The following is a 144,179-nucleotide window of genomic DNA, read 5'->3' as shown; positions in this document are numbered from 1 at the left end:
GGCTTCGAAGGACCAGCTGCATTATGAGGGTTGCTGGGGATGCCTCCTAGGCTAGTCGTCGGTAGTGTTCTCGAAGGATGAAACGACCAACAATTTGATATAATTCTTTATTAATAATATATTCTCTCATTCCTATTTCAGAGTACTATTGGCCAAAGAAGCCTATCCGGAACGATGGGAAAGAGAAGTGGCTCCCATGGAATATCATGATAAGGAACGTCGTGAAAATTTTGATATTTGGCATGCAGATCTAGTCAATATAGCACAGTATCTAAGAGGACCCTGTAAATTGGGTGAACGTTTTTCCGAAGATCTCATTATGCAAGTTGTGGGTATATTGGAAGTAAATGCTTTTGAAGCGAAATCTTTGCAAGGATTTCCTCTCAGGGCATTATATCCCATAACTGGAATTCTATCACACAACTGTGTGCCCAATACAATGCGCAGTATATATCCCAGTGAAGATTATAGGTAGGATGTTAAATTTAAAGAAAAATTAAAGAAAATAAAACTAATTATGTTGTTGTTTACAAATAGAATACGTTTGCGTGCTATGGTCGATTTGGAACCGGGCCAGCAACTGCAACATTCTTACAGTTATACTTTGAATGGTACCAGCCAGAGACAGGAACATTTGAAAGCGGGTAAATTCTTTACTTGCGACTGCAAACGCTGTAAAGATCCCACTGAATTGGGCACTAATTTCAGCACTTTTAAATGTAGCAAATGTGAGGATGGTTGGCTTTTGTGGTCGGATCCTTTGGGTAAGCTGAAACATTATTATTTCATACATACAAATAAATCTAAATTAACTCAAAAAACTTTATATTATTTAGATCCCAACACCGAATGGAAATGTACATTGTGTGAATTTAAAACCTCTAGTGATGCTATACGTAGAGCTCTGGCCGTCATTCAAGCTGAAGTCGCCGAATTACAGGCCACCGAAATGTCTGCTACACGTTTACAGGAAACCGAAAAGTTATTGAAAAAATATCGTGTAGTTTTACATCCTTTACATTTTATTATGATTTCATTGAAACAAAATCTTATTGAAATGTATGGTCGTGTTAAGGAATATGAAATGGTCGAATTACCCGATATTTTACTCGAACGTAAAGAGGAATTATGTCGTCAAGTTTTACGTGTAATGAATGTTTTTGAACCAGGCCTGAGTCGTATGCGTGCCATGATTTTATATGAACTGCACGTGCCGGTTGTTTTATTGGCTAAAAGTGGTTTTATTGCAGAGGTTTTAACCGGTCGGAAGCTTAAGGAAAAACTTTCGGAGGCCATTGATATTTTAAAGGATTGTGTGGAAATTCTACAGCATGAAGATCCACAGTCACAAGAAGGTGTTTTGGGTCTGATAGCCAAACAGGCTATGGAACAGTTAACATTAAGTGTTGAAGGTTTGGGGGATTGTTAAAGTTTAAAATATTTAGTTTTATATTATAAAAGAGATGATACATAAGAATGAAATAAAGAAAAATTGGAAAAATAAATATGTATGTATGTATCTAGATATTTTTAAAATTGTGGAAAAATCACCTTTTTTCAAAATTTTGATCGATTCCGATTTTGTTCAACTCAGTTCTTGTTTAGTTCTAGTTCAGTTCTAGTTCAGTTCTAGTTCAGTTATAGTTCAGTTCTAGTTCAGTTCTAGTTCAGTTCTAGTTCAGTTCTAGTTCAGTTCTAGTTCAGTTCTAGTCCAGTTCTAGTCCAGTTCTAGTTCAGTTCTAGTTCAGTTCTAGTTCAGTTCTAGTTCAGTTCTAGTTCAGTTCTAGTTCAGTTCTAGTTCAGTTCTAGTTCAGTTCTAGTTCAGTTCTAGTTCAGTTCTAGTTCAGTTCTAGTTCAGTTCTAGTTCAGTTCTAGTTCAGTTCTAGTTCAGTTCTAGTTCAGTTCTAGTTCAGTTCTAGTTCAGTTCTAGTTCAGTTGTAGTTCAGTTTAGTTAGTTAGTCTGTTCTAGTTCTGTTCTAGTTCTGTTCTAGTTCTGTTCTAGTTCTGTTCTAGTTCTGTTCTAGTTCTGTTCTAGTTCTGTTCTAGTTCTGTTCTAGTTCTGTTCTAGTTCTGTTCTAGTTCTGTTCTAGTTCTGTTCTAGTTCTGTTCTAGTTCTGTTCTAGTTCTGTTCTAGTTCTGTTCTAGTTCTGTTCTAGTTCTGTTCTAGTTCTGTTCTAGTTCTGTTCTAGTTCTGTTCTAGTTCTGTTCTAGTTCTGTTCTAGTTCTGTTCTAGTTCTGTTCTAGTTCTGTTCTAGTTCTGTTCTAGTTCTGTTCTAGTTCTGTTCTAGTTCAGTTCTAGTTCTATTCTAGATCTGTTCTAGTTCTGTTCTAGTTCTGTTCTAGTTCTGTTCTAGTTCTGTTCTAGTTCTGTTCTAGTTCTGTTCTAGTTCTGTTCTAGTTCTGTTCTAGTTCTGTTTTAGTTCTGTTCTAGTTCTGTTCAAGTTCTGTTCAAGTTCTGTTCAAGTTCTGTTCTAGTTCTGTTCTAGTTCTGTTCTAGTTCTGTTCTAGTTCTGTTCTAGTTTTGTTCTAGTTCTGTCCTAGTTCTGTTCTAGTCTAGTTCTAGTTCAGACATAATAATATCACTTATTTTCGATTAAAAATAAAAAATGCTTTCTTTCGATGCTTACTTGTATTTCAAATATTCGGTTTAAATATATAATCCATTGATAGTTCAGTACAAATAACTCCCTTCTTTTTGGGTCTTTTTATTAAGGGCTCATTATCCTCATCATCTTCATTTGAATCGGAACTGTTGTTATACTTTTTATTCTTTGTCTTTTCCTCTTCGCATACTTCATTTTCAGTTTCGTAATCGTTATCATCTTCTTCATTATCATCATCAGCATCGTCATCTTCATCATCTGTATCTGTTTGCGCTTTACGTTTCTTTTTCTTGGGCGTCTTTCTTTTGGTGGATTTTTTACCTTTACTATTATTTGCCACTTTGGAAGTGCGATATTTATTCCAAAATTCAGCAGGTTGAGCATAGTCTACTAGGTTTGTAAAACGTTTAGCTAAGGCCTTACAAAAATCATCGAATGATTTGTCTATGCTATTATCATAGCTATGGATATTTTTATAAATGGTGGGTATAAATATTAAAGATTTTTCTAGAAGTGTAAGCTGCAAGGAAAGTAATGAAAAGGAAAATATTGAAATACGTTGTTTTAAAAGCATTTTTTAACCTTTTTTTTATAAAAATTAACTTTTTTGCTTTAAAATTACTAAAGTTTTTCAGTTTGGAAAATAATAATAACGGTTTTATCTTTACTTACCGCTTCAGGCATTGTTACTTCTCGTTTTCTCTTGCCTCTACCAACTCCCGTGCTCGAGGCTGTTTTATTTGCTGCACCTTTATTGTTTCCTTCAGGGTTGGCTTCAGTTAGTTCATTGATTTCAGCTAAAGCATCATCTTCGGGTTTTTCTGTTTCACTATTATCCGTAGTCAATTTTTGCTCCTTAGTTAGTTGGCATACTTTTTTGAGTATGTATAAAACATCTTTCACAAGGGCTATACCCTCGGGAGTTTTTATTAAGGGATCGTTTTTAGATTTTTCTAAAGAAAAGTTGGGAGGAAAAAAATTAAAAAAACTTATGGGATTTGTAACGATAAAAATAAATCTAAAACGAACATTTTACGGCTATTTATCATCCTTAAAAGTATAATTTTTACTTACCCGCTATAAGTTTCAGTTGTCCAAAATACAATATCATATTTATATCATCCATATCAGTCATTAGATGGCTATACAATTGTTGACGGTATTTACGTTGATTTTCGCCTTTCAAAGGTGATTTTATAAAAGCCTCCGAGAAGCTATCCAAGCCATCAAAATTCTTAAAAAAAAAATAAATAAATCACATTAACAACACCATTTTTCCAAACTCACTAAAAACACCTACCTTGTATTCATTGAAAACGAAAGGACACTCAATAAGACATTTTTGAAATAATGTGGAATTTTTTCTTTGCCAAAAATTCGGCAAAAAAGTCGCCTGCTCTAGCAGCTACATCTTCACTTTCATCCAGCAAAGTAGCCAATAAGGCTAGCAGTAAGGAACCTCTTAGTTTTAACTGATCCTGCAGTACAAGTTTTTCAAAACATTTAAAAGTTTCCATGCGATTTACTTCATACGGGGATTTTAGTTTGCGCAATACTCTACCCACTATACGTTCAACAATTTGAGTATGTTTTTTACACAAATCCGTTAAGGCCACTATAATAGTATTCACTATGGGTGGCCGGTCGTAGGTATTTAAAATATTAGCATATAAAGCACAAGTAGTGGAGGCCACACAACCATCTCTTAACGCTAAACGACCAGCAATTAAAATCATTGAATTGAAAAGTCTTTCATTTTCCAAATGCATTTCTGTTTCTTTAATCTTGCTGCATTCGTTCATGTATTTATGTATAAACGTGATGATAGTTTGATGGGGTCTAAAGCGAGTTTGTAAATTAACCTCTGAGTAGGCATATAGATGAGACATGAAGGTATTACGATTTTCGGGAAAGTTTTGAATACCAGTTAATATTTCATACTCTAAATGTTGATGTAAATCAGTTAACCAGACGATTTCTGGGCCTTGACTATGTTGCGTTTGGCTGGTTTTAGTTTTTCCAGTATTTTGTGACCGATTATCGATGAGTAGTAGAAAATCGAATGCTTTGCCTATAATTATGGGCAACATTTTGCCCTCTTTAAGTTGCGTAAGTAAATGGGTAAAGGCATGATTGAGGGCAGTATGAGAAAAATCTTTAATACAATTGGCGAGAACTTCCAGAGCTATCAGCATGTTTTGTTCTTTATTCCACTAATGTTAAAAAAAACAGAATTTTATTTTGTGGGAAATCATAACAGAAGTATTACGTACCGATTCCAATGTTATGAAATGATGGATTAAAGCATCTGGTTCTTTAATCTTGACTTTGTCACAGATAAAATTCAAAACAATCCAAGCTTCGGTGGAATTGGAGGTCAACAAATGAGATTCAATTATACTAACGATTTGGGAACTGAAAACACAAGTAAGTAAGTAAGTAAGTAAGTAAGTGCTGAATTCCAATCTTCTCTCAGAATTTCTAAATGACATCAAGTTTTCGAAATAATGTGTCCTTCATTTTGAAAAACGAAAAACTTTAGGTGATGGAAACCTACCTTATTATACGCTGTTGCAAAGCCAAATGGAAACAATTTTGCAAATAAAAACGTGATTGAGTGGACAGTAAAGTTCGTATTATAACCCAAGGCATAAAATGTTCAGCTTTATTGGTTTCTTCAATACTTTTCATGTTCATTAAGACCCTGTTACGAAAGCACTATTAAAACATTTATTTATTAATAAATATAACATAATCTACAGTATTTAAAAAAAATCAAAATACCTCCATAGCCACTTCAATATTTTTGGTATCTCCATCATGTAACATGGGTGTAATAACTTTACACCAAATCCATATAACTGGATAACAATTGGGATAGGATTCCAAAATAGCATCAACCGACAATAAAGTTTGTTTACGCACTAAGGCCGTAGGTTCCTCTACCAAACGTGATGTTTCCTTTTTTAAAACAAATAAATATTAAAAAAAAAATTCCAACAATTGCCTTTCCTTACCCACCTGTACAAAATTTGTATTAAATATTATTAAAGGATTTAATTTAACCAACTGTTCCATAAACATAATACCAGCTCTTCTTATATACGACAAAGGACTCTGATATATTTGTGTAAAAATATTAGATGGTAAATTAAGAAAAGCTAATTCTATTATACCATGACCCTCAAAAGTGTATTCAGCTTTTTGACTATTCGGCTTCTCATAACGTATTTCATTTTTACGTACTCTCGGTTCATCCGGTAGTTGGACATTTGTATCACAAAATTGTGCATACTTTAAGCATTCGTTTAAAATTTTACGCGTATTAGGTGAACCCTTTGTCAAAGCCATATGTAAAGCTTGCACCGATTTCAATTTAATATTATTATTTTGATCTCGTAAACTATCTATTAGTTCTTTAATTAAATGTATTTCACGTGGTATAGCTGAAACTTCATGACGAAACATTTGCCAATCCACCTGGGACTCTAATTGTAAAATTTTCGACATTAAATCTATCGCTCGAGATCTTATCATGACCTCATCGGCATATACAGCCTCGCATAGAAACTCCACACATGATTCGTTACATTTTGTAAATAAAGCAGCATCATATTTAGCCGCATATTCTAAAGCCTTTTGTGTTTGTTCAGTTTTCCATGTTCTAATAGGATTTGTTACAATACATTCAATATAGAACTTTAAAACTTTTACCAATAAACGTGGATATTTAGATATCGATTTGATAAACCAATCGGAGATGTGTTCACAATCGGAATTTATACTTGTTTGATTGTTTGATTTCGGTTTAGCTGGATATGTATGAAGGAAGACGGTCATATTCATAAGTTTCATGAGAGTCTGTTCAGGTTCCCCATTGTGGGCATTAATCATTTCTTCGTATATTTCAAAACATTTAAATGTAAGTTAGCAGCATCTATATATAAAATTTGAAAAAATTAAAAATATTTCAATAGTTTTGTTTTAGTCCAGTTTAGTTCAGCTCTAGTTCAGTTCTAGTTCATTTCTAGTTCATTTCTAGTTCATTTCTAGTTCAGTTCTAGTTCAGTTCTAGTTCAGTTCTAGTTCAGTTCTAGTTCAGTTCTAGTTCAGTTCTAGTTCAGTTCTAGTTCAGTTCTAGTTCAGTTCTAGTTCAGTTCTAGTTCAGTTCTAGTCTAGTTCAGTTCTAGTTCAGTTCTAGTTCAGTTCTAGTTCAGTTCTATTTCAGTTCTAGTTCAGTTCTAGTTCAGTTCTAGTTCAGTTCTAGTTCTAGTTCAGTTCTAGTTCAGTTCTAGTTCAGTTCTAGTTCAGTTCTAGTTCAGTTCTAGTTCAGTTCTAGTTCAGTTCTAGTTCAGTTCTAGTTCAGTTCTAGTTCAGTTCTAGTTCAGTTCTAGTTCAGTTCTAGTTCAGTTCTAGTTCTAGTTCAGTTCTAGTTCTAGTTCAGTTCTAGTTCAGTTCTAGTTCAGTTCTAGTTCAGTTCTAGTTCAGTTCTAGTTCAGTTCTAGTTCAGTTCTAGTTCAGTTCTAGTTCAGTTCTAGTTCTAGTTCAGTCTAGTTCAGTTCTAGTTCAGTTCTAGTTCAGTTCTAGTTCAGTTCTAGTTCAGTTCTAGTTCAGTTCTAGTTCAGTTCTAGTTCAGTTCTAGTTCAGTTCTAGTTCAGTTCTAGTTCAGTTCTAGTTCAGTTCTAGTTCAGTTCTAGTTCAGTTCTAGTTCAGTTCTAGTTCAGTTCTAGTTCAGTTCTAGTTCAGTTCCAGTTCAGTTCTAGTTCAGTTCTAGTTCAGTTCTAGTTCAGTTCTAGTTCAGTTCTAGTTCAGTTCTAGTTCAGTTCTAGTTCAGTTCTACTTCAGTTCTAGTTCAGTTCTAGTTCAGTTCTAGTTCAGTTCTAGTTCAGTTCTAGTTCAGTTCTAGTGCAGTTCTAGTTCAGTTCTAGTTCAGTTCTAGTTCAGTTCTAGTTCAGTTCTAGTTCAGTTCTAGTTCAGTTCTAGTTCAGTTCTAGTTCAGTTCTAGTTCAGTTCTAGTTCAGTTCTAGTTCAGTTCTAGTTCAGTTCTAGTTCAGTTCTAGTTCAGTTCTAGTTCAGTTCTAGTGCAGTTCTAGTTCAGTTCTAGTTCAGTTCTAGTTCAGTTCTAGTTCAGTTCTAGTTCAGTTCTAGTTCAGTTCTAGTTCAGTTCTAGTTCAGTTCTAGTTAAGTTCTAGTTCAGTTCTAGTTCAGTTCTAGTTCAGTTCTAGTTCAGTTCTAGTTCAGTTCTAGTTCAGTCTAGTTCGTTCTAGTTCAGTTCTAGTTCAGTTCTAGTTCAGTTCTAGTTCAGTTCTAGTTCCAGTTCTAGTTCAGTTCTGTTCAGTTCTAGTTCAGTTCTAGTTCAGTTCTAGTTCAGTTCTAGTTTCAGTTCTAGTTCAGTTTCTAGTTCAGTTCTAGTTCAGTTCTAGTTCAGTTCTAGTTCAGTTCTAGTTCAGTTCTAGTTCAGTTCTAGTTCAGTTCTAGTTCTAGTTCTAGTTCAGTTCTAGTTCAGTTCTAGTTCAGTTCTAGTTCTAGTTCAGTTCTAGTTCAGTTCTAGTTCAGTTCTAGTTCAGTTCTAGTTCAGTTTCTAGTTCAGTTCTAGTTCAGTTCTAGTTCAGTTCTAGTTCAGTTCTAGTTCAGTTCTAGTTCAGTTCTAGTTCAGTTCTAGTTCAGTTCTAGTTCAGTTCAGTAGTTCTAGTTCAAGTTTCAGTTCTAGTTCAGTTCTAGTTCAGTTCAGTTCAGTTCTAGTTCAGGTTCTAGTTCAGTTCTAGTTCAGTTTCTAGTTCAGTTCTAGTTCAGTTCTAGTTCAGTTCTAGTTCAGTTCTAGTTCAGTTTCTAGTTCAGTTTCTAGTTTCAGTTCTAGTTTCAGTTCTAGTTCATGTTCTAGTTCAGTTCTAGTTCAGTTCTAGTTCAGTTCTAGTGCGAGTTCAGTTCTAGTTCTAGTTCAGTTCTAGTTCAGTTTCTAGTTCAGTTCCTAGTTCAGTTCTAGTTCAGTTCTAGTTCAGTTCTAGTTCAGTTCTAGTTCAGTTCTAGTTCATTCTAGTTCAGTTCTAGTTCAGTTCTAGTTCAGTTTCTAGTTCAGTTCTAGTTCAAGTTCTAGTTCAGTTCTAGTTCAGTTTCTAGTTCAGTTCTAGTTCAGTTCTAGTTCAGTTCTAGTTCAGTTCTAGTTCAGTTCTAGTTCGTTCGAGTTCAGTTCTAGTTCAGTTCTAGTTCAGTTCTAGTTCAGTTCTAGTTCAGTTCTAGTTCAGTTCTAGTTCTAGTTCAGTTCTAGTCTAGTTCAGTTCTAGTTCAGTTCTAGTTCAGTTCTAGTTCAGTTCTATTTCAGTTCTAGTTCAGTTCTAGTTCAGTTCTAGTTCAGTTCTAGTTCAGTTCTAGTTCAGTTCTAGTTCAGTTCTAGTTCAGTTCTAGTTCAGTTCTAGTTCAGTTCTAGTTCAGTTCTAGTTCAGTTCTAGTTCAGTTCTAGTTCAGTTCTAGTTCAGTTCTAGTTCAGTTCTAGTTCAGTTCTAGTTCAGTTCTAGTTCAGTTCTAGGTCAGTTCTAGTTCAGTTCTAGTTCAGTCTAGTTTAGTTCATTTTAGTTCAGTTCTAGTTCAGATTTAGTTCAGTTCTAGTTCAGTTAATCTAATTAATCGATTTATTTAATAAATTTTAGTTATCCTACAACTAACGTTACGTTACGTATTTACTAAAATTGCTTTAAATATAATTTAAAATTAACCACTTTTTTAAAACATGTTTTTTTTATCTGGCAGTTCCATTCAGTGAATATAAACAGCTGATCAATTAAACTATTTCTGTTGTCAATTTTGTTGCACAAAAACACATACAATCATTTCACAACGCGAACGAAGTCTATAATTTTCGATTTTTATATAAAAAAGTTATATTGAAATAAATAAAAAGATAAAAAAACGAAAAATGCGGTTATTATTAACTAACTTTGGTAAAAACAAGCAATTAAAGCCACTGCTTCAGTTACTGGCAACCAGGGCATTCAGTGGCTCACCAGTGGTAACAGCACCTACAACATCCGCCGAACACTATGATATAATTATAGGTGGTGGAGGCTTGGTAGGCACAACATTGGCTGCCGCTTTAGCAACAAATAAAACAATGGCCGATAAAAAAGTATTGTTATTGGAAGGAGCACCACCATTTAAAGGATTCAGCACAAGCCAGCCATATGGAAACCGTGTGTCCGCTATAAATAAAAACAGCATTGCTCTATTCGAATCTATTGGAGCTTGGGAACGTATGCTGAATGCTAGAGTTAAGCCGGTCAAACAAATGCAAGTATGGGAATCGAATAGTGAGGCATTAATACAATTTCAACATGACCATTTTGCCCAAGATGTGGCTTGCATAGTCGAAAATGATTTAATGCTGGATGCGGTATATAGTCAATTAAAAGATGCTGCGCCTAATGTATTAGTGCGAAATTTGTCTCGCATTTCGGAGGTAAAATTGCCCTCCGACACGGGCAAAGGAGTTTCTGAGGTTACATTACAAAGTGGTGAAAAATTTACCTGTGAATTAATAATTGGAGCCGATGGTGCTAATTCTTTGGTACGCAAGCAAATGGGTGTTGATGTTTTCAGTTTAAACTATGAGCGCATGGGATTAGTGGCAACGTTGGAGTTAAGTGAAGCTGCAGACAATTCAGTAGCCTGGCAACGTTTTATACCCACAGGACCTGTGGCAATGTTACCTTTAACCGACAAACTTAGCTCTTTGGTATGGAGCACCACAATTCCTCATGCCAAGGAGTTGCTTAACATGTCACCTCAGGAATTTATTGATGCTTTAAATGAGGCTTTCTGTAAGGAATTTCCAAAAAGTGATTTAACGGACAAGGCACTAAGTACTTTAAATTCCATAATGGGTCGTAGCTCTGCAACAATAAGACAATATCCTCCCCGTGTAAGTGGTGTTTTCGAGAAATCGCGAGCCACCTTCCCATTGGGTTTCTTACATGCCTCTTCGTACGTTTGTACTGGTGCTGCTCTTATAGGAGATGCTGCCCATCGCATACATCCATTGGCCGGCCAAGGTGTTAATTTAGGTTTCAGTGATGTAGGCTATTTAATTGAAACTTTAGCTGAGGCTGCCTACGCCGGTGCCAAGTTGGGCGATAAACAATATTTAATGAAATACGAACAGAAATGTTTAAAGAAAAACGTACCCATACTAGTGGGTGTTCATGGATTACATACCCTCTATTCAACTACCCTAACTCCGGTAGTACTTTTACGTAGTTTGGGTTTACAATTAACTCATAATATACCACAAATTAAAGATATTTTCATGAAGAGAGCAATGGGCTAAGAGGAGTACGTTAAAAGTTTATTATTCACAAAGTTCGTAAAACATTTATAAAATTATTTTGTAATTTAATATTTTTGTTATTAAAAAAAGAATAAAATTCTTCTAAAAATCTAGTAGTATTGTATTAATCTGGTGATGTTCAATAATAACGATTTATTTAATGAACGAGAATTAACAATTGTTGTCAGTTCTAATTCAATTACAGTTCAGTTATAGTACAATTCTAATTAAGTTTTAGTTCAGTTCTAGTTAAGCTTTAGTTCAGTTTTAGACCAGTTGTAGTTTAGTTCTAATTCAGTTTTAGATCAGTTCCAGTTTTGTCCTAGTCCAGTTTTAGATCAGTCAAGTTTAGTTCTATTTTAGTTTTAGATCGGTTATAGTTCAGATCAAGATCATTAGTTCTAGTTCAATTGTAATTCTGTTCTAGTCCAGTATTAGTTCAAATCTACTTCAGTTCCTTATAACTTCTAGTATAGATCTTATTAAATTCTAATTCAGTTCTACTTTAATTTTGCATCATTATTAGTTCAGTTCTATTTAAATTTTTGATCAGCTCCGCTTCAGTATCAAACCATAAATTGTTCATACTTACACGTATTAGCATACCCCCTTTCATGATTTAAATATTGTATATCAATCAATTTCTTCAATATTACATCCCTTGCTTCCTTGTGTTCGCTGAAGTGGACATAACGTAGCACCAATTTCAAATCATCACACAATGTCGTAAATTGTAACCATATTTGTATGGGTTCATTGCGTGACATACGCGATAAAACATTTGGATTCTGTATACGTTCTATTAAAGTAAACACCTGTACACAATGTTTAATGATTTCCTCTTCGAATATGTGAAAGCCCTTGGCACCCGGTATGGTAAGTGATAGAAAATAAGCATTAACTGCTAATATTGAAAGTTTTATGTAAACCTGTGACGTGCCATCGATTTGTATTAATGCTGCCAAGGTATAGATGAAAGCCAAATAACCATCCCTGGGAGCTACCTTAACAACTTGATCCCAACAGTCGAAAGTGTTGTCGTAACTGGTTTCGCTTTCGCTACGTAGACTACGTAATGTGGCACATAATTCCATCAATGTGGAGACAATTTGATCATCTAATTCTGCACGTTGCACCAAAGGAATGCCAATAAATTTCAGCATGGCTTCGTTAAGTTGTCCCTCTGTGTTGTTGTGCGGTGTTACTTTATTTTGTTGTACATTTTCTAGTATTTCTTCGATTTCCTCCCACACTAAATTCACTACAAAGTATTCATTTAACTTTTTAAATATTTTTATTAATTCACTCATGTTTTTGTTTTTCTTTCGACTTCTTTTAAAGAACGCGCTGCAATTCAACCGGTCCAACAAATGCAGGGAAATAAATGTAAACAAAATTATTGCATTTTTTGCTTTATCCAAGGCGAATTCACATAAGGTGATAGCCAAGATCAAGGTATATTAATTATAAGGTAGTTTTACAAATTAGAGTTTGACAGTATGCCTCCCAAAGTATGTATGTATATTAATATATCTTGCCTACATATGTATATCCATAAGTGCGTGCATGCTGTCAAACTCCATATAAAAAATGTATTAGAAAACAAAATCAGCTGTTAACACTTAACACTACCTTATAAGTTATAACCATGGCGAAACTAATAAGGTGAAGTCATTTCAACAGCTGATTGTTTTTTTGTTCATGGAAATTTAGCCCGACGCTGTCAAACTCCATATAAAAAAAATCTCTCTCAAAACCGACGCTGTCAAACTCCATATATAAAAAATTTAATGAATTCGCAAAATGAAATGACTTCACCTTATAATCTATTCGCCTTGGTTATAACTAATATACCAAGGCGAATAGATTATAAGGTGAAGTCATTTTATGTTGCGGCGAATTCATTAAATATTTTTATATAGAGTTTGACAGCATCGGGCTAAATTTTAATGAACAAAAAACAATCAGCTGTTGAAATGACTTCCCCTTATTAATTTCGCCATGTAATATACCTTGCTGGTGGCTAAGGAGGTCGTAATTCTTCAACAACAAAATTTTCTATTTATTTTGTTTTTGCATTGGTTTACACCAAGGCGAGTTCACATAAGGTAATACCACCTTCAATTATAATTATTATAACATCTTTTTTGGCTATACATGTATCTATTTTCGTATACTTAGTATGTATACATATATAGCCAAAAGTACAACAATAATCATAATACATACAAAAATTCAAATTAATGAAAATTTGTTGTAAAATTTGTATATTTGAACAGAAATAATTATCAGCTGATTGAATAACACCACCTTATGTGAATTCGCCTTGGCTTTATCTTAAGGATAAATTTTAATAAGATTTTAGACAATCGCATGTTCTTTTTGATTAATAAAATTGTTGATGGTTTATATAAGAAACTGTGTGTAATAAACCTAAAATAAATGATTAATATATTTATGAATTGGGTAAAGTTTTCTTTAATTCAAATGTGTCATCTCTAATAATTTGACATTACTACTTAACAACAGATGACACTAGCGGTTAGGAACAATGATGCCAATTTAGAAATAAAGTTTACATTTTTGAAAACACATTATTTTTATTAAGCATAGATTTTTATATGAAAATTTTTAAATCTTTAAATAAGTGTCTCATTAAACAATTTTCCAATTTAATATACATACAAGAAATAGCAAAGACAATGTTAATTTAAATCGCTTAAATATGGGGTTAAGATGAGTGATTTCTCACGCTTTATTAATTTCAAAAATGTCAAATTTCAATTAAAAATCTCTGAATTACCAGCACTGGTCACAGAGAGTGTGAGAATTTATTTAGCTGACGTGACAGAGAGAGTAAACCGAAATAAGTGAAAATTTTTTTAAAAGGAAAATTTGGGAAAATATCAATTAAAATAAAATATGTACTAAATAAAACACGAAAATAAACAATAATTGTTACAGGCTTCAAACTAAAATATAAACGATTGAATGAAGAAGAAAACAATACGGCGTTTTCAAAGATAAAATAAAAAGTTATTATAACACGAGAATAAGACAAACAACAGGCAAGGCAAACAGCACAAACTGCAGCAGCAACCAGAAGAAGAGCAGTACTTTGGCTAAAGAAAAAGTGGAGCAAATTATATTACAAATTTCGAAACAATAAAAAGAAGAAGAAAACAGCACCTATAAACGCAGCTGGAGCACAATATTAAACAAAAATGCTAATGAAATTTTAAAAATATTTAAAACAAAAAATTCAAAACAAACCCAAAATTTTGTACAGTGAACTTGAAGTGACACCAGGCGGCGACTACATCAATGAAAATAAAGTGCTGGAGATTGTGTGGCTAGAACAACGTTATTTGAATATAGGGGAAGCTATTGGTTAAAGGTGAAATTGAACAATAATACAACAACTAAAGGCTCACATTTGTATTACGTTTGTTTTGTGTAAAATAAACAAAAAAGAAGAAAAAATATTTACTTGCATATACACACGTACAACAATTGCTCTTTTCAACAATAATTATTTTTTGAATAGAAACACAAAAAATAAAGAAGATCTGTTCAATATTTTAAAATTCAAGGCCAAAGATTTATAAACAAATTGCAAAAGCAAAACTAAACAAATAAATTCCAAGGTATCAGTAATAAGTGGAGAACTGTACAGGTAAGTAATACAAACTTGACTAACAGCAGCGTATATTTTTTTTCTAACGCAACTTATTTCTTTAAATTGTAGTATAATAAAATGTCATCTAACGAATCCACAGCAGAACTGGAATCTGTTCGGGAATCTCTACTAAGTAAACGTACATTAAGCGATAAAACTACAACAACAGCACTGGGCAATGGTTCATTAGTCTCGGAGACCAGTCCAGTTAATGGTAAATTACATAGCAGCAAATATGCTAGCAACGACAACAACATCACAACTACAGCTGCTGCTACATCTACCACCGGCACATTTATGAAACTTAAAACCTATCTTTTAGCTTTACGACCCTGGTCCCTGTCCGCCAGTTTAGTGCCCACACTATTGGGTTCTGCCTTGGCATTTCGCTCACAATGGTCGTCGGAGTTTTCATTTATAACATTTTTTCTAACCGCTTTTACAGCCGTTACGGTTCATTGTGCCGGTAATGTGGTGAATACATATTTTGATTTTATCAAAGGAATTGATAAACAAAAGGCTGATGATCGCACTCTAGTCGATCATATTTTATCAAAAGATGAGGTGAGTCAAGAAATTGAAAAAAATTATATTCTGTTTATACTATAATGTGTATACAAAGTATTTTTTGATTTATTTCGGAAAAAATAGTATGTGTGTGCTAAATTTTTTTTTTGGAAAATAATTCGCTTTTAAATTATATAGTCATTAATGGATGAAATTTTATATATAAGAGTGTGTTGTATTGGGAAGAAAATTATATATATTTATTGATTTATTGTTAATTTACTTAGAAATAGTATACAATTTTGGTTTTGTATACTATTAGAACTAAAAACGGAACTAAATCTAAAATAGTATTGAACTAGAAATTGAACAGAAATTATTTTCAAAATTTGTTATGTTCAAAATTAAAAATTTAAGAAAAAAATTATATTTTGAACAGCTATTATTCCTAAATATGTATGACTAAACTATTTCATTTCCCCTTTTGCAGGTTGTTTCTCTTGGTGCAATACTTTATATGGCCGGTTGTGTGGGTTTCATCTTTTTAGCCATCTTAAGTCCAGCTAAAATGGAACATTTAGCACTCATCTATTTTGGTGGCTTATCGTCAAGTTTCCTGTATACCGGTGGCATTGGTTTCAAATACATTGCATTAGGTGATTTAGTTATCTTAATACTATTCGGTCCCATATCTGTACTATTCGCATTCATGTCACAAACTGGTCATGTTGATTGGACAACCATCTATTATGCCATACCTTTGGCCCTTAACACAGAAGCTATTTTACACAGTAACAATACAAGAGATGCTGATAATGATCGCAAAGCTGGCATTGTGACTTTGGCCATTTTAATTGGTCGCACAGCATCGCATGTCTTATATGCACTACTCCTCTTTACACCTTACAGTGTTTTTGTGGTTTATGCTTTAAAATATTCATTATGGTTTCTATTGCCCTTGATTACGGTGCCACAAGCTTTTCGCATTGAGAAACAATTTCGTAATGAACAGACCATGAGTAAAGTGCCAAGACAGACGGCAAAATTGAATTTCTTTTTTGGTATTTTATATGTAGTAGCTTGTTGTTGTGCGTCCCAATTACCTACATTTACATATTCAAGGCACTGAAGTGTAAAAACTGAATAATAAAAAAAAAAAACAAATTCCCTTTTTTAAGCATTACAAACGATTTTCTAATCAGTTAATTTTTAAACATAATTCTTTTTAAAAATCAGTTTAACTTTTTTTTTTATTTTTTTAACGCGAATAAAAACTGTATAATTAAACGAAACAAAACTTTAAGTAAAACTATACGATAATATATAAACTAAACAAACAAAATAAGAATAATGTTACAAACAGAAAAAAAAAATCAATTTATACATACATTGATGAAATTAGTGAAAAAATTTAGGGAATTTTTTTTTTAATAAAACAAAATAAGAAAAAAAAAATAATACAAAAAAATACATATTGTATTGCATTAATGTAAGTTTTCCATTTAATCATCTGCTCATTTATAATTTATTTATAAGTTTCATTATTATTATTTTTATTTTATTAAAGATGTGACTTGTTGATACAAAAAAAAAAATAATAAAACCTTATTTTTTCTATTATTGAGAAGCTATTTTTGGTTAAAAATAGACGATTTCTTTTCAACTTCTACAATTTTCATTATTATTTATTACACATTTGGTTGCTAAACTAACAAATTCATCATTATTGTGCATAGAGTTAAGGCTTTATTCATGCTAATACTCTTACTTCATATTTATATTTCATTTCATTCTTATTTTATGTCTGCGAACAAATGTGTTGATGTTGTTTTTCATTATATACGAAATTAAGTACATATAATCTCATTTTTATTATAAAATAAAGTGAGTTGATGATAATGTATAGAATATTTAACATTATTTTGTTTTCTTAAAACTTAAGTAAGAACAAGTAAGAATTGTACAATTATAGCAAATTTTAAATGTTTATTTTTAGTTTGATTCATAGTTTTGAAAAAGTCAAATTATTGGCTTTATAATTAAGTTTTAACCTCTATTACATCCCGTTCCCTCTTTAAGATATCTTAACCTTAAGTTTAAAAGAACTGTAAAAACTTAAACGGTTTACTTTCACAGCTACGATCTAAAACAAGTAAGAAAGTATAGTCGGACGTGGCCGACCATATGATACCCTACACCAGTTATGAATATTAAATGTGATTTATTTTTCATAATAAAGCATTTATCTTCAATATTCCCTTGTTCCGATACATTTAGGCAATTTATGGATGAAAAACTAATTTTCTGAAAGAGGCTTTATATGGGGGCTAGGGGCAAATATGGACCAAGCCCGATAAAATTTTGTGAATATATTTATATTTACATAATATTTTATTGTGCTGAATTTCATCGCGATATTTGTTTTTATAAGTTAATTTGGGACATTCAAGTAATTTTCTGAAGGGGACTTTGTATGGGAACTAGGGTCAAATGGGGCCCGACCTTTATGAAATTTGGCAGGGTCATCAAGACTTCTATAAAACTTAGTTGTGCCGTATTTTATCAATATATCTGTATATTTAACATAATTATGAGCTCAGAAGCCCTTTTCGGGGGGTTCTGTTCTATGGGGGCCAGGTGAAATAATGGACCGATTTTAACCATTTTCAATAGGCTTCGTCCTTGGGTCAAATAAAACGTGCGTGCCAAATTTCATCCAATTATCTTGAAAATTGCGACCTGTACCTTGCGCACAAGGTTTACATGGACAGCCAGCCTGCCAGACGGACGGACGGACGGACATAGCTTAATCGACTCAGAACGATTCTAAGCCGATTGGTATACTTTAAGGTGGGTCTAGGACGAATATTTTTGTATGTTACAAACATCAGCACATATCCAATATACCCTCCCCACTAAAGTGGTGTAGGGTATAAATACTCATATTCGTTAAACATTGAAAAGAAGTAGAATAGTTTCTGCTTTTTCCTATGATTCCGTTTTTCGTTTGTTGCTTTGCTGAATGTAGAAACGTGATCGAAATGCAGAATAGAAGTGAGATTGAAGGATTTGTAAAAAACACACATAAGAAGTACCGGCACATTCTTAAGCATAAAGGTGAGACATTCAAACGGACGTATTAATATTGGCACAGGGATTCTAAAGCTACCAAAACCAAACGCTTTAATGGCAGATATGGATATTGATCATTTTTGATCGCACGAATCGCATAAAAAATGGAATAATAATATACTATCTTATACTATAACCAAAAAGTTTAGGCCAAACAGGATGGAAAAAGAATGACATAACTTCTAAAATTATCTCAGTCGCCACTAACCATCATTACAAGAGGCTGTGGTTGCTACGACAATTGGATCTTCGCTCCAGAACGACCTGAGTTATACTCAGCCAAAGATTGTCAACCCAGCGACAGCTGTATGAACCGAAAGTTTTTTCCCCAGGAAAGAACTATCGGCCACAGTACGAACTGTTACAACAAGGGGCTGCCTGTCATTGTACAGCAACACTTTTTAGAGCTTTTACCAAAAACCCCAAAAAAAGGCCAAGCAACTGAAATTAACTCATTCGAGACTAACCATCATTACTTGAGACTGCCTGTCATTGCTACAGCAACACTTAAACACCTGGACGAAGAAAGTAAATTTAACCCTTGACTGCCAGCGTGTTCAATGGAGTTCAAATTCCGAACGTTCACCACTCAAAATACTTGGGGGTTTGACAGCTCCTTCTCAGCTCGTGCCGCTACAATCACGCACAAATTGTAAAGTAGAAACAAGCCGACAGCACTTGGGGTATGGATAAAGAAACGTTGTCAGTATGCAGCTCCAGTGTGGTCGCCTTCGCTCAGTTATATCCAGTGGAGAAACATTCAATGCTGCCTGCAAATTAACTGGGAACATCATATACACTAGGAAATGAAGGTTCTCCGAATTAAGGAACTCAATGACATGTTGACTATACAGTTCTTCCTGGGATGTTAACGAAAGAGTCATCCCAACTTTTTAATCTCACAGTTAAATGCTTTCCCGAGGCATATTAGGAAGGATCTTCGTATGTATGATGAGAACTGAAGGTCAAGGAACATAATCTCATGTTGACTAAATAGTTCCTCCTGGGGTGTTACCGCAGGAGTCATTTCACGAGGAGAACATACACAGTTATGTGCAGGATTCACTAGAGCTGTCCTCGTATACGGCAGCTTTGAAAAATATTCATAGAGATACCATCAATTTCTTGGTCGAATGTCGCACGTGGAGGCCGCCCATAGCAGGAACAGAAGAAAACTTGCCGCGGAAACCATGAACGGAATAGAGCAACATGCTAAATACCTACTGATCAAGATCACCATGATATCCACCACATATTCAACGGCTTAGCCAAACCTATTTCACTTTGGCCAATGGATATATGGACACATTCAGTTGAAATAGCTCAATTTTTACGTCTGGACATTGAAGTAGAACCCGCCAACTAGATTATTATATAGTTTTAGTTGTTACAACAATAACAGCAGGACACTGCAAGTATAGCACCCATACTAGGGGACTTGAATTACCACACAATGACTACTGTTTAAATTGACATAATGAGAAAGAAGAAAATAATTAATTGATTAACTCCTATATCACTCGAGCTTCATTAGAGAACATTCGCAATAAGTTCATAGGTCAACGATTTTATGGTGACTTGTTCGAACTATCTAGCAACAACGGGAACCTCAGAATATTGAGTTTAATCAAAGAATATGATAAATTTTCAATAGCGGGTCGTAACACATAAAGAATACGTGTTAATCATAACAACCCGCACGTCGAGATGCCCATTCTTGGTTTAACATAGATATTGATATTGCAAAAGTGACTTCATTCTCTATAAGGATTTAGAATCTATAAGGATGCAAAATTAAATTGTATAAATTATAAACGGAATAAAAAATTTATATACATATAAACGTTCTGGCGAATTCAGTTTTACACGAACTCTCTCTCGCTCTCCCAAAAGTCCTTTAATTTCATAAAAAACCTAAAAAATATTTATAAAAAACTCAAAAACTAAGTTCACAACGATCTTTGTTATATTATTTCTAATGTTTTTTGTTTTTTTTTTAATTTAATAAATTTTTCTTTAAAGCACTTGTTAAGTTAAACACTAATGATTAATAATTACTTTTTTTTAACAAAATAAAAAAATTTAAAACTTGATGAAAATTCAAATTTATTTAAACAATAAAAGTAGTGTTTGCAAATCAAAAATTAATAAATATTAATGAAACAAAAATTAAAATGAACTAAAAAAAACTGATAAATGCCATCATTTTATGGACCAAAAATAGACAAAATTATAAATATTGATATGAAATTAAAGGTAAAAAAGGAACATAATTTAATAAACTAATAAAACAAAGGACTACATTTTCTTTTATAACAAAACAAATAAATAAAATAGAAAGTTTGTTGTACAATTTAGATGAAAATGAATAAAGAAATGCATAAATATTGAAATAAATGTGCTTTAATTGTTAAAAATATATAAAACTATAATAAAGTTATAAAAAAATTGATATTAAATTTCCTTCTTTAAAATAGAAAAGTAATATATATATTAAAAATCCCCTACCTTACAGTAATAAATAATTATACAGGCCAACAAATGTTTAACAGAAAGAACAAATTATATATTTTTAAAGAAATTGCGATGAAACCACATTAATCCATATAATTTCTTTATCACATCAGATTTTCTAGATATAGTGTCGAAAGTAATGAAAATGGGGCAAAGACACCTTCGTTTATGAAAGTCCAATCTGTTAACGTTTAACGTCTATAAGTTCCAATTTGTCATAAGTTTTCCCATAAATTTCTTTTTAAATTATAAAAAAAATCTCCTTTATTTGTTGAGATATCGGCGTTTAAGCGTTTTGCCACAAAATTATAGTTGTTTAAAATTCTAGGTTAAGATAACTTGAAGTAAAAAGTAGATATAGATTTTAAAGTCGACCGATTGAACTTTCAGATGATATAAAAATGATATCGCGCTATTATTATATCTGAAAAATGAACAAAAAGTAAGTTTTTTCATGATGTAGTACATGATATCTCGAAAACCAGGGTGTAGAGAATACAAGATGACATCATTGACCCATTTTTATACATAGACTTGTAGACAGGTTTAAACCGTACGTACGGTTGTCAAACTACATACTAAAAAAATTTGACAATCGTGCGTTTGATCTCAAGTGCTGGTATGCTATGTCGAAAGCATAACGTGAGGGAGAGAAATTCAACGCAGTTCAATAATCTATAAATGTATAATATGATCTCTGGCTTTCGAATTTTTTTTTTTAAATTTGTTGGCCTGTGTTATTTATCTAAAAGAAAAATTATGCATTTGAGAGTGAGACTTAAAATAAAAAAATTCTACATAACAATTTTTTAATTATAAACCTAAAATAATAATATTATTTAAAATATAAAGAGATACAGCGATGTTAAAAAAATATATACAATACATATAGTAGAGATGTTGTTAACGAATAATCATTATTTAACAAAAAAAACTTATTTAAAGAATTGTTAAAAAAAAACAATGGAATTATTTCAAATTTGAATATAAAATCCTCATGAATAATTAATTTTTTATTAACACTTTATTTTAATGGATTTGAATATTATTAAAACGAAACTGATAATCTGCAGAAAGCTCTTAAAGCTGAATGAAAGTTGAGTTCGAATTATACGTTTAAAAAAGTTTTTAAATAATTTTCTAATCTTATAAAACAATTTTCAAAACTCATTATTCATAGAGGAACTGAGAGTTTAAATATCTATATAGAAAATAACTATTTAAATAGTTTATGTATCCGAGCAAATTTTTAACCAGCATTTATATAGAAACAAGTAATAGTTCTATATTCGGCAATGCCGAATCTTATATATCCTTCACCCTAGTGTTTTAAAAAAAGTCAATATGTATATTATTATAAAAAAATATTAAAGAAATATCAGTTGAAAAACTAGAAAATCCCCTTTTATAGATTTTCATACCAACTGGACGCTTCTTGTTTAATTCTATAAAGTGTGGACCTATAAATTATAATTCCATTAAGATGTCTGTTTACATATTTCTAGGTTCAATAATTCAGAAAATCAAAAAAGTACTATTTAATTTAAAAATAAAGTACCAGAAACTCACATTTTATAAATATTTTTATTCAATGTTTCAAGGTTTAATATAAAAAAAGTTTAAAAAATACCAGTTAAGGAACAAAAAAGTACCAAAAAATTCGCTCTTATCCCATATGTCTGATTATATGTTTCTAGGTTCAATATTGCAGAAAAAAAAACTACCAGTTGAAGAACGAAAAAGAGTATCAAAAATATTTCCCTACAGATTTTCTTCACTCAGGACACTGCATGTTTAATTTTATGTTTCCAGGTCCAATATGTATTATAGAAAATTCAAAAAGTACCCTTTGAAAATCGTAAAAGTACCAAAAGGTTCCCTCTTGTATGTTTTCATTTACTCCGGGCTCTATAGGCTTAATTTTATGTTTCTAAGTTCAATATTATCTCAGATTTTTGTTCATATCTCCATTACTAATGGACCGATTTTGCTAATTTTAAATAGCGTTCTTCTTAAAAGCCTGTTTGATAGATTTATTGAAGTTTTGGATCCCGAAGATAACTGACCTTTTAAGAAAATTGTTTTCAACAAATATACAGGTGGTCATAGTTTTACAGGGTCGCAAAAATTAAATTGTAGATATTGCAAACGGAATGAATATATGAATACATATACCCTTTCTGACGAAGGTGAAGGGTATAAAAATCGAATAACACTACTTTTGATTTTTAATATCAAATATTATTTATTTTATAAGTATATTTTTAACCCTTAACCGATGTTTCCTTGTTTTCTTTTCAACTCTATATATAACATATCAAATGATATATCTAATTAATACCTTAATGATCATAAACAAATAGCATGACTTTTTCTACGTTACCTTATTAATGAAATGACAGTTTTCCATTAATCGATTCTTAAATACATACTTAGTACTAATCTAACTATCGATACATATACTATTACATATTAATTAAACTATTCAATAATTTTATAAAATTTATTTAAACTTTTTAATTAAAACAAAAACTGATAATGCTTTAAGTGTTCTGATTAAAGACAAAACTAATAAAGATAAAAAACAATTAATTATAACCAATTTTTTGTAAACAATAACTTTGTGTTTTATTTAGATCAAAATAAATCGATTTAAGTAAATGGTCCCGGGTTCGTTCTCTGAAATGCGCGCTAAACCAGTTTGTACTTCACTAAATTGCTATACTTCTCAACAAAATTTAATTTTAGCGGACAACAAATTTTTAAACCAGAGACCAAAGTATACTTCATTACTAAGAGTGTAATCTATAGATTACACAGAGACAATCAGAAAGCTAGTCCAAAGAATTCAATACCTGGCAATTAACCTTTTCACTTAAGAGTATACAAAAGAAATACTCTCGATTACAAAAGAGAGTTAGCAGAAATGCTAGAAAATCTCAGGAACATCAAAGTAATCAAAGTCTACTATTTCATAATTACTCTGTCCAGCAATATTCACACAATCCACTTTCAAATCATATGAAGATAACCCAAACAACCACGATTCTTATTGCTGAAAATTACATTTTATTATTCCATTATCGATTTATAATACAAATTTCAAATTAATCTATAAAACCCTGACGGGGCACTAGATAGGCCTCATATGGCCTAACAGAAGCGGTGGCACCATCTAATGGCTCTTCATCGGGCAATGGACCAGGTAAAGCTTCAACACGGAAATTCTGCAAGACAGTTGTAATGAACATAAACAAATTCTGACGTCCCAAAATGTCACCCATACAACGATGACGACCAAAACCGAAAGGATTATAAGCTTCGGGTACTTTAAGGCAGCCGTCGATTAAATAACGTTCTGGTTTAAATTTATGAGGATTCGGAAAGTCCACTGGATTCATGAGCATACCGCGAAAACAAGCAATAACCATGGTGTCTTTGGGAATTTCATAGCCACTTAAGCGGGTATTACGCAAGGCACGATGTGGTATACCGAAGGTGTTGCCCATGAACATGCGCACCGCTTCCAAGACAATAGCTTCACAATATGGCAGCTTAGTGCGATCTTTCCATTCAGGCAAACGTTCGAGGCCCACAACTTCTTTGATTTCTTCAAAGGCACGTTTTTGTATTTCCGGATTACGCACCATATGCAGAAAGGCAAAGCCCAGACTTTTATTAGTTGTCTCAGAGCCAGCTAAAAACATGTCCAGACACACTGCCAGCAGTTGTTCTTCGGTAAAGGAGGCTTTACGTTCAGGATTTTCCAATTCCCTTAAGTAACTATCCATTAAATCACGGGGAATGTTATAATGCTTAAAAGTCTGACGATGATTATCCACTTCTTTGCGTAGAAATGCATATATACGTTCATGATTTTCCACAAAGGCATTGTAGCCCGAATAATTGGGAGCCACATAGCGCATAAAGGGAAAATGGCTAAACATGGCTCCCACCATATCGACGTGTTGAAATAATTCGAAAAACATTTGTAGCAAATCATTGATTTCCTCACTCTTACGATCATAACGCTTGCTCGACATCATAGACCACAAAGTGTTCAAGACATAAACCGTAAAAAGATTAACCATAGAAACTTTGACCCTCTTGCCACCTTGCTCACGCACCAAATCATTCAAATCTTCTAGTAAATGAGCTGCCTCCTGCTGTATGCCATTAACCATACCACTGCGGGCAAAACCGAAATCTTTTAAGTGACGTAAAATAAAACGTCTCTGTTCCACCCACAATTCTTCATCGGTAACAAGTATGCCTTTCTTGGAATTGAAGGTACGCATGCGATAGAAAATACCATCAGGTTTACCATCCAAGTCCTCATTAGTCATCATCTCTTGTATGGTATCCGAATAATAGGCTATAACCAATTTGTCTTTGCCTATTTTCAAGCCATAAAGTCCATAAGGATTGACATAGTGACGCGTTAGTTCATCAATCACTTTACAAAACATTCCACATTTGGCGCGCAATTGGTAAATCTGCAGGGCACAACCCACAATGGGATACCATTTTGGTCCGGGAGGAAACTTGGCCGGCTTGCGTATGTCCCAAAAAAGGAATAATAATATTAAAACCGTGCCAAATATTACGGTATAAAACATTGTACGTTATTAGTTTTAAAATAACGTTTACGTTTTGAATATGAGTTTTGTTGCAACAGTTTAAGTTACAATTTCCGCTTAAAACAATGACGTTAAAAACAAACAGCCTTTTAAGATTTCATAACAACATTATTACATAATTAACTTTGTTTACTATTTATCCACTGGTCCACTTGGAGTCAACACAATTGTTCGTTTTTGTTTTTACTATTTTCTTTAATGAACCATGTTAGCGTGTATTCGTTATATAGTTTTTCTTTTTTGCTTTTCTTTTGGCTATTTTCCCGTTTAAAAGTTATGGCTGGCTTAAAGTTTATCAATCAACTGAAGAGTTTTCTTTGGTTGCATCACAATTTATACTTGGTCAAGTGAACCAGTAAGTAAGTCTGCAGACATCTGATATTATTGCTGGTGGTAATTATCGTAGTGAGAGTGTTTTTCTTATTTTCATTTAACTTTTTGCAATTGCAGAAATTCACAAACTGTTTAGCATATTCCGAAAGCGTTAGATGCTGTTTGATCAGTTTTTTTAATCTGTGGCATCATTTTGATTTGAGGCTCATTGTCGGTTTAATAATTAATCTTAAGCGACAAAATTATACTTAACTTTTGAAATACATTATAATTTTTGAGATCTGTAAAACCGACCCTTCAAGATTTATTTATTAAGAATTTTAAGATGATTTATCTGGCTAGTAGCTCTTAGCTATAGAAGAACCTGATGGGAGAGAAATCACAAAGTATTATTTCAGATGTTTTATCCTTTAAAACCCTAGAATATACATATGTATACCCGTTGCACATTTGGGACACAAATATATAATCCAATCTCTTAATGTTTCTATTTTGATCTGTTTGTCATTGGTCGCTGTCTGAAGAAATCCTTTATATTAATATTCGATCCAGTCTTTCTGTTCTTCTGTTTCGATAGAAGAAAGGGCTTTGAGTACTTTTAGCTTCTTATTCATTGGTATATGTCTAGAGAAGTCCTAGTTGTGACTTGAATCGTCTTCAATCACCAATTTCTGATCTAAAGTTACTCTGGTACACAAATATATAATCTCTTCATTTTTCTATTTTGATCAGTTTGTAAATCATTGGTCTTTGTCTAGAGAAACCCCTAATTATATTCGATCCAGTCTTTCAATTCTTCTGTTTCGATAGTTTGTGAACCATTACTTCATTAATTTGAGAGCTATTAGTTTCATTAGTATCCGCCTAGAGAAGTCCTAGTTGTGACTTGAACCGTCCTTAATAATAAATCTAACGGCTAAATCTGAAAACGGTCGCAAAATGACTTACTCTAATAGTAACGGCGAATACCGCGACGTGAATCATTTGAATTGTTGGGTCCTACATTATTTTATTGATTACTGTTCAAACTAGTTGAGCAGATCAAAATTTAATTGAAATCCGCCTCCTAACGACATGAAGTAAAATTAAAACCTGCTGAAGTCTTTAGAATATTGAGAAAATTTGATCTAGAGACACATAAACTGATAATAAATTGTATATGATTTGACCAGAATGAAATGACTTACTCTAATAATAACGGCGAATACCGCGACGTCAAGCATTTGAATTGTTGGGTCCAACATTATTTTATTGATGTACGATCAAGTACTGTTCAAACTAGTTGAGCAGATCAAAATTTAATTGAAATACGACTCCTAACGAGATTAAGTAAAACTCTTTAGAATATTGAGAAAATTTGATCTAGAGACACATAAACTGATAATAAATTCTATATAATTTGACCAGAATGAACATAAAAGATGATTTAATGATGTGGTCCATAGAAAAGCTAGGTAATATATTTTTCATCTAATAAAACCTTAACAAAATATAACTTGCGGATGTACATACATACATTATTGCAATTTAATATGTCAAATGTGTTAAAAAGCCTTCGTCACGTTCATAGCATCAATCCAATTATCAGCAAACCGTCCAAAGTAGGGAAGTGTTATAAAGAAAGTAAAAACACATACGATGCATAAAAATGCAATTGTTGAATATAAGATAACATTTACAGACAACATAATTATAATAATTTATCAGACCTCAACATTGAAAAATAACATAAAATTGTACAATCCTTAAAACAAGCAAACACTTTTCTTGAAAACGACCGGTTAGGAAAATGTACACAAAAATCGATTATGTCACCTATTTAAACCACAACAAACTGGTTGCCAAAAAATAAAATACATAAACATTTGAAAAAATTGTTGGTCAAAATACCGGAAAATGCAAGCGCAAAGTAATGACAACAAAGAAAACAAGTGTTGAAAACTATTGTCGATTTTCCATTACGATCTCACAAACTAGACATCCATATAAAGTTCCGGTTTTATACATATGCATAATGAAACCAAAATAAGGTGGAAGAAACATAGAAAGAAACATTTTGTGGATAAAGTGGATGTTACGCATGTGTGTTGGAGGACTACAATGCTTTCGAAAGAGTTTTGAAAGAATTGATTCGTAATAAAATTAGTCCAGACTATAGACTATTATTTAGTCCAGACCATAGACTAATCTATAGTCCAGACCATGGACCAATCTATAGTCCAGACTATAGACTAATCTATAGTCCAAACTATAGACTAATCTATAGTCCAAACTATAGACTTATCTATAGTCCAGACTATAGACTAATCTATAGTCCAGACTATAGACTAATCTATAGTCCAGACTATAGACTAATCTATAGTCCAGACTATAGACTAATCTATAATCCAGACTATAGACTAATCTATAGTCCAGACTATAGACTAATCTATAATCCAGACTATAGACTAATCTATAATCCAGACTATAGAGTAATCTATAGTCCAGACTATAGACTAATCTATAGTCCAGACTATAGACTAATCTATAGTCCAGACTATAGACTAATCTATAGTCCAGACTATAGACTAATCTATAGTCCAGACTATAGACTAATCTATAGTCCAGACTATAGACTAATCTATAGTCCAGACTATAGACTAATCTATAGTCCAGACTATAGACTAATCTATAGTCCAGACTATAGACTAATCTATAGTCCAGACTATATACTAATCTATAGTCCAGACTATATACTAATCTATAGTACAGACTATAGACTAATCTATAGTCAAGACTATAGACTAATCTATAGTCAAGACTATAGACTAATCTATATTCCAGACTGTAGACTAATCTATAGTCCAGACTATAGACTAATCTATAGTCCAGACTATAGACTAATCTATAGTCCAGACTATAGACTAATCTATAGTCCAGACTATAGACTAATCTATAGTCCAGACTATAGACTAATCTATAGTCCAGACTATATACTAATCTATAGTCCAGACTATATACTAATCTATAGTACAGACTATAGACTAATCTATAGTCAAGACTATAGACTAATCTATAGTCAAGACTATAGACTAATCTATATTCCAGACTGTAGACTAATCTATAGTCCAGACTATAGACTAATCTATAGTCCAGACTATAGACTAATCTATAGTCCAGACTATAGACTAATCTATAGTCCAGACTATAGACTAATCTATAGTCCAGACTATAGACTAATCTATAGTCCAGACTATATACTAATCTATAGTCCAGACTATAGACTAATCTATAATCCAGACTATAGAGTAATCTATAGTCCAGACTATAGACTAATCTATAGTCCAGACTATGGACTAATTTATAGTCCAGATTAGTCTATAAACAGACTAATCAGACTATAAACAAATTTATAGTCCAGACTATAGACTAATCTATAGTCCAGACTATAGACTAATCTATAGTCCAGACTATAGACTAATCTATAGTCCAGACTATAGACTAATCTATAGTCCAGACTATAGACTAATCTATAATCCAGACTATAGAGTAATCTATAATCCAGACTATAGAGTAATCTATAGTCCAGACTATAGACTAATCTATAGTCCAGACTATAGACTAATTTATAGTCCAGACTATAGACTAATTTATAGTCCAGATTAGTCTATAATCTATGGTCCAGACTATAAACAAATCTATAGTCCAAACTATAGACAAATCTATACTCCAGACTATAGACTAATATATACTCAGAACTATAGACTAATCTATAGTGCAGACTATAGACTTATCTACAATCCAGGCTATTGACAAAACTATAGTGCAGACTATAGACTTATCTATAGTCTAGACAATAGACTTATCTACAATCCAGACTATTGACCAATCTATAGTACTATAACTTATAGTACAGATTATAGAATGATCTATAGTCCAGACTATAGACTGATCCATAGTATGGACTATAGTCTGATCTACAGTACAGACTATAGGCTGATCCATAGTACAGACAATAGGCTGATCTATAATATAGATTATTGGCTGATCTACATTATAGACTATGGGTTGATCTATAGTTTAGAGTACAGACTATAGTCTAGACAACTCTATAGTGCAGAATATAGACTAATCTATAGTCCAGATTGTTGACTAATCTATAGTACAGACTATAGACATATCTGTTGTATGGACTATAGACTGATCTATAGTACTGATCTGTAGTACAGACTAATCTATGGACTGATCTATCTGATCTATGAGATTGAATACTTTTAAAAATCTGCATTTTATTTCAATGGTTTGTTACAAATAAAAGAAAACAGCTACCAATGAGGATTTCTTTGCCACAATTTCAAAAAGATACATTTTTTGATTCGTGTTTAATGTAAAACTAAGCTTCACTTGTGCTGCAAACGTTTAAGGTTTCAGTTCGTATTAGCGGATTATTTAACAATTTCACGTGAAAAGTTTACGAACCAAAAACAAATGGGTTTTAGGTGAGTACTCACTAGGAATCTAACTAACAAAAGAAATAAAGAAAACTTTTTTCTAAATTAATCATAAAAAGTTTTCCATTTTCAACTTAAACAAAAATGACGGGACATTTTGTCAGACTTATGATTCTTATGGCCATGGGCTTAGGTGCCATGTATATGCTGCATTTATTGGCTCAAGATTGGAATAAAATCAGACGTCCTATACCGCCAGCAGTTACCAGATTGCTAACGGGTGCCAGTAAAAATCTAGATAATTTTATAACACGCGGCAAACGTGATCTACAAGGACAACGTAGTCAACCAAAACGACGTAAAACTCACCAAGGTAATGAAATTAAGAGAATTAACAGCACGGCTGTTACTATCGATTGGAAACGTATATTATCGCGTGATCCGTTTGAGTGTCTACAATCATTAGTTTGTCAACTTTTATCGGGTGCCGAAAAGAACTCCCATGAAGCTTTAATGATGTGTGATTTTCTAGAGGAAAATATTAGCGTAGCACCTGCAAAAATTGGACGTGCTTTTAGTCGTGGCTTAGCCTATCGCGGCCGAACGGAACGTTGTTATGAGGAGTATCCATTTTGTTGGTATTCAGCTAAAACTATGCTTAAGATGTTAAAATGGTTTTCCGATACAGTTCAAAATTAGTCATATAATTAAGATTTTATTAAATAAGTTATGTTATTATTAATTTAAATTAACAGAGTGAAATGTATATTTTATAATTTCTCGTATACCTTTAGGGATTTTTCAGTTTAATGTTTTCATTATCTTTATTTAATACATAAAATTATTTCAGAATAATTGGAATTGTAATAAGCATTACTTTAAAAACAATAAACTATGAATACGACCTTAATATATTAAGCATTTTTTAATTATTAGTGTTAGATCTGGGCTTTGAATTATAATTTTTAATATCAAATGGTATAAATGATCATTCGATTATGGTTTAAGTTGTCTATGATTAAGAAACATGTGTTTGGAAGGACCAATGTTTGAAACAATAAAATTCATTTGATCATTTTTTTTTTAAGAGATTTGTTTAATATTCAGAACTATTCTTTAAGAACCAAATTAGATTTGTAGATTTGGATGTAATTTATTGTATTAGATAAAGAATAAAATTGAATTAAGAAATATTAAATACTTACCTTTCTAGTTGTCTTGATTTGTGTTCATCCAGAATTTTCAATGGATTTGATAGATGATAAAATGAGAATTTCAATGACATTTCAAATTTTAACTTGTTTACGTTTTGATCTAGAGATTTATTGAGAAAAGAAAGTGATTACGTTAAATTGTGTTTTAAATAAAGTTTATAAAGATTCAAGTACTAAATTTATAATTCGAATTGTCTACAGTTTTGAGGAATAGTTGAAGAATTATATTCTCTTATATGAAAATAATTTTATATATAACAAGTGCCAACGATCTGGTTCCTAGTTAACACTTTAGAACTATTTAGGGAGGTTTTGTTTTTTGAGTCTTAAGCTTAAGCTTCACTTAACTTCACAGTTATAAGCCGTTCAGCCATTATATACAAGTAACATGGATCTTGTGCAAAGCAGACAGGTCTAAGTCCATTCTCCGTTAGGCTCTTCAATAGGCTATTAATCCCGATTACCCAGAGCAAAGGGGCGAAACACTTTTTCCAGATAGTTTTATCGTATATCTCGCAGCTTATCAATCTGTTCTGTATCATGTAATTGATCCAGTTACAGTGCGCCCAGTCAACATGGAACTAGTTGAAGGATTAGATAGATATTATGTTATTGAAGGCTCCTTCGATGTCAATATACAGTGTGTTATCGAAGTATTCACCTATATAGTGAACGACTTCATACTGTGCGGTCTCCAACTATTTTCCCTTTACATAAGCATGCTGCTTATATTTAAGGTCCTTGTCTGGTATTGTGCTTTTTACCAGGATGACGATTGTAGGTGTCAAATTTTTAAGTGGCGTGGCTTATCTGTCGTTAAGACTTTAGTGTCGTATAACTATCTTGAAATTTTTAATTTTTCAGTTTATGTTTTTCGTACGAACAGGATTATTAATTAAACTATAAAAAGATGCAACTCCACTTCCCTTCATAGAAAGTAATGACCCAAAGATAGGAGAGGTGAATGGAAACAGGCCAAGAGGTTTTAATCCAGAAAATATATCGATTCGATTCCCTAAAGAATGAAATATGTGAGACTCTGAGAAATGACAAATTACCCTGATAAAACCCAGTAGACTGCGAGGTTTTAGCCAAGCAATTTTTCTCTTTTCAACATTTTGTATTTTAGGATATTCGCAAATTATATCTATCTTTAGTCTGCCGGGACTATAAACTGGTGTTTACATTTCACTCTATGGCTAGTCCTTGGATGATTTGAAAAGAGGTCTAACCAGAGCGCCAGATAATCTGGTACTACGGCTGGTCTGTTGGTTGAGGTTCCTTCGGGATCCACGTTGTGGTAGAAACCTAAATCGCAGGAAGGGGTTGCTTGGTTAAAAGATTGATACACGGTGAAATATAATTTTTTTGATGAATTTCTGTTATATTTCCTAGATTCTAGGAACGGTACAAACTACAGAGCATGACTGTGGATTAATAAATTGTTGGATTTGCTCTGTTAATGCAGGGATTGGTGCTTTTTGATGGATTGACGGATGAAGTGATGGATGGAGTGGCTTAGGTGATGTACTGAACTAAGGTTTGGTTGGAGTTTACTCTAAAACATGCTCAATTTATCACAGTGGGTCTTTGTGGCCTCTGAAGTAAAGCTTGTCAATTAAAATGATCCGTGTTTCGGACTACCAATTACGTCCCCTAGGAGCACCATCTCTAGTAGTGTGGTTGGGCGACATATAAGGTTTTCCTTTGTTGGGTTAAGCTTGCTCATGACACCTATCCTTCTCCGACGGGACTACTTTGGCAAGAGATTAGATAGCTCGAGACTTGAGCAAAGTGCACGTATACTGGACCTGACATCCATATATGTACGTAAATAAGCTCAATGGGGCGGTGGTGAGTCGTTACTTTTATACTCACCCAGTGGTTGAAAAAGAACACCGTGAAATAAGGCCCTCAGGGCAGGTGTAAAGCACTTCAACAATCTTGTCACAACTACATTCGTCAGGGAGTCTGAAAGACCTTTTTAACGGTATCAGCGATGTAGACAGATGAATATATATTCGATTCATAGGTGAAAACTGCACACATATTAAACATCGGATACAAGCCAGTTTTCCAAGATGTGTTTCCTTCCCTATTCTTTCCTTTGAAAGATTGCTATCATAGAAATTCAGTAAATACTTAGCTCCTCTCGATAAACATAGTTCGATGCCATCTTACTTTGGCAGCCTTCTGTTTTTCATGGATTTAAGCTAGTTCCTTTAGCTTTTGTCCATAACAAGAGTTCACCTACTGCAGTGTCCATGATATTACTAATCTTGAAGAGACATTTTCCTTTGACCAATAACACAACGTCATCTTCCTACCTTAAGATTCATAGCCTTAGGATACCATTAACCGTTAATAGCCAAAAAATGGCGAAGAAAATCCCCCTGTGGCGTCCCTTTTGTAACGCTTCACCTAATGCAATGATGCCCTAGGTGGGAGTTTATAATTCTGCTGCTAAATATGCAGATTATCCACAGGAAGTCCTGAACCCTGAGCTCTATAAGCTAATTCCTAATATATATCGAAAATTATATTAGTGTTGTCTAGAATGGATTCTAGATGTAATGGCGACACTACTAGTTCCAATGTTGCTGTCCAATAATTCAAAGTGTTTCTTTTTCACGCTCGTTCTAGAACTAGTTCAGAATTGTTTTCAAATACGTACTTTATTTGTATTTTGTTTTCTTTGTTTTATTTCAATACAAATTTATTTTTAAAATTCATTCAAATTATGTTTGTATTACATTAATATCTTGTTTTTTTAATAATATTAAGAAAATACATATTTTTAAGCAAATAACAATTACATATTTTGCATACAATAAGTTTTCATTTAACAAAAAATAAAATTTAAAATTTTTATAATAATAATAATAAAATAACATAAAAATACATAATAACATATTTATAATACGTATTGGAATGTTAAAAGTATAAAAAATACTAAACTTAAATAAAAAAAATTGTGCATTAATTCATGGTATAAGAAAAATAGGTACTTGTTAAAGTATAACTAAAGAAATTATAAAAAATTTGTGAAACTTGCGGTGAAATATTCGAGAAGATTTAAACATTGATTTTTAAGTCATGAGAATTGGTATTTTTAATTTAGTTTTAAATAGAATATTTGTAGTTTTCTGGGATTTCATAAGCTTTAAAGTATGTATGTACTTAAAGGGAATGATCTTCTTGGATTTTGTATAACATTTAATTAAAAATGTTTATGTTTAGTTTATAATATAGTTTATGGATATAAATAGGTATGTAGGTTATGTTTATTAAGATAGATATTAAATAAAAAAAAATTCGATAATAGGAATATATATTATATGTATATAGAGAGCTATAAAATTAATTGAAATTCGCGTAGTTTTTTATATTAGAAATTATTGTTTTAAAGTAATATTTATGTTTGTTATAAACTTTAAACAATTTTATTTCATAAAAATTTCTTTGAGCCATTCGTTTACATTTAAAACTGTTTAAATTAAAAGAATTTATTCGAATTTCATTGATATAGAAAAACAAGTAGGAGGTTCTATATTGGCCGGGCCAAATTTTATATACCCATAGCATGTGTTTAAAAAGAACAGTCCATACGTATTTTATTAAAGAAATCAAAAGATGGAAACGAAAAAGTACCGAGAGTGCACTTTCTAACTATGTTTTTTTAAAAAAAGAACCAAAAAGCACGAGTTGAAGAACAAAAAAGTACCACAAATTTTAGTCCTATAAATTTTCATTCCATATATGTCTGATTCTGTGTTTCTAGGTTTAGAAAATCAGCAAAAGTACTATTCAAATGACGAAAAAAGTACCAGAAACTCCCCATTCATTCAATATGCTGCCTATTTAATTTTGCGTTTCTACGTCAAATATTATAAAATATTCAAAAAGTACCAGTTGAAGTTTTAGGTTTATTCTAAATGATTAAAAAAGTACCAATTGAAGAAGGAAAAAGTACCAAAAATTCGGTCTTATAGATTATTGTTCATTCAGGATCGTATATATTTTTAGATTCAATATTGCAGAAAAAATTAAAAAGTACCAATTGAAGAAGGAAAAAGTATCAAAAATCATTTCTCAAAGATTTTCATTCACTTTGGATTTTGAATGTTAAATTTTATGTTTCTGGGTTCAATATTATAGAAAATTCAAAAAATACCTTTTGAAGAACGAAAAAGTACCAAAAAGTCCCCTCTTATTTGCTCTCATTAACACTACATGCTTAATTTTATGTTTAAGGTTCAATATTAAAGAAAATTCAAAAAAGTACCTTTTAAAGAATAAAAAAGTACCGAAAAAAGTAGTATTAGATACTAGAGTTACAAATAATACCCTTAAAACTTTTTTCCATCACTGATTAATTTCCCACACACAGTTTTCCATCTCTGCAGGGATGATTTTGGCTTTATTAAAACAATAACAAAACACGGCTTTTTATAAACAAGCAAACTAAATACAAGAACAACGTTTACCATATTAAGTTGTTGTTGTTGTTTTTTCTATGTGTCAAAACATGCACAAAAATGTTCAGTTTTTGAAGAAATTTTCAGAGGTTATCTCGGATTTTTGCTCATATCTCCATTATTTATGAATCGATTTTACTGATTTTAAATAGCGATCTTATCGAAACCATGTCTGATAGAACTATTAAAGTTTTGGATCCCCAAGATATCGGAGGTCTTCAGAAAATTGAATTCAACAAATATACAGATGGACAGACGGACGTACTACTTAATCGTGGAAAAATTAAATTGTAGAAATTACAAACGGAATGACAAACTTATCTCGAAGTTGAAGGGTATAATTAAGGAGTAAATACTTAACAGCTCATGGTAAAAATTACTTCAATTTATTTGAAAATCTATTTCAAATAATCTAGAGAAAATATTTAAAACATTAACGATGATTTTAGTTTTGGCCCCAAACTAAAAACTTATTTTAAATTTAAAAAACAGTTTTATAACAAATACAGCCTCAAAGATATTAAATAATTTCAGCATAATAAGGTGCATAAATAAAGTGTGATATTTAGTTTATATGCATATAAATATAATAATTATTATGTTAAATATATTATTGTTCATAAAGCGAGTATACGATTACAAGAAAATATTTTAGTTTTTTGTAGAAATTTTTGAGACAAATATGTTGTTTACAAATATTTATAAGATATTCTCAATATAAATAAGCCCATAATTATTGTGCTTGCTTATTATAGAAAAGAAAGAGATATAGAGAGATTATTACACAGTTAATAAACTGTTAAAATATATGTAAAGTAAAAACTATAAATTAAGGCCTTTAGGCTTAAATTTGAAAATAATTATAAAAGGATTAAAAAGTAATAATATTTGAGATTCTTAAACTATATAATTAAATATACATGAAAAGCATTTTCAAAAAATAAATTAAAGTTTTAGTTTAAAACTAAAGGAAAAACTATGACTTTTTTCATGTTGCTTTGTAAATTCATTATCACTGTAGATGAGTGTGTATATGTGCGTTTTCATTATTGCTTTTTTACTTCATAAAATAGTATAAAATTCATATGTAGGTACAACCCTTTAATTAAATTAAAACGAAAACATAAAATAAAAACTTACTAAGACTTTTGTTTGTGCTCTGCTTCTTCACCTTGACGCATAGTAATATTAGTGACATCTTTAACTATCATTTCAGCCACCTGCCAGGCAATTTCCTCTTGTACATTATCATCCGGTAAATGTACCAATTTACGCATAGCATTTTTGATTTTATTACCCTGTAAGGTTAAAGACCAATTGTGATTTGATTTCAATGAAGAGTGTTGTAAAGCATCTGAGGGTGAGATAAAATCTCGTTCATAACGTCCTAAAGAGTTGACACGACCAAATTTTAAATTATTGCTATTAGAACGATGCCATAGTAAATCGGGATTGGTTAATTGTGAGGAATCAATATTTAAATGGAATTGTTTCAGATGTGACGAATGACTATTGGAATCCATTGAGGCTAATAGGGTGTTATGCTGTGATATGGGTAATTTCTTATCCAACGTACAATCCGATAAGGTTTTACGATGCCGATTAGAGGTTTTATCACTAACACAACGACGCAAAGGTTTATGCAGGTTTTGTAACTGATTAAGATTTTCTTTAAGTTCCTTGTCCTCCTCAATACGTGTTTTCAGTTCATTTAAATAGTTGGCAAATAATGAAGATTTTAAAAATAATTTCAAATATTTACACTCCAAATATTTTGCTGCCACTTTTAAAGGCAAATCGAAACAGTAAAACACTAAACCCTCGGTACAAATGCAGGCCTCAACATGAGATCTTAATTTATTGGAAGACCATAGTTTCACCTCATTTTGTAAAGAGAAAAATTTCTCATAAATAATCATGGCATCTGATTGGGCCTCCTTCTCATTGCGTATTTGTGATTCCTGAGACAAATAACTTTTACGATAATTTATGGCCGAAGACCAAAAATCTAAACAGTCTCTTTCCTGATGCTGTTCCAAATATTCCATCAAATAGAATAGTGTCACCTCACTGTGTAGAATATCATTGATATTTAAGCTATGGCCCTGTATTAGTTCAACACAATATTTTGCATAATAGGTACTTTGTAGAAAATCATTTAGGTATTCCTTTTCCAGTTGGCTGAGTATGAATTGTTGAGCCTCTGTAAAACAATCCGAAGTAATGGCACGGTTTTCTTCTTCCTGTTCGTTTTTGCATAAAATCAAGGAAATTTTTGATAATATATCCACCGGTATATCAATATGCTGCTGTGCATTTGCTATTAAATATTTCTGATATATTGTTAATGCATCCTGTACACTGGCCATCGAGATTACCACAGATTCGGAATGTTCGGTGTAGTTACTGGTTAAACTGCAGAGTGACAGTTCTGAGGAAGCTTTAATGTTACTCTTATCATTACATTTAGTTAGTTGTTTATTTGTTTCAGCGTAAATTTGTGATTTTTCATCATCGGTTAAGGGTTTGCGCATAGTTAAATCGCATAATGTTTTTAATTCAGGTACAAGACTGTTATCATTATCGCATCTGTCTTCTCCAGCGGCACAGGCTGCAGCTCCCGCTGCCACAAGCGTTTCTCCAAAATCATTACGCTGCTGCTGTTGTTGCATTATATGATCATCTGTATCATTATTACTAGCTGTTACTGGTGTCATTTCCGTTGGACCATCGTTTAACGTTGTCTCCTCGGGTATTTGTTGTGAAATTAGTTTGTGTTTTTGCTCTTTACGCAACTGTGCTAAAGCTGCATTTTTGAAATTTTCTGTATCTAAATAGAATTTGATTAAAGGCAAAGCATTATGTTTTTCTAAATATTGAACGAAATAACTGAGGCAATTTGGTTCATTGACTATGGAGGTGACAGACATCGATAGGCGAGAATGATATTTGAAAATATCTGGAAAAAAGATGTATCGAAAAATTTAATAAATTAATTTACTTTACAATTATGTATATATACTTTGAATAATGCAGTAATTCAGACTAGTTCAGTTCTAGTTCAAATCTAGTTCTAGTTCAGTCCTAGTTTAGTTCTATTTCAGTTCTAGTACTGTTCTAGTTTTAGTTCAGTTCTAGTTTAGTTCTATTTCAGTTATAGTTCAGTTCTAGTTCAGTTCTTGTTCAGTTCTAGTTCAGTTCTAGTTCTGTTCTAGTTCAGTTCTAGTTCAGTTCTAGTTCTAGTTCTAGTTCAGTTCTAGTTCTATTTCATTACTAGTACAGTTCTAGTTCAGTTCTAGTTCAGTTCTATTTCAGTTCTAGTTCAGTTCTAGTTCAGTTCGAGTTCAGTTCTAGTTCAGTTCTAGTTCAGTTCTAGTTCAGTACTAGCCCAGTTCTAGTTCAGTTCTAGTCCAGTTCTAGTCCAGTTCTAGTTCAGTTCTAGTTCAGTTCTAGTTCTAGTTCAGTTCTAGTTCAGTTCTAGTTCAGTTCTAGTTCAGTTCTAGTTCAGTTCTAGTTCAGTTCTAGTTCAGTTCTAGTTCAGTTCTAGTTCAGTTCTAGTTCAGTTCTAGTTCAGTTCTAGTTCAGTTCTAGTTCAGTTCAGTTCTAGTTCAGTTCTAGTTCAGTTCTAGTTCAGTTCTAGTTCAGTTCTAGTTCAGTTCTAGTTCAGTTCTAGTTCAGTTCTAGTTCAGTTCTAGTTCAGTTCTAGTTCAGTTCTAGTTCAGTTCTAGTTCAGTTCTAGTTCAGTTCTAGTTCAGTTCTAGTTCAGTTCTAGTTCAGTTCTAGTTCAGTTCTAGTTCAGTTCTAGTTCAGTTCTAGTTCAGTTCTAGTTCAGTTCTAGTTCAGTTCTAGTTCAGTTCTTGTTCAGTTCTTGTTCAGTTCTATTTCAGTTCTAGTTCAGTTCTAGTTCTAATTCAGTTTAAAAAAACCTGACGACATTCATAACTTTGACTATACATAATTAATAATTTTCCATTTTAACTAACAAAACAAAACATGAACATAGCTAACTCATTACAACATACATATGACATTTAATAATTATCCCCCACTCATTAGTTACGTGATTTTAATTAAAAATTTACCTTCATCAAATTCAACAATTGAATTTAAAGCCATTACAGAATTAGCAGCGGCAGCAGCACCTACGACATGATTATTAGCAATACCGCTCCCACCATTGCTAAGTGCACCTAAACTTAAAGCTCCGTAACTGACAGCATCTTCTTCTGTTGTTGGTGTAGTTAGTAAAAGGCCTAAATTAGCCAACTCTTCGAGAAAAACTTCATCACAGAAACTGGAAGTTGAACGTAATGAATGACGCTTTACAGTGCTGACAGCAGAAGATGAGGTTGATAAATCATCTAAAGTGCCAGCACTATCAGTTTCATCAACAATACTATTTATAACACTGTTGTTTTTATTGTGATTCGAGCCAAAGTAGTGGTCATTTTCATTAATATTTGAAGAACCAGCACGACCTAAAAAGTCAAAAATATTAAACAATTACAAAATTAATAATACCTGCCATAAACCTGCAATTAATTAAAACAACAACAACAATGTTAATAAAGAATTTCAACTATTTCTTTTTTTATGATTGACACCAATTATTTATTTATTCTTTCTTTTGCTGACCATCAATTTTTTATGGCTGTTAGCAGAGAAGTCTCTGTTCTGCTGGCTGTCGTCTCACAGTATTTTTTGATTATTAAATTTGCCTCATTGTTGTTGTAATATTTGGGAGACACCAATAACAACAAACACACAAAAATTTTACTTACTTTTCTGTCTTTTGAAATATTTCAACATTTTTTACTTTCATTCGTTGTTTATTTGAGGAATTTTTTATTTATTTCCTAATTTTAATTACATTTATTTGCGTTTTCTTTTGTTTGGAAAATAAATAAGTAATTGTAATATTCTTTTATTTGTTTTGCAAAATTTTGTACACAATATTTTTTGTTTTCTATGACCAATGCACTAAAAAATAAATAAATTTCTCCGAGACGTAAATATCTGCTGCTTCTTGTCAAATATAAGTATTCACTATAAATGATTAGCAACTACGATGACATGTAAGGAAATGATAGTGATGCCGTATTGGTAAATAAGTTATGTATAATTATTTTCAATAAAGTAACGGTTCTTATGTTTCTCAGTTAATTTGCAAATAACTTGCTGATAAGGGTTTTCAACCCTTTTATTCATTGACACTGCCTTACCCATGAAACTGCTTTATCGAGATATTCGTTAAATGTTTAAATCATTTTTTAAATAAATACCACGTTTTTTTAGAGGGTTTAGAACATAAAATTATGTTTTTATTGATAATATTTAATTTTAATTATTTTTATATGTATATTTTATAATTATGTTTATGTATGTTTCTTGTTGTTGTTGTTGTATATATATAATATTTTTTTATAACTGTAATCTGTATGCATATTTGTTACGGTATACTAATTTATAATTATAAATAGGCTAATTTTTAATAATAATAATAATATTTTTATTTATTTTATAATATTTTTTTTCATATTTAAGACATTAAATGTTTGTTTTAATTAATTTAAATTGTTGCTTATAGTTATTATTATATAAATGTTTAAATATATAAAATTAATAGCAAAAAATGCAGCAATTTTTGCGATTTTTTTTTGGTAAATTTTTTAAATGTTTTCTTTTTTTTTTTATAAATTAACTTGTTTTTATTCTTATTTATATTTTTGCTTATTTTTTGTTTATGAAATAATTTGCTAATATTATTTTTTTATTAAACATTTTGAGTTTAATTGAAAATAAAAGTTATGCAAAATAATTTCATAGAAATTAATAAAAAAAGTTGATGTTGGATTTTTTCAAAAATTAGCTAAAAAAAACAATTTTTCAAACATAAATTAGTTTTTTTTAAGGATTTATTTGTATTTTAGTGTTTAAATTTGTTTTTTATTTAATTTAATTATATTTTTATGTTTTTTTTTTTTCATTGTATACAAACAAGAACACATTTTAGTTAAATGTTATATTTTGAAAAAAATCTTTAAATTACAAAAAAATATATATTCAAAATCTATAAAATGAAATTCAAACAGTTTTGTTAGGTTTTAACAAGAAAAAAAAAAAGAAAAATAAAATGCGATGGTTTTGAGTGCCTTATTAACTAAACAATAATTAATAATTTATTTATTTAAACTTAAATATTACAAAAATAATAAAAGTTGTTAACAAATATTTATATTTTTTAACGTATAAATATTTATTTTTAAGAAGTTTTGTATTTTTTCATTATTTTTTTTAATTTATTTTTAATAAGTTTTTTTATGTTCCTTTTCATTTAAATTTTTTAAAATGTATTTTTTTCTATTTTCTTTGAGTTTGTACTTTTTGTTGTTGTTGGTTGGTATATTGCTAAAAAAAAAAGATGGAGTTTTTTATATTTTCTTTTTTTTTTATATAAAATTGTATTTATTTTTTTATTATTATTTTTGTTTAGAGGTTTTTTTATATATTGCTTGCTTAAATTTTGTTAAGAGTTTTTTTGTTTTGTTTTAGAAAGTTATAGGTAGCCGATTCAATTTGTTGTGTATTATATTTATATAAATTGCTTGGTTTTTTGAAAATAGATTAAGAAGAAAATTGTTTAAAATTAATAAAATTTTTTGAAATACAAGACATTTTTTTTAACGAATTACCACATTCGTGAGCGAATAATACGACTTTCATTAGCGAACAAGAAATTCATTACGCTAATGTTTCCTTTTCTTATTTTGCTTGCGAAAGACAAGCAGGAGCCGAATTAACCCATTCTTGATTGAGTAAAATGGATAAGGTTGTTATTCGATATCGAACAAGTAAAATTTCCATTCATAAGCAATTTGTCTCCAGTTGTTTATGAGCTAATTATTTTGAAAGTGTTTTATTTGTATTTCGGAAATTATATTCACATTTTATATATCGCAAATGTTAAAAAAGTTTCAAAAAAATTAGTTCATAATACTTTTTTTTGGAACTTTGAAAGTTTTTCAAATGAAAATTTTCATTTCGAATGTTAAAAGCACCACATTTCGAAATTAGTGGTAAATTTAAATAAATGATCCTCTGTTCTGTAAATCGAAACTACAAGAACATTTAGTAGGTTGGCCAAAACTTCCAACGGTATTTTTTTTACAATATCTTTCATTAATTCTGAACGAAAGTGAAAATTTTCCATAATTGTCATTTTTAGAAATCTTCAGATGGAACTTTTGAGGGCAGCAGCTGACTCTTCAGTATCCAAATGTTTAATAATTCTTTCACACATGCTATCGAGTAGTTTGCTAATGAAAAGCACCATATTCGAAAGACCTTTCATTAATGTATACATTAAGGCCGGGTTTCTTACTACTCAGTTAAACTAGGCTGTTAGATTGAACTTAGAACAAATTTAGGCGGACTTTAAACGATGTTAGTGTTTTCCAGATATAGATTTAAGGGCAGTTAAACTTTGTTAGTATTGTCATCTTTTCAGTCGAAAACATAAACAATGAACAGCTGTTTTTTGCAAATATTACTTTTATAAAATGAAAAATTTTAGAAAAAATTAAAAAAAAAACACAAAATATAGGTTAAACTAGGTTTAAACATAGGTTCAGTAGGTCTAGGAAAAGAACTACATATGTATTAAAGATATATCCGATAATAATATCAAAAATTTTCCATATATCAATCATTTATACATACATATAAAAAATTTGTAATTTTTCTTTTTAAGTTTCGATTTACAGAGCAGGTTCAAATAATAATAATAATGTCTTGTTTTTTATAAAGAATTGTTTTTGCATAATAAATCGCCTATAAATATTAAATAGTAATTTTCCAAAAGAAATTAATGCTTGATAGTTTAAGTAGCAGCAAAATGTTAACGTTTTATATAGAAAAGTTTTGATATTTTAAGCCGCTTTTGTATCGAAAACAAATCTTAAAATTAAATAAGTATAGAGACGTCGAATTACCGCATACATGATCAATATCACATTTCCATATTGAATTTAAGTTAAAATCTATTAAATGTCTCTTTGATATCCATTTTAATGATAACAAAAAGGACAATTAGAATAAATTTTACTTGATTCTGTTGGTAATTTTTGATCGATAATGGAATTGAATTAGATCAATGACGATTCCATTGAATCTAAATGTTTAATAACGCCGCCCCTGTTCGTTCCTTTCCACGTTATCTTACAAAACTCTTTTGGCTAAATTTTTAAAAATTTAAAGTTATTTACAAAAGTTGAACGGGTTTTGGTCTTAGTTTTTATTTATTAACCTTAAAATCGATAAAAAAAAAATCTTCCTTTTCAGTATTGGGACATTGAGCAGGTGCCGAAACACCCCGTCATACTTTTGCTTTAACTTTATTTTTCTTTAGATTAAGATTTCTTGAAAACTAGTTGTGATTGACAAATACTAAGGTCACAATTTCGGCTACAGGGCAATGATAAATTCTTTAGACAGTAACATTTTGGTGACTTCGTTAGAAAATGTGTTGACCTGTGGGCGGTTAAGAATTACAAAGTTTAACACTTTGCAGAAAAGCTTTACTTCGCGCTTTAAGTATCCCACAGTATTTTATCAACTTTAGAGTGGCCAACTCTAAATATTTTAAGGATAACCCTGACTTTTTCTAAATTCCATTTCTTGATCCTCAAGGTTATGTTTATTCTAAACTAATTCTAATTTAAATATTTCAAACTTTAGTTAAGATCAAAATGTGTCTTAAGCTTGATTCTGTAAAAAAACTGAATCTGTAAAAAAATGTTTGAAAAATATTTTTAGCGACCAAAATAAAGTTTCGATAAGTTCTTCACTTAACTTTCGTTAAGTTCGAAATTTATAAAGAACTTTAAAGCAACTCAAGTCTAATGCATGAATACAGCAAAATATCTTGCAAATTTGTCTTAGGGTCCAAAATAAAGTTTCGTTAAGTTCAAAATTTGTCATAAACTTGTTTCTTATTCACGTTTACAGCTTACATATGGAAAAATATCTCGAAAATTCCTTTCGATAATCAAGTTTCGTTAATTTCTTCAAACTTTCGTTTGAAGTTTGAAATTTGTAAAGAACTTAAATGCAATTCATGTTTATTGCATAAAAATCACAAAATATCTTGTAAATTTGTCTTAGGATCCAAAATAAAGTTTCGTTAGGTTTTAAAACTTTCGTTAAGTTACAAATTTTTCTAAAACTTGTTTCTAATTCACGTTTATAGCCTGCATATGCAAAAATATGATGAAAATTCCTTTTAGTTTCAAAAATAAAGTTTCGTTAAGTTTTTCAAACTTTCGTTATGTTCAAAATTTGTAAAGAACTTGAAGCAATTCAAGTCTAATGCATGAATACCTCAAAATAGCTTGGAAATTCATCTTAGGGCCCAAAATAAAGTTTCGTTAAGTTTTTCAAACTTTCATTATGTTCAAAATTTGTCTTAAACTGGTTTCTAATTCACGTTTATAACTTGCATTTGCAAAAATATGATGAAAATTCCTTTTAGTTTCAAAAATAAAGTTTCGTTAAGTTTTTCAAACTTTCGTTAAGTTCAAAATTTGTAAAGAACTTGAAGCAATTCAAGTCTAATGCATGAATACCTCAAAATTGCTTGGAAATTCATCTTAGGGCCCCGAATAAAGTTTCGTTAAGTTTTTCAAACTTTCGTTATGTTCAAAATTTGTCTTAAACTGGTTTCTAATTCACGTTTATAACTTGCATTTGCAAAAATATGATGAGAATACCTTTTAGTCTCGAAAATAAAGTTTCGTTAAGTTCGAAATTGAGGACATTTTTTAGTTGTTTAGCGGGAATAGAGTTATTGAAACTTTTTAGCAAAGGAATTTTTAGAAAAAAATACGTTCAGATTGCTTTTACGCAATTCCAGAAAGTTTGGGTGCCCTGGTAATCTGCTTGTTAGCATACCTTTTTGGTTATCATTCCCGCCAGAGCCGCCTATTCTCTGTTTTATGGCAACAGTCTGTGACTTTGATGCTCTGCTAAGTTTAGAATGTAATTATAAACAACTCCTCAGAAGTCTATTAAATAATGGTTCCAGCATTATTTTTTCAAAATCTTCTCCTTCTCCTCTTAGGCTTTAACTTCAGGCTTTTTAAACCACTAACATGAACATTTTAATGCCTTTAAGTTAAATTCTTAATATAATCTGAAATTTTTGTAAAAAATATCCAAGTTTTTCAAGCTCATAACTTCAACACAACCCTGCACAACCGGTCTCTGTAACCAATATTCTCAACTATTTACAAAAAAGACAAAAACTAGAAAATTTTAGCCAAAAAAGTTTTTTTCTACTTATTTTCCAATAAGTTTTCTGTTTTATATAACCTGCAGCTCTGTTTCAGCATTTTTAAATAATTTTTTTCGGATAATTTCAAGCATTAGTTTCTTTTAGAAAAATTTCGTGTATTTCTTTTTTTTTAGAATGTTTTCTTAAAAGTATTTTTTATGAAAAAAAAAAATGTTTAGTTATGTTGCTAAATGTACAATATAGAGAAAGAAGTATTTTTCTGTTAGTTTTTAATAATTACGTTTTAAAGAATTTGAAACGAAACGATTTTTACGTACAATTTTCTTAGATAAATTTGTTGTGGCAAAACGATGATGCTGCTGTTGATGATGAAGATGTTGCTTTGCTAAAGATGAGGATGAGGATGATGATAATGATGTTGCTGTTGGTGATGTTGTTGTTGCTGAATTGCATGTAATTTTTTTAGATTTTGTATTAAATGTTGTGTTAATAGTTTTGTTTTTATTATTAATATTATTAGGAATAATAAGAGAAGCAAGATTATTTAATTGTTTCGATATTTTTGTATTTGTATTTAAAGAATTAACATTTCTTTTATGTAAATGATTATTATTATTAAGTTTAATATGTTGTTGTTGTTTAGTATTATTATGATTACGTTTAATTAAAGGAGTTGTAATTTTATTATTAGTAGTAGTTGTTGTTTCTGCTGAAGTTATAGAAATATTGTTGTTGTTATTATTGTTATTAATATTTTTATTTGTTTTTGTATTAATAATAGAAATTGTCGCTTGTTTTTTTGTATTTTTACTACCATTTGCTGTAGTAAGTTTTAAAAAATGTACATTTTTATTAATACTAGTCTTAACACTATCATTTAAATAATTATGTTTATTATTATTATAAATTTTATTATTATTATTAATATTATAATTAACCAACTGCTTATTACTATTAATTGTTTTATTTTTTAAATTACTAAAATTAAAATTATTTTGCAAAAACATTTTATTATTTTGTTTAATTTTTAAGGTTTCTTTAACTTCATGTTTATTTTGTTTAACCTCATCATCCATATTTATTTGTTGTTGTTGATTTTCTGTTATAAATTGTTTTAAATTTGTATTTTTTGCCTCAATAATAATGTTTTTATTTTTATTATTGATTTCTTTAATTTGAACATTTGTTTTAAAAGTTTTCTTAGAATTTTTAGTGGAAAAATCTAAAGTTGTAGCTGACAACAAGGGAGTAGTTGCTGGGGAGTCTTTAGCTGTGGTGTTGTTGGTTTCTTCATCAACAATTTCTTCAAAAATTTCATCTATTTTATAAAGTTTATGTTCTACTAAATATTCCTCTATTTCTGCTGTTTGTTTATTAACATCCTCATCATCTACTACTGTTGTTGTTGTTTCTTCTTCTTTATACTCATCAAATTCCTGTAAATTCTCTTCAAATTCCTTTAATGCTTTAACTTGATTTGAAACATCGTCACCACCACCCGCATTCGCATCCGCACCACCACCATCATTATTAGGATCTACTTCTTCATCATCATCTGTTCTGTAGCTAGTGTCGTCGTCACCTTCATTATCTTCATTCATATGATGTGGAGGATTATGTTGTTGTTTATGATGCCGTTGATGATGTGTGATTTGATGTTGTTTCAAGGCTGTGTTGTTATTGTTTTTGTTGAAAGCAACTTTATTACGTTGCAATTGTTGTTGTTGCTGCTGCTGCTGGTTTATTGGGAGGCCGCGAAATCAAGACAGTTGTTTGGCCACAATAACACCCGGACGACACTGCTTTACCGCCGTAGTACTAATGGTAACATTAGCCGGTGATCCCGCTGTTGTAGTGCCAACTTTTGTTATTGTTGTACTGCCGCCAGCGGCATTTGTTTGAACCTTAAAAATGGCGGTGGGTGTAACATTTTGAGAAACAACCGAAGTTACGGTGGCCCCACCACTTGAACTACCAGCTGCTACTGACTTTGAAATATCTTTTTGTATGACCGCAGCACCGGCCTTCGTTAGGGTCATGGCCGTGCCTCCACCACCCACAATAGTGACCTGTTTACTGCCTCCCTTAAGCTGTAGGAAGGGTCGTAATTCCGCTAATGTTTTACGTTGTGCCACCACATGTTGTTTGTTGGTCAAAGCGAGTGGGGCATCTTGGCCTATTGCTCTTACCGCTTGGGTTTGTACCAACACCTTGTGCTGTTCACCATTGCTGTCGGTGAACAAATGATCGCCCTCTAGATGGCGTATGGCTTCCACTATTGTTTCGAGATTTTGTCGTGAACGTGTTAGACCACTCGTTTGTTCGATTTTCTCAGTTTTTACCTTTTTTAAAGTGGCATCCGTTATACGTTCCACCTCAACTTTTGGTGTGGCCTTAATAGCTGCCTGCAAGATGGGTTGTAACATGGCGGGTGTAGGAGAGTTGCCCTCGGCATAGGCTTTTGCTATAGCATTCACAGCTACCTCTTGCTCCGATTCGGTAGAGCTGGAGGACAATACCACTTCTTCGTGCACATTATCTTCGGTTATGATTTCGGCTGCTGCGGCGGCTGCTTCACTATCCAATTCCTCAATAGTAGAGCAAACCACCACCTGCTGCTGGCCCGTTAATTCATCAATTTCTACATAGGAAAACTCTTCGCAATCTTCACGCAGCAAATTACCAGTGTGTTCGATTACTTCACGGGGAATGTAAGTGGTTGTGGTGGTGCCATCCGTCTCATCGGCCTCTACCGCGGAGGGTTGGGGTGCTGTTGCTACTGAATACAATTGGCGTTTGATCATTTGTAATTCCTCCTCCAACATGGTACGTAAACGTCTTTCCTTATACAGCTGCTCCTTCAATTCGACCATTTCTTTTGTGTTCTGTTGTAATAGTATTTGAGCCTTGGTATTTACTGCCACCGTACCTCCAGCAGCATTTAATAAAGTCATTGGTTCTGGAGACATTGATCCAAGACCCTCATCCGAGGAATCACTTATGGTTTGAACATTGGCTACATTATCGGTTAGTTTGCGCTTCTTAACGGCTACACCTGTAACATTTTCACCATTATTGCCGGCATCTGGATTTGTGCTACTACTACTTCCGCCACCTCCACCGCTGCCAGCTTCATGTTGCCCCAGTTGACGTTTCAGTTGGCTATTTTGTGCCAATAGTTGTGTTTTTTGATTTTCCAATTCACAGATGTACTGCGATGTTTGCTGTAGTATGGCGGCCTAAAAAGAGAAAAAGAGGAAATTTGTTAAAAATCTAAAAAAAAATATGGGCGTTAAGTTGTTAGTAAGTATGATAAATTAAATATGCCCTAGACTACATATATATACAAATAGATAGCTAGATAGTTAGATAGATAGATAGATAGATAGATAGATAGATAGATAGATAGATAGATAGATAGATAGATAGATAGATAGATAGATATACATATATAGATAGATAGATAGATAGATAGATAGATAGATAGATAGATAGATAGATAGATAGATAGATAGATAGATAGATAGATAGATAGATAGATAGGTAGATAGATAGATAGATAGATAGATAGATAGATAGATAGATAGATAGATAGATAGATAGATAGATAGATAGATAGATAGATAGATAGATAGATAGATAGATAGATAGATAGATAGATAGATAGATAGATAGATAGTTAGAAAGGTAGATAGATAGATATAGATAGATAGATAGATAGATAGATAGATAGATAGATAGATATACAAATTCATTATGTACGCCTGCTACTCAATGAATTTCTTTTACAGAAAATTGTGACCTGCATTTTCTTTATTATTCTTCATTTCTCCAATTGTAAGTAGAGCTTAAAGAGCACACAAAACAACAAGATACTTTAATGGAATGTTCACATTTTACACCCTGATATTGATGAATATTTAAATGTCTGTCTGCCAAAGCAAATCGTAAATGTATTCTCAAGTTGTTTGTTATTTAAATCGAGAATTTTGCGCGCCATCCAACAAAATGCAACTTGCCAAGTAACATATGACAACATTTGCACATACATACGTTTGGCCATATCGAATATTGTGTCTCTGCACTTTATGTGTGTGATTCTTCGCATTTTGCATACAATTTGTTTGTTGTGTGTGTACCTATAGCGTAGAGTGGAGATTGTACTACATGTTAAGTTGGATTTAGCGCTGCATAATTGCATTCCAATGACGGTCACTGACATTTGGCATTGTTAGAGAAATACTATGTGGGTATGTATGCATGTGCAAAGAGATATTTTTTGCTTTTGTTAATTTGTTTGATCTTTTATTTGATTTGATTAAATTTCAATTATGTTCAAGAATATTTTCTTCAAAAATATTATAAAAAATAAACCAATGGGGTTTTTCCTAAAATACACTACTTAAATAGCCATAGGCCAAAACTATTTCCCTATTTCGAAAGATTAAATTCGTAACAACAGTATGAGTTTGGCTGCAAAACAGACATTCCAAAGGAAAAACCACTGATCTCGGACCATCTTATATAACCAACTACCTACACTGACTCAAACAATTGCCCGTACACTAAGCTTTTGACAATATTATTTATTGTAGTTTAAAAAATATGTATCGTACAATAAAAAGTTTAGTATTTTTAAAAACTACATTAGGTATATAAAATAAATAAAAACACAATAGAGGTAAAGACAATTTAAATTTTATTAAATAAAAAAAACAAAAGAGTACTACAGAAACTAAGCTCAAAAAATTCTCCGTACAATATAGTGATTGAAACTTAAGTATAGCTTAAATTAGAAATTTAATAGTTTTAATAGCTTGTATGGTATCCTTTAGCTTTAATGACATCTGTCAAACGATTTTTCATTGACAGTGCTAATTTATTTGTCGTTTCGCTGTCAATATTGCGCCACTCCTCAAGAATTGTATTTTTTAGCATTTGTTTGTTAGTAATTGTATGTTGCCTAATTTTTTTTTTTTCCAAAATTCCCCATAAATGCTCTATAGGGTTCAGATCTGGACTCTGGGGAGGATGTGGAAGCACTTGTTTTACATTATTATGTAACCATTCACATACAATTTTCGATTTATGTTTTGGGTCGTTATCTTGAACGAATCGAAAATCATCTTTAATGCCCAATTTTTCTGCACTGGCTTCTAAATTTTCTTCTAATATATTTAAGTAATGATTTTTGTCCATTGTCGTTTCAACAAATACTATATTTCCGACACCTCCTGCGGACATAGCACCCCACACCATGACACTACCACCACCGTGTTTCACTGTTGCTTTGAGGTTTTTTAATTCGAGGGCGGTATTTTCTCTACGCCACACAAATCTCCGGCCATCTGACCCAAAAATGTTAAACTTGCTCTCATCCGTAAAAATTACCGTTTTCCAGAAGTCTTCCGTTTTGTTTACGAAGTTTTTGGCATACTCCAAGCGTAGTTTCACATTCTTTTTTGAAATAAACGGCTTCTTACGTGGTACACATGCCTTATACTGGCATTGATGAAGAAAATTTCGGATTGTTTGTGCATTTAGAGCTACGTTTTCACTTTCTTTAATAATTCTCGCTATTTCCACTGCACTCATTTTTGGATCGAGCTTCACCATCCGTTCAATTTTCCGTCCTAATCGTAAATCAATAATTTTTTTGCGGCCTCTACCTGGAGAAATTTGTAACAAACCAGATTTTTTAAACTTTTCTACGACATATTGGACAGAAGATCGTGGCCTTGATACTATTTCCGAAATTTGTCCATAACTTTTTCCTTCATTGTACATTTTTATTATTAAATCCTTGATGTCTAAAGGAATTTTTGTTCCACGTTTATTATTTGCACTCATTTTAAATGTGAAAAATGTAAAAATCAACAGTAAGATTTTAAATCAATGCTGACAACATTAGCAATAAGAAAAAAACTTTTTTTCTAAGTTCCGTTACATTTTAGAGCTGCATCATTTACTTTTTTCTACCTGTACGGGCAATTTTTTGAGTTTAATTTTAGCAGTGTTGCATTTTATTAATCGCTTAAAACCAATTAGATTATTATATAATGTTTTTGTAACTGGGAAATTTATTACAACATTATAACGTATTCTAAAAATTAAAATTATTTGAATTGGTGAAATACTTTAGATAATATTACAAAATATGTTTTATAATGACTGGTGTACGGACAATTGTTTGAGTCAGTGTATTTAGAAACCTGGAAGATATTGAAAGAACTTAGTAGGAAATCAATCAAAGGGTTCAATCCCCCGAACAGAGAAATAACAAGGGACCGAATTACATACTAAATACGTAATCGAACAAGCTTTCATATCGGAAATCCATTTCGAAACCGAAATTTATCTAAAATACCTACTATACCTACTAGATTTATTATTCGATATCGAATGCCCATCATCTTAAAATTTCACTCGATCACGAATGCCATAATTCACTCTATAATTTCTTCTTACAAATTAGTTAGTGAAATTGTACTGTGAAATATAATTGTAAAAACAACTGATTAAAATGACGCCGCCAACAAAATAACAACAAAAATTTACTAAATGCCGGTAATTTAAATTAAGCACAAATAAATGTTAAATCAAAAAATCCCACAATAAACACAAGTAAAATACAGACAATTTATAAAACCACTGCAAAAATTTAAACTCAATGAAAGGGCCAACAACACATAAAGCAGCAAGAGGAGGTCGCAGAGGTTTCTTAACAATTGCACATACTGTAAACAAAACAGAAAAACAGCAACAACAAAACAAATGTAAACAAATACTAAAAATATTTACAAAAACAACACAAATAAAACGCTCATATGTTTTTAGCGGCTTTTCATTATTATTGTGTTTATTTTGTTTTTTTATTAATTCCACTGTGTTGGTTTTTATCGTCTCTGTTTCTTTGTTTTGTTTCTGTTTTGTAAACAATTCATTCAATGTTCGTTTTTGTGGTGACTGTACTTTTTTTGTGTATTAAACGTTGGTATAAGTATGTGTGTGTGTAAACGGAACGCGCGGCGTCATACTACTCCTCTCTAAGTTTATAGTTGCTGTTATTGTTGTTGTGTTTAGCGAACAATAATACGGGGGAAAAAACAAAACAACAAACCAAATATAAAAACAAAAAAATATTCGCCTTAACTATGTTGAGCAAATTTTTGTGTTTCTTTTTCCACCTTATATTCATAACAAAACAAATACTACGACTTGCTCACTCTCTCTCACTCTTCATCCGGCTGATTGGAAACAAAAATACAGCAGTGGTACAAAACAGAAAGAAACACCCTAGAAATTGAAACACATGGTGTAAAAACACATGTTTTTTTCGGTATAAATTACAGAGAGTGGAAGTTAGAGAGAGAATAAAACGGAAATATTAAGTAACAAGTGTGAGAGTTATACCAGATAATTAAAGATATTGCTATCTCTGTCTTTCCATCACACCTTGCAAATAGTCCAACACACACAACTTCCAGTTTCCCCGAAAAAATCAACAATTTCCAATATATAGTATGTGTTTGAATGACTAAAATGAAAGAAATCAAAAAAAAAAAAAAAAACTACGCAAAGCAGCTGATGTTTACACACCCAAACAAATACACATACCTTACCTACCCCCTTCTCCTCTCCTTAACCAAACAATTGCATTTTTTTTGTATTGAAAAATCTTGCAGAAAAGAAAATATTTGGTTTGTTATTTTTGTTGCCTTTAAGAAATGAGAACGACCGCCGAATGCTATGGTTGTGTGTTATCGTATTGTATTTCTATAAATGGCGCGCCTTGTATTTTGGATTTTTTTCTTTTAATTCTTTAAAATCCCCAGATCTATCTTTGAAATTTTACATACACAGGTCGTTGGACAAAAGAAAATAAAAACAAATTGAAACAAAAGATAGGTATTAGTCAAATGCATTCAAACATATAAAATATGTCAACATGTGTGTCTGTCAGTCAGCTGTTTGTTTTGTTTTTTAAATAGGCCTACGTGATCTTTGTCAAGAACTGACTATTAGACCAAACAAAGAAATGCTAGAAAATATCTAATACCACAGTATGCATAATGCCTAAAACACACATTGCACAGTGGGAATAAAGTCTTCTTTCTCGACATTAAAGGCGCATTCAACAATATGCAACCCCAGCCTATTACATCGGTATTAGCTAGCCAACTATAGCTTTTATGCAGACTTCTGACCAGTCGGCACCAGAGATACAAGCCGAGACGGCTCAAATCGGCGGCGGCTGGCCGCCGGTAATATTTTGCAAGCCGCGCCGCCGCCGACTTCTTTCGGCTCAAAAGCTAAGCCGGCTTAAACGTAGCCGCTGATAAAGATTAGAATCACACATGTATTTCGGAACATAATTTCACCAAATTGAACGGAGTTGCCACTATTTTAAATTCTTATGGCAAATTGAAAAGAGTTGCCACACAATATTGTGCTAATATTAAAATAGTGAAAACTACTATAAATGTCCATTTTCTGCAGAAAAAAACTTATATAGAGACAGGTTTCTATGTAACAGACTATTATACAAAGATTTTTCAATATAATAAACCTTATAAGGTCAATTTCTAAAGAAAAACTTAAATTGAGCCGACAATTTAGCCGCCGCCGATATTTTCTATAATAAGCCGCCGCCGCCGCCGCCGACCTAAAACGGTTGCGCCGCCGCCGCCGATCATTTTGCATCGGCTTGTATCTCTGGTCGGCACAGTATCTGGAAGCAAAAACTTTCACAAAGGTGGCAAAACGAAAACCTCAACACGGGGTATTATCAGCAATTCTGTGGAATCAGGCCTTAAACCCTCTTTTTATGGAATTCATATCTATGATATTTAACGTTATTGTGAATGCGGACGAAGTCTCCTTAGTGGTATATGGCAAATATGTATATCGTATTAAAAATACTCAGTACCTATTGTACGATAAGTGGACTAGGTGAAAATGGAACTGTACCCCTCACGAAAAAGTTCTATAATATCTGAATTAACTCTATCTACATTAAATAGGGTGCAAGTTGTGTGTTAATGCAAAATATCTGGGTTTTTCCTAGATTCCAAACTACCACTCCTTCTAAGGCTACTTTTGTCGTAATGAACAGCTTTATTAATGATCTAATGGTTCAAAAAGTTGCGCTGCAAATTATATTCAAAATTACTGGCGAATAGCAACAATCTTGAGAAACTTTCGTTCAATATTGATTTCTCTGTGTCAATCCAATACAATCCAAATGAGTTAGTAATGATCCTCCGAAAAGCTTTGTTTCTTATAAAATATTTGTTAGGTACCTATTTAACTAACGTCATATTTCTATTGTGTTCAGTTTAGAGATGGCAATTCCAAAATCCCAGGATCCCTAAAATTACCGGGATAGAAGTTTTCAAATTCCGAGATTTGTAAAAGCCATTTGGCATCCCTAGTTCAGACTATGAACATTATTCATATATGTACATAATTGCACACTATTATGTCAAATATTTTACTAGTTTGAACATTTTTACTTGTTTCTTTTTTCGTTAAGAGGGCAAATTAGCCATCAACCGAAACCGTCTAGGTATCTACATACATACATAGTATGTATGTATACAGTGGTTTCATTATTATAAACTATTTTTGTTTAATTAGCTGAGAAAAAAATTTAGTTTCTTGTTTAATAAAACCGAAAGTATTTCTTTAATTTATTTTTAACACTTTTTTGCCATTAATTCAAAGAAGAAAAAAAAATACTATGTTTTAAACAGCTTTTTGAACAAAACAATGGGGGTCAAAACTTAAAAAGCCAAACATTTTTATTAACACCAACAAAAAAAATAATTTAACATATAACCGAAATAAAAAACTGAAGTGAATGACCTTAACGCATTTTAAAAAAATGAGCTCATTTTCAAACACGTGTTGTAGTTTATTTTTACTTTTATTTCTCTATTTTATTTAAAATAATTTGACATACATATAACACTGTGTAGGTATAAAAAAAATAAAAAGCAACGATAATAACTAGAGAAATAAAGATTTAAAATAATCAAGAAAAGAAGAGAAGAAATAAGTGCAAATATGACACAGCTGTCTTTAAAATAAATTATGTTGGAGATGAGTGCATTTGTCAAATATTTTTTAATAATTAAAATAACTTTACTATTTTTAAAACAAAATTCTTGTTTAAAAATGTAGTTTTACAATATAAAAGAAACCTTTAAAAATGCAAAACAGTTTTCTTTTGTCATGAATGCTCTAAACAACAAACAAACAAACAACAACAAGAAAACAGCTGTATAGCCTTTGTTTATAAACGTTTGTATGATTATGTGATTGCATATAACCTTAAAAAGCAACTACAAAAATAAAAACAAAAAATAACACATCAGCTGATTTGAAATTAATATAACTGTGATATTCTCAGCTGTTTGTTTTTTTCTTTGTCTTTTTTTCATTCTTGGGTTTTTTTTATAATTTTTATTGTGTTTTGTTGTTTAATCTTATATTTATTTATAATTTTTTCGTAGAAACTATAAATATTTATCATGTACATTTTGCTTTCAGCCTTGTGTCAAGAAGTATTTAGCATTAGTTTATTGTTGTTGTTGTTTCTTTTTTTTTTTCAATTAAAATACATTAAATTGATAATGCCGGTCGGTCTATAAATAATACTCAAGTTATACAAACATTTTATAATAAATACATAGAAATATGTATAGATTTACCAAGAAACATGTAACCCTACTGAACCGAATCTTACCGAATAAGAAAAAATCCTAAATTTGAGATATAGACTGTGTCGGCACCATTTCCCGTCAAATCATATTATATTACAAAAACCGCTAGAAATTGTTAGAGTTAGGCTTTTGCAAAAGCCGCTAGAAAACGTAAAAATTATTCAATACCTGAAAATTTCCCAAATAAATACAAAATTCCAATAAATTGGGGATGTACACTGAACCACTTTATATATAGACTATAAACTAGACTTATAGACAAGACTATAAATTATACTTTGAATTAGAAGGGTAGACTAGAATATATTACAGACTTAAGACTAGGCTACATACTATACTTTAGTGCAGACTATAGACTCAACTAAAGACCAGACTGTAGACTAGACTATATACTAGACTGCAGACCTGTCTATAGACTACACTATAAATCAGACTTTATATAGACTAGTGGCCTCCGGTAGGTTAGTGGTTATTGTTCTAGTCTGGTAGACCGGAGGTGGTGGGTTCGATTCCCACCTGATGCACTGGTTAAGGAGCGCACAACATACCCGATAGAGGCCTAGGTGTATTTCTTCGGATTTGATGTATATATGTATATTCTCTATTCAAAGTAACTATCTAACATATATAGACTAGACTTTAGACTGATTTTTTCGGAAAATATTATAAGTATGTTTATTACAAAAATAACTATTTAATCTGCTTATAAATCTCCAAATTTCCCGCAAATCGCTAAAACGCATTTTCCCGCAAATTCCCCTTTAAAAAAACGTCAGATTTGACGGGAAAAATGTCACATTTTTGACCATATAACGAATTTTTTCGAACACATGATAAATGTCAAATGATATGTCTTACGAATATATGTCTTTCTTTTTATATATTTGTTGGTGCTACGCAATCAGTGAGCTAAGGCCACAATTGTGGATGAAAAAGATCACGCCGATTGTAGGCCTTCTAGAAAGATGCTCACGTAAAGCACTCCAAGAATTACTAATTGGCAATGCTGTGATTCGGTGTTGCCAACCTTAAATACTATTTTCCAATCATGAATTCTCAAATTTCCCCACATTTTCTCTTTCTTTGATAGTACTTTTTTTGCCATTTTTTTCCCACCCACATTTTTTTTAAATAATTGGGGGCAAAAAAAAAAAAATATTATTGCAATTATTCATGAAATGTTCGTTCATTCTATTTAAGTGAATTAGTCATAAAATATTGTGGCAAACATGATTTTTTACAAAATTTTAAAAATGGCGCCAGTGTTTAATTAAAGATTTTTCATACAAGTACAACTATTTGGCAGATACAAACAAAATAAAAATAGAGCAGCAGCAACAATAAGAAAAAAAATAAATAAAAAACATGTGTTTATGCTGTCATTCATTGCAGGTTTATTTTTAATTTTATTTCTTTAATAATTGTGTAGGTGAGTATGTGTGTTTATTTAGAAGAAAAATAAAAAAAATATCTTTTAAATATGTATGTGTATAAAAAACAGCTGCTTATTGTTATTAAATTGTTCTCATTTTTGTGTGTTTGTTTAAATATTTGTTTTTGGTCTTTTAATTTCATTGTATTGTAGATCTGTCTATCTATCTGTCATGTCAGTTTTTTTTTCTCTTTACATTTGTTTGTAAGATCGTTAAATATACATACACACACAAACACCGTTGTGTGGCAAGTATGAATGAAAATAATTAAAAACAGCTGTACATGTGCTGTATTTGGATCATTATGTATTTTCTTTCATTATTTTCTTACATTTAATCATCAGCAGGGGCAAATAATTTATTATTATTTTTTACTTTAAACAGCTGTTTTTTTCCGCTGTCTTTCTTCAACCTAAATTTTGTTAATACATTTTTTCGATTACATTGTTGCACACAACCAGTCGATACATAAATTGGATTTATTGTTTATTTTTGTGAAAAACCTGCTGCTTTATTTTAACCTCGTTTAATTAAAGTAATATTTTTTAAAATTTATAAAATATAAACAGTTGGCAAGTGTTGCCAAGATTATATTTTAACTCATCTTGGGCGGTTTCGAAAAAGTCCTCAATGTTGATCAAACCTGTTGCAATTTAGAAATATTGCATTTGAAAAATAGAAGTTTGAAGTTTAATTTTTATTATTTAATTTAATAAAAATATTGTTGTTTTGAATGAAAACTTATGTAAATAAAACCTATAGAGGACTTTGATTACTACTGCTGGAAAATGTTTCTTAGGTTTCGAACAATACTGTACACTTGCTAATATTTTTGTAGAAGAAAAACTGGCACGTGTTTTAAATTAGCAACATTGTATTGTATTGTTAAACTTTAATTTGTTTTTGTACTTTGTATTATTTATTTATTTTGTAAGAAAAAGTTTCTCTGAGTGTATATTTAATAGGGTGACGCTAAGTAAAAAGTAATAAATAACTTGAAAATTTTGTAAAATTTAAATTTTGTTTAATAATTTTTATCAAAATGATATTTTTTTTTAGAAATTTTATAACAAGACAAAATTTTTTGTCAAGACATAATTTTCTCTATGTCAAGACAACCTTTTCTTTAGATATTTTATGTCACGTCAAAATTGTCTATACAAATTGTATGTCAAGACAGAATTTTCAGAATTTAGAAATTTTATGTCAAGACAAAATTTCCTATAGAAATCTTTTGTCAAGACTTAGTTTTATATTGAAATTGTATATCAAAGCAAAATTTTCTTTAGAAATTTTATATCGAGACAAGACAACATTTTCTATATACATTTTATATCAATTTTCAATAAAATGTTTTGTCAAGATACAATTTGTTATGTCAAGACATAATTTTCTACATTTTATGTCAGAACTAAATTTTATATAGAAAATTTATGTCAAGACAATATTTTGAATACAAATTTTATGGCAAAACAAAATTGTGTATAGATAATTTATGTCAAGATATAATTTTCTATAGAAATCTTAGGTCTAAGCAACATTTATGTCAAGACAGAGAAAAACAATGTTATAATAAATTTCTGTTATACATACATATATATCAAAATAATTATTTTTCCTTTAAACTAAATGCCCCCCTAATCGCCAATTCTATTTGTGCATTTTACAATTATTTTGCACTTGCTTATTTAAACAGCAACAATGTAAATAAAAACATGACATTTTACACTTACATTCATGCCCAAATACATTGTTGTAACTGTAAAATGACGGGAGAGAGAGAGAGAGTGGAATAATACAACAATGTATGATAATGAACAATTTTAGTACAAATAAGGAAATATAGTGAAACGTTAATTAATTGAAATGTTTTTAAAATAATTTCAAATTCTTTTTTAGTATTGTGTACATTTTTTTTTCTACGTACATATTGTAAAAAAACCTGACTTAAGTCGTATTAAAACTTTCTGTGTATTAGATTAGAGAGAACAAATAAATAATTTAAATGAATAGATTTCATTAAAAGAGGGAAGAGAATAGCTACTAAAGCCGGTCATTTACAATTTAATGTTAAGTTTAAGTATGAAATAGAAATTTTATGTCAAAATTCATTTTTTAAAGAATTCTATAATTCTATATATTCTATAAGACAAAATTTTCTACTTTTATAATTTTTAGCATTATTTTATGTTAAAGCAAAAGTTTATGTCAAAACATTTTTAGTGGAGACAATTTTTCTACGGAATTTGTCAACAAAGGATTTTTTATAAAAGTTTATGTCAAGACAAAATATTTTATAAAGATTATATCAAGACAAATACTGTTTAGAAATATTTGATGAAGATAATATCTTCTATAGAAATTTTATGTCAAGATAAGAAAATAAATTATATGGCAAGATAACGTGTTTCTAGAATTTAAATGTCAATACAATATTGGTAAAACTTTTACAAAATCTAATCAATGTTGGCGCGACATATTTAATTAACGTGTTATATTTTTAGAAAAAAAAAAAAAAAAACAATAATAAAGCAAAAAAATAAAAACGAAAACAAGAGCCACCAAACTAGTACCTCAACTCATTCATAGTAAAAATCAAGCTCTATGATTTTTTTTCTGGTTTATGAATGAAAAATTGTATGACGGTGATGACAGAGTGTAAATAGTACTTTTTTATTTCAAAACATAGTAAATAATAAATAGCAAGTTACATACAAAAAAAAAAAAAAAAAAATATACTCAAAATAATTACTCTACATCCAAAACATAAGCAATGTTTTTTTTTTTCAAAGGTGTAAATTACAGAAAAAAGAGAAAGAGAACTATTTAACTGATTGATTGATGTATAGATTGATGGTTTGAAAGCGTAGTATTGTGACAGACAACTGCATTAAATTACAAAGAAAGAAAATGACTGTCTAAAAATAACTTTAGTTCCTTTTAGAAAGTTAATGTACGTAGAGAGGAGAGATGTATTAAATTTGCAGTAAATATAGTAATAAATTTTTATTTTGTATTCATTTAACAGCCCCACAAATACCACAAAGTTGTATGTTGTTATGATATCTATCTATCTGTCTATCAGTTGTTTTTTATATATTTGCGGTTGTTATTTATGTGTCATAAAAATGCAACACTGTTTTTAAAAGAGAAAATTTACACACACACGCATTTAGTATTTTTATTTTGTTTACATTTTGCAAATGTAAACATGTATATATCACTCAATGCATTCGAATGCCACCCACACCCCATCATATGTTTTTCTTTTTTTTCGCTTGTTCTCTTTTCCTAGCTATTGATTTTTTTAGTTTGATTCGAATTTGATTTTGTAATTTGATATTTTTTTTTAATTTCTAATAGATTTTTTTTCTCAATTTTGTTGTTGCTTTAAAATTAAGAAAATATAATTTTTAGATGTTTTAGTTCATTTTTTTTTTGACAAAAATTTTCCTTAAAAATGTGTCTTGACATACAATTTTATATGTGATATAATATTGTTATAGAACATTTTGTCTTGATATGATGTTGTTAAAAAATTTTTTCTTGATATTAAATTTCTATAGAAAATTTTGTATTGTCATTAAATTTCCCTAGAAAATTTGTCTTACCTTAAATGTCTACAAAAAATTTTGTCTTGACATAAATTTAAAAAAAAAATAACGGCAATAAGTTTTTTTTTAATTTAGTTGTTTTGACATAAAATTTCTATTAAAGATTTTGTGTTGACATGAAATTGTTAAACAAAATTTGTCATGTCAATAAATTTTTTTAGAAAAATTTGTATTGATATGAAATATGTAAAGAAAATTTGTCTTGACATTAAATTTATATAGAAAATTCTGTTTTGACATAACATTTCCATAGAAAATTTTGTCTTGATAAAAAACTTGAAAAAAAGTTGTCATGGCATTAACTCTTTAGAAATGTTGTCTTGACATTAGATTTCTTTAAAAAATTTTTCATTGACATTAAATTTCTATAGAAAATTTTGTTTTGACATTAAAATTCTATAGAAAATTTTGTGTAGACAAAAAAACTCTTAAAAAAAGATGTCATGACATTACCTTTTTAGAAAATGTTGTCTTGGCATAAAGTTGTTAAAAAAATTATCTTGGTATTAAATTTCTATAGAAAATTGTATTGTCATTGAATTTCCATAGAAAATTTGTCTTGACTTAAATGTTTACAAAAAAATGTTGTCTTGAAATAAATTTGAAAAAAATTTTAACGGCAATAATTTTTTTTTTTTAAATTTAGTTGTTTTTACATAAAATTTCTATTATAGATTTTGTGTTGACATGAAATTGTTAAAAAAATTTGTCATGTTATTAAATTTCTTTAGAAAAATTTGTATTGATATAAAATTTGTTTTGACATTAAATTTCTGTGGAAAATTTTGTCTTGACATTAAATTTCTTTAAAAAATTTTGTCTTGACATTAAATGTCTATAGAAAATTTTGTCTTGATATTAAATTTATATAGAAAATTTTGTTTTGACACTAAATTTCTATAGAAAATTTTGTCTTGACAAAAAACTCTTCAAAAAAAGATGTCATGTCATTAACTTTTTAGAAAATTTTGCCCTGACATACATACATTTCTTTAGAAAAATATATCTTATACATATTTTTTTGGCTGAAATTTAGACATTGCTTTGACAGACAATTTTGCTTTTATAAAGTTTTGTCTTGACATAAAATTTCCGTAGAAATTGTGTTGGCATAGAGTTCCTACAGAAAATTTAACTGTCCAAAAAAAATATTATGTTAATTTTTTTTTACAATTTTTCTTTAAAGACATTTTATGATAAAGTAAAATTTCTATAAAAATTTTAGAAAATTATTTCTTGACATAAAATTTCTTTAAAGAATGTGTTGATATTATATTTCAATGATATAAAATTTCTATAAACAATTTTATTGTAAATTAAAATTTCTATAAAAAATTTTGTCATGACAAAAAATGTGTTTTTAAGAAAACTTTTGAATGCATTTTTTGAAAAAGTGGTAGCGAAGTTTTTGAAACTAAAGTTAGTAAAATATAATCCATCTTGAAATTTTTAAGTAATTAATTTTGTTAAAATAAAAAAAATTAACGTAATTAATAAAAAATTAAATTTTAAACAGAAATTAACTAATTCAAGAATTCTTTACAAATGATAATTGTGTGTAAAAATACATATATAATAAACCTTTTGTTACATATGTGACTGCTGTACTACAATTTAGGGCGCATGACCGAAATTATGGTAACAGAAAAAAAACGGGCGTATAATATGTATACATTATAAATTTTTTGGGGTTATTGTGCGAACCTTAATAACCGGGACAAGCTCTATACTATGTACTTTCGTATTTAGAATATATAGACACAGACATTCGAACATACAAAAATTAATGAGAACACAGAAGAGTGCAGAAAGGAAAATGTGGAAACAAAACAAAATTGTAAATTATATACACAACCAGCCCTGCAATTGGGGGATAACTGTTTCGGTTTTCAGCAATAAATTTGAGTCAATCAATTTGTTAGACATTTAGGGAACTCACTGAAATAACGATTGATTACCCGATAGATTATTTGGGGACATTAATGTGATTTTTGATTTTGGATTGATTAGAAGAGACACTAAAGTGATGAATGACTCCAAGTTTATTGGCCGAAAAGTAAGTTGTAAATTGTACTCAACGTAGTTTTCGATATTTGAAGTCAAATACTGTACTGTATTATCGATGTATTGACCCCTTTTTAAACCGCCGGAAAATGTACTACAGATGTGTGTTTTGTTTTTGTGGAATTAAAGAATAGTGAAAAACTACTACCACCTACCAGGAGTAAACAGAATAAAAAGAACAAAGAAAAATAAAATAGTTATAGTAAATATAATTCGAGTATATAATACTACATATGATGGTTCATATAACTATGAAAATGCCAAAGAGTAGGAGGTTAAGGATGACGGTGGCGCCAGTACGGCAAGTGTGTTTTGACTTATCATATGTTCGGGAAAAACAGAATAGACAGTGGAGCAAAATTACAAATTTTCTTAAGACATTTTAAATCACAACACACAAATTTCTAAAGAAATTTTATGTCAAGACAAAAATTTTTACAAAGAAATTTTATGTCAAGACAAAAATTTTTATAAAGAAATTTTATGTTAAGACAAAAAAATTTCTAAAGAAATTTTAAGACAAAAAATTTTCTAAAGAAATTTTATGTCAAGGCAAAAAGTTTTGTAAAGAAAAATTTATGTCAAGACAAAAAAATTTCTAAAGAAATTTTATGGCAAGACAAAAAATTCTGTAAAGAAATTGTATGTCAAGATAAAAAATTTTCTAAAGAAATTGTATGTCAAGACCAAAAATTTTCTTAAGAATTTTTATGTCAAGATAAAAAATTTTCCAAAAAAATTTTATGTGAAGACAAAAAATGTTTTAAAGAAATTTTATGTTAAGACTTTTATTTTTGAAAATTAAGGTCAAAGGTCAAATTTATCTTAATGAAAAAGAAGATAGTATAAGAATATAAATAGCTCCACTGTTAAATAACATAATTTCAAGTGGGTGCTGGTGGGTGGTTTTTGGTAAATTTCGTTGGTGATATTGAAAATAAAACAAACAACAATCAGAGTGTTCCAAAGAGGGTAGTTTTTCTGCTAGCATGTTTTTTTTTTTCTTTTTTTTGTATGCCCTCGATGTACGGGAAAACTGGAAAATGGATCGATATTTAAAATGACTATAGAAGAAAAGAAAGAAAATATTATACACCATTCCAAGTGTTCGCGTATGTTTCAATATCCCTTGTTTTTTTTAACAATTACAACAGTTTCCAAAATAACAGGCGCCGTTTTCGATAAGCTGTTACATTTACATAAATAATACTAGGAGTAATGGGAGTATATTTTTTCCAATTCTATGGTTTATTCTTGTAAAATAAAATAAAAAAGCCTTAGAAAAAAAATTCCACATTTCATATAGGTTAAATAGTTTGCTAAAATTTCTGTAAACCTACACCAATATTTCAATAGTTATCATACGAAAAAATATGATAAAATTAAATATATCTTAAACCTAAGACAAAACTTTTAATTTATTTATTTAAGAAAACTCAAAACTCAACAATTTTATCTTAAGTAAAACTAGTTTAAATTTTCATCTATTTTACCTTAATAAATGAATAGAAGGTCATTAACCTTTTAGTGTATATATTTATTTTCTCAAACACTCAAAACCGACAACTAGTACATCGTATGTATATAAGCTACTAGCAGCAATAAGAAAATCTTTTGGAAAGAAATATTTGGGTCGAGTAGGTGGGAATGGGTCTGAATATTTATAATATAGTTAAAGACTTGTATACCGTTTAAAAATGCACTTCATACACTTTTGCAACGTCACCATAAGTCAGGCAAGGCTGTCGGTCTGTCGTTCGTTCGGTCTTTGAGTGATGGGTGCGGCATCAGCAAATTTATTTTATTTCCTTAATAGTAGAGAGTAGAGTAATAGTTGTAGTAGTTACAAATAATATTCCATCCTTAATTGTTTTAGAAAGAGAGACCATGAATATTTACTTTTGTTTTTGTAGTATTTTGTGTAAAAAAAAACGACCTGATTTTACATGTTATAGTAGTAAACAATTTTATTTAATATTTAAGGCGGCATTTACAAATTTTAAGCTCTTATTTTTTTTTTTTTTTTGCTATTTTACCACATGATAGATCAGGTGTTTATATCAGAATTTTAAATTTACTGCCATTTTTGTCTTCACAAAATGTCTAGGAAAATTTTCAACATTTTTGTCTTGACATAAAATTTCTTTAGAAAATTTTTTGTCTTGACATAAAATTTCTTTAGAAAATTTTTTGTCTTGACATAAAATTTCTTTAGAAAATTTTTTGTCTTGACATAAAATTTCTTTAGAAAATTTTTTGTCTTGTCGTAAAATTTCTATAGAAAATTTTTTGTCTTGACATAAAATTTCTTTAGAAAATTTTTTTATCTTGACATAAAATTTCTTTAGAAAATTTTTTGTCTTGACATAAAATTTCTTTAGAAAATTTTTTGTCTTGACATAAAATTTCTTTAGAAAATTTTTTATCTTGACATAAAATTTCTTTAGAAAATTTTTTATCTTGACATAAAATTTCTTTAGAAAATTTTTTGTCTTGACATAAAATTTCTTTAGAAAATTTTTTGTCTTGACATACAATTTCTTTAGAAAATTATTTGTCTTGACATAACATTTCTTTAGAAATTTTTTTCCTGACATAAAATTTCTTCAGAGAATTTTTTGTCTTGACATAAAATTTCTTTAGAACATTTTTGATATTGACATAAAATTTCTTTAGAACATTTTTGATATTGACATAAAATTTCTTTAGAAAATTTTTTGTATTGACATAAAATATCTTTAGAAAATTTTTGACATTGACATAAAATTTCTTTAGAAAATGTTTTGTCTTGACATAAAATTTCTTTAGAAAATGTTTTGTCTTGACATAAAATTTCTTTAGAAAATTGTTGCAGACATTTCTTTAGAAATATTTTTGTCTTGACAGGAAAATTTCATTAGAAAATTGTTTATCTTGACATAAAAATTTGTACAATATAAAACTCCTTTAAAATTGGTTTGTATTGAAATAATTTTTAGTTTATAAAAATTTAACACTAAAAAACGAAATATGTATAAATAAACAGCAAACTAAATAATAATTAAAAAGCCTTCAGACATCAGAGTTTAAACATTAATATGATTAAAAATCTTTAGGTAATTTCGACCTACGACAATATTGTTTACACACAAAAATCAACAAAAGCTTGAAATGAAACATGCAGCACATGATAAAAGGCGGTTGGATCAGTTTTTCAGATGCAGTATTTTCAAAAACATTAAGCATTGAAAAGAAACGTATAAGCTCACACATGTCTGAAGCAACTTGGGAATAGTATATCATATTTTGTTTAAACTTTTTTTTTATTTTTAACTTTGTGTCCTTCAATGTGTGTTCTTGTATAAGTTTTTAAGTTACTGACAAAGATTGTAGCAAAGTATAAATGAAAAAGAGAACAAAAATACTTGAAATATTTACCTACATATATACACACATACATACATGTTGCAGCAAAATTATGAATAAAAATTCAAGTACCTCGTCTACACTTTATAAATGCGTGACGTAGTATACGAAGTCGTAGTAGTAGCAACAACCAGCGGCTGAATATTGCATAAATATTTTTATATGTGTATGAATAACCATATGATTTAGCACAGATTTTAATTCATAAACAATTATCAAGGACTAATAAATCTGATAATATTCATTTAAGAGTTTTCCGGCAACATCAAGGACTTGTATTTTATAATTTTCTTTTATTGCCGCCACAAACTTCTAAATAAATATTAACTTCTTAACACACAAATCGTGTGAGTATTGTTAAACTACATATATTTAATTAATTTGTCAACACACTTACCTTACTCAATTTTTCACCTTCATGACGTGGTAGTAATAAACGTAAATTTTGAAAACCGGCATTAATACTTTGCATACGTCTCCGTTCGTTACTGTTAGCGATTTCACGTCGCATACGTTTTTCATTTTCAATTGTGGTCTTGTTAATGGGCGGTGGCGGTGGCAGTGTACCGCATGCTAATTTTGTACCACTCATACTATTACCTCCTCCGGTTGTCGATGACATTGAATTGCTGTTAAGACGTTGACGTGATTTAATAGTTGTGTGTGTTTCTTCGTATGCTTGACCGTCGCCCGGTATTATATAGGATTCTCCTCCAGAGTCATCTAGTTGTAATCTGAGAGTAAAAAAAAAAAACAAAATATATATTTTAAGTACATTTGAAATTAAATTGAACAAAAGGTACTATTTGTCCTAAATTAAGACTAAGATTGAAGTATAAGTTTGATCAAAGCTAAGATCAGTGTATAGACTAGGCCATTGAAAAATATATAGTCGAGATTTCGTCGATTATACACGTCGATTATATAGACTAGAGTACAGAATATATCATTGCCCAGACTATAGACTAGTTTATAGACCAGACTATTTAGGAAAATCATGTCTATAGACTGGATAAAAGATTAGACTATAATCCAAATTATGGACCAGACTATAGACTAGACTACAATTCCGATTATAAACTAGACTACACAACATACTACAGACTAGATTATACACGGGATTATAGATTACATTATACTAGACTGCAGACTATACTATAAACCTGCCTAGACTAGACTACAGACCATATTATTCACAAGACTATAGTCAAGAATATAGACAGCATTATAGACTAGACTATAGATTAGACTATAGACTAAACTGTAGACTTGACTAAACTATACACTAGACTATAGACTGCACTATAGACTAGACTTTATACTATAGACTAGACTATAGACTATACTATAGACTAGACTATAGGCTAGACTATTGACTAGACTATTGACTAGACTATTGACTAGACCATTGACTAGGCTATAAACTAGACTAAATACCAGACTATAGACCACATTATTCAAAAGACTATAGACCAGAATAGAGACTATTTATTTATTTGGTGCAGCAACCAAAAAATTAACAGAACATATTATTCACAAGACTATAGTAAAGACTATCGTCAAGAATATAGACAGCATTATAGACTAGACTATAGATTAGACTATAGACTAAACTGTAGACTTGACTAAACTATACACTAGACTATAGACTGCACTATAGACTAGACTTTATACTATAGACTAGAATTTATACTATAGACTAGACTATAGACTAGACTAGACTATAGGCTAGACTATTGACTAGACTAAAGACTAGGCTATAGACTAGACTAAATACCAGACTATAGACCACATTATTCAAAAGACTATAGACCAGAATAGAGACTATTTATTTATTTGGTGCAGCAACCAAAAAATTAAGTATTAAAATTATTATTTAACATAATTCTAGATAAAACTTCCCCAGTACTAGAAAAAAATTTAAACGATATCCAGTTCCTACTAAATTCATTTATAAAACCTTAAAAAAATTATTAAAAATTGATACAATTTCGCTATAAATAGCTATGCCATTCAAATCAATTTACAATGTAACTTTTATTATTTGTTGCAATTTATTACAGTGATTATCTGCGGTGTCTGCATCTGACTGTTGTTGTTGCTTATTGTTGGCTTAAAAAAGTTGCAAAACTACATTCCTTTTTAATAAAGAACCAAACATTATTTTTTCGATTCGTGTGAACTGCTCGACGACTATGTAAAACCACATATTTTCTATTTGTTTTGTAGCATTATTCTGTTTGTACACACATACATACATTGTGGTGGTGCTGAGTTAGATGAAGAGGAATTTGATTGCATGATAGAAACAAAAAAATAAAGATTTCTAATGCAGTTGCAAAGCGAAGTTGGTCTTTCTCTCTATTTCTCTCGAAGCAGACATCAATTTACAATGTTTATTTTTAGATCATTCGAAATTTTTGCGGAAAGGTCGTTTAGTAGTTTTGTTTTTGCCAGGTATACTTTTTACTGCTTTTTGATGTTTAATCTATCTATATATTTAAAAAAAATCTGGTAACACTCACAAACATTCTTAAAATATACTATGTTGCAGCAGTGTTGTGCAATAAAAAGTTTATATACAATCATGTTTGTTTTCCGAATATCTTGTGTATACCTATTCTTGTTATATTTTCCTTTTAAAGCTCTCATTTTAATACATTGTTACAGTTTATGGCGAATTGATTTCTTGTAAAATATTCGCCTTAAAATTGCCCACACACAATAAAGCAAATTCCAAGGCAACAAAGCTAAAGCAGGCAAGAGAAAACAGCATCATTCATCACCAAACATATGTACTACTCGACTAATCCAACGTCATCATTAATAATGAACCAAAATTTCAGAAACCCCACTAGCCTGGTGCTAATGCTGCTGCAGTCAAACAATCATGCAACCAACCGAAAGACCAACCAGCTTTATAAGCAAACACAACATAAAGCAGCTGACATATAATAACAATTTGTATGTGTACAAACAACATGAAAAACACTGTCAGTCAGTGTATGTATGTGTGTGTGCAACATATTAAAAGGTGAATGAAACTGCATTCCATTCCAATGAAAATTCCATTGCATTCTAGCACAAATATTTTTTTCTGTTTACATTTGGTTGTTTGGCTGTTTATATTTGTTTTTCTTACTTCCATCCGTACCTACTAATAGCAGAAGCATGATTCTTCTTATGTTTGCGGCTGTTGGCAAGTTTTGAGTATATTTTATTGTTGTTCTTCCATATTTTCCATCTAGTTGTTGGAGTTTATATCTGAGCTTCCTTACAGAAATAAATACATATGTATTAAAAATTGTTGTATTTAGTTTTATTTTATTTTAGATTTCGAAGATTATAATTGGAACCTAAGCGGAACTAGAAAGGTAACAAAACAAAAGCAAGAGGTTTCTTTATAAGAATGTACAAGGTAATCACAGTTTTTACTTGCCGATTTTACATGGTCTTAAGAAAAAGAAAAGAGTTCTAGTTCAGTTTTAGTTCGCTTCTAATTTAGTTCTAGTTCAGTACTAGTTTAGTTCTAGTTCAGTTCAAGTTCAGTTCTAGTTCAGTTCTAGTTCAGTTCTAGTTCAGTTCTAGTTCAGTTCTAGTTCAGTTCTAGTTCAGTTCTAGTTCAGTTCTAGTTCAGTTCTAGTTCAGTTCTAGTTCAGTTCTAGTTCAGTTCTAGTTCAGTTCTAGTTCAGTTCTAGTTTACTTCTAGTTCACTTCTAGTTCAGTTCTAGTTCAGTTCAGTTCTAGTTCAGTTCTAGTTCAGTTCTAGTTCAATTCTAGTTCAGTTCTAGTTCAGTTCTAGTTCAGTTCTAGTTCAGTTTCTAGTTCAGTTCTAGTTCAGTTCTAGTTCAGTTCTAGTTCAGTTCTAGTTCAGTTCTAGTTCAGTTCTAGTTCAGTTCTAGTTCAGTTCTAGTTCAGTTCTAGTTCAGTTCTAGTTCAATTCTAGTTCAGTTCTAGTTCAGTTCTAGTTCAGTTCTAGTTCAGTTCTAGTTCAGTTCTAGTTCAGTTCTAGTTCAGTTCTAGTTCAGTTCTAGTTCAGTTCTAGTTCAGTTCTATTTCAGTTCTAGTTCAGTTCTAGTTCAGTTCTAGTTCAGTTCTAGTTCAGTTCTAGTTCAGTTCTAGTTCAGTTCTAGTTTAGTTCTAGTTCAGTTCTAGTTCAGTTCTATTTCAGTTCAAGTTCAGTTCAAGTTCAGTTCTAGTTCAGTTCTAGTTCAGTTCTAGTTCAGTTCTAGTTCAGTTCTAGTTCAGTTCTAGTTCAGTTCTAGTTCAGTTCTAGTTCAGTTCTAGTTCAGTTCTAGTTCAGTTCTAGTTCAGTTCTAGTTCAGTTCTAGTTCAGTTCTAGTTCAGTTCTAGTTCAGTTCTAGTTCAGTTCTAGTTCAGTTCTAGTTCAGTTCTAGTTCAGTTCTAGTTCAGTTCTAGTTCAGTTCTAGTTCAGTTCTAGTTCAGTTCTAGTTCAGTTCTAGTTCAGTTCTAGTTCAGTTCTAGTTCAGTTCTAGTTCAGTTCTAGTTCAGTTCTAGTTCAGTTCTAGTTCAGTTCTAGTTCAGTTCTAGTTCAGTTCTAGTTCAGTTCTAGTTCAGTTCTAGTTCAGTTGTAGTTCAGTTCTAGTTCAGTTCAGTTCTAGTACAGTTCTAGTTCAGTTGTATTTTAATTCTAGTTCAGTTCTAGATCTTGTTCAGTTCTAACTCTTGTTCAGTCCTAAATCATTTGAATTTCAATTCTAAATTACTTAAAACTTCTGTTCAGTGAGGTCCTTGGATATCATTCAGTATAACTTGTACTTTTTATAGCCACTTTTACAATTACCAATTGTTGTCCCCATTAAGTAATTATATTTACAACAACATTACAAACTTCTACATTAAAACAAGAGAAAAAAAAAATAAAAAACAAAAACACAATTACAATTGCAATTTACCGGGCAAACGTCATTTCTCTTGAATAAAACACTAAATAGGTCAAGAAACCCCGGGAAAAATCAATGCTGATGACGTCAAATATGACCTAATACTCTAGATATTTATTTAAAATAAAAAGGATAAAAAACGAATAATGTATTTTTAAACATTTTCCACTCAATATATACTCTGACAACCACATTTTTTTTACATATTATAGATATGTACATATATTATATCCTTAATGCTAACTAACCAACCAACATACTATTGGAAATTATAATAAAACAACACAAAGTTGTCTTTTGCAACCTTCACCTACTGCTGACAATTACTGCTGCATATTTGCATGGAGAACTGGGTTGACAAAATTGAAAATGTTTAGTAAAGGATTAACAAATTTTATTCTACATTTATTTAAAAAATTTTATAAATTCAGCTGTAGTTTTAACTTAACAACGCCAATAAATTGGCATAAAAAAAATAGCCCTAAAAAGAGTCTCTTTTTAGGGCTATTTTTCAGATCATATAAAAATGTTCCAATTATTTGTTATTTTTTTAAACAGCTGAATAGGTTTGTTTTGATTTAGACTAACCTCAACAACAAACAAAAAACATATGATTAGAGAGAGAGGGCGCCAATTTTATAAAAAATAAATAAAACAAAATATCTCCACCCTACATCCCCTTCCCAACCAATAACCCTTCTCAATTGTAATAAACATCAACACAACTATGCAGGCATGTTTTTTCTAAATTTATTACAGTGTTAGTGTCATTTATTTTTATATTTTGCATGAGATAACTGTTAATATTGTATTGTGAGAAAGAATGATGAACAAAGGAGGTAGGAGGAGGCGGATGTCTGTGTAATACTAAAGAATTTAAATAAAAGGAGAACAAAAAGTGTTTGCAACGATTATACACATGTAGTGGAGAAGAGTGTTAGTAGGGTGTTTTCTTTCACATCATGTGTGTGCTAAAAGTTGGCGCCATATAAAAATAAGTTTTAAATATAAAACACAACAAAAACAAGACATTATGTAATAGTTTGCGTAATAATTAAACACATGTAAATGTAATGGCTGCAAAAAAAATAATAACAAAAAGTAGTAGGGAGGAATATAGTTTTGAAATTTAATTTAATTAGTAATACCTACGTAGCTATTTAAATTTAATAAATTAAAAGAAAGTTTAAATCATGTTATTGTCTTTTCAAACCTACCTCAAACCAAATCCCACAAACATTGCAATAACCTCAAATATAAAATTCAATCAATAACAGAAAAGAGAACATGGAATTAATAAAAAAAACAGTACGGCTATGCAGAATATTGTATACCCTTCACTGTGGTAAGTGTAATTGAAATTACATATTTCTAAAAATTTATTTTTTCAATCAGTCAATATATCTATCTATCTATCTATCTATCTATCTATCTATCTATCTATCTATCTATCTACCTATCTATCTATCTATCTATCTATCTATCTATCTATCTATCTATCTATATCTATCTATCTATCTATCTATCTATCTATCTATCTATCTATCTATCTATCTATCTATCTATCTATCTATCTATCTATCTATCTATCTATCTATCTATCTATCTATCTATCTATCTATCTATATATATATATCTATATCTATCTATCTATCTATCTATCTATCTATCTATCTATCTATCTATCTATCTATCTATCTATCTATCTGTCTATCTATCTATCTATCCATCTATCTACCTATATACCTATCTATCTATCTATCTATCTATCTATCTATCTATCTATCTATCTATCTATCTATCTATCTATCTATCTATCTATCTATCTATCTATCTATCTATCTATCTATCTATCTATCTATCTATCTATCTATCTATCTATCTATCTATCTATCTATCTATCTATCTATCTATCTATCTATCTATCATCTATCTACTATCTATCTATCTACTACATATCTAACTCTATCTATCTATCTATCTATCTATCTATCTATCTATCTATCTATCTATCTATCTATCTATCTATCTATCTATCTATCTATCTATCTATCTATCTATCTATCTATCTATCTATCTATCTATCTATCTATCTATCTATCTATCTATCTATCTATCTATCTATCTATCTATCTATCTATCTATCTATCTATCTATCTATCTATCTATCTATCTATCTATCTATCTATCTATCTATCTATCTATCTATCTATCTATCTATCTTTCTATCTATCCATCTATCTATCTATCTACATTCGCATTGTAATACCTATAAAAGTTATAATTAAAACTAAATAGGTACATACATATTTTTCTTCCAGCCTTCAACGAAAAACACACTTACAGTACCCAAAATATTAAAAAAAAACTTAATTTTTTCTCAAATATCTACAAGGTAAATAATACGTAATGGTAGATTTTCATTGAATAAAATTTTTCATTTGCCAGCCAGCACAGATTGTAAAACAACTACATACAACAAAATCTAAGCAAAAAAAAAAAACAAAAACAATCTGAAATTAAATGTACAGCCACCAGGCAAACAGCCAGTCAACCAAGTCAACCGGCTAAAGAAAAAAATTTAAATGGCAAAATGAAAAAAAAAACAAACAAAAAAAACTTAACTAGTCTTTGTCGTTGTCGTCAGTCTGTACGCCAGACAATAAGCTCCACTTTAAGTGCATTACACTGTCGCTGTCATTCAATATTGTTAAATAAAAAAAATACAGCAATAATAAAAACAAACAACAGCAACGACAATGACGCTCTTTTTTGTTTTGCAAAATATCTACACATTTGCAAAATAAATTCGCCTTATTTCCATATGTGTAAAATTTGCCGTGGTAAAAAATATTGTTGCCATAATTTGGTTTTGGCTGCTGTTGTTCTCTTTTAGTATGTAAACAACATAATCAAAAAGAAACTACTCTCTAGTACTCTATGTTAAATGGAAAGTTAACGACGCCAACGTTGTTTCTCTTAATATAAAACACTGTGGGGAAACGGAAATGCCAATAGTTAAAAATACAACAACAACATAGCAACCAGTATTTCAAAGTTCGCAACCAGTGTTGCCAACTTAGTGCTTTTAGCACTATTTGCGGTGCCTTTTGGTGTGCCAAACGCGGAAAATTTTGCTCATGGTGCCTTTTTTCAAAAAGGCACTACAGTGGTGCTTTCTAATTTTATGACAGTGCATTTAGTGCTTTTTATACCCACCATCAAAAAAGATGAGTGGGGTATATTGATTTTGTCACTCCGTTTGTAACACATCGAAATATTGGTCGTAGACCCACAAAAGTATATATATTTTGGGTCCTTATTAAATTCTAAGCCGATCTAATAAATAAGTCTTATATGCGTCAAAATCTCTGTACCAAATTTTATGGGAATCGGTCCAAAATTGACCCTACCCCCCATACGAGTATAGCGATGAAATTCAACATAAGTAAGTTTTATATAAGCCAAAATCTCTACTAAATTTTATAGCAATAGGTCTATAATTGAGCCTACCCCCATATAAGGTCTCCTTCAGAAAATGATTTAAACGGTCATTACTGACTTAAAAAATACGAGTATAGCGATGAAATTCGGCATAAATAAGTTTTATATAAGGCAAAATGTCTCTACCAAATTTTATGGGAATTGGTCCATAACTGACCTTACCCCCAAATAAGGTCTCCCTATGAGTGCAGCGTTGAAATTCAACATAAGTAACTTTTATATGCATCAAAATTTCTCTACCAAATGACATTAATACTCATTACCGACTTAAAAATATTCGACATAAATATGTTTTATATAAGCCAAAATCTCTCTAGCAAATTTTACGGCAATCGGTCCATAATTGACCCTACCCCCACATATGGTCACCTTCAAAAATTGATTTTAACGCTCTTTACTGACTTAAAAATACGAGTATAGCGGAGAAATTCGAAATAAACAACTTTTATACAAACGTAATCTTCCTACCGAATTTAATTCGGATTTTTCGGTAACCTACCCTACTCCCTATTAAGGTCCCCTTAAAAATATGAGTACAGCGATGAAAATTGACAAAAAATAAGTTTTATACAATTTTTTTACACAATTGAACCTATCCCTAATATATAAAGCCTCCATGATTACTTCATCGTTGTACTCGCAATAAAAAGATTTTTATTATAATTCTTTATTCCGAATTTTATGACGATATAACTGACCAACAAAACAAAATCTATGTACAAAATTTTATGGGTATCGATATATAAACTTAAAAATAATATATATAGATTTTGCAAAAAAAATATATTTCACACAATTTTACAATTTGGGTGTGGTTACATCGGTTCGCCAGTTGGTAGTGTGCCTGTCAGTTTGAATGTTTGATGACATTTTACTATTTTTAAAATAACTTTTAAACAAATCAAGGAATTTGAAAATTTCTCATCTTATTTATCTAATATTCGTCAAACATTAGTTTTAGTTCTTACGTTACTAAAAATCTAACTCACACAGATGAAAGACTTTAGTATGACGCATGTTTTGTTTTGTAGTCAATGTTCTAAAAAACGAATTTTGGAGTCTTGTAGGAAATGAGCGAAATAATGTGCAATTTTTATTAAAATAAACAATATTTGACTTAAAAACGTTAGTGCTTTTTTACCCATTTTCAGTTAGAAAATTACGCTTTTTTACCCCTTTTTAATTTTTTTGCGCGCGTTTTGCTTGACCAATGTTGGCAACACTGTTCGCAACCATATTTTTTTTTCTTCTACTTCTTCCTCTTTGTAGTGATTTCCATTGTTGTTGTGTTCTGTTCATATATATTTCTTAAAACGCAATAAAAACACATGGGATTTTAGCGAAACAAGTGGAATTGAAGAATAAAACATTGCAAAAATAGAGAAACTGAGCAGCTGTTATTATTTGTTTTGTTCACACAAGTGTATGTGTGTTTGTTTATAAATTGTAGAGCTGGCAATTTTTTTGTTGTTATTTTAAAGAGAATTTTTATTTGATTTTGCATTGAACTATTAACGAAAATTATGAAAATTGCAACCCGATTAGAATTGGAACCACAACCACAATAACGAAGAAAAAAATTAGCTTGTATCGTGGCTAGACTCTAGACTATATTTTGAACTATAAACTGGACTAGTCTATAATGTGGACTGGTCTATGGTCTTGACATACTAGTTTATAGTTTGAACTTATGTATAGAGTATTGTCTGGACTAAAGTCTAGTGTATACTTTATTGTAGTCTATAATCTGCACTATAATCTAGTCTATAGTGTTGCCTATAGTCTTGTCCATAGTTTGGACTATAGTCAGTCTAGTCTATAGTAAAGAATATGGTATGTTCTATAGTCTGGGCTATAGTATATATTGTGGTCTGTAGTCTAGACTATAATCTGCACTACAGTCTAGTCTATAGCGTTATTTGTAGTTTAGTCCATAGTTTGGATTATTGTCTGGTCTAAATTCTAGTCTATAGTCTAGACTATGTTTTGGGCCATATGTATGTACATACGGACTAATACTGACTACTGACAGGTACTTGATGGTGGTTTGAATATCATTAAATATCATTCTTTGATATCCTGCAATACTTCCCTTCTTATGGCAGATAGTTCGGTGGGAAGAGGATTGCATTACATTTGGTGTTTATAATTTTATTTTAAATGCTAAATCCCATTTAAAAATTTAATTAAATATTTAAATATTTGAATATCCCAGACAACCAATCAAACAATCAAATCAGCTGTTTTAATAATTGTCAAAAATACTCAGAAACAGATAAAAACAAATCATATGTTATAAAATATTTTCTGATAACAAAAATAGAAAGAAGAATATTAATATAAAGAAAAGAAATCAAATTCAATTTCAATAAAGTATTATATTGTAGTATATTTATGTATGTGTGCATATATAGCGTAATAATATATGTAAATAAAATAAAATATACTCTAAAAAACTAATGAATATGAAATACTAAAATAGCTTAATTTGCTACGCAAAGGTCACTTGCGTCAGACCGGTCTGTATTTTATACAGAAAATAAAAAAACTACAAAGAAAACGAAGAAAAATTCGAACAATATGAGGAGTAGTAGAGCTCAGTAAAGTTTATTATGGAAAAAACATATGTTTTTTTTAGGTGTTAAAATGCAAAAACCATATGTTTGTTTATAAGAAAATTGTTTCAAATTCATGTATTTGTATATCATAATTTATTTAAATATATATTAGTTTTTTAAAAAGTTTTAAAAACATTTTAAAGTGTAAATGAGTGCATATTATTTTTTTTTTATAACCAAAATGTATTATATAACTTGATCCGTGTCTATTATAGAATGAAAGTTTCTAAATATACAAATCTAAGGCAATCGTTTACTAGTCTAATCTATGTAGCAAAGTAGACTTTTGCGTACAATGAAGGGAATATCTAGTCTGAACTGTAGTCTAGGGTGTGGACTATAGTGTATTCTACAGTCTTGACTATATTCTAGTCCATAGTCTGAACTTTATTCTAATACACAGCCTGGATTATATTCTAATCTATAGTCTGGACTATAGTATAGCCTATAGTCTAGTCTATAGTCTGAAGTATAGTCTAGTCTACAGTAAGGAGTATAGTCTAAACTATAGGATTGACCATAATCCAGTATGTTCTGAAGAATAGTCTAGTCTATAATCTGGACTATAGTTTGGACAATAGTCTGAACTATTTTTTGGAAGATAGTGTGGATTATAGATTGAACTACATGGACTTTAGTTTGTACTACAGTCTGGACTACAGTTTGGATTATAGACTGGAATATAAACTAGTCTAGTCTGGGCTATGGTCTGAACTATAGCTTGGACTATAGTTTGGACTACAGTCTAGACTTTAGTTTAGACTTTAGTTTGGACTACAGTCTGGACTATAGTTTGGACTACAGCTTGGATTATAGACTGAACTGTAATCTAGTCTATAGTCTGGACTATAGTTTGAACTGTAGTCTAGACTATATTGTGGAATATAGTCTAGTTTATAGTCTGTGCTTCAGTGTGTAATCTGGCCTAGAAAATCTCACTAATGATGTAAAAGATCCAAAAACTCAAGAGTTTAGTGGAAAAAAGTAATGAAAGTCAAGAATTGCATAAAGTCGACTTATACCTACCAAATCTATTTATTAAACTACATAACAACTTTTCCTAAACAAATAACTGTTTTAAGTAAAATTTATTTTAATTTCATAATAAGAAGAAATATACTGAACAACGAAAATAATAATAATACTAAAAACAATAAAAACACATGTTTACAACTTATACTGTAGGGACTTGTAAAAAGATGCAGTATTTTAATTGTAAACCATATAAGACAAAAACGTCTAAGGTTGGCAAACCGAATGACAGGCGACTGACTGGTTTTGCTGTTAGATATTTGCCGGTACAGCTGTTTCAAAATGAAAAAAACACATACACACACACACATACAAATAAAAGCAACAACTATACAATAACAAAACAACAACGCAAATCATACGGTTTCAATGAAAAGCAAAAACGAAAATAATAAATATAAACTGTTAGCAAAAACAACTGCAAAAAAAGAGAAACATGAGAATTTTAAAGTGATAAGAAAAATAGCAGCTGATTTTTTTTGAAGAAATTATGAAAGAGGAAAACACAGCTAAAAACAAATATTTAAATTTATTTAAATAAAGAAAGATAATAATTGTATTTATATTGTTAGACCAACTGTGTAAGGGTGTTTTTTTTTTAATAGGAATGTTAAGGAAATGAAACAAAAACGACAAAAACAAAATGTTTTTTTTTTCTGTCAATAAAATTTTGCGCCATACTTCTTTTACCCTTCTCCCTTTTTCTTTTGTAGGTATAAAAAAAACTAAATAAAAATCTTATCGAGCCCATATGTTTTAGCTGATTAAACAGATTTTTTTTGGGGGGGGCTTTAAAACGTATGACAAATAAAACTGACGGTAAATCATAAGAGGAAAAAACATATGGATTTGTAAAACAACAAATTGCTTAAAATAAATAAATAAACAACAAACATATGCTTTTGGTTTTATAGACAAACAAAAAGTGACTTCATTTTTCTCAAAAATAAAGAATTTAAAAAATCAATAAATTGCGTATTAAATTCCTTAGACTATACTACTGTACACTTACTGTAATTCTTCTTCCAATTCTTCGGTACTTTGATATTCAACATTTTCCAAAATCACTTCCTCCGTTTTAATAGGAACGTTCGAAGACATATTTTATTTATTATTATTATAGTTTATTTTTTTAATTAAATTACACTTCTTTCAGATTTTCAATACTTTTTTATAGAATATAAGAAAACCACGTGTTTTTTTTTAAATATTTCTGGTTTTTTAATTGGTTTTATGGTTTTGTTTATGAGTTTAAAAATAACATTTAGGTTATTAATTTTTCTGTATGTATCACTGCTATTGATTTTTTTATAAATTCTTTGCTATTTCCTTCTTTTATATTTTTTAATAAAATTTTATATTTTGTAATATTTTTTCTGTTTTGTTGTTTTTCACTTTTTCATATAAATTCTTTTTTTTTCGTCTTTTCATGAGACGTATACCAAAATGACGTTTATTTTTCGTTTTCTTTTTTTATAATTTACTCTTTGCAACACCAAAAAGTGACGCTCACTTATACACTCTCACTTGTTTACGTCTGTTTTTTTTCTTGTTATTTGCTCTGTTTTGTTTTATTTTTCTTCCAAAAACAAATGAGCTGCTGTTTTTGCCTTTTCTTTTTTCCACTTTAACAGCTGGTTATTCGCCTTGTTTGTATTTTTTCTATTTCCTTCTCTATTCTTCTTTCTTTTGTGTGTGTATATAATAGATATTTTTTCAGCTGTTTTTTTTCTTTCTTACACAATTTAGCGGCAATTTTTATTGTTTGAAAATTATTGTTTTTTTTTTATTTTTCAAATTGTTTTTTTTTATTAATTTTTCAGTTTTTTCACCAAATTTTTTTTATTTATTTGTTTTCATATTCATTTTTTATTTCTTTAAAGAATATTTTTCACTTTTTTCAGCAAATAAAAATGCAAAATAAAATTTTTATCCGCTTCCACACAACCGCCTCAAACGAAACTCAAGAACGTAATGAAAATGAAATTTCTCTTCGCCTGTTTTTCCCCTAGATTTATCTCAATTTCTCATCGTTCCAAATGGCTTATTTCGCCTGCTGTTAATAACAGCCCTGCTAAGTGTCTAACAATGTTAACTATTTTTATTATTTGCCGTACGAGGGCTGAACTGAAAATGTGGGTAAAATAATCCCATAATGACTCTTAGAATACTGAAAAACAGTGGGTAGAAAGAATTTAAATTTATATATTATATTTATATATTATTATTATTCAACACTTTTATAAAGATAAATTTCAATATGCGTATCGCTTGTAGTAGTTCAATAAGAAAATTGCATCAATTCCACGCCAGCGTAGCGTCATTTCCATTTTCCCTAATAAAATGAGCTATTCGGCCTCAGCAAAATACATACATTTCTTACCGGACGATTTTGCTGAGATACCCCGCCTCTCAATACCAACTCAGCAACTTGCTGAGTTCATATAAAAATAACGTTTATTGGAAATTTTTTTGCTGAACTCAGCAAATTTCCAATATTCGAAAAGAATTGCATTATCGGCCACTGTTGTACCGTGCTAACTGCACTACCAATATGATATACTGTGTTACCCATTATATTTTACTACAATATCATTGGCAATGTACTGCAATATCAGCTGTGAGCTACTGTATTACCAGCAGATAGGTATTATGTGTTACCATATTATAAAATATTTGGTTTAATGTTTATTTTCATTTCATACAGTATTTATATAATGAATTTTAAGATAACTTTACAAAATATAATATTTCTTAACAACTAATTTTAAGCATCGACTTTTGAAGCTTTCTCGAAATATTCCACCATTAGTGGGTAGACTTCATCATACTGCTCACTCTTGCGACGTCTAACGCCATCCCTGTAACGCTGCAAGGCACCCGATATCAATTCCAATTTTTCACGTTCATTTGTATGACCCTCCAGCCATTCAATCAAACGTTCATTAGACCAATTAACGGTGGTGTGGGGTGATTGTAGCTCTGGACCAGCATGAGCAAATAACAGAAGTAAGATAATGTAGGAAGGTACTAAGGAATCAGCGCCAATAGTTTGTTTAATCAATTGCGCGGGATCTTGTACAATAAGGAATGACATGGCACGCAGTAAACGAGCCGAATTACCCAGCTCGTAGAGATTGGTACACAATGGCTTAAGGGTGTTTTCCATATGCAAACAATCGTTCTTTAATCTCTGCCTACCCGCTTGACTTAGAGGTCTTAGGATACTGATATTGTGTATGAAAAAATCGATACATCTTTTGGCCACTTCCTGGCCACATCTCAATGTTATGTCCTTGTCATCGTAGGGTGCAATGTGATTTGTCCAAGAACGATTTATAAACTCCTGTAATTCTTTCATATACATTGATGGTCCAGCTGTGGAAATTTTTTCCGAATTCAAGCCCGGCTCACGATGTATACTTAAGATGATGATATTAATGGTGGACACTATAGAATCCATAATTTGTTGCAATATAGTGCCTATCAATAGATCAGCCTGTTCCAATGACTTGGCAATATCCTCCCTGGCAGTAGATTGGGATTTAGCAAATTGTTGTCCTAAATCCTGTAGCATGCGTTTGGTAGAGTCTTTGAAATAGTATAAAATATTAGCCAATAAAGTATTCTGTATTTGCTGGGTATTGGGCAGATCTACAACTTGCACCGAATCGGGCCCCAATTTAATTTGGGCCTCAATTTTCGTGCAAAACTCTTTACCGCAGGCTATAAATACCGCTGCAATGGCATTACTGAGTCTAGTATCCACTAAAGCAGCACTTAGTTCTGCGGCCGCAACTCTTATGAAATTATCAACAGTTTCATTGTTGGGCAAATCCACCCCCGCCATACAGGCTTTCATATTGGCGCCACATTTACTAACATAACCTACTTCCAGGGGAGTAAACAAATCGTCATCAAACAAAAATGCATTATTTACCTTTTGCTCTAGGCCACGTACAGAACTAAGCAGCTTAGATAAACCTTCCTGCAAAGTTTGTGTTATATGGGCAGGACATTCTTTAAAGGATTTTCTTAAGAGTTCCTGTATAGCTTGCCAAAAGCGTTGACTTATAGTTTGTTCAGCACTGGAGGCCGATGTGCCAAACTGTTGGACTTCTTCTAAAGCCTGTTTTAGCAATTGTATTTGTGTACAGCACTCATAAAGTTCATCGTACAGCAGCCAGTGTAAAGATTTCCAGAATTTTGCACGAAAGTTTTGTGTTGTTGTCAATTGGGGAGTTTTTCCTGGACCTCTATGACCAGCGGCAGCGGCTGATTTTGGTGATGAAGTTATTGCTTTATTGGCTTCATTTTTATTTAATATAGAGATATCATTGCCAGCAAAACACTCCTTAAGCGATTGTTCTAAATCGGAAATGAACGTTTTAACAAGATTATCTAAAGAGTTATCTAGGGTATTGAAGTTTATAAAGATCTGTAAAGATAAGAATGGCAAAATAACTTGTTTTAACAGAATTAGATTTTTTTAGGTTTTCTAACAAAAATGTCGAGTTTTGAAGGAAAATATCAACGATTTTGTAAGTATGGTTTTCGGTCACAAAAAGAGAAATTTTGAGTTTTTAAAATCGAAACCAAATGCCTTTTCTAATAGTCGTCCAACTCACCTTCAAAGCATTACAAATTTGTTGCTCATTCCGTTCCTGCAAACCCGTAACCAACTGCATTTGTGTTAAATTGCGTATTTTCTGCCTTGAATTTATAACATACATCCTTGCCGATTGTACAAATTCGATTTTCTTCAAATCCGGATCTTCAATTAGTTCATTCAATTCATAATGCAACTCCGCCTGCTTAAGAACATCTTTAGTGTTCCTTAATTTGGAGGTCAAAGTCAGCAATGTTTTGGAAGATCTCAAAAGATGTGATAATTCATGCAGACGTGCTAAAACTTTCGATTGATTCTCTATTAATTGGTATTGATGATCAACTTGATGCTTTAGACGATAACTGGAATTACGTATACGTTGCACATCATCCGCCAAAGTATTTAGAGCCGCATCAAATCGTCCGGCGTGAGTAGCTTGCTGCAGTAGGGCCCCATGTTTGTCACGTACCTGTTGTTGCAGCTCTTCATTGATGTTATTAAGACGCTTGCTTAGTTCTTGAATTTGATCACCAATTGTAAGATTCATGGCAGCCAATGCGGCTGTGATGTCTTCCTCCTCCTCCACAACCTCATTATTGATATCTGGTTTGGGCGATTCGGTATGTGTTACCCTTAATTATGGTCTAAAGGTTAATAACTATAAATATTGTACAAATTAAAAAACTTACATTTTTCTTACAAATTATGAATTTTTCGGTCAACAATTTTCTGTTTTGATGCAACGTCAAATGTTTACAATTACTAATAATAGTGTTGCCAGATTAAACAATAAGAGATGGTTCTTACACACTTAGAATAAAATAGTGCGGCAAATAACAAAAGAATTCTTTAAGCATTTGAGTTCCTGCAGGCGTTTTTTAAGAAAATTAATATATTTCTTTCGAAAAATACATACTATATAAATGCTATCTAGCTGGTTTAATTTCTAACACCACTCACACACAATTTTTCTCAGTGTGTACTAAAACCACAGCTGTTATTGTTTATGTTTTTATTAGACATTCACTGGGAATTATTAACATAAAGTAAATGTAAACAAATAAAATATTAATTTTAATAAAAAAATAAAAATATTTTAAAATAATAATGACATTCCAGGAATTTAAATGTCTGCGTGTAATAGATTGTAAACAAGGCGCCGTAAGAGCGGTGCGCTATAATGGTAAGATTTTTTGACATTTTATTTATCAAAATAAATACAAACAATTCCTTTCCAGTCGATGGCTCTTACTGTTTAACTTGCGGCTCCGACAAGAAGCTAAAATTATGGAATCATAAAACTGGCTTACTTTTAAAAACCTACGGCGGTCATGCCGATGAAGTCACCGATGCCGCTGGCAGTTGTGAAAGTAGTAACATTGTGACCGCAAGTTTAGATAAAAGTATCATCTATTGGGATGTTAGTACTGGAGCACCGGTAAGACGTTTGCGTGGCCATGCTGGTGGTGTTAAATGTGTGTGTTTTAATGAAGACTCCTCTATAGCGATATCGGGAGGACGCGATAATGCCGTCTTTTGTTGGGATATACGTACCAGACGTTTGGAACCTGTTCAAATGATGAGAGAAGCTAAAGATTGTATAACGTCGGTATTGAGTAATGAGAATAAAATTATTACCGCTTCCTTAGATGGTTGTGTGCGTTATTATGATATACGTGTGGGAGAACTCACTTGTGATAAGGTGGGAGTGCCCATTACGTATTTGAACATGACGCGGGATGAACAATGTCTGGTGGCCGCTTGTCAGGATAATATTGTACGTTTGCTGGATTGTGATTCTGGCGGTTTATTGTCTGAGTACAAGGGTTGCAAAGGCGATGATTATCATATTGAATGTGGCATTATGTGTAATGATGCTCATATTGTCTCGGGAAGCAGTGGGGGAGATGCTATTGTTTGGGATTTATTAGAGGGTAAAATACTGCAAAATATTGAAATTAGTAAGTATTGAAAAATGTTCCCTTTTAGAACAATTTTGAACAGTACTTTTTCACAGGTAAAACTGGAGGTGTTGTACATTCTTTAGCTACACATCCTAAATTGAATGAAGTTATGTTTGCGCGTCGGAGAGATGTTTATGTGTACTCAACGGAATTGGAGAATGAAACGATGGATGTTTTGTAATTTTATAATTATACTACGATAGTTAGATGTATGTATTCTAATGATCTAATATGTAAGAAATTAAGATATAAGTTCAAAAAATATAAAAAGGAAGTCACATTAATCATACTACAAAAAGCCATTCTCAATGTTTGGGTCCCGATGTAGTACCGATTTTCTATAAAAAATGTACATGTTTCTTTCTTACTTAGGATTTTAGGTTTTTCAAGAAAAATTTATGATTTTTCAGAGTCTTGTACTTATTCCTACAAAAATTGTTAAGATTCTATTTTGTACTTAACACGTTTGTGGGTTAAAATTCCTATTACAATAGCAGCTCAGTTACAATGAAGGCGGTAATGTCGCTAGAATAATACTTCTTGTGTTTCATTTGTTTTTCATCTGTCGCTTGTCGTCAGTGGTTTAAATTGTAAACAATTCGTTAAATATGGCAACTCTTTTAATTAAACAGCTGACGAATGCATTGGTATTTTTTGTTGTTCTTTTTCTGTTTCTCTTTCCGTGTTAAAATAAGCGTCATTCCATTGATAAAGAAAAACTAAAAATTATTAGTAAATTATCAAATTATTTCGCAAATATTACTAAAACTAATAAAAAAGTATTGATCAACTAGTAAAACGTAAACGAAATGTATTAATTATAACGGCAAATAAAATCAAAAAGAGAAAAAACAAATTTCCAAGAAGTGAAAGTAAGAAGTGCCTGAAACCACTCCACAAAAGGAAATAAACAAAAAAACACGTAGAAAAATGTCTTTCCTAAGGGGTTCCTTAAATTATGTTTGGTGTACCACCAGTGTTTTGGGCAAAGGTGCAACTGGTTCGGTTTTTCAGGTAATTTCCCCTTTTCCATATTGTTTTTTTTTTTTCGTTCTAATGGGAAACGTAATTCATGCTTGCTTTGTTGTTGTTTCTTTGGCTTTTCCCTTGTTGTTGCTTTGTAAACAATAACACAGGGTGTCAACAAAATTACCGGAGAATCAGTTGCCGTCAAAACATTTAACCCTTACAGTCACATGCGTCCTCCAGATGTACAAATGCGAGAATTCGAAGCTTTAAAGAAAGTCAACCATGAAAACATTGTAAAACTTTTAGCCATCGAAGAGGATCAAGAGGGCCGTGGCAAAGTGATTGTTATGGAACTGTGTACCGGTGGTAGTTTATTTAACATTTTAGATGATCCCGAAAATTCCTATGGTTTGCCCGAGCATGAATTCTTATTGGTTTTGGAACATTTATGTGCCGGCATGAAACACTTGAGAGATAACAAATTGGTACATCGTGACTTAAAGCCGGGGAATATTATGAAATTTATTTCAGAAGATGGTCAGACTATATACAAGCTAACGGATTTTGGTGCCGCCCGTGAACTAGAAGATAATCAGCCATTTGCATCACTTTATGGCACTGAAGAGTATCTACATCCAGATTTGTATGAAAGGGCGGTTCTTAGGAAATCCATAAATCGTTCCTTTACCGCCAATGTAGACTTATGGTCCATAGGCGTCACTCTGTATCATGTGGCTACGGGAAATTTACCCTTTCGTCCCTATGGTGGCCGTAAGAATCGAGAAACTATGCATCAAATTACTACCAAAAAAGCTTCGGGTGTTATATCCGGCACCCAAACATCGGAAAATGGTCCCATTGAATGGTCGACCACTTTACCTCCACACTGTCATTTGTCCGAGGGTCTTAAGACTTTAGTTACCCCCCTTCTAGCGGGTCTCTTGGAGGAAAATCGTGAAAAAACCTGGTCATTTGATAGATTCTTTCAAGAAGTTACTTTGATCTTACACAAACGTGTCATACATGTATTCTTTTCAAATCGCACTAGTTCAGTGGAAATCTTTTTGGAACCCGAAGAACAAATCGAACATTTTCGTGAACGTATACTAATGCAAACGAAAGTGCCTTTAGAAAAACAAATATTACTCTTTAATAATGAGCATTTAGAAAAGAGAATTAATTTGCATACCACAGGTGAGTGTGAATCGTTTATAACGATCGAAAGTAGACGTAATTTGGTGTTTATTATTTTCAGCCAATTCTTTTCCCAAAACCACTACGGAAGATCCTATATTCTTATATAGCAATGATGATAATAATGTTCAATTACCACAACAACTTGATTTGCCCAAATTTCCTGTTTTTCCCAGCAATGTTTCAGTTGAAAATGATGCTAGTCTAGCTAAGGTATGTACGTATGATTCTTCTGGTGCCAGTTAATATGAAAAATTTTGGAAAAGTCGTATTTTAGATATTTTATAGGTGTGAACCAAGCTTTCATTAGAGCATTTAAAATTAAATATTATGTATTTTTTGTTTCTTTGGAAGGCGGCTTGCAGTGTGGGCCATGAATGCAAAAGACGCGTAGACACCTTTACCAATATTGATATCTTAATAAAAAAGGCTGTACAACAGTTTATTGAAACTTTAATTACAACTATCACTTTGCTGGTAAAGTAAGTTAGTAATACATATGAAATTGAAATGATTCTTAAAAGAACTTTTAAAATTTTAGAAAAACCAAACATTTTGATAAGTTACTATCGACTGAAATAGACTATGCTGATGCGGTGCAAAGTATGGCTAAAGTGGTAAGTTGTTTATAACTAAAATGATTCAATCAATATTAAACTTTTTGTTTTAAACCCTAGACTAAGGGTGACCAAGAACTGAAACCCATTTTACAAAAATTGGAAAATCTTAAAACAGATTTTGATAGTGCTGCCGATGTTATAATGCAATTGCATACCAACTTTGTGGTGGAAGATCAATTAAAGTAGGTTTATAGAGTTTAAATTAAAAATAAAGTTTTGTACATTTTTAACAATTTTTATTAGTGAGCAATGGTCTTCTTCTATGCATGGTAAAAAATGTCCCTGTCGCACCAGAGCCAGTGCCCAAGCAAAATATTTAGTAGAGCGTTTACGTGACTCCTGGCAACATTTATTAAGAGATCGTGCTACACGTACTTTAACCTACAATGATGAACAGTTTCATGCTTTGGAAAAAATTAAGGTAACATTCTATTGAAAAAGTAATATTAAAGTATTTTTTAATATATATTTGTTTGTTTAACAATACAGGTGGATCGCAATGGCAAACGTATAAAATCATTGTTAATGGATGATGTTAAGCCCTCGGTGGCTCAAATGGCTGAATGTTTAGCTGACTGGTATAAGCTGGCACAAACGGTCTACTTAAAAAGTGAAATCTTAGAAAAAGATGTACGAGAATGTGAACGCACTTTAAATACTATACGCGATGATTTGTATCGTCTTAAAATCGATTTACAAAAGGATATGGATGCCAAATTAGTAAATAATAGTAATCAGTTATCGAAAATTGAGCAAAAAAGTCGTCTAATTGTAAGTTTTTTTTTTTTGTACATTTCCCAGCTGTAAATAACTTAGATTTTTCTATTTACTTTTAGTTTATGCAACAACAGCAACAGGAAATATTAGCTATAATGAAACAAAATCGTCAACTGATCTCAATGTTGCAAGAATTGGGAATACGTTTACCAACTGCTGCAAATCCTTTGGATTTTTGAATATATTTGTATTATGTTTTAAATACTTATTTGGTTTAAGTTTGATATTTTTTTATATAATTTCGTTTTTTATATGGTTCGCTTCTTTTATAACTGATATAGTGTATATATACTCCTATATTTAATAAATAGATAAAACAAATTTTATAATTATGTTTAATGGCTATGGTCACAAGATGAAAGAAACCTATAAATTCCGAATGATTGGTAAAATTTTACATATCAAGGACGGAGTTTTTTTTTTTTTTGAAAATTACCTTTTATGATTTTTTTGTTTTTATTTTTTTCATATGTATATTTTCAAAGAATCTGTAAGTGATCTAATTATTATGATTTTTTCAAATTAACTGAATGCCACGATTTACATTTCTTTGATATTCGTTTATTATATTAGATTAAATTAAAAAGGACAATTTAAGCTAAATCTTATCAATATAATTCTACTAAATAAACCAAGTGAAATGAATGTTATAAATAAAATGTTTGAATTAAATGACAAATTCTCATTTCACCCGGCTTAGAGGAGGGTGTTCGCAAATATTTGCAAAACCTTGCAGAATAGGAGTTCATAATAAAAATTTACATATTATGATGTAAAAATACTAAACTCGAAACTTCTTCGGGTTCTAAATGCATACGACGATCTCTTATAGTCTGAGCTGTGGAGGAAAATATTTGCTCACTAGGTACCGATGTCGCCAAATTGCACAGCCGCTTGAGAGCGTACTGATAAAGACGGGGATAGATGTTTTTTCGTTTATTCCACCAAATGAGTGGATCATTTTTACGCTCTAAATATTCCTCTTCCAAATAATTATCAAATTCTAGCTTAGCGGCTGCCACATTATCTTCGGCTCTGAAGTTTTTGTAAACATCTTGATCGAAATCATGCCAAATGCTATTACCTTGCTCGGCGGATGATGTTCTTATTTGGTTGTCAATATTTAATCTTATAGAGTTTATACGGTTGCGCAATTTTTCCACAGCTGTCTCATAGGCGCTATTGCTGCGAAAACCATTTCTTTTGAAGCGTGGATCCAACAAAATGCTTTCGGCATATAAATAATTATTTTCATAATCTCCAAAGTCATAGGCGTTCATTTCATTTTTAATTTTCGTAATCACAGCCGTTACTTTGGTATGGCGGGAAAAGCATTTTGCAATGAAGCTCTGTAAAAGATTGCTGAGAACGGAGGCTTTTGATAACATCACATTATTTTCTGCACAAATTTCTTGTATGACTTCGTAGAAAGGTTTTAGAATGTGTATTATTTCAGTTAGATATTCCCACTCTTCCGGCGATAACAATAGATGGGGACATTGTAAAGCGAATTTTGCCAATAATATATTCTTAAGATTTATAATACTCTCTAGCATTTGGTAAGTGTCACAGCCATGTTTTTCCACTTCAGGCTTAAGTTGTGTTATAGTAATACCCATTTGTTGTTCGACTTCCTTTATTATTTCAAGGCCTGGAGTAGAGTTATGTAAATATTCTACAATTTTTTTAGTTTTCTCAATAATATCGTTTACTACGTCCAGGGAAGTGTGTAGTATTCGTTGTAAAGCCTGAGCAAAACAGCTGATTTCACTCCATGGACCCTGTCTAACTACGGCAGCAATATTTACCACATTATCATCACTAACTATAGCTGAAACTTTATTCCAAATATCAAATTCCAGCATAATATTTTTGAAGAAATTATATAAACCATCATCCGAGAAACCGTCTTTAATTTCAGAACATCCAATTAAATATGATTTTAGTTCGGTGTTTTCACTCTCGATATAATGGGCGGTGACTGTGACATAGCAGACATTAGTTGTCGAAGTCCAACTGTCTGTAGTTAGACACACAGCCAGAGATGAGCGTATTTTAGATTTAACATTTTCCAAAATTTCTCTACAAACATTTGGCAGTAATTCATTGGTTAAGGATCTTCTTGTCTGTAGTCTATAGCCGCGAAAACGCGATACATTCTTTACAAGTTTCCTAAATTCTGGCTCTTCGACAATGCTCAATGTATGATGTCCCTTTGCAATCATTTTCAAAACCTGTTTGTCGAGTTTCTTCAATTTTAGAATAGTTGAGGCAGTCTCCACAAAATATTGCTGTGAACTGCAGGCCGGCTGTTCTAATGGTGGTTCATCTATTAGAGGTCTTTTCAAATGTCCCAAATCTAAGGTTGAATTGCATTTGGCGCCTTCACTTTCATCATCTTCTGTACTAGCTGGTCTTTTTCTTGAATTCATTTTATTTTTATACTGTTTTTATTTAGTATTTGCTTCACTTTTGCGGTTTTAATTATAGTTTTATTTTGTTATGATGCGAAAAATTTGTATGCTAAACATAGAACACAGTGTTAGTTGTGAAAAAGTTTCTTGTGATAAAAAAAATTATACTTTGTGATACAAAACAAGATAAATTCACACAAAATGGCCTTACTTTAACAACTGTTTGTTTTGTTGTTCTTAACATTTACAATAACACTGTTAAACTCCGTATATAAAAAATATCTCTGACAAGTGACGCTGTCAATATTTTTATATATATAAACAAATAATGAATTCTCTCGTCTTTACCTGAATTCATCACTTTGCACCTTTTTCGGATTATCCTTGTTGTGATACAAATTTTGCGGTGATGCCAAAAGGACATTATTTTTCTTTATGTTTTCTCGTTTATATGTATTTGTATGGCAACACTATTTTCTGCTTTAAGCAACATTTACAATGCTGCAAATTGTATTTCTTTCTTTTTCATACCAATATAATAATTTTTTTGACTATCTCTTTTTAATCCACTTTTCACTCTGGAGTTAACATAAATATGTTAATGTGAACATGACAAATGTTAACCATGAAGAAACAAAAATTTTGTCAAAAATATATATAAAATACTTATGTATATTAGGTGTTTTTGCATATATTCTAGTAAAAAATGTCCATTAACTTTATTATGAGAGAGTAATTTTTAATTTGCTCTCTATTTAAAAAATATCTCAAAAAGTACGCGAACGCTAATTTGCAAAAAATTGCAAGTGCCTGTTTTTAAATAAAGATTAGTAATGCCCCTTTTATTGAAATCTCAATCGTTAAAAAATCACTAAGAAATAAACAATTGAAAAAATTTTTTTCTTATAAATAAACGGGTATTTACCATTAAAAATATAATATTTTGTTTCAAAACTTCATGTTACAAACATATAATTAAAAAATAAAAATTTGCACGAAATCGCTTAGAAATCCACAATAAATTATTCTAAAAAACGCCAGATTGACATTGTTTGCTATAATTTTTCACAACAAACAAATTCGTTTAATAAATAAATGGGTGGTTGTTGGAGGAACTTTCAAATTGTAAACATAGGGCGCAATTCGAAACTGGGCGACATGAAAAAAAGTTTCCCAAAAACAGTTTTTCTGTGTGAACCGGCACTAAGATGGTATTTTGAACGTTTTGTTCAATCAGTAACCTGCAATCTGCTTGGGATGTTGGAAAACGGTTATAAAAAACCATTTGAGGTAAAATATTGCTTGCATCTAATGATGAATATAAAGTATATATCGTCACAAATCAATTGCAAATGAACATACAATTTTCTGCCGGTAATGAAAATATTGTACTCTAAATTTTGTAGATTATTCTTGGTTCAAAATATCGTTTAAGAAGCCTCCAAAACAACAACTGGACAAGTAAATTTAATGGACATTTATTATTTTAAATATTTCAACACTTATTCAAAGATTCGGCGAATTATTATCTTATGCAGGTACCGTTGCAGAGATAAACCAAGATACCGTAACCGATACCATTTCAGTTTCAGAACGGTGTTTGAAATAATGTAAAAAGTGCTGCCAATTGTTTTAACAAGAAGCCGATCATACTTTTAATTTAATTAAAAAGTTTGTTTTTAATTATAAAAAGTATGTAGTAAGTATTTAATTTAATTTTTAAATCTTTTTGCAATTTGTAAGAAATCTTGATTATACGATTTAATGGTTGATCGCTGATGCAGTAGTAGTCAATTGGGTTGCAAACATTGTCTCACACTCATTATACTCTCCCCACCAAAGTAGTGCAAGTATAAAAATTATCTCAACAGGTAAATTAAATATACAGTGTCTCTCATAATTATTCGAATTTGGGTAAACTATAAAAAGAAACCAAGTTTAATAATATATTTTGTGTGCAAAATAAATAAATTAATTTGTTATATTGTCTAGATAGTCGTTATGTTTGATATCACGCTTTTTAAAACTTGAAAAATTTGCATTGACTTAAATTAATTATGGATTTTTAAAAAAAGTCCATGAAATTGCCTCTCAAAAGTATACGAATTTTTCCTGTATTTCATATTTGATCATATTATACGCAACACAAATTTTAGAATCGAATGGTTTTTATGCGTAATATTGTTTTAAGGGGTTACTATCCACGGAAAGGATATATTTTTTGACCATTTGGTCCACAATTTTGGGAAATTTGTACCTTTTTTCAAGTAATATCATTAAAATGGCGATTTTTGGCCATAATTGTAAATTTTTCTCCTTATTTCCAGAGATAAAACAAAAATTTGATATTGGGACTTATAAGATCCCTTGGGGTATATAAAAATAACATTTTTTGTTACAAGAATCTGTATTTAAACGTTCCAAGATAAATTATTCGGATCATTCTTCTGTCACTAATTCAATATATTGGAACTTAAGTCCATTTTTATAATACTAGGATCAACTATTTTCGGGGAAGTTTTCTGCTATATATTCATTTAGATATCAGCTTTTATACATTTTAAGTTTTCAATGTGTTGTGGAAGTGTACAACTCCAAAACATGCCTCGAAGAAACACCATTCAAAGTAGTAAAATCATTATTTTTGTATACGAATGGCCTCCATGCTGCATGGCACGATATCATTATGATCTAACTCAAAAATGTTGATAAATATTATTTACTATGGTCAAATTAAAACCAAAATTTGGACTTACAGTGTTATTGTAACGGGCAACATAAGCGTGAAAGTTACGAGTAGTAAAAACTGAAATCTACTATATAGGATGACGTTTTATTAAGGCATGTTTTGGGGTTGTATACCGCTATAATATATTGAAAATTTAAAATATATTAGTGCCAATATGTACATGAATATACACTAGACAACTTTGTCGGAAAATATCGTCCCTAGAGGTACGAAAAGGGACTTATGATCCAGATAATTCAATTAGAAACTGAAAACCAAAAATCGCCATTTTAATGATATTACATGAAAAGAGGGTACAAATCCCCCAAAATTGTGGACCAAATGGTCAAAAAATATATCCTTTCCGTGGATAGTAACCCCTTAAAACTTATATTGTGATATCAAATCTAAGGACTATCTAGACAATATAACAAATTAATTTATTTATTTTCCACACAAAATATATTATTAAATTTGGTTTTTTTCATAGTTTACCTAAATTCGAATACTTATGAGAGACACTGTATATACGCATGTATGATCATAGTTGTTAATTTTAATCTAAAAGACCCTTGAACTAATTATTTTTGTAGCTTTTCTTTTAAGGTTTGAGTTTTGTTTATTTATTTTACACAAAATCTTTTTTTAACTTTCGTATTAATATTAGAAAAAATTTTCAATTTTCACTATAGTATTATGATTTTTTTGTTCAAGAAGAAATAATAAATTAAAGAAACAGGTGTTTGGTATGTGTGTCTACATGTTATTTTTGCTAATATGTTTGTTTTAAGATAAGAATTGTACGACGACACACAAAAAAAATTATTACATTTTGTTGGTAATTGATTGGACGACAAGCGCTTTGAAGAAAAAGAAATAAACTTTTTTTTATCGTAACATCTACGTTGAGATTAGAGAGTAGACCATGCTAAAATAAGAAAGATAAAAGAGAAAAGTTGAAAGTAAATATTTTAATGTAAAATTTAGTTAAATACTTACCCATAGATATAATAGAAGAATGATATTAAATAAATGGCCAATTTAATCCAGCCTTCACGCATATTTTTGGTTAAATTATCCGAAGATAAAACTGTGGTTGGATCATAAAGACCAGGACCAGACATGACGGGACGATTTTTGTAACTGTAAGTAATCAAAAGCTTAAAAGTTGTTGCTTTCTAGTAAAAGACTCCAAACTTACCGCCATATATGATAGGCAATCAATGGAATATTGATACACAATGAAAACCATTCACCACATACTAAAAATAACAAATTCAAAAAGATGTGCAGCAAATATTCCGGCAACACCAGCTAGGATCCAAGAAAACAATAGAAATGCTAGACATTAATAAATGCCCATAAGTTAATAATTATTGTTCATAACTTACCGGATTTAAACTATTACATTGATCTATGGGATTTTTATAATCTGTTTTTAATTCATCGAAAGCAATAACATGAAATATTGCAAAGAATATTAAAAATGCATCACCTATCAGGGCAATTATATAGGTAAATGCCGTAAAATTGAAAGCCATTGTTTTTCTCTCTGTGTGTTTCTCGGTTGGACTTTGCTAAACAAAATCTCCCAAAAGGCGGGTATTTAGTGGATGTTTAATTATATATACACTTTATGCTGCAATAGAAATAGCATATTATTAATTTTATATTAATTGTTTTATGCAAAAACTCACATTCGTTTAGGAAAACTCAAAATTTTGTTAAAATTTTCGCTTTTTTTTGGTTCGAGGTGTCTCCTGTCGTCATGACAGTTGAGTAATTTCAATTATGAGTTCATTATAAAAACAGAGTTGCTTAAGCCATGTCTATATTAGACAAATATTTATTATGCTAAACGTCAAATTGTTATCATAATAAAAAATTAGCAGGTACAGACGGCATTTATTAGCGTTATAACGTCGTTATGACAATGTTGTCTACACAACTGTTTAGACAACGTTGTCTTGATAACAAACGTCATTTTATTGTAAAATTTGTTTAGAATTTTATTTTTGTGCAATTAAAATTGATTTTTAACATTAGTTTTAGTGAAATTAGTGTTTATTTACAAAATTTGCATTTAATTTTAATTGTTTTTATAAAATATAGCCTTATTTCAATAAAATTATCTGTGAGTTGTCGTGATAAAATCAACGTTTTGTTACCCCTATGTATTACAGTCAAACTCGCTTATAACGAACTCGGTTATAACGAATTCTCGGTTATTACGAACAAGTTTTCAAGTCCCGCTATTTTGGTAACTTCATACAAAAAACATCTCTTATAAAGAACTCAGTTATTACGAATCCTCGTATAAAACGAACTACTTTTTCAGTCCCTCAAGTACAATTTCATACAATTTTCCTTTTTTATAACGAACTTCAAAATTATGTGTTGAAATCATAAGGATATATTTTGCTTTGTTGAAAAAAAAAACTTAAATTTGTTAAGAAAAATATGAACAAATAAAATCAATGGTGGTTTTTGTAAAGAATATTAAATAAATTTATAAATCATATTCTTAAAATTTCGTAAAATGCCACTTTATTTTTGGAATTTGACTGGTCCCGCGGAGATCGTTATAAACGAGTTTGACTGTAACATAAACAAAAAACTGACAATTTTTCTGCCGACTTTTTGTTAAGTGCCGTCATAAATATTTGTCTAATATAGACATGGTGTAAAATGCAAAGAGCTACCCCTATAAGAACAGTGACAGTCATTTGACCGGTCAATTGACTGTCACTACTGAGAATATACCCATCATTGCGTAGAACAAAGCTCCCATCACTTTCTTAAGGGCAATATGTAAAAAGTGATGGAAACATTTGTGTACATGTGATGTTGCATCACCCTCGCACTTATGAATTCTATCGACTTTAAAACATATATTTGAGCTGCTCACTCTTTTGTTGTTTACTAATCATGGATGATATAAATATTAGTCATGATTGACTAATCATGCTTGATGGATATATCCATCACAGTTAACAAATAAAAAAATGATGCATTAATCGATCATTGTTGACTAATCACACTTGATGAATATATCCGTCAAATCTGACGGCTATACCAATTTATAATAAAAGACAATTTATTGATATTTTAATATATATATTGTTAATTTTATTAATATAGTAATCATATACATAAATTACCAGTCTTTTCACCATTTTACATATCTCGCAGAATCTTAAGTCCTCTGATGCTCCTATTAATTTGTGGAAATATGTTGTCTGTAAAGAAATACATAAGTATCGAAATATAAAAATCATAAGTACATATTTATGTTACCATTGATTGATTAAACTCCGAATTGTTTATCTTCTGATCCACTTCCTGAGCTTTTTTAAAATTTAGTTTATAATAATTCTCATTATTTTTAATAATTTAAAGACTTTGTAATTTTTTTATTTCTTCGCTTCTTGATCTTTGGCTTTCGTAGAAACAATTAATTTGTAACGACGAAAAATACAACTCTGTAACACAGTGACAGTCATTTGATCGGTCATTTGGCTGTCATTGTTGATCAAAATATAAATTTTAATACATTTTAATCAAAATGTAGTTGTTTCATTCTTTCATATGCAAATTCAACCCTATACCACACATTGGGTGCAGTAACGGTCATTTGGCTGTCATTGTTGATGGAATTATCCATTAATTTTTTTTTTCGACAATTCTATAAAAAAAATGTTGCATGTGTGTTAGTAAAATCATTTTGTATGTGTTAGTTTCGGTCATTCATTTCTTATTAGGGTTCTATAAATCGACTTTCGAATAATCGAACAATCGACTTTTTGTCGAAAAAAGTCGAAAAGTCGAAGTCGACTATTTTGTTCCAAAAAAGTCGATAACTCGACTATCGTCTATGAAAAAAGTCGAAAAGTCGACTTTGTAAATAAAAGTCGAAAAGTCGGAAAGTCGAAAAAAGTCGATAAGTCGAAAAAAGTCGAAGAAAGTCGAAAAGTCGAAAAGTCGGAAAAAGTCGAAAAGTCGGAAAAAGTCGAAAAGTCGAAAAAAGTCGAAAAGTCGGAAATAGTCGAAAATTTTAAAAAAGTGGAAAAGTGATCAAAAACTCTAAAATAGTCGGAAAAACTCGAAAAAAGTAAAAAAATAGTCGAAAAAAGTCGAAATAAGTCGAAAATAGTCAAAAAGTCGTAAAAAATCGAAAAGTCGAAAAGTCGGAAAAAGTCGAAAAGTCGAAAAAAGTCGGAAAAATTCGAAAAAAGTCGAAAAGTCGAAAAAAGTCGAAAAGTCGAAAAAAGTCGAAAAGTCGGAAAAAGTAGGAAAAAGTCGAAAAGTCGAAAAAAGTCGGAAAAAGTCGAAAAGTCGAAAAAAGTCGGAAAAAGTCGAAAAGTCGAAAGGTCGAAAAGTCGACCATTTATAAAATACTAAAAGTCGAAAAGTCTAAAAGTCGACTTTTAAATAAATGAAAAAGGTCGAAAAGTCGAAAAATCGACTTTTCATAAAATGGAAAAAGTCGAAAGGTCGAAAAGTCGACTTTTAACTAAATGCAAAAAGTCGAAAAGTCGAAAAGTCGACTTTTCGTTTCAACTATAGAACCCTATTTCTTATAGGGACCAGATATTTATGATGAAGAAATCGCTAGAAATTAAATATTAACCGTTATGTCACTCAATGGAGAAAATTTTGAAGAAAAAGGAAAATTTTGAAGAAAAGGAAATGTAAATAATCACAAAATTAATTTGTAATCTCATTTGGACGCTTATTTCTGTAAATAAATACAGCTACCAGATATTTTAGAATGATGAAGAATATTAACCGTTATGTAACTCAGTGGAGAAAATTTTGAAGAAAAAGGAAAATAAAACTGAAACCAATTAGAATAAAACCGAATAAAATGAAAAATGTAAATAATCACAAAATTACTTTTTAATCTCATTTGGACGCTTATTTATGTAAATAAATACACAGTTGCAAATTAAATATCTTTCAAGGTACTTTACAGTAGGGTTCTATAGTTGAAACGAAAAGTCGACTTTTCGACTTTTTGCATTTAGTTAAAAGTCGACTTTTCGACCTTTCGACTTTTTCCATTTTATGAAAAGTCGATTTTTCGACTTTTCGACCTTTTTCATTTATTTAAAAGTCGACTTTTAGAATTTTCGACTTTTAGTATTTTATAAATGGTCGACTTTTCGACTTTTTCCGACTTTTCGACTTTTTCCGACTTTTCGACTTTTTCCGACTTTTCGACTTTTTTCGACTTTTCGACTTTTCGACTTTTTTCGATTTTTTTCGACTTTTCGACTTTTTTCGACTTTTTCCGACTTTTCGACTTTTTCCGACTTTTTGATTTTTTACGACTTTTTGACTATTTTCGATTTATTTCGACTTTTTCGACTATTTTCGACTATTTTTTTACTTTTTTCGAGTTTTTCCGACTATTTTAGAGTTTTTGACCTCTCTTCCACTTTTTTAAAATTTTCGACTCTTTTCGACTTTTTCGACTTTTTCCGACTTTTCGACTTTTTTCGACTTTCTTCGACTTTTTTCGACTTATCGACTTTTTTCGACTTTCCGATTTTTTGACTTTTCGACTTTTATTTACAAAGTCGACTTTTCGACTTTTTTCATAGACGATAGTCGAGTTATCGACTTTTTTGGAACAAAATAGTCGACTTCGACTTTTCGACTTTTTTCGACAAAAAGTCGATTGTTCGATTATTCGAAAGTCGATTTATAGAACCCTACTTTACAGGAGAAAACGCACGATTGTCAATTTTTTATATGGATTTTGACAAACGTGCGAACGATACGACGCAATATATCGATTTTAATATTTCTCCGATCGTCGATTTTTTTCTAACAACAGTTCAATTTTTCAAATAATCAACAGTCAATTTTATAACACTTTATGAAAACCGTTAAAATTTATAATTCTAATTCTTCAATATTTTAGATTGGCAACCTAAAGAAAGCGCTAAGTTTTCCCCAAAAAATGATATCAAAATCGCTATATTAACATTAATAAAAATAGCTAGATTAACAACACCCTGTGCAAAAATTACCAATAACAACAAAAATATTTGTTTTATTGCTTTTGCGATTAAAATTAATAAAATAATTAAAGAAAATGAGTAAGTATAAATTTTAATTAAAGCTTTCGTTATAAACTAAAACCGATTGGAAAAAACTTGTAGGTTTCATGCCCGATTCTGATAGTGAAGATGAATTGCCACCCGGCTGGGAGGAACAAGCCACCGATGAGGGTTTTGTTTGCTATGTCAAGTAAGTATACTCATTCTCCATAAAATTAAAAATAAAATATTTTAAATCTTTATTTCCAGCCAACAAACTAAAACCACTCAAATGACACATCCTCGCACCGGTCGCACTAAACGTTTAAATCGTGAGCTACCGATTGGTTGGGAGAAACGTTTTGATGAGAACACAAAAAAACATATATTTTACAACAATTTGACACAACAAACGACAAATATAGATCCACGTTTGGCCTTTGCCGCCGAGGAGCCACCCATGAATATTGCCCAGGTCAGACAACGTTTTGATGGCAGCACAACTGCTTTGCAAATTCTTCACGGCAAAGACCTACATGGCCGCCTTGCTGTGATAACGGGATCAAATTGTGGTATTGGCTATGAAACCGCTCGCTCGCTGGCATTTCATGGTTGTGAAGTGATATTTGCCTGCCGTAGTCGTTCTTCAACTGAGGCGGCTATCGAACGTATTGTTAAAGAACGTCCTGCTTGCCGTAATCGTTTAAGATGGTTAGAGTTGGATTTGGCTTCATTAAAATCGGTATGCCAGTTTGTGGATGATGTCAAAAATAGTGTTAAGTAAGTTTTGTATTCTTAAAAAATGTTTAGTATTAAAGTTAAAATTGTATTTAATTTGCAGACACATCGATTATTTAATCTTAAATGCTGGGGTATTTGCTTTACCCTATTCGGTCACCGAAAATGGCATTGAAACTACATTCCAAGTTAGTCATTTATCACATTTTTATATTACACTTCAGTTGGAATCTTTATTCGATCATACGACACGTATTGTGGTGCTGTCATCAGAGTCGCACAGGTAGGTTAATTAATATGGACCAAATATATAATAGACTACAGTTCTAGACTGTGGAATGAATTATAGACTATAGACTAGAATACAGACTACTCTATAGAGTAGACTATAGAGTAGACTATAGACTAGATTATTGACTAGACTATAGACTAGAATATAGACTAGACTATAGACTAGACTATAGACTAGACTATAGACTAGACTATAGACTAGACTATAGACTAGACTATAGACTAGACTATAGACTAGACTATAGACTAGACTATAGACTAGACTATAGACTAGACTATAGACTAGACTATAGACTAGACTATAGACTAGACTATAGACTAGACTATAGACTAGACTATAGACTAGACTATAGACTAGACTATAGACTAGACTATAGACTAGACTATAGACTAGACTATAGACTAGACTATAGACTAGACTATAGACTAGACTATAGACTAGACTATAGACTAGACTATAGACTAGACTATAGACTAGACTATAGACTAGACTATAGACTAGACTATAGACTAGACTATAGACTAGACTATAGACTAGACTATAGACTAGACTATAGACTAGACTATAGACTAGACTATAGACTAGACTATAGACTAGACTATAGACTAGACTATAGACTAGACTATAGACTAGACTATAGACTAGACTATAGACTAGACTATAGACTAGACTATAGACTAGACTATAGACTAGACTATAGACTAGACTATAGACTAGACTATAGACTAGACTATAGACTAGACTATAGACTAGACTAGACTAGACTATAGACTAGACTATAGACTAGACTATAGACTAGACTATAGACTAGACTATAGACTAGACTATAGACTAGACTATAGACTAGACTATAGACTAGACTATAGACTAGACTATAGACTAGACTATAGACTAGACTATAGACTAGACTATAGACTAGACTATGACTAGACTATAGACTAGACTATAGACTAGACTATAGACTAGACTATAGACTAGACTATAGACTAGACTATAGACTAGACTATAGACTAGACTATAGACTAGACTATAGACTAGACTATAGACTAGACTATAGACTAGACTATAGACTAGACTATAGACTAGACTATAGACTAGACTATAGACTAGACTATAGACTAGACTATAGACTAGACTATAGACTAGACTATAGACTAGACTATAGACTAGACTATAGACTAGACTATAGACTAGACTATAGACTAGACTATAGACTAGACTATAGACTAGACTATAGACTAGACTATAGACTAGACTATAGACTAGACTATAGACTAGACTATAGACTAGACTATAGACTAGACTATAGACTAGACTATAGACTAGACTATAGACTAGACTATAGACTAGACTATAGACTAGACTATAGACTAGACTATAGACTAGACTATAGACTAGACTATAGACTAGACTATAGACTAGACTATAGACTAGACTATAGACTAGACTATAGACTAGACTATAGACTAGACTATAGACTAGACTATAGACTAGACTATAGACTAGACTATAGACTGGACTATAGACTAGACTATAGACTAGACAATACACTAGACTATAGACTATACAATAGACTGGACTATAGACGAGACTATAGACTAGGCAATAGACTAGACTATAAACTAGACTATAAACTGGACTATAAAATAGAATAGACTATAGACCTAAACTATAGATAACAGTGCAAACTAAAATGGAGAAATAACTGATATTTTGAGAAAAATGATTTTTATATAATAATCATAAATCAGCTTTAGTTCTATATGTAATTGTAATAAAATAATGGCCATAAATGAAACACTAAGTGAACCTTGAAATCAAATACTTAATGACGATTTCTTCCGCTTTCTGGAAGTGTAGAATAACTGAACACACATACTTCAAACTTAATTTAATATTTCTTATATGTTTTGTTCTAAAGCTAGATTATTAAATATATACTCATAACAATAAAAGTAAACAATCGTCTGCTTTCAGTCTGCTAAAATGTACTTTGTGTATGTATAACACAGTTCTACAAGAATAATAATAAATTAATTAAAATAAATCGTAAACAATTAGCTGCATAAATTTCTAATTAATTCAAATATTGTTTTCTTAATTTCTAATTCATTTACTGAAGTGTGTTTGTCACTAAATGTGTCTATTTCAAAACCAGTTAAATTACCTTTTAATTAAATTAACAAAAATTTACATGTTATTTGCCCTCTGCTGTCATTTTTTGTCTGTAAACACAAAATTTAAAGTCTCGTGATAGATTTACGTGTGCTTTTAATTTTGAAAATACAACATTTTCATTATAAATTAATTGTCTGCATTTAATTGAAGATAATTAACATTCAACGGCATTGAATTAAGATTATTTTATTCAGAAACATTACCTTTAAGGTTTACAACAATTTATTATTTGAGTATAAGGTTCAAGGGAAAGTTTTTTTTTGTAATATAAATCTGTGCTTGAGTTCTATATTAAGGATTTCTTAATTATGTCGGTATATATAAATTTTGGTTTTATTTAGAAAAATTTACCAATAAAAAAATATTTCGAAATTATTTAACTTTTTTAAAATTGTGCCAATTAAAAAAAAATACATAAAATAGACTATAGACTAGACTATAGACTAGACTATCGGCTAGACTATAGACTAGACTATAGACTAGACTATAGACTAGACTATAGACTGGACTATAGCTAGACTATAGACTAGACTATAGACTAGACTATAGACTAGACTATAGACTAGACTATAGACTAGACTATAGACTAGACTATAGACTAGACTATAGACTAGACTATAGACTAGACTATAGACTAGACTATAGACTAGACTATAGACTAGACTTAGACTAGACTATAGACTAACTATAGATAGACTAGACTATAGACTAGACTATAGACTAGACTATAGACTAGACTATAGACTAGACTATAGACTAGACTATAGACTAGACTATAGACTAGACTATAGACTAGACTATAGACTAGACTATAGACTAGACTATAGACTAGACTATAGACTAGACTATAGACTAGACTATAGACTAGACTATAGACTAGACTATAGACTAGACTATAGACTAGACTATAGACTAGACTATAGACTAGACTATAGACTAGACTATAGACTAGACTATAGACTAGACTATAGACTAGACTATAGACTAGACTATAGACTAGACTATAGACTAGACTATAGACTAGACTATAGACTAGACTATAGACTAGACTATAGACTAGACTATAGACTAGACTATAGACTAGACTATAGACTAGACTATAGACTAGACTATAGACTAGACTATAGACTAGACTATAGACTAGACTATAGACTAGACTATAGACTAGACTAGACTATAGACTAGACTATAGGACTAGACTATAGACTAGACTATAGACTAGACTATAGACTAGACTATAGACTAGACTATAGACTAGACTATAGACTAGACTAGAGACTAGACTATAGACTAGACTATAGACTAGACTATAGACTAGACTATAGACTAGACTATAGACTAGACTATAGACTAGACTATAGACTAGACTATAGACTAGACTATAGACTAGACTATAGACTAGACTAGACTATAGACTAGACTATAGACTAGACTATAGACTAGACTATAGACTAGACTATAGACTAGACTATAGACTAGACTATAGACTAGACTATAGACTAGGCTATAGACTGAACTATAGACTGGACTATAGACTTTTAGAAAAATGGTATCACTTCCCAGTTATCGTCGCATAGCGTTTCTTATCATTATCAAAGTCATAATCCAAAAATTGCAAAAAATAAACTCATACCCTATATATTTAGCACTTGTCTTAAGAATGAATAAACTTTTTCATTAATAAAGTCATAAAATTGTTGTTTAGTGTGCCAAAGTGCTGATGATGACTAATTCACTCACGTTTCATGATTTTATATTGACGCTATGCGAGTGAGTGAGTAAATTATCATAGGTCAGTAAAATTTAAACAATATCTCGACAGCTAACAGTACAGAAATATAGTAGCTACATGGTTTTTTAGCTTTTAATTGTTTATATTTATATGTATTTTTTCGCAGAATTGACAAAAGTTGTTGTTTCGTTTTGTGAAAAATACAGTTTAGCACACTTGGCGTACGTGCATCTCTCAACGAACCCGCAAACAATTTGCGATCGATGACGATGTTGCTTTGCTGTCTTATTGTTTTAGGTTTCTTTGAAAGAAAAAATGCTTTGGTAACCAAAATTTTTTTGCTATACAATCAAATGTATCCAAAAAATAAAAAATTGTTGTGTATAATGCGAAAGAAGAGAATCTTGTTGTTAAAGTAACAAAACAAGAAATAACTAAAGAAACAGCAATAAAAAGGGTGGTTTGATATATAACTTTTGTATCTATGTATGTACATTGCTGGAAACACCAAAATAATGTTTAATAAATATACATATACAAAATATTGTTTCTTATATTGTACTTTGTTTATATTTTGTTTGCTGTTTTTGTATGCCATATAATTCAAGAGCAACATTACCATCCGCACCACCACCACAACTGAAATGGCCATACAACTAAGTAAACAGCACTTGGTGGTGGAGCTACGTGAGAAATACAACGTTCCTCCCAAGTAGTACTACAACATTAAACAGCAAACAAATTTGGTGATGTGTTTGTTTATGTGGAACAAACGTACTCTTCCAAATAAAAATACTCATACATCTTTCTATCGAAATCCAAAAAATATATAAAGTTGAAAAACAAACAATTGCGTTGTACTTTTATGTTTGTATGTCGTATTTTTATACATAATTTATGTATGTTTAAGCCTACACACATTGACATTCGAATGGATCCACTTCAACATAAATATGTATGTTGTAGGTGCTTAGACATATATTTTTTAGTTTAAAATCGAAAGTATTCGTATGTACTAGTTCCGTCTGTTAATCCTAAAAACCTTTCATATACTCCTAACAATCAATGTCATTTTTGTTCAGAAAAGTTTCAGTTTTTGGCCTAATTCCGAATACTGATGGAAAATCCATTTTCGGCTTAAAAGATCTTTATGGAGATTCTATAATCCGTGGTGCCTATCAGTTAAGATCAAAGTAGATCAAGAAATGTTATCATCGAATTGCAAACGAAATAAATATTTGGGAAAAATAATACAATGAAATCTAAAATTCCAAATGTAGATATTGCCCTACAATTTTTCTAATTAGAAAGCTAATCCATCAAGGTCGAATCTGCAAGATTATTCCAATTGGAAATCATAAAATTCTTTAATAAAGCGAATTCGATATTTAGTTTTAAGAGAACATGCATTAAACTGAACTAGAACTGAACAAGAACTGAACAAGAACTGAACAAGAACTGAACAAGAACTGAACAGACTGAACAAGAACTGAACAAGAACTGAACAAGAACTGAACAAGAACTGAACTGAACAAGAACTGAACAAGAACAACACTGAACAGAACTGAACAAGAACTGAACAAGAACTGAACAAGAACTGAACAAGAACTGAACAAGAACTGAAAAAGAACTGAACAAGAACTGAACAAGAACTGAAACTAGAACTAACAAGAACTGAAACTAGAACTGAACTAGAACTGAACTAGAACTGAACTAGAACTGAACTAGAACTGAACTAGAAACTGAACTAGAACTGAACTAGAACTGAACTAGAACTGAACTAGAACTGAACTAGAACTGAACTAGAACTGAACTAGAACTGAACTAGAACTGAACTAGAACTGAACTAGAACTGAACTAGAACTGAACTAGAACTGAACTAGAACTGAACTAGAACTGAACTAGAACTGAACTAGAACTGAACTAGAACTGAACTAGAACTGAACTAGAACTGAACTAGAACTGAACTAGAACTGAACTAGAACTGAACTAGAACTGAACTAGAACTGAACTAGAACTGAACTAACTAGAACTGAACTAGAACTGAACTAGAACTGAACTAGAACTGAACTAGAACTGAACTAGAACTGAACTAGAACTGAACTAGAACTGAAATAGAACCTGAACTAGAACTGAACTGAACTGAACTAGAACTGAACTAGAACTGAACTAGAACTGAACTAGAACTGAACTAGAACTGAACTAGAACTGAACTAGAAACTGAACTAGAACTGAACTAGAACTGAACCTAGAACTGAACTAGAACTGAACTAGAACTGAACTAGAACTGAACTAGAACTGAACTAGAACTGAACTAGAACTGACCTAGAAACTGAACAGAACTGAACTAGAACTGAACTAGAACTGAACTAGAACTGAACTAGAACCTGAACTAGGAACTTGAACTAGAATCCGAACTAGAACTGAACTAGAACTGAACTAGAACTGAACTATAACTATGACCTAGAACTGAACTAGAAACGAACTAGACCGGAACTAGAACTGAACTAGAACTGAACTAGAACTGAACTAGAACTGAACTAGAACTAACAACTGAACTAGAACTGAATGAACATAGAACTGAACTAGAACTGAAACTAGAACTCTGAACATAGAACTGAACTAACTGAACTAGAACTGAACTAGAACTGAACTAGAACTGAGAACTGACCTAGAACTGACAGAACTGAAAACGATAACTGAACTAGAACTGAACTAGAACGAACTAAGAACTGAACTAGAACTGAAATAAGAACTGAACTAGAACTGAACTAGAACTGAACTAGAACTGAACTAGAACTGAACTAGAACTGAACTAGAACTGAACTAGAACTGACTAGAACTGACTAGAACTGAACTAGAACTGAACTAGAAACTGAACGAAGAACTGAACTAGAACTGAACTAGAATGAACTAGAACTGAAACTAGAACGGAACTAGAACTGAACTAGAACTGAACTAGAACTGAACTAGAACTGAACTAGAACGAACTAGAACTGAACTAGAACTGAACTAGAACTGAACTAGAACTGAACTAGAACGGAACTTAGAACTGACTAGAACTGAACTAGAACTGAACTAGAACGGAACTAGAACTGAACTAGAACTGAACTAGAACTGAACTAGAACTGAACTAGAACTGAACTAGAACTGAACTAGAACTGAACTAGAACTGAACTAGAACTGAACTAGAACTGAACTAGAACTGAACTAGAACTGACTAGAACTGACTAGAACTGAACTAGAACTGAACTAGAACTGAACTAGAACTGAACTAGAACTGAACTAGAACTGAACTAGAACTGAACTAGAACTGAACTAGAACTGAACTAGAACTGAACTAGAACTGAACTAGAACTGAACTAGAACTGAACTAGACTGAACTAGAACTGAACTAGAACTGAACTAGAACTGAACTAGAACTGAACTAGAACTGAACTAGAACTGAACTAGAACTGAACTAGAACTGAACTAGAACTGAACTAGAACTGAACTAGAACTGAACTAGAACTGAACTAGAACTGAACTAGAACTGAACTAGAACTGAACTAGAACTGAACTAGAACTGAACTAGAACTGAACTAGAACTGAACTAGAACTGAACTAGAACTGAACTAGAACTGAACTAGAACTGAACTAGAACTGAACTAGAACTGAACTAGAACTGAACTAGAACTGAACTAGAACTCAACTAGAACTAGAATTGAACTAGATTTAAAGTTAAAGAATTATAAAATGTTCATAAAAACCATAAACATAAGAAAATAACTATTGCTCATCAAAACGTATTTCCGGACTGTAAACTAATATATTACTAATGTAAATATGTACAAACACTCATAAATATGCATCAACATATTCTACACACATTTATCACAATTTGGAATAACCAACATATAACACTTCACTTGAAATCACACAAAATTTAAAATTTTCAGTATGTATCTCTCAAATTCTCCAAATTAACGATCAACTGAAAAAAAAAAGGAATTTTAAACTAATAAAATACTCTTTATCTTTCTATATTTATCAAAAACATCGAAAAAACCAAATTCATAAGTTTACATTGGGTATTCATAAATACACAAATACAACAATACCCAGTGACAATGTGCGCGCACATACAAACTAACAGTATCTGTACGTACATATGTTAGTACTCAATTTTGTACGTACACACAGATTGCATTACAAAATTTCGTAATGCATAATGTATCCGATGGATGAATAAAGTATCCCTACAAACATTTTCTATTGCGGAAGTTACCCGTGTGAAACTTCCAAACGTGCTAAAAGCTCGCCAGCGATGTTGCGGAAGTATAAGAATTCTTGTCACCAGTCGGGAAGAACTGATGCCGAGCTGGGGAACGTCTAATAGTAACTTGGAAGATACTTCTAGAAGACCCGCAGAAGAAACTTCTAGATGACTCTTGGAAGTAAGGTATTGCCAAAGACTCTTCTAGATGTGACTAGGAAGTCACTTCTTGAAGTGACTACCTAGTATCCTCTAGAAGTGTTCCTATCTTATCTTCTAGAAGATGAGTTTTCTCTTCTTCTAGAAGATGAGTTTTCTCTTCTTCTAGAAGAAGAGTATTCTCTTCTTCTTGAAGATGAGTATTCTCTTCTTCTAGAAGATGAGTATTCTCGTCTTCTAGAAGATGAGTTTTCTCTTCTTCTATTTGTATACTCACCAAAATAAAATCTATAAAAATAAATCTAAATAAAATGAAATTTTATATTTTTATTGAATTAATTGAAATTAAAATAGTAGAAAATATAATTGATTTAACAACTAATCTAAAAAAAGTAATATATGTATGTACATTAGACCGACTAACAAAAAATGGTGCTTGAGTTACCCCCTCATAATATTCGCTGTATATGATGTTACCCAAAATATTTTCGGTTAAGTGTTGTCCATTCGTGAGCTGGACAGTTTTAAAGAAAATATCGTATGGGAACACGATTCTTCATGTTAAATTCAATATTTTATCCAGCTTCAAAAAATCTTTGTTATGTTTTATAATGGTTCCCAAAATATTTCTAGTCTATCGATGGCCGTTCGTGAGCTGAACCGGTTACAAAAAGTCCCTTTTTAGTTATTTTGTTTTAAATTATACAGCATTTCTTAAACAATATATACAGTATGTGGTATCATTTGAAAGGTTTTTTGAAGCCAAGTCTAGTGGTGCGCAAAATTTGCAAAATTGTGCATATATTTAATTTTTCTTAGTAAAAACTTAACAATTTTAAATATTTTGGAATATGACAATTATAAGCAAACGGTTATTTATGATTAATACATCATTGGACGCGACTTTAAAATACCTTTTAAACGATACCCCGTATTGGATATTTTGTTTCAAAACAAACAAAAATTTAAAAAAAATAATTCCAAAATACCTTTTTTTAATTTGGTCCAGCGGTCACTTAAAATATTTTGGGAATCATCATAAAACATAGCAAGGTAAATTTTGGGAGGGGTAACAAAAACACGTTTTTGCTTTCCATACAGAGTGAGTCGGTCTAATGTACATATGTATCAAAAATTTAGAATTATTACCTTATAATAAGATAATTTTCAGGGAATCTGTATTAATATTCCAACTGCTGACTGGTATACTTCCAAAAATTGTAAAACGTTGGACTCTTAAATATTTTTGTAGTTCTTCATCAATTTTATGATTAATCCATCAAATTGTAAGAGTTATATTATGAAACGCATTAATCCTTCAACGAAATAAACCAAAATAATTTTATAATTAATATTGAATATACATACTTTTGTATTTATTGAAATTACCAGTTATACTTTAGGAAGCAATAAAAATAGGATTCTCTCATGTCCAATACATTTACCACCAAAGTTTAAACGGTCAGATCCATTTTTTACATTTTCTGCAAATAATCGACATTTTTAATGGAACCACGTGATGAAATAAGACATATATAACTTACCAGATCCCTTTTTTATATTTTAATTCGGTTAGAAGTATTTTAATAGGGGGTACAATATTAGCTACTGCTTTCTAAAAAATAAAATAATTAAAAATTAATTAATTTATTTATTTATTGTTTTGAATCAATAAAAACATTACCTTTCATGAACATTTTTTCAATAACTTGGAATTAAACCGTCTATAAAGATCTGAAATTACGAAGTCATGGATTATTTTTTAAATTATTTACAGTCACCAACGATAGAAACACCTTAACGACCCTAAACGGGATATTGCTTTTGACACTAATATTGCAATACTATTTTAAATCCAAAGCTATATGAAAATTAATAAAATTGTATTTATTTAAAAAAGGTGGGTTTAAAACTATCTGATTTCAATATTAAATATCTTATATGGGCAATTACGTGTCGAATGACCCAAGTCAAAAAATAATTTATGTATAAAACAGTAGTATTAATTTCAATATAATGATTCCAGACCTAAACGCGCAAATAGTTTTAAAAATATTGAAAGTTAAGATTTAACTCAAATAAATCTAAATATGTTAAAAATGCAATGTTCATCAAATGAAAGCCGAAATGTGCAACTTGAAAAAGTCTTTAAATGCTTATACCTCCTAAACATTTTTAATTAAACATATTAGACTTTTTTAAAAATAATGGAAATGGAAGCCGTTTAGAGTTGTTAACATATTCCTAAAATGGTATTTTAAAATGACAACTTACTTTTTAATTTTATTTATATAATCCTTCCTTATACTTTTTGGTATATATTTAATACACTTCGCCAATTAAGAAAACCTTCTTAAATGTTTATTAACAGTTGATTTTTAACACAACACTGTCATATTGTTTTTTATTACTTAAGATTCACAATATTTTAATTACACTATTTTTCTATGAACATTAAATTCAATAACTCATTTAAGTTTTACGATGAATAATTAAAACTGAACATGACTGAACAAAACACAAAACATCACTGAAATTTCTGCATTATTTATTTTTATTTTTTTTTCACGCTAAAAAATGGAGTATTTATATTTTTTTGTTTTTGTACTCTTCTTACTATCATCAGGAAGTAACCTAAAAGTATACTTCCAGACGGCGAAAACTAGAAATCAATGTATTTTGTTTTTGTAAAATGTGTGCTCTCGTCTGACAATTGTACAGAAGTGACTACAATCCACACTTCCAGATGAATAAAATACAACATTAATGTGAACACTCTTCAAACTGTCTTCCAGAAGTGACATAAACATACAAATCAAGAAGATACAAATTAGGAAACAATGTATTTTGTTATTGTAAAATGTGTGTTCTCACCCAACTCTCATACAGAAGTCACTAAAACGTATACTTCCAGATGAAAAAAATTCAACAGGCATGGTTTTTTGTTTAAGCAAAATGGATGCACTCTTCTAACTATCATCCGGAAGTAACTTAAAAGTATATTTCTAGAAGACGAAAATTCGAAATCAATGTATTTTGTTTTTGTAAAATGTGCGTTCTCGTTTGACAATCGTCCAGAAGTGTTTCTGACGTGGCGTCTGGGGTGATGCGCAATAGTTTTCTCTTTTAAATGTTTGAAGGGATATACTGCGTACTGTTTATGTGTATGTTTTCATTACTCTTCTCGCATACATACAATGCTTTTGGAAATTGTGCGTAATAATGCGTAGTACTTGCAAAGCATTTTTCATTATTTATTTTTTTATTTTATTTATTCACTTATAAAGAAATATTAAAACTTGTACACACTCACATGCTGTTTACAAGAGTATAAAACGTAATCACGTTACTATCACGTGATTTGTAAAAAAATACAAACATTTGACAAACTTCTCATTATAAAGAAGAAAACGTCTGAAAATAACAATAAAACTGAAAATAAACGAAAATAAAAAATATTTGACAGGTATTGGAAATGAAAGAAAAAATTCATTAAGTTTATGTACTGTTGCGGATGTCGAAATATAGCAACCACTTTAATTAAGATTATTTTCAACACTTTTTCCATTTTTACGAATGCGCTATTTGTATGACATTTATTAGACAGTCACACTTTGTTTTGGAATATGTATCAATAAAATAATGGGAGTAGTAAAATTTGGAATTACTTAGATTTCGATAGAATCATTATTTTTGAAAAAATTTGCTGTTATACTATAAATAAAATAAATTTAAATAGAAATTTCGATTTTCGAATGTCAGTTTCAAAGCCAGTTTCTCGATATAGTATAAATAGTGATTCGAAAAAAAAACTAATGGAAATCACTCAGTTTCCAAATTTTTATCCAAAAGAACTGCGATTAATATTAAGAATTTTCGGAATGAAAGCGTATACTACATTGTTGAATGGGTAAAGGTCTGGATAATAAGACGGATGAGTCGAAACTTCTCATAATTTTAGTTATTAGCTTTTGTTGTGTTCGCAAAGAGTCGTCTGTGATAATCAGGTCCGAACTATATAATACAGAGCATTATTCCGCTTTACAGTTGATATGTCTGGTTTGCTCTTCGAGTTGCCGAAAAGATTCAAATGTTTCATCGCTATAGAAAGGGCCTTCTGGCATTGCCTTTTCTCCATAGATTCGAAAGGGATCAATTTTTATGAAGCATTCAAAATCTTATAGAGTTGTACCGCATTTTCTTGTTTTTGAATAAATCCTGCTGGACTCTCATTATTTTTAAACTTTTTTTTTGCAGGTTGGGTAGGCTTTGTATTCCGTGTCAGATCACCACTTCTGAACAGTACAAACTATCTCTCGTTAAGAAAACGATGGAACCTTTTAACGATGTTTTATTTAAACTATTTCATTCAATGAATAAACTGATTTACTCTAAGTGATCTTTTACGAATTCTAGGAGCAATCCTTGTAAAATTTAGGAGCGCTAGAGTCATTTTCGAAAGAATTATCTTTATGGAGACTGTTTGGCATCAATCCAATTTGTCCAAGATTTTGTATGAAAATAAAACAAAATAAAGTTTTCAAGTTTTGTGAGACGTAGATCTCCTTTTTATTAAAAACCAAAAGATTACCTCGTAGAAGGTTTGCAGGTTTTTATATAAAAGATAAAGTGCACGTAGTGCTTGTCGTAGACAACATCAATATCTTAAGACTGTGTAAAACGAACTTAATTTGGTGGCAAACAATATTTAAGTACCGTTAACGGTTTACTCGTTAGAATCTTCCAGCAAAGATGTATAAAATTGGCATTAGATTCTAACGTTGTTAAAAGTAGTATTATTCATTAAAAGGAGCAATTACCAAAATGCAGCTCGCAACAAAACTCGCTTAAACATTGCCGGCCACCTTGCAATATCTCAAGCATATTGTAACAATTAATTCATTTGCAATATCTTAAGCAGAATGAAACAAATGTTAATATAATAATTCATTCGCAATATCTTAAGCCGAATGAAACTAATGAAAATATAATAATTCATTTGCAATATCTTAAGCCGAATGAATCATGGTTGGTTTTATGACAGATCCATCAACTGTATAAACTAAATACTTAAATATTAGGCAAAACGTAAACATATTTTAGTGAGCTTATTTAGTGATAATGAAGTAAATTTTTCGATAAAAGTATTTCAATTCCTATGCGACCAAGTCGAATATTCCGGAAAGTTAAAAACTGAATTAAATTGATTAGGATTAACTGGACCTGTCAGAATCCAGCCAAAAATCGTCTTTTGTGCTAATAACGACCCTAATAAGTTTCGTTGTATATCCGGTAAAACAATCCAAGGGTATAGATCAGCGCCAATAAGGATATCAATAGGTCGGCTATCAAAAGGATTAAAATCCGCCAAACGAAGATTTGGCAATAATTTTTGAATGTTGGCGTTGACGGAAGTCGTAGGCAAATTTGTCGATATTTCTGGTAAAACAAATGCATTTATATTTAGTTCTACGGAAGAATCGAAGTTAGATCCGATTTTCAAAGAACAAATATTTCTTGAAACTACTGATGCAGTATTATTGACACCAGAAATTTCAACATTCGTAGAACGCGAGGAAATGTTAAACCTTTTTCGTAATCGCTCAGTAATAAACGAGCATTCCGAACCCGGATCAATCAAAGCACGGACCTGATACTTATTGTTATTATGTTTTATATTAACAGTCGCTGTCCCTAAGAGTACGAACTGATTATATCTAGTATGAAATACTTGACGGTTTGACGTAATATTATTCGACGTTGTCGATGGTTGATTATTTCGAGGCGAATTAGTGGTTCGTAGAACCGCACCAGAATTCTGTTCAGTAGAAACAGAAGGCATTTCTGTATGCTGAATATGAAGCATAGAATGGTGCCGATTATTGCAAATAAAACAATTACTATTAACTTTACAATTGCTGACATTATGTGTCCTCGAAAGGCAATTAGAACAGCAATTATATTTGTTTACGGTAGAAATTCTTTCCATTATTGAAAGATTTTTAAACTTTCGACAATTTCGCAAAAAATGGGACTGGTTTGGACACAATATACACGATGGTTTTGAGGAAGTAGCATCGTAAGAATGTACTGAAGATTCCACATCAGTAGAGTTGGTCTCTTTAAGGTCGTGAAGACATTGCAATGTTTGAATTCTTTCCGTCAGAAAGTTATCAAAATCATGCCAAATAGACAACACAGATTTGTCCTTAACGCCCTGTTCCCATAAAATCACAGTTGACCTAGGCAGACGCTGAATACATATGAAAATAATAATTGGGTCCCAATTCTCAGTAGGAATTTTATAAATAGAAAGAGCCGTAAGGCAACTATTAATTCCTCGTTGTAAAGTTTTAAGGGCTGTTATTGATTCCTTGTCAAAGGAAGGAAGACCAAATAAAAGTTTGAGTTGGATATGTACCAACATACGAGTATTTTCATATGTTTCTTTCAAATCGCGCCAGGCTAAGTCAAAACTTTCATTAATTAATGGATATTTTGTCACAATATCTTTAGCTTCACCCTCGGTTTTACGTATTAAATGGCAAAGACGTTCTATATTACTAAGCCGCGAGCTATTTATATAAATTGCCGTGAATAAATCTCGAAAAGTAGGCCAAGAAACATAATCCCCACCGAATGTGTCGACATCACAAGGGGGTAGAGTCAGATTGTGTTCTGAATTGCCACAATTTAAATTTACCGCTGAAGAGTTACTATTCTTCGAATCACGTTTAAATTTGTCCATTTTCTGATTAATAGAGCCTAAACATTGAAAATAAGCCATATATGTGGTCTGATACTTCGAAGCAGCCACGTCTACATCACTAGATTTACTGGAGGCAGAAGTTTCGAAAAACTTTAGACAAGCTGTATAAGATGTCCTAACTTCCTCCCACAATCGTCTTATTTCCTCGCCCTGAATCTCTAATGTATAAACGTTATGAATTTCCTCACCTAAATCATTAAACATCGCGCCGAAAGTGACAAGAGCATCCGATGCTCTAATAAATTCGTTTAGTGGCGTAACAGACATGTTTAATATTAAAAAAAATTAATAAAATGTAAGGAAATTAAAAATCAGAACTAATTCACGACAAAAAATATTATAATTAGTTTTAAATGTCAAGCAACAAACGTGACAATGGCTAAACTGACCGACCGTAGGGTGACCAATATAATGGAAGAACAAGAATTAACCGTATATGTATTTTGTTTTTATATTTTACAGATGTAAATCTGTAAACAAATGAAGCACAAAAGAAAATATAAAAACACTAATTTATTGAAAATAAAAAAATAACTTTAATTTATTGTCAGTCGGAGCAAAAAAAATTAAAATTTCCAAAAAATTAATTAAGGGATAGATTGCACTGTATTAAATATTAAAAGTAAAAATGACGAAAAAATACAAAAAGAACTTTGTGTATGTGTGCGCGTTAAAACAACCGAGTTTTTTATCACTTCACTTTTGCTCACAAAATATATTTACGTACCTTAATTATTTCGTAGAAATAAATAATAAATATATTGCCAGTGGACTGTATTATTGAGGATGATGGACTTCAAAAGATGCCAATAAAATCCAGTACTCAATTCAGGAATCCGGTTCGCTAGGACCAAATGTTTGGCATCAATCCAATTTGTCCAAGATTTTGTATGAAAATAAAACAAAATAAAGTTTTCAAGTTTTGTGAGACGTAGATCTCCTTTTTATTAAAAACCAAAAGATTACCTCGTAGAAGGTTTGCAGGTTTTTATATAAAAGATAAAGTGCACGTAGTGCTTGTCGTAGACAACATCAATATCTTAAGACTGTGTAAAACGAACTTAATTTGGTGGCAAACAATATTTAAGTACCGTTAACGGTTTACTCGTTAGAATCTTCCAGCAAAGATGTATAAAATTGGCATTAGATTCTAACGTTGTTAAAAGTAGTATTATTCATTAAAAGGAGCAATTACCAAAATGCAGCTCGCAACAAAACTCGCTTAAACAGAGACCTTAAAGTAAAGTTTTTTTTGGTCAATTATTTTAAAAGTATTTTGCAAAATGCAAAATCTTCTCGAGTTTACTCCATTTTCTTGTTTTTGAATAAATCCTGCTGGACTCTTCATTATTTTTAAACTTTTTCTTTTGGCAGGCCTGGGTAGGCTTTGTATTCCGTGTCAGATCACCACTTCTGAACAGTACAAACTATCTCTCGTTAAGAAAACGATGGAACCTTTTAACGATGTTTTATTTAAACTATTTCATTCAATGAATAAACTGATTTACTCTAAGTGATCTTTTACGAATTCTAGGAGCAATCCTTGTAAAATTAAGGAACGCTAGAGTCATTTTCGAAAGAATTATCTTTATGGAGACCTTAAAGTAAAGTTTTTTTTGGTCAATTATGTTAAAAGTATTTTCTGAAGGGAATTTATATCTGGGGACTAGAGTCAGATTCAGATCGTATTTTCATAGAACATTATAGCTATTTAATTTCAACATTATTGCAAATAATCAGCAAATTTGAAGAATAACTCGGGGCTATATAAGGTCAATATGAATCTATCGTTAAAGGTATTTTCTGAAGGGATCATATATGGGGATTAGATTCAAAATCATAGCTACACAATTTCAACATTATTGTAAATATATAATCAAAATATTGTGGATTTTTAAAGAATATTTCGTGGACCAGTTTTAACTATTTTCATCAGAATAAGATCTTTGGTAAATATTTAATCATATGTACTTTTGGTTTATATAACGGAACAGAAATTGATTTTCACAAATTTTCGGACAAATATAGTGTTCTAAAATTAAAAAACTATTTTTGTCCAGTTTTGAGACGTTTGAACAGCGCGAAACTTTAGGTAAGATTGAGGTTCAGCGCAGAAAAGTAAATCTGGGTAAAATATTTGTTGGCCCCTATTATTTTTATACAAGAGGTTTTCTCCATTCAGAACCTCTAGGCCTACGAAGCATAGGTTTGTACAGGTTTTATCGAAATTTTTATACCAGAAGGTTTCTTCCATTCAGAACCTCTGGGCTGACGAAGCATAGGATTATATAGGTTTTATCGAAATTTTCTGATTTGTAACATGTCGACAAGTAATACAATTTGAATTACCTGAAAAAATGCGAGTTTCAAAATCTCCTAACCTAATAACCTTTTTCTGAAATAATAAGCATTTTTATTGAATTAAAAAAAGCAAAATCTAAATACAAACATTAGCAACAAATTGTTTGAAAATTAATTTAAAAAAGAGCACGTGACAAATACTCTGAAGGTCATATACAAAAATATCTGTTGTTCCAGAAATAAACGATGCTAAGGGGACATTATTATACAGATAAACACTCATGTGACATATTGTTAAATATAAATATATACTGCAATATTAAGAACTATATACAGTGGACGTCCAATAGTACGTATACTCTTTATTACGAATATCCAATAATACGAATGGCAAAATTGTTGCATTGTCTACTCTATAGTACGAATAAAGTCACAATTTTTCTGTTCGATAGTACGAATAACGCATTTTTTATGGGAATTTTGGTTTTATTTACGTATGAATGAAGTTTTTATTATGTTTTTATTTTATTCATTCACCTTAAGCTCAGTAATTTTGAAGTTTTTTTGTATTTATTACAAGTGTTTTGTATTTTTAAAAATTCTATACACACAATTTACCATGATAAAAATATGAAGGTAGTGTCATTTCTCTCTCTCAAAAAAACTTTTTGAAGTTTGCTGGTATCTTTTGAATTTCGTATTTTGTAAGTAAATAGAACATCGTTGTCACATATGAAAAAGGGAAAAATAGTTTCTAAGAAATTTGTGTTGTGATTGTGGAATTTATGTTAATAATTTTCAAAATAATTTAGGTCCAGTGGTAACTGTTGTCGAGCTGTCCCGATTAAAAAGGGTATTGTTTTAGTTTGTTATTTAAATTGTATACAATGTAGATTATCATTTGAAAGGGTTTTGAAGCAATGTATAATTGTGCCCTTAGGTTTAGGTTAAGAAGGTTTATGTGCCATAAAAAGGACAACATCTACTCGGAGACCATAAGGTTCATTGTAATTTCCTTCAAAGAGACTGAAGATCCAAAGACAGAGAAACAAGAACACTAAAAGAAAACAAGAATGATATAAAATATATAAAAAGGAATGATGAATTGAAACTGGTCCATTCTCATTGCGTTTCAACCCAGAAGATTTACCGAGTCAATTCCCTTACTCACGATACTTTCAAAATTTCATATTCGTAAATATGTCCCTTTTATGCCTGTTTATGTACAAGAAATTTATTTAAAATAATACACATTTATTATATTTTGTTCCGTTATGTAATTTTTCATGAAAAATAAAACAAAAATAAATAAAATCCAATATTTTATGTTTATTATTTGAATTTAAACATACAAAATGTGTTGTTCAATAATACGAATTTTTCGGTATTACGAAAGGGCCTGACACTATATAATTCGTACTAGTGGACGTCCACTGTATAGCTAAAAGTGCAGCCTATAATTATATTAGAAAACATATAAACAGTATGTGTGGGCTTTTTAAAAAATTCTAGAGAATTAATGATAATAATTGTGAAAGTGAATTTTATAAGTGATTTAATTAGTGACCTCTAGAAGCTTGAAATGATAAAATAACGATTTTGTTTCTTTTGTCCTCCGAATAACAGACCATGCATTTTTTTGTTGGGATTTTTAAAAATCAACTGTTAAATGTCAACTTTAAATTTATATTTGTTTTTAAAAAAATTTTGCTTAAATTAAATTGAAACTGTAAACAAATAAAGCGCCAATTCAAAATTTAAATGTTTCATAAGAAACAATTATGAAGTCATCATAAGTATTTAATTCAGTTATTAGAAATATTTATTCAAAACACTTGTTATTCTTTTTTTAGCTAATTATGCATAATTTTGTAAAAAAAAAAAAAACAAATACAAATTAGAAATGTTTGCCATATCAAGCAATTTGTTTATTTAAACCACAGTTTTTTGTTTACCCAACTAATTTCTGCCAATAAATATTCTTTTTATTCGATTCTATGTTAGATATTAGTTAACTTTTACGTTTTACACATAGAGAAAATACAGCTCTATTTAAATAAGGAACAAGTTTTACAAATTGATAATAATATGTTAATATATAGTATATTAAGTTTACATATTATATTAATATACATATTTACACTTGTACGTTTTTAATCGTACATGAGTGTATTTGTAGAATTTAGTTTAACATTTGCAATAAAGTAAATATTATTATTATTATAAATATTCTATTATTACACAATTTGATAAGCAAGAAACGACCTTATACATATTGTTATAAAAATAACTATAAATATGTAATCTTAAATGTGTTTTGTTAATCAAATAGAAAAGATTTATAATATTGCAACACTATTTCCTAGGGTATTCACCATTTTTATTTTCATTTTAAATAAATTTTCAAATGATTTGTTTATAGACAGTCCTACCTCAATCGAAAAAAAAAACAAATAAGAATGGAAATGGTTTTTCTGCCCTTCTTCAACTTCGTGAGACATTATAAGTTTGTCATTCAGTTTGTAATTTCTAATATATTTTTTTCGAAAATATTATTTCAAACAAACATAACCACAGGCAGACGGATATACATCGACTGCAGAATATACCCTTTTCCATTTAATTGGAAACGGTGTAATTCTAAGTCAAAGTATGTCATTTTATAAACTGCGTCAAATGCTTTGAACTTGCAATTCTCAATACAACACATATACCCAGTTTCTTGTGTATATTTGAAACCCCAAAACAGATACAAAGTCCAGGCTTAACCAAATCATAATAATAAATTCCGGTCTGGTCTTTTGTTTTTATTCATTATTCTCTCTTTAATTATTATTTATTATTTATAATTATATATTTACTTTCATATATATTTGTTTCTTTCAATTTGTTTACTTCTTTTTTATTGTGATTGCCGTTTTCATCCTATAATTTGTTTTTATTTACATTTCTATGATTACAAAAACTTCACCCATACACACATGCATTTGCAAATATTTAATTTGTATCTTTATCTCTGTACTGAATTCCATTGGCGTACATTGAACGTTGTCTTCATTCAATGCACTGTGTCCAAAGTCCAGTTGAAGTTGTTGATGGTTGTGGGCTTACGAGGCGTGCGTCTAAACGAGACACAACCGGCATTTTATATTGTTGTGTTTTTCTTTTCAAATTTAGCTGCTGCCTTTATTTTTTTTTTCAAAGCACCAGATACTATTCACATGCATGTGCCTAATAAATTTTTACTGTATGTATGTTCATTGTTTTTGTTTTATTGTGCTTTATTTCAACGAAAATGACAACATACTTGTAGATGTTTGCACTGGTCAGGGAGTTGAAAGAGTTAATTGTGAGGAATAAGTCCCGTGACTTGTGAATTCTTTCAAGTCAGTTCTAGTTCAATACCAGTTTAGTTGTAGTTTCTGTTCTAGTCCAGTTCTAGTTCAGTTCTAGTTCAGTTCTAGTTCAGTTCTAGTTCAGTTCTAGTTCAGTTCTAGTTCAGTTTTCTAGTTCAGTTCTAGTTCAGTTCTAGTTCAGTTCTAGTTCATTCTAGTTCAGTTCTAGTTCAGTTCTAGTTCAGTTTCTAGTTCAGTTCTAGGTCAGTTCTAGTTCGTAGATTCAGTTCTAGTTCAGTTCTAGTTTATCAAGTCTCTAGTTCAGTTCTGTTCAGCATTCTAGTTCAGTTCTAGTTCAGTTCTAGTTCAGATTCTAGTTCAGTTCTAGTTCAAGTTCTAGTTCAGTTCGAGTTATTCAGTTCAGTTCTAGTAAGTTCTAGTTCAGTTCAGTCAGTTCTAGTTCAGGTTCTAGTTCAGTTCTAGTTCAGTTCTAGTTGCATTCTAGTTCAGTCTAGTTCAGTTCTAGTTCAGTTGCAGTCTAGTTGCAGTTCTAGTTTCAGTTCTAGTTCAGTTTCTAGTTCAGTTCTAGTTCAGTTCTAGTTCAGTTCTAGTTCAGTTCGAGTTTCATTTCGTATTTCCAGTTCTAGTTTCAGTCTCTAGTTCAGTTTAGTTAGTTCAGGTCTAGTTTCAGGTCTAGTTTCAGTTTCTAGTTCAGTTCTAGTCAGTTCTAGTGTCGAGTTCTAGGTCAGTTCTAGTTCACAGTTCTAGTTCAGTTCTAGTTCAGTTCTATGTCAGTTTCTAGTTCAGTTCTAGTTCAGTTTTCTAGTTCAGTTCTAGTTCAGTTCTAGTTCAGTTTCTAGTTCAGTTCTAGGTTCAGTTCTAGTCAGTTCTAGTTCAGTTCTAGTCAGTTCTAGTGTCAGTTGTCTAGTTCAGTTTCTAGTTCAGGTTCTATTCAGTTCTAGTTCTAGTTTCTAGTTCAGTTCTAGTCAGTCTAGTTTCAGTTCTAGTTTCAGTCTAGTTCAGTTCTAGTCAGTTCTAGTCAGTTCTAGTTCAGTTCTAGTTCAGTTCTAGTTCAGTTCTAGTTCAGTTCTAGTTCAGTTCTAGTTCAGTTCTAGTTCTAGTTCAGTTCTAGTTCAGTTCTAGTTCAGTTCTAGTTCAGTTCTAGTTCAGTTCTAGTTCTAGTTCAGTTCTAGTTCAGTTCTAGTTCAGTTCTAGTTCAGTTCTAGTTCAGTTCTAGTTCAGTTCTAGTTCAGTTCTAGTTCAGTTCTAGTTCAGTTCTAGTTCAGTTCTAGTTCAGTTCTAGTTCAGTTCTAGTTCAGTTCTAGTTCAGTTCTAGTTCAGTTCTAGTTCAGTTCTAGTTCAGTTCTAGTTCAGTTTTAGTTCAGTTCTAGTTCAGTTTTAGTGCAGTTCTAGTTCAGTTCTAGTTCAGTTCTAGTTCAGTTCTAGTTCAGTTCTAGTTCAGTTAGTTCAGTTCTAGTTCAGTTCTAGTTCAGTTCTAGTTCAGTTCTAGTTCAGTTCTAGTTCAGTTCTAGTTCAGTTCTAGTTCAGTCTAGTTCAGTTCTAGTTCAGTTTCTTGTTCAGTTCTAGTTCAGTTCTAGTCCAGTTCTAGTCCAGTTCTAGTTCAGTTCTAACTGAACTTATGACCTTGAAAGCTTTCGAAAGCTCTGAAGATATGTACGTAAGTTGATATCATGGTCGATATACGTAAATTCAGTTGGAAATTTGTATAACTATGTATATAGTTCAGTTCTAGTTCAGTTCTAGTTCAGTTCTAGTCCAGTTCTAGTTCAGTTCTATTTCAGTTCTAGTTGAACTCATGACCTTGAATGTTTTTGAAGGCTCTGAAGATATGTAGATAAGTTGATATCATGGTTGAATATATAGAACTATATAGCCTAATGATTTCATACCTTTCCATCTTCTTCCAACATACAACCGATATGAACAAATAATAATAAAATTGAGCACACATTCATTTGGCTGACTGACTGCGTCTTAAAATAAACTTTAGTGCATAAAAAATCAACAAAAAGTTGTTTTTTACTAAAGTTGGACAAAAGATTGCGTTTTAATATTTGTAAGGGGGGGCCTTTTATGAACACAAAAGATCACAACTGTATAAAGATTATTGATAATAATAAAGATTTTTAATGTTTTTAAACGATTATTGCTTTAATAATCGTTTATTCCGGAACAGATATTGTTAAAAGCGATAAGCAGCTATATTTATGTATAGAAATGCACTAAGCTAATTGCAATTAAAAAATTGTTTATGGTGTTAATGATTTCATTCGATTTAAATGATGTTTGATTCTTCTTTAGAAATGTTTTTATTTTTGTTGTGTGTATCATCTAGTCACGTGATTGTGTTTATAATGTCAGTGATGGTTTTGAAGGTAGTTTAAAAATCTTGTTGAATGCGTGATTTACTAAAACATGTCAAAAGTCACTTTGAATTATCGAAATCTTACAGAATGATCTTATAGTTTACTTTTTTGTCACAGACTTTATTGTTTATTTCAGCTCCAACTAAAGGCCCTATTATATTTATAATTTTTCAAAACGGCCTTTTTAAAACGTGACTTTATATATAGAGCCTACCCACACGATCAACGTCAGCATGTGATTTTACTGCGTATATAATTTTCTTATATGCAAAACAAACAAACAAACATATTTCTTGTTTTTTCAGTTTGTTTTTTTTTCATATGTAAATTTATTTTAATTTATGTATTTATGGGCGCTATTTGATTTTAATTAATATTTGTAAGTGCGTTTTATTTTTTGTTTACATATTTTGCAAATCGAGTTTATCATATAGTTATTGTAACTTGATTTCTATTTTTATTACAGATTTAGCAAATTGCCAACAGACAATTTAACCCCACAACATTTTTCACCACCTCCAGATAAATACTGGAGTATGACGGCCTATAATAATGCAAAATTGTGTAATGTTTTGTTTGCCTCGAAATTAGCTAAGGTAAGTTATTGTAAGAGCCAAAAAGAGAGAGAAAGAGAGGTTAATGAACTTTATTCAATAAGACTTTGAAATAATATTGATTTTTTTAATTGTTATAAGATTTTGTAGGTTATAAGATCTTATTAGACATTTTATTACCCTTACTATTCTATATGTATCTGAAAATAATGCGAAAACTGTGGGTGTTGACGAATTGTCCAAAATGTATTTACAGGATTTCTTCACCTTCATAATCCGTCAACATAATGTTTCGATCCCATGAAGTATTTGTTAACCCTGAATCCTTATAGATATCGAAATCTGACTGAATATCAGTTAAATTAATTTACTGAAATGAATTTTCCGTAAATAACAGAGATAAGAGTTAAATTCCAAAGATTTAGTCGCAATATGTACATATATAAAATTATTTGTTTATGATATATCCAAAAATATGGGTTTTAAGGGATTTAACTCATATCTCCAAAAGTTATGCACAGAAATTGTAATTGTATTGTTCAGCATTTGTGAGAATATAGAATTAAGATATACCCTAAATTATGGTAAAAGAACTGAATTTAGAACTGAACTAGGGCTAACGGGAACTGAACTGAACTAGAGCTATCGGGGACTGAACTGAACTAGAGCTAACGGGAACTGAACTGAACTAGAATTGAATTTGAACGAACTAGAACTGAACTAGAACTTGGAACTAGAACTAAACTAGAACTAAACTAGAACTAAACTAGAACTGAACTAGAATTTGAACTAGAACTAGAACTGAACTAGAACTGAACTAGAAACTACTAGAAACTGAACTAGAACTGACTAGACTGACTAGAACTGAACCTAGAACTGAACTAGAACTGAACTAAACTGAACTAGAACTGAACTAGAACTGACTAGAACTGAACTAGAACTGAACTAGAACTGAACTAGAACTGAACTAGAACTGAACTAGAACTGAACTAGAACTGAACTAACTGAACTAGAACTGAACTAGAACTGAACTAGAACTGAACTAGAACTGACTAGAACTGGAACTAGAACTGAACTAGAACTGAACTAGAACTGAACTAGAACTGAACTAGAACGAACTAGAACTGAACTAGAACTGAAAGAACTGAAACAAAACTGAACTAGAACTGAACTAGAACTGAACTAGAACTGAACTAAAACTGAACTAAAACTGAACTAGAACTGAACTAGAACTGAACTAGAACTGAACTAGAACTGAACTAGAACTGAACTAGAACTGAACTAAAACTGAACTAGAACTGAACTAGAACTGAACTAGAACTGAACTAGAACTGAACTAGAACTGAACTAGAACTGAACTAGAACTGAACTAGAACTGAACTAGAACTGAACTAGAACTGAACTAGAACTGAACTAGAACTGAACTAGAACTGAACTAGAACTGAACTAAAAGTGAACTAGAACTGAACTAGAACTGAACTAAAAGTGAACTAGAACTGAACTAGAACTGAACTAGAACTGAACTAGATCTGAACTAGAACTGAACTAGAACTGAACTAGAACTGAACTAAAACTGAACTAGAACTGAACTAGAACTGAACTAGAACTGAACTAAAACTGAACTAGAACTGAACTAGAACTGAACTAGAACTGAACTAGAACTGAACTAGAACTGAACTAGAACTGAACTAGAACTGAACTAGAACTGAACTAGAACTGAACTAGAACTGAACTAGAACTGAACTAGAACTGAACTAGAACTGAACTAGAACTGAACTAGAACTGAACTAGAACTGAACTAGAACTGAACTAGAACTGAACTAGAACTGAACTAGAACTGAACTAGAACTGAACTAGAACTGAACTAGAACTGAACTAGAACTGAACTAGAACTGAACTAGAACTGAACTAGAACTGAACTAGAACTGAACTAGAACTGAACTAGAACTGAACTAGAACTGAACTAGAACTGAACTAGAACTGAACTAGAACTGAACTAGAACTGAACTAGAACTGAACTAGAACTGAACTAGAACTGAACTAGAACTGAACTAGAACTGAACTAGAACTGAACTAGAACTGAACTAGAACTGAACTAGAACTGAACTAGAACTGAACTAGAACTGAACTAGAACTGAACTAGAACTGAACTAGAACTGAACTAGAACTGAACTAGAACTGAACTAGAACTGAACTAGAACTGAACTAGAACTGAACTAGAACTGAACTAGAACTAGAACTAGAACTAGAAATGAACTAGAACTGAACCTAAGAACTGAAACTAGAAACTGAATAGAAACTGAACTATGAAACTGGAGACTAGAAACTGACAGAACTGACTAGAACTGAACTAGAACTGACTAGAACTGAACTAGAACTGGAACTAGAAACTGAACTAGAAACTGAACTAGAACTGAACTAGAAACTGAACTAGAACTGAACTAGAACTGAACTAGAACTGAACTAGAACTGAAACTAAACGAAACTCGAACTAACTAGAACTGAACTAGAACTGAACTAGGAACTGAACTAGAACTGAACTAGAACTGAACTAAACTGAACTAGAAACTGAAACTAGAACTGAACTAGAACTTGAACTAGAACTGAACTAGACTGAAACTAGAACTGAACTAGAATCTGAACTAGAAGCTGAACTAGAACTTGAACTTAGAACTGAACTAGAATCTGAACTAGAACTGGAACTAGAACGGAACTAGAATCTGAACTAGAAACTGAACTAGAACTGAACTAGAACTGACTAAACTGACCGAACTGAAACTAGAACTGAACTAGAACTGAACTAGAACTGAACTAGAACTGAACTAGACTGAACTAGAACTGAACTAGAACTGAACTAGAACTGAACTAGAACTGAACTAGAACTGAACTAGAACTGAACTAGAACTGAACTAGAACTGAACTAGAACTGAACTAGAACTGAACTAGAACTGAACTAGAACTGAACTAGAACTGAACTAGAACTGAACTAGAACTGAACTAGAACTGAACTAGAACTGAACTAGAACTGAACTAGAACTGAACTAGAACTGACTAGACTGAACTAGAACTGAACTAGAACTGAACTAGAACTGAACTAGAACTGAACTAGAACTGAACTAGAACTGAACTAGAACTGAACTAGAACTGAACTAGAACTGAACTAGAACTGAACTAGAACTGAACTAGAACTGAACTAGAACTGAACTAGAACTGAACTAGAACTGAACTAGAACTAGAACTGAACTAGAACTGAACTAGAACTGAACTAGAACTGAACTAGAACTGAAACTAGAACTGAACTAGAACTGAACTAGAACTGAACTAGAACTGAACTAGAACTGAACTAGAACTGAACTAGAACTGAACTAGAACTGAACTAGAACTGAACTAGAACTGAACTAGAACTGAACTGAACTGAACTGAACTGAAACTAGAACTTGAACTAGAACTGAACTAGAACTGAACAGAACGAACTAGAACTGAACTAGAACTGAACTAGAACTGAACTAGAACTGAACTAGAATGAACTAGAACTGAACTAGAAACTGAACTAGAACTGAACTAGAACTGAACTAGAAACTGAACTAGAACTGAACTAAACTGAACTAGAACTGAACTAGAACTGAACTAGAACTGAATAGAACTGAACTAGAACTGAACTAGAACTGAACTAGAACTGAACTAGAACTGAACTAGAACTGAACTAGAACTGAACTAGAACTGAACTAGAACTGAACTAGAACTGAACTAGAACTGAACTAGAACTGAACTAGAACTGAACTAGAACTGAACTAGAACTGAACTAGAACTGAACTAGAACTGAACTAGAAATGAACTAGAACTGAACTAGAACTGACTAGAACGGAACTAGAACTGAACTAGAACTGAACTAGAACTGAACTAGAACTGAACTGAACGGAACTAGAACTGAACTAGAACTGAACTAGAACTGAACTAGAACTGAACTAGAACTGAACTAGAACTGAACTAGAACTGAACTAGAACTGAACTAGAACTGAACTAGAACTGAACTAGAACTGAACTAGAACTGAAAGAGAAAACTGAACTAGAACTGAACTAGAACTGAACTAGAACTGAACTAGAACTGAACTAGAACTGAACTAGAACTGAACTAGAACTGAACTAGAACTGAACTAGAACTGAACTAGAACTGAACTAGAACTGAACTAGAACTGAACTAGAACTGACTAGAACTGAACTAGAACTGAACTAGAACTGACTAGAACTGAACTAGAACTGCTGAACTGAACTAGAACTGAACTAGAACTGAACTAGAACTGAACTAGAACTGAACTAGAACTGAACTAGAACTGAACTAGAACTGAACTAGAACTGAACTAGAACTGAACTAGAACTGAACTAGAACTGAACTAGAACTGAACTAGAACTGAACTAGAACTGAACTAGAACTGAACTAGAACTGAACTAGAACTGAACTAGAACTGAACTAGAACTGAACTAGAACTGAACTAGAACTGAACTAGAACTGAACTAGAACTGAACTAGAACTGAACTAGAACTGAACTAGAACTGAACTAGAACTGAACTGAACTAGAACTGAACTAGAACTGAACTAGAACTGAACTAGAACTGAACTAGAACTGAACGAACTGAACTAGAACTGAACTAGAACTGAACTAGAACTGAACTAGAACTGAACTAGAACTGGACTAGAACTGAACTAGAACTGAACTAGAACTGAACTAGAACTGAACTAGAACTGAACTAGAACTGAACTAGAACTGAACTAGAACTGAACTAGAACTGAACTAGAACAGAACTAGAACTGAACTAGAACTGAACTAGAACTGAACTAGAACTGAACTAGAACTGAACTGAACTAGAACTGAACTAGAACTGAACTAGAACTGAACTAGAACTGAACTAGAACTGAACTAGAACTGAACTAGAACTGAACTAGAACTGAACTAGAACTGAACTAGAACTGAACTAGAACTGAACTAGAACTGAACTAGAACTGAACTAGAACTGAACTAGAACTGGACTAGAACTGAACTAGAACTAGAACTGTACTAGAACTGAACTAGAACTGAACTAGAACTGAACTAGAACTGAACTAGAACTGAACTAGAACTGAACTAGAACTGAACTAGAACTGAACTAGAACTGAACTAGAACTGAACTAGAACTGAACTAGAACTGAACTAGAACTGAACTAGAACTGAACTAGAACTGAACTAGAACTGAACTAGAACTGAACTAGAACTGAACTAGAACTGAACTAGAACTGAACTAGAACTGAACTAGAACTGAACTAGAACTGAACTAGAACTGAACTAGAACTGAACTGAACTGAACTAGAACTGAACTAGAACTGAACTAGAACTGAACTAGAACTGAACTAGAACTGAACTAGAACTGAACTAGAACTGAACTAGAACTGAACTAGAACTGAACTAGAACTGAACTAGAACTGAACTGGAACTGAACTAGAACTGAACTAGAACTGAACTAGAACTGAACTAGAACTGAACTAGAACTGAACTAGAACTGAACTAGAACTGAACTAGAACTAGAACTGAACTGAACTAGGCCATTTATGATTGTTGCATTTGCTTTATTTTATTGCAGCTCTGGAAGCATCGTGGTATATCTGTTTTTGCGGTACACCCGGGTAATTTAGTTTCCTCAATATATCGCGCAATTGGTGGTTTTATCGTTATTATTTGCCGTCGTGCGACCATTTACAAAATCTCTGGTAAATATTATTAAAACAAAAAAACATCATAATAAAATTCTTTGTTATTGTAGCAATTGTCTTGTTATTTAATTAATTTAAATCATTGTTATATTACTGCTGTTGTTGATCTGTTCTTTTGTGATGAGTCTATTGCTGGTTAAATTAACATTAATTTAAACAGTTGTTTTAAGCAAAAAGAATGGGAAAAAATCAGAAGAAACTATATTCAAGAACAAAGTCATGGTACTTTATAAAAAATATGAACAAAAACATCACAAGGCATTCGATTTAAACAACAACTATAACATTAACACAGGTTGACAATGTAATTTACTAAATGATTGAGCTGATTTTTATTTATAAAATTTATGTCATCTATCTGTATCTTCTTTGAGTTACCTTAACCTGAGACTTAAATCGGATTCTGAGCTGTTCAATTGTTTAGAAAAGTATACTTTGGTCTTTGGTTTAAACATTTGTTGGCCTGTGTAATTGAATCATCTTATTAAGAATACACAAACAACAAAATAAATCTGTGCCATATGTTAATTATCATTGTATCATCATTCCTTATTAAATACTACTTTCCCATTGTCTTTTCAATATATTTAAGTAATTTTTTTTCCGCATTTTTCTTTTCTTTTTTTGTTGTTATATTTGTAGCAACAGGCTGCTGCCACTACCATTTATTGTGCTACTGCCAATGAACTTACTGGCCTTACAGGGCTTTACTTTAATAATTGCTATTTCTGTGAGCCCAGCAAACTTTCACAAAACGAAATGCTACAAAACCAGCTGTGGTCGGTTTCAGAAGGAATGTTGTCCGTTTTAAAGGAATCATTATTAGCTAAGAAGCAAACTACAGGAGAGTTTCTTTATTGAATGTAAGAGTGTTTTAATGCAGTTGCATGTGTTGCATTTGGAGTGCGTATTGTTTTTATTTTGTTATGGTTTGTTATGTTGGGGTTTTAAAGGGTTTCAAATGGAATTTGTATTCGAAATTGTATTATGTCTATATATTTTTGGTTTTGTTTTCATTATTAAATAAATCTGGTTTTCAAGTTATGCGAAAATTTCGAAACTGTTTGAAATAAAATTCTAAGAACAATATCCGCTTTTCTGTGCATATATTTGTTGAAAACAACTTTCTGAAGATCTTTGGAATATAAATCTTCAATAATTCTATCAAACATGCTTTAGATTCATAAATAAAGTTTCGAATAGTTTTCAAATTCGATTTTTTTTAATTATTGTAATTTTAATAATCTTTGATTCCATGCAAGAAACTGGGTTTTTTCAATGTTTTCGAAATATTTTTAAATTCTAATTCTTTTTTGAAGTTTCATATATTTCAATATTTCTGAGAGTGCAAATTAATTTTCGCATTCGAAATTTTTTCCAAAACATATAAAGATTTAAACATTTTTGATTCCCGAAGAAGTTGCAGTTACTTAAAAGAGTTTTAATTTATTTTTGAAAAATTTTGAAAATCGAAAATATTTTTGTAGTTTTATAAATTTGAAAATTAGCTTTCCTATTAATTTAAAAAAAAGTACTTAATAATTTTCAAAAATAACTGTTCAAAATCGAACATGTTTTCAAAATTTTAACTTTTTACAATGAGTTGAAGAGAATGTTTTTTTTTTTCTATTTCTCTCTCTCTCTCTTTATATATTTGGAGTTTGAGAGAAAATTTAATTAAGAAAACAATCAGCTGTTTAAATCAAGGCCGTGTTTTTGTATAAATTTACCCCAAATTATGTAAATTTTGTTGCAAATAAAGATGAGTAATTAAAAAATACTTGGATCCACTAAACTTCTTATTAGAAACAGTTGTGCGATTCGAATTTGAAACTTTTTTTACACAAATTTATTCCAATTAACTGTTTTTCTCTTAGTAGATGATGTTTAATAAAAAGCCATAGAAATTTTTGTTTTAATAAAATTTTAAATATTTATTTTTTTATATTTTTTTGGTTTATTTTCATATTTTCGAGTTAATTTTTTTTTTTTAATTTTTTTCTTCTTTTTTTAGTACACAGTCTAATAAAATGTTGTAAAAAAGACAACAAAACAAGCAAAAATTATTAACCTAAGGCAAAAAGCTAACTGCTACTCTTGAAGGTCAATTTAAATAGGAAATAGAAACCCAAGAAGAAGCAGCAGCAGCCCCCAGCCAGCTTACATACTAATAATTTGTTTTTTTTGTACAAACTAACAGTTAAAAAGTGCCTCTAATGTCTAGTGTATGGGGGATGGTTTAAAGCTATAAGATGTTACGAAAAAGAGACTAGAAATCGGAAACGCGTCCTTTACGTTCCCAATCACCATAGCGGGTGGGTTCAGGACCAGCAGGGCCACCAATTTCACCGGTATGGGGATTGACATTGTTGGGCCAGGGTCTCAAGGGTTCGACTTCTTGGAAGGGATGACGTGAAAATTCATCAAGTTTACCCAAGGGGGTCTTGGCTCTCAATTTCTTTTGGAATTCCACAAAACGGGCACTTTTGGGTTTCAATTCACCTTTGAATTCTTGCTGGCAAGCGGAGGAAGTGGAGAAGCAGGCAACTGTAAGTAAAATATCATAAAAAACCAGCAATTAAATTTTGTACTCAATAGAATAACGAAAAATATTGATTATTATGGATTTTTCTAAATTAAAAGATTTTCCATTAAATTTTTTTTGGAAACTTACCTTGTTTAGTAATCTGAGGCACCAAACGTTGGGTTTGTTTAGCCATATTCACAATTTGACTCATTTTGTTAAGATTTTTTTAAAAAAACTTGATTGTTTTAAAAGAAAATTAAAATGTTTTACACAAATATTTTTTTGATTAAAAAAATATATTTTATTTTTTCACTAATGTCTTCTAAAATTCTGACTTATTTGACAATTACACAATTTTTCTTGTGTTCTTTGCTTTGCTTATGATTTTCTTTGACTGACGTATGAATCAGTTGATTGCTTTCGAACGAATAATTGCAATTCCTCATCTACAGCGTGTTTTTATACTCGTTATTCTCTCATCTAGCACATACAACAACCACTTGTGCCTCTATGCTCTTTGTGTGTATATTCGTTAACTTCGTAAAAGACGCGAAAATCAAACACAAAATGTATGTGAAACAAAAACAGAAGAAACAAACCACCACTTCCTCTCCTTCCATAATCTATCTTTAACAAACAGCTAGTTCTGTGTATTATTTACTTATTTTTTTCATTCACATATTGTTTATTTACTTATTCTCACTCTGGGCTCTTCTTGTCCAGAGAAATGTGTGTGTATATAGAAAAATTGAGTTTACGTCCTTTAATGCACGTACACACAAGTTTTGTACGTACATAGAGTAATATTCACCAGTTGCCGGCATTCGACCCAATTTACTCGCAATTATATTTGTTGTTTACTTTGTCGAATCACGTTTTGTGGGGTGTTATTTCCCAGTACTCACGTTCTCCATTTCGTCATATGGTTGTTGGTTGTCATTTCATTGTTGTTGTAGCCAGACCACCACCACAGAATGTGCTTGAAAAGAGAAATTGGAAAAAATGTGTTTGCCAGCTGTGTATTTGTTTACATTTTTTATCAGCCCAGAGTTGTTAAAGTGTGTTAACCCTAAATCGATAATGGGACCAAAATTGTTACAAAAATAATAGACTTTTTTTACTTCTAGAAATAATTAGAAGTTTATTTGGAAGGTGCCATTCATTATGAAAATTATTCCAGATCTAATTCTTAAAAAAATCAAAAGTCTCCCTTTATAGAAGTACCAAAGAGTTCCCTTTTAGAGATTTTTATTTTATCAGGATACTATATGTCCGATTATATGTATCTAGGTTTAATATTGTAGAAAAACCAAAAAGTTCCAGTTAATAACAAAAATGCACCAAAAAGTTTTCGAAAAACTACCAAAAACTCCTTACTAAGGACCCTGAATGAGTATTCATCATTTCTTGTACTTTTATGATATAAGGTCACCGAATTTACCCGTTTTCACTAGGTTTTACCACATAAAATTTCAAATCTGCTTTCAAAATTTCCTAACTTCAAGCGTTTGGTTTGTGCGATGATGAATCAATCAGTCAGTAATGTTAGAAATTGATGTACATACATATATATATATAGATCCGGCTACAGGTATTTTCAATGATACACCTTTTCGAATTGGTTCACGATTTCTTTTAATCACTATTCGGCCGACGCGTCGCGACCTTTGCGAATAACTTAATATTCTTAAGTTTGGGCCTACATTCGGACAAGACTAATCAATGGCCATACTGGAATCAAACTTCACGTCGTTCCGTCGACATTATATTTTTTGGTTCAAAATAATTTCACGATTTTCCTCTACCTTTATACCTTCATAATAGGAAGGAATATCAGTACAAAACCCAACTTAAATCTAATCTAATCCAAATCAATTTCATATTTGATGTCTGTCCGCCATAGATTTCTATTACAACCCATGAAACCATAGTTTGGGTTGTCATACAAACATTTGATTCCTTCGTTTTTGAGACTCTTAGTTCACATACAACCGACATCCACAAATCAGAACCTAAAAGCAAATAATTATTTGTATGTGACAAATAGGCTAATTCTGATTTTTCAGAATGAAGCAATTTTGACATATGTATCTGTATCTGGTAATAATATTGCGAACGAACTAGCTAAATATGATTATAGTCTCACTGAAGGTAAAATGAATCTGATAATCATTTGATCGATATCAAGATGATATAAATATTAGAATAACATATTTGTGATCGGTCTGTATCCATTATAAAGATTAGATTCCTATAATGATAATTCTATATGTTTTAATATCTACCTACTATTAGCTTCAATATTCTAAGCTAGAACTTTGTGCTGCAGACAAATCATAAAGGATTTTACTTGATGATCGGTGCATAATTGGTACAGGAGAGGGCGAAGGTACTTATGTGTGATAGTAGGGTATCCAACTTTATTGATTCACTGCAGCACCGTCGCAACGTGGGATGTATTTCACTGTTCTATCGATACTATAATGAAATTAGGGCACTTGTTCCCGATTTCCGTATATTCTTACAAAACACACGTCTTTAAGTAAGATTTGGCCAGTGGACGCACAACATACTATAGGGAAAATTCATTCTTCAGCCTCAGTTTGTGGAATTAACTTCCACAACTTCGGTGCATAATTGGTACAGAAGATGGCGAAAATACTTATGTGTGATAGTAGGGTATTCAACTTTATTGATTCACTGGAACACTGTCGCAACGTGGGCTGTATTTTACTGTTCTATCGATACTACAATGGAATTAGTTCCTCTGAAATTAGGCAATTTGTTTCCGATATCCGTATATTCTTTCTTAAAGAACACATTCGCTTGTGGTAGATTGGCCAGTGGACGCACAACACACTACAGCGAAAATGTATTCTTCAGTCTCAGTATGTGGAATTAACTTCCTGCAAAAGTATTACCTGCATCTTTCGATGTATGAAGATTTAAATAAAATGTCCACAAACACAACCTATTTTCCTAGTTCCAACACAATGCTTCGCATAAGTAGAGGTCTTCCCCTGAGTGCTGCTCCAAGAAAAAAAGTTTTACTTAAAATTCCCAAAATATTCACGCTTGGGATATTTTGTTTTTTTGAGAATTTTTTACCCAAAGTTAGGGAACCCATGACGTTTTTAAATACAACACTGTTCTTTAGAATTCTGGTGTGTGTATTTGATAAAAAAAAGTCGGCAAGTATTGCCATTTCGTAATAATAAATTTATTATAAAACTGACATGCAGAGGTCGCTTACGTCGGGTATTCAAACTACAATAATTTTTCCCGATAATACAACTCTATAGTTAAGACAATTACATATTTAATTTAAAACTACAATAACAATTAGTTTGGACATTTTTATTTTAGTTTTAATAAGCATATTGATTTTATCATTCCGTTTGTAACGCAATACTGTTCGTCTCCTTATTTGGATTCTAAGACTATCTAGTTATGTCCTTCCATCTGTCTGTTGAAAAGATTTGGCCTAAACGCAAGATGCTATTTCCTAAATTTGACTGCTGGCAATAATAATATCATCGGTCTGCATAAAACTATGAAATGAGTAAGAAAATAAATTCTCCTTAAATTTACAATACATTCTACAATGGTGGGTAAATAAGATTCGGTATAGCCGTATATAACTCTCTTATATGTTTCTTTATACATAGTTTACCGATTACCTCAGAGATAAGACAAACAATTACAAATTTTCATGGTCTATTGGACTCCAAATTAAGTCAATTGTATATTTTAAGGTGCATATTGGTTTCTTATTTGTTGTTATTTTTCAAAATATTTTTAAGAAAAAGAGTTCAGTTATTAGTTTAACGTTTATGGCAAGTAGAATTTCATTGATCATGAGCTTAAGATCAGTTTGAAAAAAAAAAAAAAAATTGTAAATAGTATTTTACGGTCGTCGGTAGTTTAAATATAAATAAAAATATTTTATTTCTTTAAATAAAATATGTAAAATAATGTTGATATCTATAATAAATTATTACAAATTAAAAAAAAATGTGAAACAAATTTAATAAAAAATACAATAAAAAAATCTTACTTAAAATATTTTAAAAAATATGCATATCTACATAATCATACATATATATGTACATATATTTCAATATATATTTAATCCAGGTATGATTTATTTTTTAATTTATTCGGTTACTATTCCCCAAATTTTTACTTAAAAATCTATAAATTTTGTTTTCGGCAATTAAAGAGCAGCAAGCTTCATAAATCATGGATTAAATTCCATCTTAAGAGCTATCACATTTTAACAGACACAAATTTTCAAAATTTAAATCTGTTGACATTTTACTCCAAAACTATTAATTGCTTGCCAAGATGAAATTTTGTTATTTATGTAAAAACTTTGTGTATTTTTTTCTTTTATTTTTTAAGTATTTAAAACAAATTTCAAATTTTGTTTAGTATTATTTCCCGTTAGCAGTTACTAACTTTAAGCGCAATGCGTATTAAAATAATAAATTTTAAAGATTTATGTGTTTTATGTGAAGAGAATGAATGCATCACACAACTACTACTATACAAAAAAAAAAAAAAAAAAAAAATAACCAACAAATTTGCAAATATTTTTCAAAAATATTTATAGTAACTTTTTTTTGGTTTTTTGGATTTAAACAAAGGCGAATATGTTAAGCACTACATTGGATTTGTTGAATTTCAAAGCAACTTGCTTACCCTACGAAACTAAACTAGAACTAGAACTGAACTAGAAGTGAACTAGAAGTGAACTAGAAGTGAACTAGAAGTGAACTAGAAGTGAACTAGAAGTGAACTAGAAGAACTAGAATGAACTAGAACTGAACTAGAACTGAACTAGAACTGAACTAGAACTGAACTAGAACTGAACTAGAACTGAACTAGAACTGAACTAGAACTGAACTAGAACTGAACTAGAACTGAACTAGAACTGAACTAGAACTGAACTAGAACTGAACTAGAACTGAACTAGAACTGAACTAGAACTGAACTAGAACTGAACTAGAACTGAACTAGAACTGAACTAGAACTGAACTAGAACTGAACTAGAACTGAACTAGAACTGAACTAGAACTGAACTAGAACTGAACTAGAACTGAACTAGAACTGAACTAGAACTGAACTAGAACTGAACTAGAACTGAACTAGAACTGAACTAGAACTGAACTAGAACTGAACTAGAACTGAACTAGAACTGAACTAGAACTGAACTAGAACTGAACTAGAACTGAACTAGAACTGAACTAGAACTGAACTAGAACTGAACTAGAACTGAACTAGAACTGAACTAGAACTGAACTAGAACTGAACTAGAACTGAACTAGAACTGAACTAGAACTGAACTAGAACTGAACTAGAACTGAACTAGAACTGAACTAGAACTGAACTAGAACTGAACTAGAACTGAACTAGAACTGAACTAGAACTGAACTAGAACTGAACTAGAACTGAACTAGAACTGAACTAGAACTGAACTAGAACTGAACTAGAACTGAACTAGAACTGAACTAGAACTGAACTAGAACTGAACTAGAACTGACTAGAACTGAACTAGAATGAACTAGAACTGAACTAGAACTGAACTAGAACTGAACTAGAACTGAACTAGAACTGAACTAGAACTGAACTAGAACTGAACTAGAACTGAACTAGAACTGAACTAGAACTGAACTAGAACTGAACTAGAACTGAACTAGAAACTGAACTAGAACTGAACTAGAACTGAACTAGAACTGAACTAGAAACTGAACTAGAACTGAACTAGAACTGAACTAGAACTGAACTAGAACTGAACTAGAACTGAACTAGAACTGACTAGAACTGAACTAGAAATGAACTAGAACTGAACTAGAACTGAACTAGAACTGAACTAGAACTGAACTAACTGAACTGAACTAGAACTGAACTAGAACTGAACTAGAACTGAACTAGAACTGAACTAGAACTGAACTAGAACTTGAACTAGAACTGAACTAGAACTGAACTAGAACTGAACTAGAACTGAACTAGAACTGAACTAGAACTGAACTAGAACTGAACTAGAACTGAACTAGAACTGAACTAGAACTGAACTAGAACTAGAACTGAACTAGAACTGAACTAGAACTGAACTAGAACTGAACTAGAACTGAACTAGAACTGAACTAGAACTGAACTAGAACTGAACTAGAACTGAACTAGCACTGAACTAGAACTGAACTAGAACTGAACTAGAACTGAACTAGAACTGAACTAGAACTGAACTAGAAACTGAACTAGAACTGAACTAGAACTGAACTAGAATGAACTAGAACTGAACTAGAACTGAACTAGAACTGAACTAACTAGAACTGAACTAGAACTGAACTAGAACTGAACTAGAACTGAACTAGAACTGAACTAGAACTGAACTAGAACTGAACTAGAATGAACTAGAACTGAACTAGAACTGAACTAGAACGAATAGAACTGAACTAGAACTGAACTAGAACTGAACTAGAACTGAACTAGAACTGAACTAGAACTGAACTAGAACTGAACTAGAACTAAATTTAAACTGGAAAGGTCAAATCCTTTAGCAATTCGACCACTGCTTTCTTAAAAAAGTTTTGATTAAAATTAATAAAACAACAATACTGCAATTGTAAACATGAGCACAATAAATCAAATTAAATAAAACAATGAAAACTGGTCCAACAACAATAACAAATAAAACAAACAAACAACATAATTTCAAACAACCGACAGCAAACAATTCATACTAAAAGCCCCCAAAAATGTTTTATTCCTTTTCTTTTATTCGTTCATCTCACTTGTTGTTTTAGATGTTGTTGTATCTGCATTAAATTGCATTTTAAGTTAAAATAATTTAAATTATTAATACCGCTTATATAGGGGGAACAGAAAATAATGTGAATGAACATGATGGAGTTTGCTGGTGTGACGTTTAAAAATCATTAAAACTTTTCTATTTGTTTATTCAACTTTGAAATGCAAATTTTTTTTCTCCGTCACATTCCCGATCATTTAAATTTTATTATAGATTCATTTATCTATTCTTTTATTTGTTCGATTGTTATGGTTTTTATTTGTCATAAGTATAATCGAATTTCAATTAGTGTTAAAATAAATAAATACCAACCATATTTATTCAATGCTTATTGATTTAGCAATATTTTGCAGTTGCTTTTTGTTGTTATTGTGTTTTCCAATTTCTTTTTAATTATAAATTATATAATAATGTCAGTATGTTTATGATGGCAAATTAATGATATCAATTTTTCTGCATGAATTATGAAATTTTCATAAAATATTTGATTTTTTTTCTTGTTGTTTTTGTGTGATGAGTTAATGGGATTTGGGTGACAGTTTTTAAACTATGGCGATAAAGAAATATATATATGTATGTAAGTTAGGACTATAGTTCAGACTTTCTGGACTATAGGCAAGTAAAATTTCGAAGTTTAGCCTCACCATATAACCGAAGATAACTCTGTACCTTGGTTTTTTTAATTAAATTTTTATTAAAATAAAAGTGTATGGATTTTTTAAATAAATTATATTGTAATTTATTTCCTTAAATAATAGTTTAATTATATAAATGATCGATTGCAGTTTTAATTACTTAATAATCAATTAAAAAACGTATAATTAAACTCAAATAAAAAACTCCTTGGCGTATGAGGAATAAAAATACATACATATATTTAAAATAAAACTATTTAATAAACAAGTAAGAAATTATAGTCGGGCGAGGCCGACCATATAATACCCTACACCTTTGACAAAAATATAATGTGATTTATTTGCCATAATAAAGCATTTAAATTGAATTGTACCTTGCCTCAGATATACATACTTAAGCCGTTTATTGTTGAATAAAATTGTGGACATTTAAGTGAAATTTTGATGGGGGCTTTTCATAGGGGCTAGGGTCATATGAGCACCTATTATTATGGAATTCGTGAGGGTCATCAAATCTTGTATAGAACTTGGTTTTTGCAGCTTTTTTTTCGAGATATGAGTATATTAAACATAATTATGAACTTAAAAGCACTATTCGGCGGGTTCAGTTGTATGGGGGCTAGGTGAAATAATGGACCGATGTAAACCATTTTCAACATGCTTCGTTTACGGTACCATAAAAGATCATGTGCCAAATTTCATTGAATTATCTCCAAAATTGCGACTTGTAGTTTGATTACAAGGTTTAAAAGCCCTATTCGGGGGTTCAGTTGTATGGGGCTAGGTGAAATAATGGACCGATGTTAACCATTTTCAATAGGCTTCGTCTACGGTACTATAAAAGATCATGTGCCAAATTTCATTGAATTATCTCCAAAATTGCGACTTGTAGTTTGATTACAAGGTTTAAAAGCCCTATTCGGGGGTTCAGTTGTATGGGGCTAGGTGAAATAATGGACCGATGTTAACCATTTTCAATAGGCTTCGTCTACGGTACTATAAAAGATCATGTGCCATATTTCATTGAATTATCTCCAAAATTGCGACTTGTAGTTTGATTACAAACTATTGGGAGGTTGAGTTGTATGGGGGCTAGGTGAATAATGGAACGTCCCTGGGACAATAGAAGATCATGTACCAAATTTCATTGAATTATCTTCAAAATTGCGACCTGTAGTTTGATTACAAGGTTTACATGGACGGACAGACGGACGGACATAGCTAAATCGACTCAGAAAATGATTTTGAGCCGATTGGTATACTTTAAGGTGGGTATAGGACCAATATTATTGTGCGTTACAAACATCAGCACAAGCCCAATATACCCTCCCCACTGACGTGGTGTAGGGTATAAAAATCTTATAAAGCTAATTACTTGTGTATATGTTTTAAAATTGTATTTATTAAATACTAACTTAAATATTTTTACTCTGTAAAGAGTTTATTTAAATGAAATTTAAACAATTTCAAAATTTATTTTCATTAAGTTAAATATTTAATATATTTTGCAAAATATGGTGGGCGTAATATACATATGTGTCTTTTGGTTATGTTGTGTATGTATTAATGTTTATTATACCCACCATCAAAAAAGATGGGGGGTATATTGATTTTATCATTCCGTTTGTAACACATCGAAATATTGGTCATAGACCCACAAAAGTATATATATTCTGGGTCCTCATTAAATTCTATGACGATCTAGTCATGTCTGTCCGTCCGTCTGTCTGTCTGTCTGTTGAAAGCACGATAGAGTCCGAATGGAAAGAGCTAGAGGGTTGAAATTTCACACAAATTTTTCTTATAGGTAAGGTTTGTTTGGTATTGAAAATGGGCAATATCGGTCCACGTTTTCGGATAGCCCCCATACAAGTGGCCCCTCGAAAAGCAGCTTTAACAGCCATAACTTGTTTAAAAATACGAATATAGCGATGAAATTCGTTATAAGTAAGTTTCTTGTGATCCAAAATCACTATGCTAAATTTTATGGGGATCGGTCCATAATTGACCCTACCCCCCATATAAGGTCCCCTTCAGAAAATGACTTTAACGCTCATTACTGGCTTAAAAATACTAGTATATAGATGAAATTCGACATAAGTAAGTTTCATATGAGTCAAAATCTATCTAAAAAATTTTATGTTGATCGGTCCATGATTGACCCTACCCCCCATATAAGGTGCCCTCCAGAAAATGACTGCAACGCTCATTAATGGCTTAAAAATACGAGTGTAGCGATGAAATTCGACACAAATAAATTTAATACGAACCAAATTCTGTCTACCAAATTTTATGAGGATCGACCCATAATTGACCCTACCCCCCTATATAAGGTCCCCTTCAGAAAATTACTTTAACGCTTATAACTAGCCTAAAAATACGAGTATATAGATGAAATTCGACATAAGTTTCATTCGAGTCAAACGAGTTTTGATGGTGGGTATATAAGATTCGGCATAGCCGAATATAACACTCTTACTTGTTTTAAATTTTAATTTTAATCTCGGTATTGCAATTTATTTTTATTTCATTTTCAACAATTGTTGTTATATTTTATACATATTTTGTTTGCAGTTGTTGTCTTTTTATTGTATTTATTTTTGGCTTTCGTTGTTAAAAATGACGTATTTTAATGAAATAATAACCATTTATTTGTATTTTTTTTGCAATTTTAATATATTTTTCTGGTTTAATTTTGTTGTTCATGTTTATTTTTGCACACAGAAGGATGGAGATCAGTTGTGAAATACATTTTTGTAATAATTTAAAAAAAAAAAACTTTAATGAAATTAACAGCTTTTTATTAGTTTAGCTGTTCTTTGTCCTTAAAATAACAAGTTATTTGTTTGCAATTTTACGCTTGGGTGGGGCTCATGTCGGTTATTTTTTTTATTACTTACATACATTTTTCATGTACTTAATGTAAATATTTATATATTTACGCATTTTGCTTACATTGTTTATAGATATGTATGTCATTGCATTCGTGTGTACGTGTG

At 30.9% G+C, this 144,179-nt stretch overlaps 16 protein-coding genes across 19 annotated transcripts in view; 8 read left to right on the top strand and 8 right to left on the bottom strand.

The window, feature by feature from the left end:
• Positions 1–1,501, top strand: part of LOC119604744 (SET domain-containing protein SmydA-8) — a 9,572-nt gene extending 8,071 nt beyond the window's left edge. The window contains exons 2-4 of one of the 2 annotated variants that reach the window (XM_037957551.1): positions 142–471; positions 538–764; positions 837–1,501. In XM_037957551.1, coding sequence (XP_037813479.1) covers positions 142–471; positions 538–764; positions 837–1,429 — 1,150 coding nt within the window. In that variant the 3' untranslated portion in view covers positions 1,430–1,501. The remainder of the gene's footprint in view (positions 1–141; positions 472–537; positions 765–836) is intronic. The other variant, XM_037957552.1, reaches the window with a different exon arrangement.
• Positions 1,502–2,623: 1,122 nt separating this feature from the next.
• LOC119604742 lies at positions 2,624–12,311 on the bottom strand. Its single transcript, XM_037957549.1, is given in 11 exon segments — positions 2,624–3,123; positions 3,276–3,556; positions 3,678–3,837; positions 3,904–3,966; positions 3,968–4,816; positions 4,877–5,018; positions 5,161–5,321; positions 5,388–5,564; positions 5,625–6,523; positions 6,526–6,540; positions 11,513–12,311. Coding segments are annotated over 11 exon segments (3,954 nt in total). The 5' UTR covers positions 12,231–12,311; the 3' UTR covers positions 2,624–2,634.
• Positions 9,388–11,033, top strand: LOC119604743 (ubiquinone biosynthesis monooxygenase COQ6, mitochondrial). Its single transcript, XM_037957550.1, has one exon. The coding sequence runs from the start codon at positions 9,514–9,516 to the stop codon at positions 10,918–10,920; it is 1,407 nt and encodes a 468-aa protein (XP_037813478.1). The 5' UTR covers positions 9,388–9,513; the 3' UTR covers positions 10,921–11,033.
• Positions 12,312–13,735: 1,424 nt separating the features above from the next.
• Positions 13,736–16,266, top strand: LOC119604741 (ubiA prenyltransferase domain-containing protein 1 homolog). Its single transcript, XM_037957548.1, has 3 exons — positions 13,736–14,596; positions 14,669–15,163; positions 15,597–16,266. The coding sequence occupies exons 2-3, from the start codon at positions 14,678–14,680 to the stop codon at positions 16,233–16,235; spliced, it is 1,125 nt and encodes a 374-aa protein (XP_037813476.1). The 5' UTR covers positions 13,736–14,596; positions 14,669–14,677; the 3' UTR covers positions 16,236–16,266.
• Positions 16,267–23,859: 7,593 nt separating this feature from the next.
• Positions 23,860–25,371, bottom strand: LOC119604740 (probable cytochrome P450 303a1). Its single transcript, XM_037957547.1, has one exon. The coding sequence runs from the start codon at positions 25,369–25,371 to the stop codon at positions 23,860–23,862; it is 1,512 nt and encodes a 503-aa protein (XP_037813475.1).
• A 4,821-nt stretch (positions 25,372–30,192) lies between these two features.
• On the top strand, positions 30,193–30,854 carry LOC119604726. Its single transcript, XM_037957531.1, has 2 exons — positions 30,193–30,203; positions 30,320–30,854. The coding sequence occupies exons 1-2, from the start codon at positions 30,193–30,195 to the stop codon at positions 30,852–30,854; spliced, it is 546 nt and encodes a 181-aa protein (XP_037813459.1).
• Positions 30,855–31,451: 597 nt separating this feature from the next.
• LOC119604739 (A-kinase anchor protein 10, mitochondrial) lies at positions 31,452–40,881 on the bottom strand. 3 transcript variants are annotated; one of them, XM_037957545.1, is made up of 4 exons: positions 40,629–40,881; positions 39,930–40,325; positions 36,988–38,806; positions 31,452–31,469 (listed from the first exon to the last, which is right to left on the bottom strand). In XM_037957545.1, coding segments are annotated over exons 1-4 (2,244 nt in total). In that variant the 5' UTR covers positions 40,657–40,881; the 3' UTR covers positions 31,452–31,468. The 3 variants fall into 3 exon arrangements, with proteins under 3 accessions (XP_037813473.1, XP_037813471.1, XP_037813472.1); XM_037957543.1 differs by lacking the exon at positions 31,452–31,469 and adding an exon at positions 34,274–36,907; XM_037957544.1 differs by lacking the exon at positions 31,452–31,469 and having other exon boundaries at positions 34,274–38,806.
• A 6,970-nt stretch (positions 40,882–47,851) lies between these two features.
• LOC119604737 lies at positions 47,852–81,409 on the bottom strand. The gene is made up of 3 exons (XM_037957542.1): positions 80,452–81,409; positions 67,779–68,115; positions 47,852–49,377 (listed from the first exon to the last, which is right to left on the bottom strand). The coding sequence occupies exons 1-3, from the start codon at positions 80,538–80,540 to the stop codon at positions 47,899–47,901; spliced, it is 1,905 nt and encodes a 634-aa protein (XP_037813470.1). The 5' UTR covers positions 80,541–81,409; the 3' UTR covers positions 47,852–47,898.
• Positions 81,410–82,101: 692 nt separating this feature from the next.
• LOC119604736 (conserved oligomeric Golgi complex subunit 5) lies at positions 82,102–84,836 on the bottom strand. Its single transcript, XM_037957541.1, has 3 exons — positions 84,738–84,836; positions 84,068–84,680; positions 82,102–83,877 (listed from the first exon to the last, which is right to left on the bottom strand). Coding segments are annotated over exons 1-3 (2,286 nt in total). The 5' UTR covers positions 84,740–84,836; the 3' UTR covers positions 82,102–82,206.
• Positions 84,837–85,089: 253 nt separating this feature from the next.
• On the top strand, positions 85,090–86,292 carry LOC119604735 (WD repeat domain-containing protein 83). Its single transcript, XM_037957540.1, has 3 exons — positions 85,090–85,231; positions 85,287–86,009; positions 86,066–86,292. Exons 1-3 carry the CDS (start codon positions 85,156–85,158, stop codon positions 86,191–86,193), a joined length of 927 nt encoding a protein of 308 aa, XP_037813468.1. The 5' UTR covers positions 85,090–85,155; the 3' UTR covers positions 86,194–86,292.
• A 381-nt stretch (positions 86,293–86,673) lies between these two features.
• LOC119604733 (serine/threonine-protein kinase TBK1) lies at positions 86,674–90,041 on the top strand. Its single transcript, XM_037957538.1, has 9 exons — positions 86,674–87,026; positions 87,149–88,175; positions 88,237–88,388; positions 88,530–88,657; positions 88,717–88,792; positions 88,853–88,977; positions 89,039–89,216; positions 89,285–89,566; positions 89,632–90,041. Exons 1-9 carry the CDS (start codon positions 86,943–86,945, stop codon positions 89,749–89,751), a joined length of 2,172 nt encoding a protein of 723 aa, XP_037813466.1. The 5' UTR covers positions 86,674–86,942; the 3' UTR covers positions 89,752–90,041.
• On the bottom strand, positions 89,960–92,327 carry LOC119604734 (zinc finger BED domain-containing protein 4-like). The gene is made up of 2 exons (XM_037957539.1): positions 92,198–92,327; positions 89,960–92,095 (listed from the first exon to the last, which is right to left on the bottom strand). The coding sequence occupies exon 2, from the start codon at positions 92,002–92,004 to the stop codon at positions 90,331–90,333; it is 1,674 nt and encodes a 557-aa protein (XP_037813467.1). The 5' UTR covers positions 92,005–92,095; positions 92,198–92,327; the 3' UTR covers positions 89,960–90,330.
• Positions 92,328–93,029: 702 nt separating this feature from the next.
• LOC119604732 lies at positions 93,030–93,931 on the top strand. The gene is made up of 3 exons (XM_037957537.1): positions 93,030–93,276; positions 93,393–93,447; positions 93,525–93,931. The coding sequence occupies exons 1-3, from the start codon at positions 93,082–93,084 to the stop codon at positions 93,593–93,595; spliced, it is 321 nt and encodes a 106-aa protein (XP_037813465.1). The 5' UTR covers positions 93,030–93,081; the 3' UTR covers positions 93,596–93,931.
• A 1,463-nt stretch (positions 93,932–95,394) lies between these two features.
• LOC119604731 (protein cornichon) lies at positions 95,395–96,537 on the bottom strand. Its single transcript, XM_037957536.1, has 5 exons — positions 96,412–96,537; positions 96,106–96,353; positions 95,916–96,028; positions 95,714–95,857; positions 95,395–95,642 (listed from the first exon to the last, which is right to left on the bottom strand). Exons 2-5 carry the CDS (start codon positions 96,253–96,255, stop codon positions 95,615–95,617), a joined length of 435 nt encoding a protein of 144 aa, XP_037813464.1. The 5' UTR covers positions 96,256–96,353; positions 96,412–96,537; the 3' UTR covers positions 95,395–95,614.
• A 4,155-nt stretch (positions 96,538–100,692) lies between these two features.
• LOC119604729 (WW domain-containing oxidoreductase) lies at positions 100,693–132,256 on the top strand. The gene is given in 9 exon segments (XM_037957533.1): positions 100,693–100,821; positions 100,885–100,972; positions 101,032–101,541; positions 101,603–101,782; positions 125,374–125,503; positions 131,075–131,132; positions 131,135–131,161; positions 131,164–131,201; positions 131,847–132,256. Coding segments are annotated over 9 exon segments (1,254 nt in total). The 5' UTR covers positions 100,693–100,817; the 3' UTR covers positions 132,066–132,256.
• A 1,126-nt stretch (positions 132,257–133,382) lies between these two features.
• LOC119604730 (succinate dehydrogenase assembly factor 4, mitochondrial) lies at positions 133,383–134,578 on the bottom strand. Its single transcript, XM_037957534.1, has 2 exons — positions 133,879–134,578; positions 133,383–133,751 (listed from the first exon to the last, which is right to left on the bottom strand). The coding sequence occupies exons 1-2, from the start codon at positions 133,940–133,942 to the stop codon at positions 133,474–133,476; spliced, it is 342 nt and encodes a 113-aa protein (XP_037813462.1). The 5' UTR covers positions 133,943–134,578; the 3' UTR covers positions 133,383–133,473.
• Between the last annotated feature and the right edge of the window lie 9,601 nt (positions 134,579–144,179).

The sequence above is a fragment of the Lucilia sericata genome, unplaced genomic scaffold (assembly GCF_015586225.1).
Source record: "Lucilia sericata isolate MDLA Ls3-8-SP2 unplaced genomic scaffold, ASM1558622v1 Contig000422F_arrow, whole genome shotgun sequence".
Taxonomy (NCBI): domain Eukaryota; kingdom Metazoa; phylum Arthropoda; class Insecta; order Diptera; family Calliphoridae; genus Lucilia; species Lucilia sericata.
Note: the sequence above shows the minus strand (reverse complement) of the source record. Positions and strands in the feature narration are given on the sequence as shown.

What these genes read in the sequence shown, in the direction of transcription:
- LOC119604737 (XM_037957542.1), bottom strand. Translation starts at nt 80,540, where the DNA reads ATGTCTTCGAACGTTCCTATTAAAACGGAGGAAGTGATTTTGGAAAAT. An exon ending in GAATTGGAAGAAGAATTACA is followed by an intron (nt 68,116 to 80,451) that starts GTAAGTGTACAG and finishes TTTTACTCTCAG; the next exon opens with ATTACAACTAGATGACTCTG. An exon ending in AAGGTGAAAAATTGAGTAAG is followed by an intron (nt 49,378 to 67,778) that starts GTAAGTGTGTTG and finishes TTCTCTTTTTAG; the next exon opens with GCCGCCATACTACAGCAAAC.
- LOC119604743 (XM_037957550.1), top strand. Translation starts at nt 9,514, where the DNA reads ATGCGGTTATTATTAACTAACTTTGGTAAAAACAAGCAATTAAAGCCA.
- LOC119604740 (XM_037957547.1), bottom strand. Translation starts at nt 25,371, where the DNA reads ATGTTTTATACCGTAATATTTGGCACGGTTTTAATATTATTATTCCTT.
- LOC119604741 (XM_037957548.1), top strand. Translation starts at nt 14,678, where the DNA reads ATGTCATCTAACGAATCCACAGCAGAACTGGAATCTGTTCGGGAATCT. An exon ending in ATATTTTATCAAAAGATGAG is followed by an intron (nt 15,164 to 15,596) that starts GTGAGTCAAGAA and finishes CCCCTTTTGCAG; the next exon opens with GTTGTTTCTCTTGGTGCAAT.
- LOC119604739 (XM_037957543.1), bottom strand. Translation starts at nt 40,656, where the DNA reads ATGTTGAAATATTTCAAAAGACAGAAAA. An exon ending in AATTGTTGAATTTGATGAAG is followed by an intron (nt 38,807 to 39,929) that starts GTAAATTTTTAA and finishes TCTTTTTTCCAG; the next exon opens with ATATTTTCAAATATCATTCT. An exon ending in GAGCACAAACAAAAGTCTTA is followed by an intron (nt 36,908 to 36,987) that starts GTAAGTTTTTAT and finishes TATTTTATGAAG; the next exon opens with TAAAAAAGCAATAATGAAAA.
- LOC119604735 (XM_037957540.1), top strand. Translation starts at nt 85,156, where the DNA reads ATGACATTCCAGGAATTTAAATGTCTGCGTGTAATAGATTGTAAACAA. An exon ending in AAGAGCGGTGCGCTATAATG is followed by an intron (nt 85,232 to 85,286) that starts GTAAGATTTTTT and finishes ATTCCTTTCCAG; the next exon opens with TCGATGGCTCTTACTGTTTA. An exon ending in ACTGCAAAATATTGAAATTA is followed by an intron (nt 86,010 to 86,065) that starts GTAAGTATTGAA and finishes ACTTTTTCACAG; the next exon opens with GTAAAACTGGAGGTGTTGTA.
- LOC119604730 (XM_037957534.1), bottom strand. Translation starts at nt 133,942, where the DNA reads ATGAGTCAAATTGTGAATATGGCTAAACAAACCCAACGTTTGGTGCCT. An exon ending in GCCTCAGATTACTAAACAAG is followed by an intron (nt 133,752 to 133,878) that starts GTAAGTTTCCAA and finishes TTTTACTTACAG; the next exon opens with TTGCCTGCTTCTCCACTTCC.
- LOC119604733 (XM_037957538.1), top strand. Translation starts at nt 86,943, where the DNA reads ATGTCTTTCCTAAGGGGTTCCTTAAATTATGTTTGGTGTACCACCAGT. An exon ending in CAACTGGTTCGGTTTTTCAG is followed by an intron (nt 87,027 to 87,148) that starts GTAATTTCCCCT and finishes ACAATAACACAG; the next exon opens with GGTGTCAACAAAATTACCGG. An exon ending in AGCAAAAAAGTCGTCTAATT is followed by an intron (nt 89,567 to 89,631) that starts GTAAGTTTTTTT and finishes ATTTACTTTTAG; the next exon opens with TTTATGCAACAACAGCAACA.
- LOC119604734 (XM_037957539.1), bottom strand. Translation starts at nt 92,004, where the DNA reads ATGAATTCAAGAAAAAGACCAGCTAGTACAGAAGATGATGAAAGTGAA.
- LOC119604731 (XM_037957536.1), bottom strand. Translation starts at nt 96,255, where the DNA reads ATGGCTTTCAATTTTACGGCATTTACCTATATAATTGCCCTGATAGGT. An exon ending in AATGTAATAGTTTAAATCCG is followed by an intron (nt 96,029 to 96,105) that starts GTAAGTTATGAA and finishes CTTGGATCCTAG; the next exon opens with CTGGTGTTGCCGGAATATTT. An exon ending in ATTGCCTATCATATATGGCG is followed by an intron (nt 95,858 to 95,915) that starts GTAAGTTTGGAG and finishes GATTACTTACAG; the next exon opens with TTACAAAAATCGTCCCGTCA.
- LOC119604732 (XM_037957537.1), top strand. Translation starts at nt 93,082, where the DNA reads ATGGGTGGTTGTTGGAGGAACTTTCAAATTGTAAACATAGGGCGCAAT. An exon ending in GTTATAAAAAACCATTTGAG is followed by an intron (nt 93,277 to 93,392) that starts GTAAAATATTGC and finishes TAAATTTTGTAG; the next exon opens with ATTATTCTTGGTTCAAAATA. An exon ending in CCAAAACAACAACTGGACAA is followed by an intron (nt 93,448 to 93,524) that starts GTAAATTTAATG and finishes TATCTTATGCAG; the next exon opens with GTACCGTTGCAGAGATAAAC.
- LOC119604736 (XM_037957541.1), bottom strand. An exon ending in AAATTTGTAATGCTTTGAAG is followed by an intron (nt 83,878 to 84,067) that starts GTGAGTTGGACG and finishes TTATCTTTACAG; the next exon opens with ATCTTTATAAACTTCAATAC.